The sequence below is a fragment of the Plectropomus leopardus genome, chromosome 23 (assembly GCF_008729295.1).
Source record: "Plectropomus leopardus isolate mb chromosome 23, YSFRI_Pleo_2.0, whole genome shotgun sequence".
Classification (NCBI taxonomy): domain Eukaryota; kingdom Metazoa; phylum Chordata; class Actinopteri; order Perciformes; family Serranidae; genus Plectropomus; species Plectropomus leopardus.
The window spans coordinates 2,222,639-2,366,817 of record NC_056485.1 but is presented as its reverse complement, the minus strand read 5'-3'; the positions used below and the strand labels follow the sequence as shown (position 1 = coordinate 2,366,817).

The following is a 144,179-nucleotide window of genomic DNA, read 5'->3' as shown; positions in this document are numbered from 1 at the left end:
GGCTAAGTAATGCTCCAAAGTTTAAATTTTGTCAGTGGAAAAATGTCATGTCCAATTCACAGGGGTCTCTTGACCTCTGACCTCAAGATATGTGAATGAAAATGGGTTCTGTGGGTACCCATGAGTCTCCTCTTTACACATATGCCCACTTTATGCTAGTCTCGTGCAGTTTTTTGTTGTCAGGTATGAATTGCTGTGCCATGTCAATATGGACTTCAAAACTGTTTTGTACTGCAAAATACTGCAAAAATTTAAAATATGTGATTGAATAAATGTGATTAGCTGTGATTGATTGAAATTCTGCAATTAATTGTGATTTAAAAAAAATATTGTTTGACAGCCTTAACTTGTGTATTTATTTTCATTTCTTTTTTTTTATTTTTAACATTTCTTTTTTCTTTGTGTCTCATTTTAGGTCATTTTCTTGTAACTTGTGCTTTCTTTCCATATTTTTGAAAGATACCACTTTGCTCAGGTTTCAAAGGGTTGATGAAATTCTCTTCACTGCTTCATCTAGAATGATGAAGACATTCTGTGTATAACTGTGTAAGTTCATATTGAGTCTGCACAGTCATACCTTACTGCTCTTGAGTCCAGTGTTTCCAGTCGGTGCCTCGGCCCAGTGTCTGTGCAGGACTGTGTCTCAATGTAGTCCATGGTGCAGTGTTTGTCAAAAGGAAGTAACATTCCTCTGCTTCAGATTGGGCCTGCTTCACTAAGTCCTGACGGCCCCTGTGGTTCCTGCAGACCTATTAGTGCTCAGACTGTTAGAGTCGCCTGCCAGGTGGAACTTTGACAGTAAAACAAGAGCAGATCCAGGATCAGATCAGAGCTGTTGGAAATTATTTGAACTCAGAATGTTCCGAGGAGTCTGTTTGGGATTTTTTGACGTAACACTGATCTTCCTCCTGCTGAGTTACGTCTCAGGCTTGCTGCTGATGGATCACCGTAGAGATGCAGAGGACGACCAGGAACGCAACAAAGCCATTTTGGAAATGTTACATATTAATAAAGTGTCTGCGAACCACCAGGCTAAACCCCATCCCTACATGAGGGGGATCTATCAGCGTCTGGACTCACTGGAAACTCAGGACTTTGGGAGTTCAGATGGAACACTGGTGCAAAGTTTTCGGAGTGTTGTTGGTAAGGATTGAAATGAATGATCTTGTTTTGAAGCAGTCACAGCAACTTTACATGGCTTTATAAAAAAAACTATCTGAGAGTGATGTTTTACATTTCATGTTTTAGTGAATTAAAAGTAGAAAAGAACAACTGATTAGCCTAAGCAGTGTTCCAGTGATGATGTTTTTGCGCTAGCCTACCTGGAAGTTTTCCATCTGCAAAACACCTTCTGTGGCATCACTGCTGGGGTTCTGGGCAGATGTCAACATGCTAAAAGTTAAGCCTACCAAATAGGAAAACAAACCGAGTGTCCTAGTTTAAGTACACACACCATAAATGCACTGAAGTTTGCTTTTTTTGGCCACTCAGGGGCAGCAGAACAGGCTGTAAACATAATATTAGTTATACTAACATATTATCATCATATTAAGTTGGTATGGCAAACATGTTGGCAAACAGCCTATATAGTCGACAAACGAGCGTGTCCCTGCTTAATGGCACATCTTTGTAACAAATGGGACAGCTGCTTTATTCCCAGTGAATGGTTGTACACCAAAACCCATTTGTTGCAGCTGCTCCCCTTCTGGGCTGCAGGTCAAGGGCTTTTGTATCAGGTGGAAATTTGGTCAGGTATTTTTTTGAGTGACGATACTGGTCAGACATAATTTCTAACTCTTTCAACATTTATACAGTCTACAGTAACGTTAGATAACTAGTACCAACCATTAGTGTGAGGCTAATTAATGGTTTAGAACAGCTTTAAAGCGGAGTGATACATGCAGAGTAAAAAGTCCCAGTGATGTTGCACTGTATATCAGCTCTCAAGGAATGCCTCTCGATCAATCAATTTGCTTGGTCCGAACTAGCTAAAAAAACAACTGTAAAGCTCATTTGGAGTCTTTTGTGTGTCTACCTCATGAATGTAACTCCGACGTTCAGTCTTTTTTGAGCTCTATTTTGGTCTCCACCAATTAAAGAAAAATCTGGCTCCTCATAACAGCAGCAATTAGCTTAAAGAAGCCAAGAAATGTGTGCGTTGGAGCTATTTCACTGAAATTGATTTGCCCACTCCTGCTCGAAACAAGATAGAGGAGGGTGCTAGGACTGATCCAAAACAGTGAAGTTGTGATGTATAAAGCAAGAAAAAAGGAGCTCAGAGCTCAAAGGACTTTTAGTTGGTGCTTCATGACCAGAGAAAACAAAAAAAACCCTACAACTACCAAAATGCGCTGCGCTATACCTGACCAATAAACCCTACTGATGAATGACTTAATGCCAGTTTCCCTACCGGCTGGTAACATATGATCTTGTCTTAGAAATGTTAAGCTAATATATGTTTCTGAAAATGTTTTAGGCATAATCAAGATATAATCTTGGTTTATATTTGAACAGTGCTGTTCAATTTTACTGTTTGAGCTCAGTTTTAGCATCTGTTTTTATGATACACCATAATTATGCGCCAGTATTGATTTTAGACAGCATGCCAGCATTGTGGAACCAAAAGAGGCATCACCGCATCAACCTCTATCGCAACATATAACATATGCATCAGCAGCACATTCTAAACAATAACAAGGGCCCACCTCCTGTTCCCAAATGTAATACAGCAAAAAGGTTACACAAATTTCTGAAGAGATTTATAATCATTTTTGTAGTTGTTTTTGTCCTCTTTGCAGTCGTTGTGTGTCTTTCCGTGGTCATTTTGTGTCTTTTTGTAGTTGTTTTGGTCTCTTTGTAGACATTTTGTCTCTTTTTTGTCGTCATGTGGGACTCTTTGTAGTTGTTTTGTTTCTATTTGTAGCCTTGTTGATTAGTTAATTACATTTATCTAAGGTAATTTTATGTCTCTTTTGGTCTTTTTGTGTATTTTTGTAGTCATTTGTGTCCCCTTGTAGTTGTTGTGTGTCTTTTTGTAGGTGTTTTGGTCTTTGTTATCATATGGGGCACTTTGTAATTAGTAATTTTATGTAATTTTGTGTGTCTTTTGTAGTCATTTTATATCTCTTTGTGCTAGTTTTGCCCACTTTCAAAGTTATTTTGTGTCTCACTACAGTTTGTTTGCATCTCTTTGTGATCTTTTTGTGTCCTTTTTTGTGTCTCTTTCTGGTCGGTGTGTGTTAATTTGAGACATATTGCATGTGAAGGCCAGAGTCCCCCCTGACACTCCGGGCCTCTGGGTCTATGCTTACTAAGTAATCCATCCATGAATGTGATAGATTACACTGCGTAAGTAAATTTTCTATAGCAAACAGAAACCAACAGAAACCAACAGATGTCAACAATTAAGGCAGAAATACATTTGAAAATCTAAAATTCCATTGCATGGTCAGCAAAAATATAAAGTACAGGGGACATGAGTCGAAGTTAAGGAGCAAAAACAGCAAAATCTTACAAACGTGTCAGTATGACTTTTTAACCCTAACCTGAGCAAATCAGCCTGAGTCCCTTTAAAAATATGGAAAGAAGGCAATGAGCAGCTAAACAAGAAATGACCCAAAATTTTGCATGAAATTAGCAAAAATTACCTGAACCAAAAAGAAAAAAGAAAAAACAAGGAATTGACCATTGGTCATTTTCTTGTCACCATATACCAATTTCATGAAATTTCCAGGAATATGTCTTGCCAAGTTGCTCCTTTTGTCCCCATGTTTACATAAGAAATTAAACCAGTTTACTCGCATTTAAGAGATTTAAATACTTGTGAAGGTGTCTGAACGCAGCAAAAGAAAACCGATGTTCCAGGTTTCAAAGAGTTTTACTGCAGCTTTAATTTTCCTTTTCACTGTTTTTATCTTCGGATGGTGCAGCTCCAGCTCACGCTCCTCCAGGGTGGATCTGGTTCAACGTCAGCGGCCTGAACCCCTCCATGCTGGCTGCAGAGCTGGTTTTGTTCAGGAAAACCCTGCACCCCCGTCCCATCAGCGTGACGGTCACCCTGCACAGTGTCACTGCGTCACAGGGAGCTCTAAAGGAGAGTCCTGCCCTGGCGGAGAGGCTGCTAACCCTGGACCAGCGCTCCTCCTCTGGATATGATGTGTTTGATGTGTCAGCTGTTCTGCCCATGAGGCCTCAGGAGGTTCTGGGCTTTCAGCTGCGCTACACAGACGAGAGCGGCAGTCTGGTCCTTCATGAAGCGCTGACTCAGAGTCTTTACTGTCTGAACAGAGGCTCTCTGAGTGAACCCTTACTGGTGCTTTACCAGTCACACCCTATGCACTTCTAACTCTTACTGGGACCACCATCAGAGTGAAGCTGATCACAAGTCTTTTTCATCAAACTTTAATATATGGTGGATATAATGTAGAACGTCACATACAAAATTGGCAGCAGGACGAGGACACAGAATGATAATGGTGAGATTAAAGTGTAACTCTTAACTCTTTAACCTCCTCACCCAGAGAAAAAGCAAGGGGAGAAAAAATATTTGCATTTTTATTTCATTTGGGCTATAATAACAAGAATCAGTGTTTTTTTTTTCTTCTAACATACCCCATAATTTTTAAATATAGCCCTCTGCCAAACAGTTGAGGTGGGCATTCATGGTAATGGTAAAACAGAGGAAAAAATATCAAAATTACAAATCATTTACTGTTAAAAGCTTGAAATACATTAGTATACCAACAATTATCAATTTGTGACCATGGAATTAGTATTATTAGCAGCACTAATATCATTTCCAGACATATTTAGCCTACCATTACAGGACTTTAAAAAAAAACATCTCAGAAATGGTGAAAAAAATCAAACTGATATAATTTCTTTAACCAAATATATAATGGACTAACATTAAAGATATGGCATTTACATCATGAATATCCATCCTTCCTTTATATTTCATAAAAAATGTTGGGTTTTTTTGACTTAGCATCACTACTTTTACCATAAAAAGCCAACTCAACCTTTTGGTAAAACATGCTTTTAGACAGTTTAAAAAAAAAAAAAAGTATATAAAATGCATAACATGAATGTACAATGAATAATCAGAATTATCCATGTCTTAGCAAATTTTAGTTTAATCAGCTTAGCTTCACTACTTTTACCATAAATGGCCAAATCCACTGTTTGGAAGAGCATTTAGAAAAATAAATAAATAAAAATTGATTTCATTTTTTGTATAAAGTTACATAAATCTGTTCCCTAAGATCTCTGAAACTCTAAAATGTTTAATAAATATGCCTACCTTTGAAAATTCCACCACACAGATCCTTCATGTCTGGTGTGATTTTTCTTCTAACTAACTTCTTGCAAGAGGCAGGGCTGATAAGGCACTCACAGCGACATGACACAGAGTAATGCCTTCCTTTAAAAATAATTGATGACTTAAAAAAATATTTGGCAAATTTATTTTTCTTTAAAATCTTTGTCAAATTTTTGGAGGATCAGTAAAGGAGTTTTTACTGATTTTTTAAAATGTAATTTTAAAATACTGCCAAATTTATTATAGAATATGTATATATATGTGTGTGTGTGTGTGTATATGTGTTGTTGTTATTATTATTATTATTATTACTATCATTATTAGCGGGATCTCTGTTATCGTTACTGCACCACTGATCCTTAGAAATAGATTTTCTATGGCTCTGGTACATCATCATCAAGGAGACAGGAAGTGCCATATATATCCTGTACTGTGATTGGTGGCATTATCAGTCTTTCAACTCTTTTTCCAGCCAATCACGGGCGAGCAGCCGCAGCAGCGGTCCTCCCTCCTGTAGGCGCAATTTGCCCAGAAAACATCGGAGTGGTTTTATTGTGCGCTTTACTGCAATACCGACCGCGTTCTGTCTCCGGTTCTGCGTGTGTGAGCGCGTGCTGACCTCCTTCCGCCATGCTCCCGGTGTGGCCGTGAAGCGGTGTGAGGACATTTGAAGCGGACCCAGTGAAATGCATCCCCGGAGCGCTGAACCTGTTCCGTCCCTCCGCACACAAAGCCTGTGAAGCAGGCCGTGTTTTTCTCTCACACACACTCCGCTGATGATGCTCAAACATGTCGGGGAATCACTACAAAGGCCACGAAGTCAGCTGCTGCATCAAATACTTCATTTTCGGATTCAACATCCTGTTCTGGGTAAGAAGCTTTGTGTTTTATTCTGCGCGGCTGCAGCTGCTTGTTATCATGACCACCGGCCAATGGGGAGGAAGGCCGCGAGCATCGGCGCACCTCAGCACCGTTATACCGGTCAAGTTCATACTCAGTCATAGCAGAGCTCTCGGGTCTTATCGTGATTATATTGGTCCGGTAATGTCCGGGTCAAAGCAGCTGCTCTGTTCACCACACACGCACACACACACACACACACACACACACACACACACATACAGCTAATCGGCTTTCTCTACTGAACCAATGACAGCTCAGCGCCCCAGTGTCAGCCTGCAGCTCCATCATTCATATCACACACAAACACACAAACACACACACACACACACACACACAGAGTTAGGATTTAATCTTACAGGAACATAAAATTATTTAAAACGATAAACATCCTTAATGTTCTTTGAACATTAGATTAAAATGTTTTCTTTAAAACATTCTTGTAACTTATAGTGTTGTGGAAACGTTTCCTGCTAGCTGGGTATAAATTTTTGTCATATTTTGCATGAATAATAAGGGGTCACAGGGCTAGTTGAAACTTTTTTCAAATCTTAGGGACCGTTTGTTATTTATCAAAGGGGAAGGGGTGGTGGAAGATAAGGGAGGCACTTAATTCTTTTTAAAGCACCGGGGAGGGACAATCAACTCTAAATGGCAACATTTTGTATGTATTTTTAATACCCTCAGAACTCTTGCTTCAAGGAGAAACATTTGTAGGTCCAGAGGATCACGATTTAAAAAGAAAGAAAAAATAAAAGAAAGTCACACCCCATCCACACCCCCTTCTTTGATAAATAAAGTACACTCCCTTACTTGAATATGTTAATTATAGTTTTATCTATCCAATCACTAATCTAATAAGCCGCTCATTTTTTTCAGCTTTAATTCAGGCTCAGATCATATGGAGTAAATCAAATATCACAATATTTTTGTGCAAATACTGTGGTATGCCTTGATAATGGTATTGCAAGATTGCAGGGTTGACTGCTGGTACTGTCACAAAATATTTGCACAATGATAGTTTTGATAAATAATCTGATCGGTAAAGGAAAATAATAGAATATCTAGAACAGTATGGTAAATTCAGAAAATTAAAAACATTTTACTGTAATGCAGGCTTTAATACCACGAGAATAAAACACAATATACAAAATTTAACTCTCATATCAATAAAATAATAATTTATATGTCCCAGTCCTACTTTAATGTACATTTTTGTCCAGTTATATAAACATTTTATATAAATAGGGGAGCAAGGGGTCAGTTGGAAAAAAATCAAATCTTACTTAAATGTAGGGCTGGAAAATATATTGATATTATTTCAATATTTTTTTTAGATTTTGGATGTCCTCATATAAGTTTTGTCTTTTTCTAGTTTTAAAGACTGCATCACAGTAATGTGCTGTTATGTGAATTTACCCAAATGTTCAAACTGTTCTGTTATTTCCCTTTGCCCACTTAGTGATTATATCCATATTATTGGTGACTATTGATCAAAATATCACTGTGTAAAATGTTTTGAAAGCACAAAGAGTCAACCCTAATATATTGTCACATTATTGATATTTAGGTATTTGGTCAAAAAATCTTGCGATATTTGATTTTCTCCATATTGCCCCTGCCCTACTTGAAAGTGTTATATATATATATATATGAAGCTGTGATATCTCACTGAGACAGAATAAAAGACAACATGGGATCGAGACGGCTGAGGGTTACAGCGACCTCAGAGGGAATTAATTTGTATTCTTATTGATTAACAACACAATAGATTGCCATCATGTCGTTTTACATCAACATCTGGTGATCTGACACGCCTGTGGTGTTTTGCAGCTGCTGGGCATGGCCTTGGTTGGAATTGGACTGTGGGCATGGAGTGAGAAGGTAAGTAGAGACACCAGAGTTATTGGTGATGATACTGGGAAAAAGAATAAGAGTGTTGTTAGTAGCAACACAGTCTCACAGAAATGTGTTGAATGAACATTTAATGACAGCTTATGTAGTGGTGGGAACAAAATGTGCTAGCAACATGAAAACAATGGCAGTGCAAAATCTACCATAAACAGTTGCAGTTTTGTTGCGAAACAGTCGCAGTTTGGCTTAGAGACAGAATAACACTTGATAAAGTTTAGAAAACAAAAAGAATCAATTTAGTTTTGATGGAGATGAATGTGGTTTTGGTTAAAATAACTATGTACATGACAGTAGTGATGTAAATGTGTATTATGTGCAATTATGTAAAGAACCCACATAAAGTACTTAATGCAGTTATATAAAGTCCTTAAATTCACTTACTACGTTGACTTTTGGTTTCACACTGGACACTAAGAGAATTTTTGGTTTTCAGTAAAATAACTACCTACAGAAAAATTAAGTAACCGAGGTACTTTGAGTAGTTACTTTTAGTCTGTAAAGTCAGGAAACTACTTTGACTTTTGGTTTCACACCGGACACAAACAGCGGTCTCCTGGTTGAAAGTCCTTGTTTGTTTGACCCATTCACCATGGTGGGCAAGAAATGTGTTAGAATAACGTGCTGGTGACATGAAAAAAATGGCAGTGCAAAATCTACTATAAACAGTTGCAGTTTTGTTGTGAAACAGTCACAGTTTGGTTATGTATAGGGACAGAAGAACACTTGATTAGGTTCAGAAAACAAAAAGAACCAAATTTCTGTTAGAATAACTACATACACGACATGACGTAAACCTCTGTCTTGTGCGCAGTTAGGTAAAAAACCTTTGTAAAGTACTTTGTGAAAGTGTGTAAAGTAACTTACTACACTGACTTTTGGTTTCACATTATTAATATAGTTTTGGGACATTTTTCTCTAGGTTCCCCAGCTAATTTGTAGGGCATTTTCTTCGCACCTTTTTTTTGCAAAGTCGCTCTTGTATTCTGTAACACATTCCTCCCCATATATTCATGCAGTCAAGCCAATTTTCTCAGGTGCCATGCTTGTGAGAGGTGTTTGAATGCAGTACAGGTGTTTGAGGGTTAAACTGAAGGTGATAGAAATTAGAAATAAATCCTCTTCCAAATAAACATCTCACTGAATCCCTTTATATTCCCAGGTATCTAGTTTAGTATTTTAAATCTAAATAAGTGAAAAAATGTAATAAATTAAAGTTCAAAGCAAACATATTACGCTTACTCGCAATTTAACATTTTGTGATTTTTTTTAAGACTGCGTGCTGAATCCTTAAAGCGGATATAAATACAGTCAAAAATAGAACAGCACTCCAATATAGTGTTTTTATATTGCCACACACTTCGGGCCAGATGCCCCTCTTCAGCGTGAACAATTGTCAATTGGTGTTATTGCCAGTTGTATATGCTGAAGAAAGACGTCTGGCCCGAAATGTCCGTGTGGCAGCAAAAAAAACCCCACTATATTGGAGTGCTGTCCTATTTTTGACTGTATTAATAAATCAAAGTGCAAACCATATCTAAGGATAACACATTATTTTACAGCTTCAGCAGCATCGTTTCTACTCTGAGTTCATTCGAGTTCCTTTCTGGAAGCCTTTTGACAAATGTCTCCTGTCTTGAGAGAGACACAGCCTTGTTCCTCATACTGACTGTGTCTCTGTGTTTTGTCTGTCCCTTACAGGGGGTTCTGTCCAACCTGTCGTCCATCACAGACTTGGGGGGGCTGGACCCAGTCTGGCTCTTCATGGTGGTTGGGGGGGTCATGTTCATCCTTGGCTTCGCAGGATGCATCGGAGCACTGCGGGAAAACACCTTTCTACTCAAGTTTGTACGTTCCATCATAAAACCTCCAGTTTGCACAGCACAGTGATGAATGATGGGAAAACTGACAGGGTGGTATGTCACTGTGTGTCTTCCTGCTGTAGTTCTCTGTGTTTCTGGGAATCATCTTTTTCTTGGAGCTGACAACGGGAGTCCTGGCGTTTGTCTTTAAGGACTGGATCAAAGACCAGCTCAACCTGTTCATCAACAATAACATCCGGGCGTACCGGGACGACATCGATCTGCAGAACCTCATCGACTTCACTCAGGAATACGTATGTTAAAAAATACAGCAAGTTCACTGACACAAAAGTTTATTCTTGACTTTGGAAATTACAAATAAATATGACTTACTAATTTTTTCCAGAGCTTTCAACCATATCTCAGCCTTCTTCAGCATTTGGAGTTTGAAATTGGCAGGAGTTTCTTGCAGCTACATGAAATAACTGTAAATGAGGATTCACGGTGAGAAATAAAATGTGTTGGGCTGTGACTGCAGGTCCTTACAGGTAGAACACAGATAACGACTCTTTTAGGCCAACAACAACAACAGTTCCTTATTGAAATGAGGTGAAGTTGGCTATGGGGACAGTGTGCACATGGACACGCTGTAAAGGAAGCCAGTCAGGTCCATGAGAGATGAGCCTGAATCTTTATCCTGTCTGTCCACAAATCAAAGAGATCTAGAATACAATATGACCCTTTAACATTTCTCTCCTGTGTGTTCGACCTCAGTGGGAGTGCTGCGGTGCGTTCGGAGCAGACGACTGGAACCTGAACATCTATTTCAACTGTACTGATGGGAATCCAAGTCGAGAAAAGTGTGGTGTCCCCTTCTCCTGCTGCACCAAGGACCCAGCGGTACGATACAGTCCCTCACTCTGCATGCATGCCCACATGTGTACGGAGTATAGTCCTCCAGGGCCAGAAATGAGCGGGGGCTCAATGTCGCCCTGATTCTGACTAATTTATGATCAAACACCTGCAAAACTAATGACATTCCTATCAGCCTCAGCATGTTCACATGGTCGTTTTTAGCTATAAAGTTTCTTCTTTGTGTCTCCAGGAGGATGTAATAAACACTCAGTGTGGATACGACATTCGAGCCAAACCAGTAAGTAACATATACTGGACTTAATCACTCTCACCCATTCATCTCTTCCATTTTGTCGCTCCCACAACTGCCCATCTGCTTTTTATTTCTCTTTCTGTTAAAGTTTTCTGTAGAAAATATAACAGTCTATCTCCTCTAATCGATAATAGTTCAATATTTAGTGCTTGTGATATTAACAGGGGTTTTGAAGACAGGTCAAAGGTGGAGGAGACAGGAACAAGACGTGATAAAATGAGAAACTGAATAATCTGGACATCAGATGCCATTGCAGTACTGTTTTTATTTGTTTTATTGGAGGTTTGTAGTGATTTTTGGTAATGATTATCAGAGATCAGTCTCTGATAATCATTACCAAAAAGAGACTGATGATTTGCTTCCAGTCACATTCTGGTATAAGTTCCCAAAGATTTAACACGATGATTTTTCTCCCAGGAAGATTAAAAGTCTGACAGTTTAGGAAGTTTGTGCGGTCGTCTGCTTTTTATGCATCTGCACCAGCGATAGCTGAGGCCAGAGGTTATTATTTTATTATTTTTCTGGTTGACCACATTGTTGTGAACACAATATCTTGGCAACGCCTACAAGGAACTTATTCAAATTTTCAACAATGAACTGATTCGATTTTGGTGGTCAAAGGGTCAAGGTCTCTGTGACCTCATCAGTCTCATTCTTGTGAATGCGATATGTCAGTATCACCTCGAGGGAAATTCTTCAAACCTGACACAAATGTTCACTTGGACTCAACAGTAGGCTGTTTAGAATTTGATGTTTGAAGGTCAAAGTCACTGTGACCTTGCCTCCATCTCATTTTTGTGAACCTAGTATCTGAAGATGGCCTTGAGGGAGTTTCCTCAAATTTGGCACAAACGGCCAAAAACAGCAGACTCAAGAATGAACTAATTTGAATCTGGTGATCAAAGGTCAAAGGCTAAGGTCAAGGTGACCTCATACAACATGTTTTTGGCCATAACTTAAGAGCTACCTTAAAACTGTGCTGATTGTAGAGATCTTCTGTGTGAAGATGTTTTCAAAGACATAGATATGAACTGTAACTGCAACTTCAATAGGCATACAACCGTGTGGCGGTAAATATGGTTTTCCAAAGTCAGTTGAAAAGATGCGGATCATAAAAATCTTTTTTTTTTTTAATCTGTGGTCCCAGGACTCGGAGCAAAAGGACTACATCAACGTGAAAGGCTGTGTGCCGCAGTTTGAGAAGTGGCTGCAGGACAACCTCACCTTGGTGGCCGGAATCTTCATTGGAGTGGCTCTACTGCAGGTCAGTTCCATTCAAGTGTTTAACATGGTCTAATAAAAAGAATACAAAAAAGCATAATTTCCCATTCTAAAAAAAACTCAATTTTTGTTGTTTTTTTTTCTTCCACAGATTTTTGGGATTTGTCTGGCCCAAAACCTTGTGAGTGACATCGAGGCTGTGCGGGCGAGCTGGTGAGGATATGATCTTTGCTTTTAATATTCGAGTTCAGTCTTTCATGTATCCTCATACAGTCAGCACTGTGTTACCCTTGAGCTGCACCCATCTGTTTCATATCATAGTGAGGAGTTTCAGCTCTGCCAGAGTAGAAATGCTGGAAGTGTCTTGCAAAAATTATAGCCATATTTTGGATTTTTTTTTAAAGGTTGAATTCAGAGTGAGTGCAATGATTTTTATGTCATTTTAAAAACCCAAAGTTTATGTTTGTGGATTAGATAAGGTCTTAAAAGTTTCAATATTTGCTCATTTAGTTTGGATTACAGCACTATTCATATATGTAAATATAGTTTTAGTTATTATATAGTTATAGTTATTTTGCCATTATTTGTTACTGACCTGCCTCAGAGAACATCACAACCATTATGTAACTCAAATATAATAACAAACTTACGCTGCTTTTTCCTTTGCCATCGGAAGTCAGAGCTTGGAATTACATGTCAGCTGAGTTGACCACGTTCCAGTGCAAAAAGTCGGAAAACTAAGATGTTATAAGCTATGCCAGTTTTAGCCACTGTTTGCAATACCCAAGATTCCAGTGGTCATGGAAAACCTGGAAAAAGTCATGTACTTTCACAATCACATTTTCCATGCCTGGAAAAGTCATGACATTAATCGAAATCATTGAAAGTTTCTAAAAAAGTTATGGAATATTGTTACGTGTAATGAATGTTACAGTAGTCTTCAGTGGATGAGCTTTAAGGTAACATAACAGCGAATTTATTTTCTGTAGTCGATGTGACGTTTTGTTTACGCCTCTTCATTTCCTGTGTGTTCCAGCTATCTGAAATTAAATCACTTGCAAGTAGGGAAAGAAAAAAGTTTGAAAATGTGTAGAAACCCTGAATACAACACATTACGCTCTATTTTGCGCATCCAAACAGCAACATGTCCATATATAGAAGTCGCACAATACTGAATGTAAAGCTTCTTTAATAGACACATATAAAACAGAAGATTTCTGACTCAGAAAGTCAGAGGATTTTATATTTGTAATTTCAATTTGTGCCATTTGAGGGTTATTGAAAATACGCCTCATGCCTAACCTGGCTCAAACTGGTATTGCTAATAACAGTCTGGCTTTTCAACTTGCTACTGGAATGCACTGAACTCGAGTGATCCTGGGTCACTCCCAGCTCTGATTTCCAACTTCCAAAATAAATGGAGCTCAGTATTCCTCCAACTTTCAAAATCAGATATCCAACTTCAGTGGGAGTTCCATTTGAAATTTCCCACTGGGAACTTTTCCCAGTAGGAATAAAATGCACTAATAATAATGATAACAGCAAGAAATAGTAGGTTTGAACAGTACAGTCCTCTCTGGCAAAGTTTTTTTGTTTACACATGATCCATAAATCTGTTTTGATGAAGGTATATATGTGTGTATCTTGTCCTGTTAGCAAAGGATCCTCATCTTGCTTGCACTATTTTCAGTTTTTTCACTTAGCCATAATGTGCCTTGTGCATGTAAGTTATTTACTGTTTGCATATTTTGTCTTGTTTATACAAGATCAATATCTTGGGCACACAAGTTGTTCGCACAAGATATTGTGGCACTGCTTATTATCCAGTTTGTACAGGATTTATATTTTGTTTGCTTAAGATTTTTAAGTTTTTTAAGAGATAAATACCTAAAGCTCATATTACCACCAGCTTTTCATCAAACATCCTTTTTACTGCAGTAAAAGATGTTTGAAGTCCCTGGCAGGCTGAGGGCAGTGAAGCTCCTGCCTCTACTTACTGAGCGTTACCATCGCCATGCCGACACTCACCTCACTCTTCCTCCTCCATGCTCCATCAGGGTGCCCCCCCCTCTGTCCATGCGTCGACTCCCACCACACCCCAGCAAGAAATCATCGGCTTACTACTCATGAGACACACACACGCGCGCACATGCTGTATGTGTGTCTGTAGCCGGTGGGTGTGATGGATCATTTGGTCACTGTTTTGTCTTTGGTGTGCTGTGAATGGCTGGATGCTTCTCTGTTTGCTGTTGTGTTGTTTTGTTCCATCTGAGGGCCAAATCTGTCAATCTGGAGCTGTTTTATGATAACAGCTTCCTCTGGAGGCAATAGTGAGCCACCGGAGTCATTCTGTCATTTTTCAGTGTTTGATTCTGTCAGTTAATAATCAGATCCAGTGAAGCAGGAATACTAAATTTCCCACTTTCTAGAAAACATTGCGTCTTCAGTAGTGACCTAATTCTGCTCCGATGGGTGCAACTAAGGAAATTCAACCAATTAAGTTCTCGGAAATGTATCAGCAATTCAACCCATTCTATCAGTTCAATTAGCATTTAAAGGTCCAGTGTGTGGGATTTAGCGGAACCTGCTGGCAGAAATGGTAAATAATATTCATAACTTTACTGTTACCTGAAAATAACAATTGTTTTGTTTTTGGTTACCGTAGAATATGCTGTTTATATCTAAGCACAGAGGGGGTCCTCTCCCAGAGTCCACCATGTTGTGTCTACAGTAGCCCAGAACGGACAAATCAGCCACTGTAGCGCTCCTACACGCTTCGCACATGGGAGAAATTTCAGTTCTGCAACCTCACCACTAGATGCAACTAAATCCTACACACTGGACATTTATATTACACATTTAAAGAAAGCAAAAAGTAAAAAAATAAAAAAGCAAATATCCCCAAAAAAAGTAAATTTTAAAAAGCAAAAGTCAGTAAAAAAAACTTAAGTTGAAAGGTTAATTTAAAAAAGTACATTAAAAATACAAATATCTAAAAAAAAATAATAATAATAAAAAGTAAATTTAAAGCAAAGGTAAATTGAAAGAAAAATGTCTAAAATAAAATGTAAAAAACAAAAGGAAATTAAAAAAGCAAACATTTCAAAAAAAGTAAATTCAAAAAGCAAACAATTAGAAAACTGAAAGTAAAAGTAATTTTAAAACTGGAAATAATTTTTAAAAAAATGCAAATATTTTAAAAAGTAAAGGTACATTTAAGAAAACAAACATTTAAAAAAGTAAAGGTAAATTTAAGAAAGCAAACATTAAAAAAATTAAATTAAAAAAAGCAAAGTTTAAAAAAAGGTAAATTAAAGAAAGCAAAAATGTATAAAAAAGGTAAAGTTAAATTAAGAAAAGCAAACATTTAAAAAAAATAAAAATGTTTTTTGTAAAATGCAAACATTAAATTTGTAATTGAAGTGGTAATTTTTAAATACCGATTTAATCATTGAATTCAAAATGGAAATGACTTTTAAAACGACCTTTACTTTTATTCCCTGTGTTTATGTTTGCCTTACATGTTCATGCCACATTTGATTTCCTGTTTTTTCATTTTAATATCACTTAAACTAAAGTTTCCAGAATTTCCAGAAAAATTAACAAACTGACTTCATCAGGGGCAGACCAAAACAACACTCGCAGGTCAGAGACAAATCCAAAAAGTGTGACTACATGTTAATGACCCTCCTACATGTTCCTACTGAGCGGAGTGGTTTGCATTAATACGCCTTGGAGTCATGTGACCTAGATAACAATCCTGTCTTTCTTCATGACCTTTTCCTCCACTGTGACTGTGTCCAACTGAAGACATGTCTCTCTGTCTGAACACGTAATCCTCAGTCTTCTCTTTAGTTTAGACCGCTGATCCTCTGAAGAACACCAAATATTCCCGACCTAACCCTTATCTCCTCTGCTTTCTGTTGTGTCCTCAGCTTTTATTTTGAAATCTAATGACTTAAGCTTTCTATCTCATCTTTTTTTCCCCAGTTTCTTTACCTAACGCTGAAGCAGCACTTCAATTCTAACAGGTAAACTTTTTTATGACACTGAATTTTATAATTAAATTTAAACCCAGTGTCGATCACACAAAAACAGAAAATGTTGATTAGATTTTGTCTCATTTTGTTTTGTCAGTTTTGGGTCTTTGAACGCGATTCCTTGAACACATTTTCCGGGAGCATTCAGAGGACCTCGCCGATCACCTGCACCATTTTGTTCACTGAACCAGCACCTTTTTTCAAGGCACTAATATGTGAAGCTCTGTATATAGCACTGTGTGACTTCTGTAAAAAAGAGAATTGTTGTGGAGGATGGTTAAATGTGCACTACATGCAGGTCGTCACAACGCTCCGGTTTTGATAGAAATGTGTAGAGAGTAGGAGTTTTGATACATCTTTTTGATATTAGATCGGTATTTTTCACTGTGGAATAACGCTCCATCGCTAAACCCATCATGCATCATGTAGGACTGTAAAATATTTGTGTGCAAGAAACAAGATCTGATTATTTCAAAGTTGAGTACTTGCTTTTGGTACCTTTCTAACACTTAGAAAGGCTTAGGCAGGTGAAGTGATGAAAGAAATTTGAGGATTATTGTGTGGTCAGCAGATTCCAGGACTACTTCTGCACCAGAAAGTCCAATTTAATCAACAAGAGTTCTCTCTGCTCACTGAGTAGTCTGCAAACCTGAACACAATTCTCCTTGTTGCATTAAGTGACCGCGTATTATATTTGTGTGAATTATCGTGGCAGTTGAAAACTCTTCCAGCACCAGAGAGGAGATGAATTCTTTAGCATAATTAGTCACTACTCAGCTAATCACTCCTTCCAGGATTTTTTTTTTTTAACTGTTGCAATTAAAATGTCTAATTTTATGTCAGCTTCTATAAACAAAAATCAGTGCATGTCATGATGTTTTAGGTGTTTTTACAACGAAATCGCGGGAGCAAGTGAAAATTGCAAAAAATATTTAAACTTTTATAATTCATTAAAAATGGAAGGCAACTTGTTTCAGTGAGAATAAAAGCACTCTGCACTGAGTTTGGGGATATATATCACACTTACGTTAACCATGCCTTTGTCATGGAGATTTGTCTTGTGTGTTTCAGCAATTCTCCGCATGCATTTAGAGGTTGTGTTTTGCAATCGATGTTGCTTGTATTCCACTACAACGTCATAGTAATTTTTTAACGCCTCTTCTGACAGTTTGAAAAATGGACCCCTTAAAAGAAAGCACCAGAAATTAGAACTAAAACACTGAAATGAGTTTGCGTTTCAACACCTTCTGTTCTCTCGTCTCAAAGTCAGTAGGAGAGTTTCCATTATGGATTTGCACAAAACGAATGATGTTCTGTGACTTATTCTCTGGTGATAACATTCCAGAAGCATGGCAATGGATGTTCAAAATATTAACAGCTTTATTTCTATTGCAGCCGTCACACTAGCCATCATCATATCCAATTTAAGCCAGTTCCTACTGACAAGCACATAGCCGTAGCATCATGTGACCTAGAAAAGCCAAAAAAGGGTTTCCATTGCAGTTTTGAAAAATATGGCTTTTTCAAATCATCTAAAATGAGTGTTTGATTGGATGTCTGAAATAAGGTCTGTGGTTTAACACAAGCTGAAAAGACCTTCAAGATTTGTTGTGCAACGTAAAATATGTCAATCAATACCCAACTGTGAACTTCGAAGCTTTTATGCTTCTTACAGAAGACGGTCGCTAAATCGGCTAAATGAGACTGCAGAATGTTGTCATGCTGAACATGTCTTTACAGCCTCGTGACAGTGACGGTAAAGTCTTGTGACTGTAGTGTAGTATGTTTAACATTAGCTTTTTCCTTCTGGTGATTACATTCAATCTTGAAAAATCCGAAAAAGTGGTGTTAATTTGTGAAAATGATCTTGCTGAGCAAAACGTGTAAGTATCATAAACATTTTTTTTTAAACACAGAACTTATTTTCTGGAATAATCCAATGGAAAAATCCCATAGGCTTTTTTACGAGGGAACCAGAGCGACGCTGACAACTCGGATAAGTCCGGCTAATTCTAAAACGTGTTAAAACTCTGACCTACATATGTCTTTGTGCTGTCATTTTATTTCACATTCTGGTTATAGACATCACTGAGGAGTTCATGTTTACTGAGCACTGAGCAGGCGTCACGCAGTTTGGTGGTTAGAGCACTGGCCGAGGATCAAGTGACTCGTCTTTAGTGGATCTGAGAATTTTTAATACTTTTTCTCACATTATGAGGGCAGCTAGGAACATTTTCAGTATTTTCTTGCTCAGTCCTGTCCTTACAGTATGAAAACAAACCTGCCATCATGTGATTAACTTTCATTTGAAGGATTTTGACACAGATCCTAGTCACAACAATGAATAAATAAGACTTTCAAATACAGCCGATTCTCGATTGAAACAGAATTTCAAAATTGAAAGTGTTAAGATGTTTAATATTCTCTGTGGTTTTTTTTTCTTTGGATGGCTCAAAGCATGCATCACATGTTTTTTTTTTTTTTTATTATTATTTTCAGCAATGTTCAGAATGGTGTTGTGAAAGTCATACACTGAAAATTGTGGAAGTTACTTGAAAAGGGATCAGTAGTGTTTCTTGATACTAGATATTTATTGTACATTTGATTTGGTTTCATAACATCCCCGCTACTGAAGCTAATGAGTCTCTACAGACGGAGCTCGCTGTATGTGAGGTTGTGACCGCTCTAACGAGGTGTACTAAGCTCCTCATTCATCGCCACCTGTCACTTCTACGATTGTTTAGGTGATCACGGTATACCCCACAAACATTGTAATGTAACTACCTCCTCTCATTTCCTTGTCTCATGTCCTGTTGAAATTGGACTGATTTTAATATCAAGTAAAATTAATTACAGTGACAAAAAAACAGTATTTTCTGCATTCTTGAATCCTTAATGTGATATTTTTTTGGTGCCAGGAGCTCACTGCTTTGTTTGTGCATCGCGCCTCCCACACATCGTCTGTCAGTGTTCCTGGACATCTTTGCTGTCTGTCGATAGAAACTGGTCTGAATTCTGTTTATTCCAAACAACTGGACTGAGTAATGCAACTAAGGCTGTCAGTGTTTATTGGAAATACAGACTGCTGTTAGAATGTGGGAAAAATTATGTATTCAATAAGAAATTCAAAACTGACAGCGTATGAGCACCACAGGGCTGACTTATGCTCCAGCCAGGAGGAGAATGGACTCTGACTCTACCAAGACTTAACCAACACCATATATATATATATATATATGTGTGTGTGTGTATGTATTATGACTATTGACATACTATACAATGATGTTTTTATGATATTTTGGAAGAGATTCTATACTATGACATAATGATACTTTTATATATATTTATATATATATGTATGTATTTATGTATTATGAGATATCTATACTACTATACAATAATGTTTTTATGATATGGAAGAGATTCAGTTATATACTATGACTTAGTTAGACATACATTATGATACTTTAGACTATCTCATTTTCATGATACTTTGGACAACATACTACAAGATGACTTTTTTTTATTTGTTGTTGGAAATACTATACTTTGATATTTTTTTCAATTATAGCATGTTTTTTTGTATTTTTTTACGACATACTATACTATGACATTTTTCATGATATTTTGGATGAGATACCTATGACGTTTTAATAATGTGTTGGATAACACTGTACTATGACATTTTTTTTTTTGCCGTACTGGAAGACATTCTATTCTATTTTCTGCATAAAAGCTAGTATGGGGAGGATGTACTTTTTGTAGTCTATCATGTGAACATTGTGGTTTCATCACAGCAGACCTACAGCAGTAACATACGCCATCGCATAATTACAGAGCCCAGGAGAGGTGCAGCCTCTTCTTCAAAGTCCTTATGAATTCTTCACATCTTTGCTTGACCTCACAACGTTTTCTGTCAAGGTTAAGGAAAAGTAGTTAGGAGAGGAAATTATTTGAACTTTTCAACTGCAGTCTGACACACGGCCTCTTTGGAAAACAGAGGGTGAGTATTGAACTCAACACAGAAATTAAGGTGAATGAGAAGAGTGCGGATACTGTATTCCCCCCATTTATATTTGTATTTGACACATTTGTATTTGTTTGGTCCTTTCCTCAGCTTTCAGGGACCATGTGCCGTTCATGGTCACAGTGATATGATGGACAACATACTATTCTATGAAATTTTTATGATGATATTTTGGATGACATATTCTACTGTGACTTTTTTGTGTTTTTCTGGACGGCATACTAAATATGACTTTCATGACATTTTGAATGATATACTGTATGATGGATTTTTATAATATTTTAAACAACATACTATACTATGATATTTTTGGCAACAAACTATACTGCAACTTTTTTAAAAATAATATTTTAGATGACATACTAAACTATGACTTTTTGATGATATTTTGGACAACATACTACAGTATATGTTAATTTAATGATATTTTGGATGACAATCTACAATGTTGTTATTTTATGATATTTTGGACAGCATACTATACTATGACTTTTTTTAAAATCATACAATGACTTCATCAATTTACTCTACTAAAAATGTTTTTGTCAGTTTTTGGACAACATACTATGACATTTTTATCAATTTTTGGACAACATACTATACTATCCTGTTTTTATACATTTTTTGGAAGACATGCTATACTATGACATTTTTATCAGTTTTTGAGCAACATGCTTTACTATGACATTTTTATTAATTTGTGGAAGACATTTTACTGTGATGTTTCCATCACGTATTTTGTCCAACGTACTATAGAATGACATTTTTATCAATTTTTGGATTAAATACTTTACTGTGATGTTTTTGGCCATTTTTTGGACAACATACATACTATAACGTTAATATCAAGACATACTATACTATGACGTGTTTATCAGTTTATGGACGACATATGATGCTATGATGTTTTTATTAATTTTCGGAATAACATACGTTTTTTCATCAATTTTTGGACAACATACTATATAATGACTTTTATCAGTTTTTGGACGACATACTATAATATGACCATTTTATCAATTTTAGGACAACATACTATGGCGGTTTCATGAATTTTTGGATAACACACTATCCTATGATAATTTTATCAATTTTGGGAGAACATATACATTTGTGCGGCATGCTATACTATGAGGATTTATCTCCTTTTGGACGACATACAATACTATGACCATTTTATCAATTTTTGGACAACATATCAAACAGTGATGTTTTTTATACATTTTTTGATGTCATAGTATACTGTGACCTTTTTATCAATTTATTGACGACATAAGATACTATGGCGTTTTTATTAATTGGACAACACGATACCATTACAATTTTATCCATTTTTGGACGACATACTATAATATGACCATTTTAATCTATTTTTTGGACCACATGCCTAACTATGAGCATTTTGACATTTTTTTGACTTCATACTGTACTATGATGATTTTATCAATGTTTGGAAAATATAGGCTCCTTGGCCTGACCAAAATATTAGTTGTGCTTTTTGACAGACGTCACAGCCGATACTGAATTTTCCCTGCCAAGAAATTAGTCAGTTATTGTTCTCTGACTCATATATCAGTTGAGTTTTCGACAGATGACTGATGTTTCTGCTGATTTTTTGGTGACATACTATACTGTGATGTTTTTGAGGATTTCTGGACAACATACTGTACTATGACTTTTAATGATATTTTGGATGACGTACTAAGCTGAGACTTTATTCATTTTTTGACGATTCACTTTGGAAGGTACAAGATAGAGGTTTTTTTTTTTTTTTTTTTTTTTTTTCAAACATAGTTTAGAAAATATGAAATTAAAATTAGTCCCAAAATCCTGCTACATATTTTGGAGTAGAAGGAGGCGTTGAGGAGTCTCACAGCCTGGGAAAAGAAGCTGCTCTGTAGTCTGGCGTTCAGCAGTGGATACTTGTGTATCTTTTTCCAGATGGCAGCAGGGTGAACAGACTGGGGTGGCTGCTGTCTTTCAGTATCCTTTGGGCTCTGTGCAGACACCTCACTTCAACAAGGTCACTGATGCTTGTAGATGGGAACCAGTGATGTTCTGGGCAGTTTTAATCACCCGCCGAAGAGCCTTCCCTCTACCCCTGTAGACAGCGGTGTGTGTCTTTGCCTCCTTCTTTGTAAAATCAACAATCAGCTCCTTGGTTTTACTGATATTGAGCAGTAGGTTGTGCTCTGTGCACCACTCTGCAACATTGTTTATTTCCTCCTGGTATGAAATCTCATTTAATTGTAAAGTCTTGGTTACTGAAAAAAAGAGTCAGGTATTAAGCTTTTCCAGTAAGTACAGTTTGTTTTACTGGCTTTAAGACCGTTTCTAGACAGCAAAAAGTAACCTAAGCAGTAGTATTCATTGGCACAGTGCAGGAATAAAGACATCAACCATCACCAGCTATCATCTTTTAATTATCTGCTGAGTTACAATCCTCCAAATGTACAACTCATGACATTTATAACAAACACTTAAGTTTATAGTATTTTTACGCAGTTACTATGGATACATCTCCACAGGCATGTGTCTTTAGAAGATCACAAATCTGATAAATAACCATTCATACCTTTAAAAAAAAAAACAAAGCGTGGGCCCAGACCAGGAAACACACCGTGGCATGTTAACAGAGTGTCAGTACAGTTTCGGACATGCTGACATATGCATGTTAGCAGAAATCCCTTTGACTAGAAGAACCAGCTGTCATACATTGGGAGAGACCTGTGGTGGTGCTGCTGTGTGTCTGCATTCAGTTACCTGTTCTCACAACATCCCAGACTTTTCTCCACAACACACACAAACTGTACACACACAGAGGAATAGTGGCTGCAACTACACTCACTGGTTTTCTTATAGCACACAATAGTGTTCCCATTTTGTCATTTTTGGGGACACTTATGTGTCATAACTATCCCTGGAGTGCATCTTGAACCTAAGCTGTAATGCTCCTGTCTGCTTTCTGAGTTCCCATTATCATGCATACTTTGACTTTAAATTCTTATTCATGGCTGCTCTCCATACCTTACTCCACCAAAAATACCTGAAAATGTAAAAAAAAAAAAAAAAAAAATCTTTTGATATTTTTTTGGGCTTTGTCCACAGTGCGACTAGCAAGGATTTTATTTGTAGAAATCTGGGTACGCGAAGTCTCAAACCGATTTGGCCAGCAGCCATGCATTGATTGGACTGATGTTAGAACTTTTTAGAAAGCTATAAGATGGGAGGAAAAACTGCCAGGTGGCTGCATCCGAACATGACTTGGTGTGCACAATAACAATACAAGTCAATACGAAAGGTGAAATCAAGGATTATGCAAAAAAGACACCCCGCACCATCTTTGATTTGCCATTGTTTGAGACATTGCTTTTTTCTGACTAAATTGCACCCACCTGACTTTGCTTCCCCCAAATTATTGGTCGCCAAGAAGATTAGTGAATTTGTTAGTCCCTCCAGGATTTTGCAATTGTAGCAATTCACGCAAATACACCTAATGCCCGTGAATTCTGCACGACCTTGCACTTTTGTCCAATCATATCAACCTCACAGCAGATTTAAAACAGGTCAGATGTCTTTTCATTGTAGAGCTGCAGGCACAGTATTGAGTGAGTGTGAGAGTCACACACACACTGACGGGGCTAACTGTCGGCATCACACAGCTAACATTACCCAATGTTTGTCAACAAATTGATGACAGAGTGGAGCCGTTCGGCTGTCGGTGTGAGACTGTTGGGACCGTTTAAAGGCACAGGGCCCAGAATGGGCCGCTGCTGCTGTGTTAGTTCGAGCTGGGCAGAGACAGCAGAAGGAGAGCAGCTCCCAAAGAGACAGTCGCTCAGAGCTGATCAGCAGAAACTAAACGCCAACGATCACCCAATCCATCCCCCTTACAATCATCAATAGATTCTAGTTATGTGGGAAATGCTGAATGCTCATAATAATGAGCTCTGAACCTGACACAGCATCACAACTTTTCACTTGCCCCTTCAAATTTGTTGCAAAAAACATCTTAAAATACTGCAACATTAGATTGTTTAGAAAAGCTGCCGCAATTTTGGACATTTAAGGGCGTGACAATCACAAAAACAGCACGCAAAATCCTAGAGGGACTGGTTTGTATTCACAACCTCTTCCCGTAATCATTTTAAGGAGCCGCTCAGTGACTGAAGAGTCCAACTTTGGAGAGACGGCAGCGTGAGGACATGATACCGTGGTATGACAGTGCTGGGTCAGGACTGACACAGCTGCTGCAGTGGGTGATAAACTTTTCAGTATATTTCCCTTTGAATAGACACATTATCACTTCCCTACTTTGGTCTAGACTTGAACTTGGCTGCACTCTTAGATTCTTGGGAGCTAAGACAGAAAGACAGACCTGACTAAAATTCTCCACTGTGATGCAACTGCTTCTGACATGATTCTCTAGCGATGGACTGAGGAGCCTCTAACGTCACTGTACAGCTGTTGGAGCAGAGGGAATGTTTTTGGACTGTGGAATTAAAAATCTGTTAAAATCTCTAGGTCCAACTCTTCAAGAACAAGTGCAAAAAAAAAAAAGTGTACAAGACTGGAAGTGTGAGTGGAGGAGGGCAGGTGGACGATGCGAGCGGCAGAGGTCATATGAACACTGTCACACCTTCAACAGGACTAAAACATGCACAGTTTCTAGTCAGTTTATACTCGAGCTACATGGGACACGACTGGGCACATCATGGATGACTGCTTTTCTTAAAAATGAAAGAAAAATCACAACAGGAAGTCTTTTTTTTTGTTCTTTTGTGCACATTTTTCACTGGTGGGTTACCGGCGGATGGTATCACAGCTATGGTCGTAAAAGAGTGTCGCCTCTTATCTATTGCGTTCGGCTGTTTATGGCGCCTCGGCTCCTGTGGAGCTCCTCGTAGCAGGAGATGCATGCACAAGTAGAGGTGGGGACCAGAGTTAGACTGATGGATCAGACCGAGATGGTAAATAGACCAGCGAGTCAATGGCGTCCACCTTTAGACACATTGTTCAGTTTAAGGGCTATCGCCTTGTTAAAGCCTGAAATGAAATGCGCCTCTTCCTGCCCTCAGGACCTGCTAACCCAACAAAATAAATCTCATTATTATGGCTTTCAGAGGAGAGTTTTGGTGTCCCACAGTAGTCTAAAAACAGTTTCAGAGGCTTTTCCACCTTAACAAGGATTCAATTACAGTGAATTCTTGTCACTCCAAATAAAAATATTAGAAAATGCTCAGATTTTACACAAAGTATTGGCGCTCTAAAACATCAGTCTAACCCTGGTAGCGGTGGGCGGGGCAGAGGGTCGGGGGTCGAGACATGACGATGTCTGGCTGGCAGTTAACGCGACGTGGTACCTTGGCACATGACGATGGGGCACAGGGGAGAGCAGTCATGAGGTGTCATTGGGTGATCACGTGGTCAGGCAGGCATTTTGGGTGGATGGGTGTGAGTCGGAGGGGGGGGTTGGACACAGTCATTTAGCTCTGGGCAGTTAATCGCTGCTCTGTGAGCGATGCCTGGTGTGATACCGTTTTGTTTTCGTGGGCCCTCAGCTTGGACACCACGTCGATGAATGCCAGGCTCTGCACCTCTTTGTGGAGAGGCTCTGAAAGGAGAAGAGAGGGAGGAAGACAATGTCTGAGTGACACTGAGTTACACTTGGTTTGATTTCTTTCAAAAACATGGGAGAAAAACAAGGAGCAACGAAAGAAGAAATGACCCAAAATTAACAAGAAATTAGTAAAATACATGAAAATAAATCCTTATTCATAAAATAAAGACACACAAACACAAAAGCAAGTTACAAAAATAATAGAAGAAGGAAGATATGACCTGGAAAAGTGCATAAAAAATTATATTTTTTTTAACATAATTTTGAAGGGTTTTTTTAAGTTACATTTTACAAATTGTTGATTAAACACAACAAAATACAAATTCATAACACAAAGACATCTAAAAATATCTACATTTTACTTCCTCATCTTAAACAAAACAAACTATCTTAAACTAAATTACATGCCTCTTGTTTATATATTCCTTGAAGAGTCATATGTTTAATATGTAATTAGAATAAACATAAAAACATTTTTTCCCTTGATATTTTTCCTTTTAAAAAATACTTTTCTAAATTAACAAACAGCAAACAAAAAAAAACATGGGAATGTAAAAATAAAACAAAACAACAAAAACAAAAAAGGTAATTACCTGAAAAAGGTGCTTAAAAATTATAATGATATTGTAAAAAAATAAAATAAAAAGATGATAATTATAAATATAGCTCTCAGGACAATTGTTCCTAGCTGTTAAAAAAAAGTTTTGAAATCTACTAATTTCTTGCAATTCATGGAACATTTACTATCAAGTTGCTCATTGTTTTTTTCCCCCTAAATGTTTATGAAAGAAATCACACTAGTTTGTTCAGGGTTAAAAGGTTTCAATACTTGTGAAAGGCGTCTGAATGCAGCACAAGAAAAGTGATGTTGCTCCAGGTTTCAAAGGGTTAATATGTAAACATGCAGCATCACGAGAAGTTACAATTATATCAAATTTAAAAATTCAAATTTGGGTGTGGAGTTCATGAGTCAGATGTGCTGCAGAGTCAGTAACAGTGTCATTCAGTCTGAGTTCAACAATAATATCAATAACAATAACTGTGTATATGGTTGGAGGCCGTCTCACCTGAGCCCATGACTGCACAGATGAGGATCATGGAGTTGTATTTGATCTCTGGTGCGCTCCTCTCGTCTGACAGCAGCTTGTGAAGCACTGACACCAGGTTGGCTCCGACAAAGTCCTTCTCAGCTGCAACTGAGATCCACAAAAAACACTCTCAGTATGTTTCCAGCATGAATGTGAGCATATTTTCTACTGAATATGCAACAGAGTGAAAGAGCAGCTTTACTTTGGCATATCATTAATAATACAGTCCAAAAATGCATCCTGCTTCCATTGTGGGTCAAAGTGTTCTGTGGTCTTTCAGAGTCCTCTGCACACAGTTTACACTCAAGCAGCAACCTCTGAGGGCTGAAAAATAAAGCCAGCGAGGCCTCTTGCTGAGTCAATCCCCACAGACCCTAATATTATTATTATTATTATTTTTTTTTACTAAGTTAATCATTATTATATGAATAACAAAGTTTTGGTAGCCTAATAGAACAATAACATCTTGTTTTTAGTCCACTTGATACATTTTGCTGCAATAAAATCGACGGAAGTGAGAAACTTAATCTTTAAAACTTTATCTTGGATTAAAAAAAGGTGACAAAAGGTATTAAATCACAATGTCTTCCCTCAGCAAAAAACATGTGAAAAAGGTAATAATATTGTATTGTGAGTTCAGTATTGTGATAATGTTGTATAGTGAGTTAAGTATTGTTATACTATTGTATTGTGAGTTAAGTATTGTGATAATATTGTATTGTGAGTTAAGTATTGCTATAATATTGCATTGTGAGTTCAGTATTGCAATATTATTGTGTTGTGAGTTAAGTATTGTGATAATATTGTATTGTCAGTTAAGTATTGTGATAATATTGTATTGTCAGTTAAGTATTGTGATAATATTGTATTGTGAGTTAAGTATTGTGATAATATTGTATTGTGAGTTCAGTATCGTGATAAGTGATTGTATCGTGGGGCCTCTGATAATTCTCACCCTAGTCATCGATCACAAACTGATTGTGAAAACTGTCAACTTCCTTCATTTTCTTTCATCTGTCGAAAGAGTGAACTTTGCATTGTCAGCTTTCTTTTTTTTAGGGGATGTCCAGTTGAGGTGAGTGCTGGTGAGTGTGTGCTTTGGATTTAACATTTTTAACATCATTTCTGTATTTTATGAAAAGCATAAAAAGAATTCAGATTTTGTGTTCAAAGTCCTTCAGAGCTGCAAAAACACAAACAAGAATGACTGACAAATACGACTCATTATCTCTTACCTAAATCCAGCGCTGCTATGAGACCCAAAGCCACCAGAGCTTCATTCTGCATAATCATATGCTCACTAGTTGCCATGGTGACTAAGTGCTTGACTCCTCCCCCCTGGATGACAGTTCTGACGACTTCCTGAAAATATAAAGACAAATAATAAAATAATCACTTTATCTCTTAAGGACTGTTTGGTGCATTTCACACACTTAGTATTCCTCATTTTTGGATCATTTTGGCTGTGTTCATGCATATGGCATACATTTTGGAAAGATTGTGTATTTTTGTTTAATCTTGGAAGTTCCAGCTCAGCTCCTACAATAAGTCTAATATACTCTGTATAAACAAAATTGTTACATTCAGACTGTTAAGTGCAAAATGCTCCATTGAAACCCATTTAAACTGACATTTTTTCCAAAAATCATGACATCTTGACAAAAACCTGGAATTTAGAGGGTTAAAATTCTGAAAACATAATAAATATTTGATATTTATAATTAGGACAGATGCTGGTTAAAAAAATATATAAATATAATATAATATATCAGCGAAAGTAAAATCATATCAATGTATAAGATTTTTTAAAACTTAACACTGAAAAGGGCATTTTGTGTGCAAAGCAGTATGAGTGTGAGTATTTGACACTGCACAAAAAATAATAAAGTATAAAAATCAATGTTGCTGCTTATCATTGACATATCCCAGGCTGTGTATTGTGTATGAAAAGGTTAAAATGCTGAAAATTAATGAACATTTGATATTTAATTAACTCAGTGAAAGTAGAACATAAAATTAATGTAGAATATATTTTTAAAGCTTGATTTTGAAAAGCTCATTTTGTGCACAGAGTGATATGAGTGTGTGTAATATTACAGTGGGCCCTAAGGGTTAATAAACCAATCGAATAAACTACTGATCTTACGGTGGCTTATTGATTTCACAGACCACTTTTCTTCATCTGTGCCACTGTCACACTGTGTTTTAGCATTTACTAATGTCATGTAGCACCTGTGGCTGCTGCTGCTGTTGCTCAGCTGAGGTCATACAGAGTTTATTAATTCATAATGTGCAGTGTTTCCTGTGGTAACATTGGTACGGTAGAACCCTCCTCTCAGCACAATGTCTGCCCTACGGCTGTGTTCTCACAGAAGAGCCCACCCAAAAATAACTGATCTCAACCAGAGGCTTTCAAGTCTGACACTGCAGACGCCCTTCAGACAAAAACTGCTCGACACAGCCCGCTCTCCAATTTTAAAGACTTGAAAATGTGTTTGTCTGTGACCCCGGGTTTTATCACAGGGCCACTGTCTGTGCATGAATCAATAAAAGAGACGTGTCAGTGCTCCAGGAATATGAGAACCATGGGCCATCCCGCGTCTCAATACTGTCAGAACAATAATACTAGTTAAACATGAAGGAAAGTCATATTTCTGGATTTTGTCACAATGATTATTCTAAAGTCCCCAAGTCTTTCAAATAGTTTTCTTGTGGATGTACTGTTAACAGGAAGTACAGTTTTGCCCTGCTGTGTTTCCCACAGAATCAGGATCTATGTGTGGTGGTAGCTGATGAGGGTGGATGTTCTTTGTTTTTTAATCTTGTGTGTCCCTTTTTTTAAAAAAAAAAAATCATTCTTAGTGCCCTATCTAAATTCAGATGTTTTGTGGTCTGTAAACGCAGCGCAAGCAAAACCCATCAAGTTATTGTTATCCCTCAGCAGCAGTTTGAGAGGCAGCGTGGATAGTTGATCAGTCGATGAGGTCAGAGCTGATCAGATCGATGGGTGAGAGGAAAAGCAGAGTGGCTGAATGCAAACTTTGACACCAACCTTAATTAACGGTTAAGTTTCATTTTCACTGCGCGTGGTGTACTACTTCTCCATCTGTGACAACAATGTGCTCTGTGCTCCTAGAATGTGGTGCAGTGAACAACCACAAGGTATACATATTTCAATCCAGAGCCCATTAACCCATTTGTCTGTGACGTTGTGGAAGCGTTCTAAGCTCCAGGCTAACACTTGACTGAGCCTGGGGCAGTGTGCGGTGTGAAAAGAGCCAGTGTCTGAGTCTGACCTTGGACTTGCTGTGTCGAATGAGAGCCGACAGCAGCCGGTTGGACTCGCCCATCACTCCTGCGTGATCTTTGGCTTCACACCACTCCACGAGCCTCTCCACCAGTTTCCCATTGGTTCCCAGCTGGTCTGCGGCTTCAGCTGAAACAACACGTGATCATCAAAAAACATTGCTGTCATTTATTCTGGTGTTTACTGTCACTTAAGTCTAGTAAAATGCATCAGAGATTGTTTGTTTTTTCAAACTATCTGTTCACAAATATTCCCAAATGCACTTGATATGGGTCAGTCACATGTTTTCGAAAATCTCAGCTGGAAGTTAGGATTTGAAGCAAATGCAGATTTTCATTTCACTGCACTGATGATGACTTTCTGTATGTGAAACCATCTGTCCAGTGTCAGGACTTGTGCAGTGTCTAGATGACTCAGAGGAGAGGCAGCTACAGTGAGACCCTCTTGATAATCATAACAGAGCTTCAATAGAGCTGAGAGAAAAGATTCATTATATTCACTTAGAAAATCTTTCACAGAGCCCTCAGACAGACTTCATGTGGTGTGTATGACATGACTACTGACCTTTTGGAGGAGACACACAATATAATTCAGACCTCCTTCAGTCTACAATGCGTTGCTTTAATTGCTGTGATCATTTCACGGAGTTGGTGCACAGAAATAAAGAGCTGATAAAGTGCCTACCTTGTGTGTCAATGAGCATGCGTAACGTCCCCAGGAGTTTAAACTGGACTGGAGGCATCTCTGATTGCAAAAACTTCAACACCACGTCTGCTACTCCAGCTGACAGCATCTTGGATTTGTTCACCACTGAAGAAAGAGAAAGGGAGACAATGCACTTTAAAAGAGACGCAAAGACTGACATTGACGATCATTCTTTGTGGTTTGTAAATGTATTTGATGCTTTGTCTTCTTTGTCTTGTGGGAAAATATATCTCCTTAATTCCCATTCACCAAAGTCACACGACAACACAAACTGCAGATAGAGGCAGTGGTAGACCAGCAGCTCCCATGTTCAGTGAGGTAAAATTACTCAGTGCGTTTACGTGCACAGTTAAGTGGAGCTGCAGTTTTAGCTCCAATAGGCCATAAATTGGACTACTGTCCTTGTCCTAGTGTACAAGCAGCGGGGGAAAATCCATTTATTGACAGAAGTATGTCCGACTCCACCACAGCAGGTGGAGATATGCCCTCTTTGCCTATGATATGCCCAGACACCGAATCACAATCTTTAGTTACAATAACTTCGGAATAGAGAACCAATGCATCACGTACATATAATCAAATGGTGCTGTGCAAACTCTGCCTTCATTGATTAGTTTTAAGCCAACTCAAAAAATTAATTTCAGTTTAAGAGTATGCTAGATTTAGAACATTTTTACCTCTTTACCCTAATGTAAGACAGCCCTTACCGACGGGGATTTAAAGCCGTTATATAAAAGACACCAGACTCCACTGAGAAATTTTATTCTACTGAATGGTAGCTCTGCCGCTGCCTCAATCAGCTGTTGTGAAAGGTAAAAAAGAGACAAGATTCAAATATAATGTTCAATTAAACTGAGATTATTTTTATAGGTGGCTAAAATATGATAAGGAGTACATTGCTTAGCTTCCTTACTGGTGTTTAGGGGCTGGGTTTGACTATTTTTAAAAAAGCATACAGAATACTACCATTTAAAGTTTATCGTCCCTCACATAAGCCAAAATTTAAAAAACAATTCCCTCCTTAGTGCTTAATTTTTCTTAAATGCCTGACCCATTTTGCAGCACCCATTCCCCCTCATAAATAACAAAAAGTCCCTGTCCCTAACCATCGAGGCAGGCCAGCATGGCGAACAGGAGCATGTGTAGAACACCTAGTCCTCAAAGGTCTCAGTGAAAGATCAGTGGTTTCCAACTGGTGGGTCACTGTTCAATTCTGAAAAAACTACAAGTGACTCCTGACCATGTCAAATTTGTGAAAAACACACTTGATTTTGAGGTACAATGAATTTGAAACACAGAGCTTTTATTTTAAGTGCACTTTCCTGCTACAGAGTGAAAAAGTTTTGTTTTTCCAAGAACAGGAACTAGTTTATTGCCCTGTTCGTGGTATTATATGGCCTATTTTTTTTCTTTAATAAGAATATGCCTAAGGGACTGTTCTTAATTTGTCAGCGGAGGGGTATGGCTGTTTTATTTTTACCCTCTCCAAAGCTACAAATATTTTCCTTGAGTCTCCCTGAGTGACTCAGGGAAAATGCATTAAGTGTGTGTCCCACATGATTTATTCAAAGAACATCAGAAACTTGAAAATCCAACCATAATTTCTGTCTTTACAGTTCCTGCTTATGACAAATGGTGTCATTTTTGGTGATTTTTATTTTGCCAGGCCTACGAATTTGTTGGTGATAAAGGTTTGGTGTGTTTTCTTTGAAAATAACCAAAAAATTAATAATTAAAAAAAAAAAAAAAACAAAAAAAAAAAACGCCAAAAATCTCTGAAGAAAATAGTCATTTAAAAAAAAAAAAAAATTTTTTTTAAAGAGAAAATATCACTGCCAATGCCAAAATTATATGTTTCAGCTCACCAGGTATGGCCAGGTTCCGCAGGGCGCTCAGTGCTGCATGTTGAACGGTGACGTTTCCCTCCTCAACGTGCCGATCCAACAGCTCCAGAAGCTTCTGCACAATACCAGTGTCCACCATGTGGATGCAGTTCCCATCTGCACTCAGGAATACAGACAGCAGGAGAGGACATACAGTGATGTTGTGTCAGATACTGACCAGTGCTGGTCGTACAGTTTCATTACTGTCACCTGTCATTAATACTGTGACAAAATTAATCAACGGTAGTAATGTTACGTGTTAATGGAACAGGCTGGGACAGGCGTCTATCTGGGGCAGGCGTCTATATGGGGCAGGCTTTTAATTCCTTTCACAAAAAAAGTTGCTCAGTAAAGATGAAAATACAATCAAATTATTTATTCAAACTTGTCAGACCTGGGCAAATAGGCATAATTTTATTCAGAAACTCAGGAAGAAGGACGCTCTGAAAAACTATCATAATTCTGAATAAAGAATTTCCTTCCAAACAGATGATAAAGCTTTAGTTGGGTAACCTTCCTCTGGGACCTCGTTTCTCCACAATGTGAGGTAAAACTTACCGTTGCGAGCAAAGTTAGCGATGGCCAGAGCCCCAGCCAGCTGCAGCTGATGGTTATGTGATGGTATCCAGGACAGGACCCTCTGAAAGACGCTGCCCTTTCCTCCCTCAAACAGCTTCTGCATGGACTCATCTGCACAACACAAGGAGCACACTGGAGGTTACTGACTGCTGCTCAGTAGGTACAGATGAATAAGCTCACAGATAACTTTTGGTCCCTTTGTGTTTGAAGACAGCAGGATCTTGAATTCCACTCAGGACATGTCCCCCTAACATTTATAGTTTCAGTTTGCAGGTCTATGAGTATTGTCCTCTGGCTGTCCTGCCTCCATAATCCACATCAGAGAAGAGAGGAATCAATGAAAATGTTGATACACTCATTTGAGGCAGTAATTGAGTCAAAGAAGTCAATAATGACAGTGTGCTCAGTCAGTGCTCTGTGGACACTCCCTGCCCTGTGTATCGCCTCTCAGGCTACCTTATACTGTCGCTTAAACTTGAAAAAGAGTGGTGAAGTAATTAGTCCTAAAATGCGGAAGTCCGTTAGCTTTCTTCCGGTTCCCTCGTCTCAAAGTCCTGGGTTTTTTGGGGATTTCAATAAAATGCCTTAAATAAGGTCTGTAGTTAAGACAGGCTAGAGATATTTAGATGTTTTGTTCTGCAATATAAAATATGTCAGTGTAAACCCAATTTTTTAACTTTTAAGGTTTTACGTGTCTTTTAGGTGGTTGCTAACATGTGGCTAAATCTGACTACAGTGTTTGTCAGGGACGTTAGTCGTCATCACACCGGACACAGAAACTACCAGTGAGACTAGCATGACATAGCCATGATCATTCGCTGGATCTAAATCTAAATCAGAAGTTGAACGATTCAGGGTGGTGACGTTTAAGTATGTTTATGTAGTTGGTTTATAGCCTAACAATACCTTTCTGTGTCCATTCAAAAATCCCATGAGGCTTTGACGAGGAAACCAGCGCGATGCTAACTTCCTGGTTAGCCTACAAAAATCATATGATGAACACTCACATGAAGTCAAGAGTAATCACACATGACTTCAAATGTCATTGTCGGAGCTTTATTGTCTTTACAATTTATTATTTCTTTTCTGTGAAAGTTAATAAAAGCTTTGTTTCCACTAAGTGAAAGGGTTGCGCGTTTACAAAAACATAAACAGGTGGTCTGTGTCGCCACAATATGTGGTTAGATTTCTGGGGAGCTGCCTGTCAGTCCCTGCATGACAGGTGGAGGCTGCGCAGACATCGGCTACTATCAGAGCATGAGATAGATTCAGAATGAATAAACAGCAGTCATCAACAGAACGACTGTATACGTCCCATGAGGATGTCATACAGAACACAGTCAATAAACAGTATGGCTGTAAACAAAAGCCAATTCATATCAATTGAAGATATCAAGTGACGGCCTACGGGCAAACACCAGCACTTTCATCATCACTCACTCCAATGGTGTAACCATGCCTTCCATTCTGTCGTCCAGCCAAAAACTATCATGTAATCTGATCGTGGCACTGGATGATGGCCAATAATCTGTTACACACTACACTCAGTGTCTGCATACCGATGAAGAAGACGGGGAGAATGTTGACTATTTTCGAGTCCATTTAATAAGCATGAGGATGAGTTATTGCCTAATGGCTCATTAGATGTGTGAACCGTGGCACAGCACTGCTAACATGCCATCAGCAGAAGCACCATCATGTGATCTGACCGCCCTAATCAGAGAGGCAGCAGAGTCCATGATGTACATTAAAATACACCATGCTCAGGTCGATTGCAGGTCCATTTATTAACACTCAACACCAGAGCTGGACAGAAGACTAGTCATTTATATTTATGGACACATATGTGTGCGTAGGTTATAATTAATGAAGTGTGTTAGGGGATAATACTCTCCCTTGGTGACCTTGTTCATTTGGCTGCAGGATGTGTGCTGCAAAAAGTAATCTAACAGTCAGGAGAATGAATTTTTAATCACTCTTACACAAGGTTTTCAGTTCAGATTGAGAGAATGTGAATATGGCTGTCTGTGCATAAGTAGAAAGCTCTGGGACTGGATTCATGTGTTTTTGCACACATTTATGACATTTCCAGTTTTGTTGCTGTTGATTACAGAAAGTTAATAGCACACTCTTAGTACAATTGAATCTGTTTTTTTTTTTACCAGTGTGACATCTACTACACTCATCTTTCTGATTGTTTTTTTTCTTTTTAAACAGGAAAATATATTTCAAAAAGGTAATATAAAATTATATAAACTTATATATGTGTGTGTGTGCATGTGTATGTATATATATATATATATATATATATATATATACATACATACTCATAAATACCACATATTAAACTAAATAAAGGAGTAAGTAAATAAATAAATACATAAATTAAAAATACAATATGAAAAATACTGTAATAAAAATACTATATCATATATTTTAGAAATACAGAAATATAAAAAAAATATTTAAATTAAGAAAAGAGGATAATTTAACCTGCTTTTATCTTACCATAGAGCAGGGATGTATGTAACAATAATACATGTAGAATGAAAAAAAAAATTCAGCAGCTTTGTCAGGATATAATCTAGATTTTCTTTCAAATGATATTTTTCATGCTACAGTAAAAAGGACGACTATCCGACATATTTGTGGGGTTGGTTTGGGAGTTTTTGTTTTAGTCTGTCAGATCTCTAAAATCTGTCTGTCTATTTCATGAACGAGAAACATTTTGACCATGTCTTGGTAAATGTGTCCATTTGCAAATTAAGTGAGAGGATGATTTTTTACATTACGTGTATTTCATTGATCATGTTTACACATTCTTCTACTGTGGGCGGGTCAGGTGCAACCAGTGCCTAATCATGTGTTTCTTGCTGTTAAATATTTCGTAATAGAACACATCAACTTAAATATTTAACCTAAGATGGTGATACTAAAACATGTTATTAGGAGTTCACGTTGTCCCCACGTGTTGGACGAGCCCTGAGGTGTTTACCTCCCAGCAGCAGGAGAACCATGAGGTCTGAGGCGGTCTTGAGCTGGGCGATGTCCTCCTCCCTCTCTCCGTCGACAGTCTGAGCCACCACCTCCAGGAGACACTCCACCAGGCCCGCCTCCACCAGCTGGAGCTTTATCACATCTGGCAGGAGAAGGAGGGTGAGACAGTGAGACACACTGCTGCTGCTGCTGCTGCTGCTGCTGCTGCTGCTGCAATGCAGTGGTGCATCATATGATATGCATCATATGACGCAGTTAGCACACATGGGAGCCGTCACAGCCCCACATACCATCCTGACTGCACAGCATGGGAAGCAGAGTGATGAAATGTTGGTTAATTAGTCAATCTTCACACATTCGACACATTTCATGGACTTTTCATGACTTTTCAAGAACCCTGTATATATATATATATATATACATTGATCCGAAACTGTCGATGCCTGAAGATATCACCATGAGCTGTAGAAACTTGCTAAAGAAAAAAAAAATTATACTTTTTTTGTTTAACGACATTTAATCATTCATAGATGTGGGAATCACCAGAAGTTCCACAATATGATATTATCATAACACTTAGTCACGACACAATATTACATGTCTATATATAGCAATTTGTAACCTTTTGTCAAATGTAAATTATGCCCCCCAAGAAAATAAATTAGCAATATCTGATTTATCTGTTAAGTTAAAGGTTTAAAGATAAAGTTTCTTGTTACAAACATGTTTTTTTGCAGCAAAATGTATCTTGTGGACTGAAAAAGCAAGTGATGTAGTACGCTACCAGAAGTTTACTTGGTATTTACAATTTTAATGCGTTTTTTGACTTTAAAAAAAATAGTTGGTAAGTACTGATATAATGTTGCCTCATAAAATATCTAAAATACTACGCTGTATCATTTTATTCTCCCACATCGGTAATTTACAGACCACATGATCATTAAAAACATAATCATCAGACAAAAAAATCCTCAGTCTCAATTTATGTTTACCAGCACTTTTTAAAAAGATTTATCAATTTTCCTTCGATGTAATGACAATAGAGTAAATGAAAATTGAATAGACAATAGGCGGGTTTCCATTATCCGTCAAAGTGCGCAAATTGAAACTGCGAATATAAAATACGCCTCATGGAAACACGTACATTTTGGGGAAAAAATCCCTCCTGTTTATTGCAAAAAGAGTTAAAAAGAGGCAACTAAAAATCTTAAAAAGCCATATTTTGCTAAACTGCCATGGAAACACTTTTTGGGCTTTTCTAGGTCACATGATGCTATGCTATGTGCTTGTCAGTAGGAACTGGCTCCCTCTGATACAGCAGGAGCTACAAGAGCTGTTCTTGCATCACATAACTCCTCAAAAGCTGAGCAGATCATTCTAAAATTTTGAATCCACAATTCCTCTATGAAATCGTGGACTATCACCTCCCAGAAATCCCTCATATGTGGTCGCTTCAGCGTATGAGGGGCTTGTCTTTCCATTATCGCTCCATAACATGCCTACATCATCTTCAACTTGAAATAATGACGGCTAGTGCAGCGGCTGCAATAGACATAAAGCTGCTAATGTTTTGAACATCCATTGCCATGCTTCTTGGAATGTTATTGTGAAAGGAGAAGTTGCAGAACGTCACTCAGTGGAAATGCATTCATCTTGCAATTGTGTTTTATCGGCATTTCAAAAATATCGCTGAACTTTGTCATGGACACCAGCCTAATGTTAACATTAGTTACTATTACACGTTTATCTTATCCCTGTCTTCCTGTCATACCTCTCATTTTGTCACATAAGTGTTTAATAGTTGTCTCACAAGAAATCTGATGAATAAGATGCAGTGTGACGGATGAAAGAGATTGAGAGACAGCGAGGTTTCTCTGGAGTAGAGTTAAGTAGGACGTTGTCCTGGAGACTGACAATGTAGGAGCACCCAGTGTGCACAGCATGATGATAACAACAGTAAGTAAGATGCTCTCTCTGCTGCTCGCTCACACACACACACACACACACACACACACACACACACACACACACACACACACACACACACACACAGAGAGAGAAATATTTGAAAAAGAGCAGCTGAGCAAAGGCAGGAGCTGTCTGCCATGACTGTGCAGTTAGCAGCTAGGCTGGAAAGCATGAGTCACACTGAGAGGATCATTTACATGACTTTCATGTGAAGGCATGAGAGAACGCAGCAGTCTCTCACCAATAAGTGTTTAAATCTCCACACTTCCCACACACTGGATAACAGTCTTTTGTAGAGCTTAATGACGATAAAAAAAGATCAGAGAATCATCTCATTACCATTTTCTGCAAGCGGAGCCAGAACCTCAAAAATCATCTCCTTCTTCTCGTGCTCAGTCTGCTTCTGGAAAAGACGCACCAGCTCCTCGGCGATGTTGGTGGAGGCAAACTGCTCTTTGCTGGACTCTGAAAAACCAGAGGAGAATCACAGGCATGTCATGAGAGAGAAGAAATCCTCTCCCCTACATGGACATTGTATGTGCATTCCATTTAGGTTAATGGTTTGATTTTCTGCAGAGTGAAGGCATTCCAGACCCTGCAGGAGGAACTGTGAGCCGCTTTTGATGGCAGTCAAAAGTCAGATCACGCTGATTTTCCAATTTATCAATAAATTGTTTTCATTCTTAAAGAAAAGACTAGAATTACCACCACGAGAATGTATGCCTCCATGTTGCATGTTGCAGTTAGTTTACATCCATGTCTGTGAAAATATAATACACACATCATCCCTCGACAGCACAGAAGATCTCTACAATCAGCACAGTTTACAGATTAATGTCACCAATTCACTATCTGACCAAATGACTCTCCTCCTGAGATTGACGTTGGGTAATGGCCAGAAAGTGTTGTTTTTTTTTTTTAACAGAACATTATAATATTATAGTGTAGATGACCTTTGACCTTTTTGGATACACCATGTCATCACTTCATCATTTTATCCCATTTGTGTGATTTTTTTTAATAATTAGTGTATAATTATTTAAGTTAAGTCCAAAATCATGTTTTGTGAGGTCACATCTAACTTTGACCACCAAATTCTTATCAGTTCAGTTTTGAATCAAAGTGGATGTTGTGCCAATTTGAGCAAATTCCCTAAAGGCCTTCTTGAGATATGGTTCTTTCAGATGGATAAAAGGTCATGGTGACCTTAATCTTTGACCAGCAAATTCTAATCAGGTTATCCTTGAGTCCAAGTATACATTTGAGCCAAAATTTGAGAAAGTTCCTGAAGGCCTTTTTGAGAATGTTTTCACAAGAATAAGATGGATAAAAGGTAATGGTGACCTCAATCTTTGACAGACAAATTATTATCAGTTCACCCTTAACTAAAAGTGGAAGTTTGTGTCAAATAAAAAAAAAATACCTCTGGCGTTTTTAAGATATTGTGTTCAAGAGAATGACAAAGATGAGGTCACAGTGAGCTTGACCTTTGAACACCAACATCTACACCAACATGGACATTTGTACCAAATTTTAAGAAATTCCCTCAGGCATTCTTAAGAATGGGAAGGACAGACAACCCAAAAACATAATGCCTCCGCTCAATGCTACCGCTAGCGGAGATGCATAAAATACGATTTGAATATACATCAGAAGATCTCCTTTCATATCCAAACCTCTGAGTGTCATGTTTTTATCTTCTTCAACTCATGGTGAGCCGATGATGGCAGACCAAAATGATACAAATTACAGTAATTAACAGTAAAGTTGAAGAGGTCTAGTTGAAATGTTACTGATAATTGTCACAATTTTAGAATGGTTGGTTGGTTTTCAGTATTTGGGCATTTACTCACCGAGCTCAGCCAAATTCCCAAAGGCAATTAGACACATTTCTGTCAGGGCTGTGTTGTGGGAGTGGATGCCGAGCAGCTTCACCAGAGTGGGAATCACACCCATATTGATCAGCTGAGCTTGTAAGGAATCTGCAAAAAGTGAAGATACAGAGAGAGAGACAGGAAGTCGATCTGTGGTTCCGAACATTATGTGGAGCTGTTAAGGAGATCAAGAGCAAAATATGTGACATCAGATTTTTAATTTGAAAGCTGATTTGTTATACATAGAGAAACAGTGCCTATTTCTATAAATTTGAATTTGAAAGATGATTTTCACTGTGCCTTATTCCATGGAAAGTAGATGGTAGCATTACGGAACACTTCCTCTAATGTTAAAAAGATAAATGAATCACCAGCAAAACCTTTGGTCAATGCAATATACCAAAGAGTTTTGTTGCTACGGCCTTTAAAAGGTACCTTGGGAATTTTCCAACTTGGACCCTATTTCCCCACATTTTTGTGTCCAAGTGACTAATAGGCACAGGAACTTTTGAAACTGATCCAGTACTGAGAGAAATAGCTGGAGCTGCAAAAAAGGCCCCGATGTAACCACTCAGGGCAATTGAGCACCATATATTTAGGCCCGTTAAAAGTGTTTGTCACAGACAGGCTCAAATTGTCTTTATAAGTGTTTGACAACATTTCAGAAAGGATCCCTACAAAGACAGACCTTTTTAAAGAGTAAGATCCTTTTTGTTTAATCAAATACAGCCCCGAAATTCCCACTGCCAAACCGTTTAACCCTTTGAAACCTGGATCTACATCACTTTTCTTGTGCTGCTTTCAGGCACCTTTCATGAGTATTTATAACTTCAAACACTGAGTAGATTTGTTGCAATTTCTTTCAGCAACATGGGGAAAAGGACAATGAGCAACTTGGCAAGAAATGTTCCACAAGCTGTAAGATATTTGTAGATCTAGAAAATTATTTTTACAAAGTTAGGGGGAAAAGAAAAAGAGCTAGGGAAAAACTACGTTTAGAATTATAATAATTACATATGTAAAATTAGCTTACATCATTATTAGATTTTTAATTACTTAACCAAGTCATTTTTTTAAAATTAAAATTATTATTATTACTTTTTTAAAACTAGTTTTCAGGTTCTCTTGTAATCTTTAATTACCATGTTTTTGAAAGAAATCAAGCCAGTTTGTTCAGGTTTCAAAGGGTTGAACAAGGTGTAATTTTATCGTGAAAATACATTTTATTTAAAGTTGACAGAAGCAAAATAAAACTCACAAAAGCCTTCCTCCCTCTGTAGGACATTTTCCCGTAATGTTGTCGGACACTTGTAATCATAATCTGAGCCTCTCGGTGGCAAAAAAACCCCACAGATCTCTTTTAGTGGATGTACAGCCATGTGGCTCAACTGTCTTTAAGTATTTAATTGCTTATGTTGGGCAGTTTGCTGATTTATGACTCTTCTTGTGCTACTACATTTGCATTTATCATTATCATACATTAATGCCATTTGTGACAAGCTACTTTCCAGCAGCTACATAGGTTTTGCATTCAAATGTAATAATTCACCAAAAATCAGTACCTTCCTTAAGTACATTTGGCATTTGACATGGTATGACATGGCTAAACGTATCCTAGTTACAATGTGCAACAAGCACAACTACAATTAAACACTTGAAATGGTGGATTCATATTTAAGGCAGGTTTCATATACAAACCTGCATTAAACTGTAATTTAGCCAAAACCTGATGTCTAGGCCCTCTACGCACATTTTAAATTTCCAAAAGTTACATTAAAAGGAGCAGAGAAGCATCTGCAAATTGATGGGAAGTAGTGGCAGAGCTTAGACGTGCCTGGAGAACAAAAAGAAAGAATTGAGATTTTTTTTTTAAAGTGGAAAACCAGAGTGAATGAATCAGTGGTGGAGGAAGATGTGAGTGGGCAGATGAGCAGAACAGATGGAAAATGTCCAGTTAAAGTCTCAAGACATATGCTGATAATTGAACATCTGAAGTCAATCAGAACTTACAGAAGCTAAACCCCTGAAGTGGTGTGAAGGTAAGAAGCAGAAAAAGCCAGTCAAACAGATGCTGCATGTTTCCAGTTCAAGGAGCCTTTATATATTGTTTATGCTGATTATATTGATTGTCTGCCGTTTGGTAACAAGACATTGCAGGTCAGAAGTGAAACCAAAAGTGTTGCCATTAAGAAGCTAGTCCACCAGCATGCACTAAAACATAGGTCAATAAGGTAAACTGATGACCCCGCACAATATATTTTTTTTTTATTGCATAACAAAAACTGTACAGAGCCATTGATAAACTGTAACTATATGGCTCAAAATTTATATAGCAATATTTTGAGGCTATATTGTGACACACAACAAATATCTCAATATTTTGAAATCTTCTCTAAACTGCTGTAGACTACTTAAATATAAACTTATTATCAAAACTGCAGTTACGCTTAAGTGAAGTAGCAACTCTCATAATCCGGTAAAATAAATAAGTGTTATAATAGTGTTAAAGTTTTGTCTTGCTATATTAAAGTTAAATTAGGTGCTGTTAAAATGAAGCTAAAGTCTTGCTATGATAAAATTATTATTATTATTATAGTACTGTTATAATAAATAGTTCTTATATTTGTACCTAATATCTTTAGGAACTTTAAAGACGATTATCTATACAATGTTGTGTGTGTGTTTCTTCTATTCTTATTTTTTAATATTACACATACTAGGATTTGTTTTTGACATGTTTGGTGTTATCTTCTCTGTGGTACCTGGTTATTTTTCAATTAGCTCTTGGGTTTTTAACTGTGTATTTTTCTAATGTAAGATGATAAGCACTGAGTGAAGGCTATGTAAATATAGCTTGTGTTCAGGTCTTAACTGTGCCCTTATCTTGTGGTATTTTTAAGTGTATATTTTGAATAATAATCTAAACTTGAAAATAACATTTTTCTTTTCAGTTTTCTTCAGAAAAAATTATAAAATGTTGAAAAAGAGGCCAAATTTATTTGAACTGACTGGTATCTTTGAAACACTGCCATCAGTAAGGATAATGGTTGATAACATTACAAACAGCACAATGGCTGTCACAGAAAAATCTTGAATATACTGGTGTCTTTGAGACTCTTTTGCACTGATGCAGTGTTAGGAAGCGTGGAGTTGTCTCAAAATTAGCTAGATATGAAGAGTCAGCGAGATGCTGAAAGCTGCTGAAAGCTGCAGAAAGCCACAAAAACTCATCCATTCTGTTAGCTTAACTCAAAACCTCGCATCAGCCAGCCAAACACATCCAACCATCGTCCAGTGCCAAAAGACACTTGGCAGGAGACCTGAGTCCGTCAGATCACATACTTTCTGCCGTCAACAAGCCTTGTTGTCACAAAGACACAAACCGTAGCACAATCTAGAAAAAAAGATACAGGGATACAGTGGAAAGGAAAAGAACTCTCATTTTTAAAACTGTCAAAAATATGTCAAATCATATAAAATTTATAGTAGATGAAATCATAGTAAGTCCATAGAAAGTAATGCAGATACATTATAAGGTCAAAGACATATGGAATAGACAGCATACTGTGTGTAAACTGTTTGGTTTAAGTGCTACTTTTTTAAGCATGGGAATAAAATCTGGCTAAAATTACTTCATTCTCTGTTAAAAAGAAAAAAAAGTTGGTTATTTTACTGAAAATCTGTACAGAGCTAAAGGATTAGGATTACTTTTTCTTTTCACAAGATTGCTGGATAGATGTATTTCTTACATTTTTATACAAGTTACTCTGGTTTGACCACTAAATTCTATTCAGGTCATTGTTGAGTCCAAGTGGGCTTTTGGGCCATATTTAAAGATATTCCCCTCAAGGTATTCTTGAGACTTTGCATTCACGAGAATGTGCTGGACAGGGCAAAAGTGACCTTGAACTTTGACCACCAAAATCTAATGAGTTCAACGTTGAGTACAAAAAATTCTTTAAAAAAAAAAAAAAAATCCCTCAAGCTGTTTTTAAGATGTTGCGTTCAAAAGCATGGGACAGATGAGGTCACAGTGACTCTGACTTTTGACCCAAGACCACACAAATCTAACCAGTTTATCATTTAGTCTAAGTGGACATTTTAACTCAAAGTATTCTTGAAATACTGCACTCATACTCATGAGAATGGAACAGACATACAGCAGACAGACAACCTGAAAACATCATACCTCGGCTATTGCAGTAAGGAGGCATAAAAATACACCTACCAACTATTATACCACTCATTGATTAGCAGGTTGTATCTGTACACAAAAAGAAATGTAAAAAGACAGAGTCTACAGCCACACAAGCAGCCCTATGAGGCTGAATTTAAGCACAGATGTGCTTTGAGCTACATGCTACGATCAGAATGCTAACATTCTATCAATAACAATGCTAACATTTGGTGACAGGCATATTTTTAGTATGGTAACCACTATAGTTTAGCATGTTGGCATACTAACATTCGCTAATTAGCACTAAACACAAAGTACCGGTGAGGCTTATGTCACAAATTCTGCACGTATTAGCCAAAAACCAATCTTAGACAAGCTATAATTTTGACCTAATGACAGCACTACATGAGAGGTCAAAGAATCACCAAAGCCACTACAATTCATACTAAAAAGAACATGAATGTGGGAAGCACATTTCATAACAATCAATCCAATACTGACACATTTATAAACAAACAGTTCACTTAAAACACTGAGTGTCAACCTCACTGTGGAGCTATGGAAGTGTCACTAGGAAACATAATCTGGGAACCGTGAATATCTATTAAATAAAAAGTGTGCCAATTATCTTGTAAATTTTGCAGTATTTGACTGAATAAGTGAAAACTTTGACCGCCTGATTAAGCTATCCAAAAAGTTAGGTCTTCCCCAGTTATTAGAATTAATCCTCTGGGGACAATGAATGTTTCTACAACGTTTCATGGCAATGCCCCCTATGGTGTTCGAGATATTTCAGTGTGTACCAAAAACATCAATTCATTGGGGCTTGAGAAAAAGTCAGGGGCTCATCAAAGTAATTATAATTCATCCTTTGAGGACCATTAAATTGAGTACAACCCTTCATGGCAAGCCATCCAATAGTTGATGAGATACTTTAGCAGAGATGCACATTAATATCGGCATGCCATCGGTATTGGCAGAAGTTGGCTTTAAATTGAAATATCTGAATCGGCCAACATGCTAATCTCTGTCAATATCAAGAAACAATTTTTTTCATTGACAAAGTGAACATCTACAAAACATCAACCCTAAACTGAAGTGTTTTTCTTATTATGCACAATAAATGAATATGACATACACCAACAGCACTGTATTTTATGTTTCCATCTGCTGGTGGGCCATCACAATAAGAGTATGCAGAATATGATGTTAATTCTAGCATAGAAGAGACTAGAAAATCACTAAAATTAGGTGGGGAACAAAAAAGAAGATATATCCACATCAGTGGCGGTTGTCAGCCAAGTGAGTTAGTATATATCAGCATAACAGATATCTGCAAAACAATCAATATTGCGTATCGCTATAATTTAGTACGCACCACAGTGATGGACCAACAGACCTAATTTTCCATCCTTAGAGCAAAGCTGCTAGCATGGCTAAAGAGCAGGGGGAGGACTAATGAATACCTTCTACCTCCTACATCAAATAACAATACAAACTTAGAGGAAGGAAGAGGAAGAAAGGGTAGTGCTACTATGAAAGCTGGCTCTCAGCAAATATTAATAACTGCAGATTACCTCAGAGGTGTTTGTTGTGGTGGAAGTTGAGAAAAGCAACAGACAGCAATGGTAGAAAGATCAGGAGTAAAATCAGTCCAAAACAGAAAAGTATAGAATGTTCTGGTTCATTTTAAACCCTACTGTCTTGTGCCCAAAACAATGATGTGACATCATCTGTGTATAAGAAAGAGAACATCCGCTGATTAGTTGAGATTAGTTAACATTTGTTCTTGGGGAAAGATGGTCATTACCATTATCATTGCTATAGTTCATCAGCATGCCACAAAAGACAGTCAAGAGCTTCTCATTTTCCGGCTCAGTATTTTGGTAGAGGGATTTAATGTGTTCAGCTACTATCTGAGCCCCTCCTGCCAGGTCAACTGCACTCCTGCCCTCATCTGCAAAACAAAGAGGCCAGGACACAAATCAACCACAAAGCAAAGGGAAAAAAAGGAAAGAAAAGAAAAAATAACCACAACCTGAAAAATACATATGAAAGCAATGTTAAGTAAGCAGTACAAAACATACAAATCAATGCAAACTAAGGCTAGAAAACAGTCAAAATGCTGAATAAAAGGGTAAAGGAAAGTTATTACCACAATTATATAACATAAAGCAAATCCAAGTTTAGGATTCATATGAAGGTAGCAGTCCATCTGAGAAATTCAAATTCATACAGGAACATAGAGTTGGATTTATTTAGTGCCACAATTGAGAAATGACCTGCCTTTATTTAATCATTGGGTGTGAATGCTTATCTTATACATTTAAGCCAGTGTAGCTTTTCAACAAGCTATTAAGTTTTCTACGTCTTATTTTTAATTCATTGGTACTATTCAAATTTTTCATGACATTAAGAATTAATTTATTGCCACTTTTCCTCCTTCTTCACCTTATTTTTACACATTAATAGCCAGCATTGCAGTGTAGCTTCAGCTTTTCAGCATTAAGCATTCACACTCTTAATTTCTTCAGAAACTGCAATTCTCTGTGTGAGGCAACTGAATAAAGCTCTCCCTTTACTAGCTGACTAGATAGAAATTTGTGAAAGAATTGGAAATCAACACAATCCACAAGTGCCAAATCAAAGAACTGCAATCTTGGAAAAAAGCTTGAAAAAACAGACTCAATTGACGATGGCTATGTTTGGCATTATCAAGCTTTTGTGCATTTCCAGATTATACTCCTTTGAAGGCCAGTACACTTTGCCTTTGATACCCCTTACTAATTGCTTTACTGGTGTTATTTCATTTCTTTGTTTACTCAGAGAAACAGTAAATGCATAGCATTTGTCTGGGAAGGCTTTGTCTCATAGAGTAGCTGCCAAAGGAAGCATTACACAATTCTCAGTGTCAGTGAGTCTACTCTCATTCACTTGTGGCGGCATAAACTCCCAGCAACATTGCATAGTGGATAATATTTCCTTTTTTCTGTTCACATGGATCTGCTGTTAAACAGAACATGAATGAAAAAGAATATTAAAAAAATGGAATAAACAGATTCTCAAGTGACTCGCAGAACTCAAGAGGCTGCCAGCAGGAACTTAGAGATACTGGTGATGGGATGTGCTAGCTTTCAAGGTTTAGAATTAATCTATGTCTAGTCCCTAGCTATCAAAAATGCCCCTGCCACTGAGGAGTGCTTAACCCAGAAGGGAGTGGTTAGCAGCTATGGAGATGGACCTTCAGTCAGTAGCTGTGTCCCCAGGTGTCACAGCAGGCTAGTAGCCAGCGGCAGTGCTCCGTCTGACCAATGTTAAGGCAGCAACAGAAAGTCTGCTGATCCCGCAGGGAGTCTAGGCTATCCGGTCTTCCAGGGCTGGGGTTTATACTGGCTAAATTTAGATTTCCGACAGCCTCTGACTGGGGGTCTGTTTACGGACTAAATGTTTGTGATTGCTTACAGCATCACCACAACCTTTTCTGTTTCTTTCAACTGTTAACTCTGGGTTACGAAAAAGTTGATGCCCCAAATGAAAAAGTTCAGAAGTCCAAGTTTCTTGTGGTCACCTATGATCACTGGGTTGCATGCAACAATTTTCGCAACTTTATGAAAGAGACAACCAGACAATCATACAAATAATCCTGTCCAGGTCAATGCGTACAAATGAATGCAACATTGTTTTCAAGGAGAAATCATTCAAAAGTGTTCACTGTTATCCCTATGTTATGCAGCAACCACATCAGGAGTACAGCGAGACAGTGGGATGCAGTCAGGAGGCTATGATGGCAGGCTTTCTGCCCAGTCTTGGAGGTGAATTTGCGAATCCTAGGATGGCAAAGGAAGGACCTGCCCCTACCCTCACCCTAACCAATCCCACTCCTCTTGCCTAAACCTAACCACCCCAATCAACGAGTAGTAGCCAATCAGGGAGAGAGTGTAATTGGTCATTCCTTAGCTATCATAGGATTTGCAAATGTGTGTCTTGGAGTGTTCTGAACTACCCTAACCCTAACGCCTCTAAATGGCTTACCCTGACATTTTTACCCTTACCTAGAGCGGGACAATATTTCTTTAAAATAATATTGCAATATTTTAAGGCTATATGACAATACACAATATATATCTTGGTATATTTAAATGGCCTTTAAACTAATGTTAACTACAAAAATACAAAGCTGGTGAATGAAGTGTTGTTACAGTAAAGTTAAATAAAGTAGCTACTGTCAAGTTGAATACACTAATGGTATGACATTTAATAAAATACAGTTAGAAAAAAGTTACATAAAGTAATTTTATAATTGATTTTTTTAAAATTATTGTTGTAATTAAATTAATAGAAGCCAGACCCCATGGTTATTTTATTCTGAAGGACCTGGCTTGCCTCAGGTGCAAAGTGTTAATGTTTTTGTTGTGGATTTGAAGCTTCCGGTCAGCAGTTGGATGTTAGCAGACAGTTAAACAAACACGGCGGCACCTTTGACTGTAAGGATACATTCACTGAGAGCGGGCGAGAAACTAATAGCTCTGTAGTTCAAATATTAATATTTGCAAGTCGCTCTGGTGCTCCGTGGTCACAAAATGTGACTAAATAGTGACGCTCAGAGCTCCGCAGATACAAAGACACGCCTCACCTGCTCACACTACCACCACTACTACTCATTAAGATAGAATGTTAACGCAGCGCCATTAAACATGATGATTAATTCACTGTGAGCGGGAAAAAAACTAACAGCTCTCCAGTTCAGAAATTAATAGTATTTGCAAATCGCAGTAGTGCTTCATGGTAAATAGTCAAAGTCTGGAGCTCTGCAAAAGCCCTGCTCTGTGTGTGTCTGTGAGAGGCTGAAAGCTGCAGGAGAGAGAGAGAGAGAGAACCCTTATAAAAACTTGGCTTATAAAAACAACATGACAACTGATACTCAGTGTTCGCAATATAGTCATTTCATATATCGCACATGGAACAAGCTGCGATACCTCCAGTATATATTCGAAATATATCCCCCACCCCTACCCCTACCCCTACCCCTGCCCTAACCTAATAAATCATAATCCTCTTGCCTAAACCTAACCACCTCAATCAATGAGTAGTAGCCAATAAAACAGACAGTATAACTGGTCATTCTATAGTTATTGTAGGATTTGCAAATTAGTGTCTTGGAGTGTTCTGACCTACACGTTGAAAAATCTAGTTAATTTGAGGCATACTAAACTATAAAGACAGGCAGAGGACCTCAGACATTTGGGAGGAGCCCAGAGCGGAAAGCTGCTACTTGAGGTGGTCCAAGCATCTATGGAAAACCTCATCCTAATTACCTTTATCCTCATTAGTACTGATATACATCTGCCAACTTATTTCTGAATATACATTAAATTTAAGATTCTGACTGCTTAAAAGTCAAAAACCATAAGGTGAGACATACAGTACATACATTTTTCATTTTATATTTTTTATACTGCTTCTATATTTTTATCTTATATTACTCGATTTAAAGTTACTAGTTTTATTCTCCATCTATGTCAATTGTTTTACACCAAACACCAACTCTAATTTCTTGCATGTGTAAATGTGCTCGGCAATAAAACCTGATTCTGATTAATATACCTTATTTTTTTATATGGTTTTATGTCATCAAATGTGAAAAACATGTTGTTTATGTAAGGCCCTATAAATAATTTAAAAATAGTGCTCTGTACTTACAGTTAGTAAGTTAAGCAAGTATTTAAAAAACATGACATGTTAAAACTCTTTCAGCTTTATATTGATCTTGTGTCATCTTCTGTCCACTCACTGAGTGTATTGTATACTGTGTAGACAGCAACAGAACTAATTTACTCAATTTTATCATGTTGTTCTGAAATTGATTTTGGAAGATCCTGTTTTATCTGTTTTACTGAGGCAACGTCTCCCATGGGTGCTTCTTTGAGGTGGCAAGCAGCTGCTTCTCCACACTCTCCCAGTGCGTCTATCATAAAACCATGCCAGCTTACTTAGACCCCCCTCCACTCAAACAAATGTCACATCCCACCAGATTCCACAGACACCAGGCTTTCCAACAAGACGAGAAACTATGCACCAAAACTGACAGCTGTGATTAAAGCCTCTAAAGCTGGCTGTAAAATCAGGCTAACTCCGCCGTTCTTCCCTCAGGTCAATAATCAAATATTCCACTGATCCATTCACTGAACTTTCTCTACAGTACATATCTCGGAGTCTCAAAACCCAGACTACATTCTTCATAGCCCCTTCCTTCATTACAACTTCAAACACACAATAATTACCTCATTCAAAAATGGAATTTGAAGCCCTTTGGATGCAAAAAGAGCACGCACTCAAAGGTTTAGAATTTGAGCTAATTTTGTCCAATAAATTTGGACTGTTGGAAATATTTGATCTTCATGTGCCCATCTATGATATTAGCAGGTAAGGATATAAGTTGAAGAACAAAGTAAAAACACTTAAATGCCACGGTCTTGCTGCTGTGTGAACTGCTTGAAAAAAGTACAGTTAAAACTAATCTCCTTACATTTTTCCATCTGGAGATGGTAAGAACATTTCGTTCAGATTTGTAGTTTCTTCAAGGTAATTCCCCTCTATGACCTTAAAGGTTCTGTATGCAACATTCAGAGCATTAATATAGCAATAAACCACTATTTGAGCAGAGAATGAAGGCAAGCTTCCTCTGTATGTGCTGTAATCCGAGCTTCTGTTTTGTATTGTGGTAGATGGTCTGCTGCACATTAGTGCATGTGAGTCCCTGTGTGTGTTTTCCAATGGCTTGATAATCTCTACTGCTTTGCACTTCATGATACTGCAGTTAACACTGATAACAGCATTTGTTTACTAGAAAGTTCATTGGTTTCTTGCAGTCTGAGAGGAGATATGGTAAGGACTCTAAAAAAAATGCGTAATAAAACTACGTATCTGGCAACATTTTGGATTTGGAGGACTGACAGCTGGCTACCACAGTGTCCACTGCCCGCCCTCTGATCTCCTCTGATTAGCAAGCCTTAGCCACTCTGCAATGCACACACATAGACTGCATATAAAGATGGACAACATGACAGTTGCCCCACAGTGTAATTTTTAATCCCGGATCGCCCCCTGGTGTCTGACTGCAGTATAGTTCATAAAGCCCACCCCTCCATTTCAGTGAATGGATATAGTCCAAACTAAAAACTCAAAGTACACTCACAGATTGCAGTTCTCATCACCCATCTTCAAGTGTTTGTTTTTATAATAAGTTTGGTTTTAATGTTATGAAATTATACAAAAGGGGGGTTTTCTGCCATGACTGACAGCTGTGACAGTCAGTCCATATGCTCGCATTCAATGGCACTGCTCGTGATTGGTCAGACGGGTGTTTTGATGGAAACTCCCCAACCGCGAATATTGCTACCGCGCAGACTCCAGCTCTCAGTGACATCACCCTCACAAGGTGGCAATCTATATCTTGATTTTAACCTCACCTCAGCATAGTGATGGTAAGTGGGGGCGTGTCTTCCATCATTATATAAAGTCATAACATAGTCCTGTCCCATCAGAGTTGCTCTGGAAACATTGTGCCCACCCTCCAGTCTCCCCCATGTCACCCCAGTGACAAAGCAGCTCAATTTGGAGCTGCCACCCCTCTTTAGCATCACTGTAGACTTTTTACACAGGGATGGTGCTATAGGGCTGCACTAAGCCACCCCCCTGCATTTTTACAAGGCATTTTGCTTTCATTCATGCTAACAGCTGCTTTTTAAATCTCCCGTGGTGAGTCGCACGCATAAACATGTCGTCAAAAGGTGCTGCGCATGGTCACGTCCTTCCAGCTTTACACAGACATCGTTACCTTGCTGTTACTTCTTCTATTCCTGGCTCAGAAACCGCTATGTCCTCCCTTCCTGCTGTCGGCTGCTATATACAGAACGGCAAGGTGGCATAACGATGTGATATTCCCGCCTTGAACAGGAATTGTAAACGCGGCCTGTGAGTTCTGTTAGCACCGTTATCAGTGTCAGCACAGCTAGTGGTGCTAACATAGTTTTCCATATCATTAAAAAGCAATAGAGGCATAAGATAACATTTTTGGACTAGTTTGGTTTTTCTCTTTATTACCATGGTACTGCTCATTTTCAGTGCTTCTCTATGTCTGTCCTTTCATGTTGTATTTAATGCTGTGTGAAATGTTATATTGCAAGTACAGGACATTGACAAAATATGCAATCATCAGCTAATGTGCTTTGAAATAAACAAACTATTTACCTTGATGTCAAAGGAAATACAACTGAAGTGTTCACCCTCAGCAGACAGCGAGGCAGCAACTGTGGAGCCCTCTACTCAAATGGTTAATTAAAGCTCAATATAATTTCCCAGCATTCAACACTATAACCCTGTTAAAGGTTTGATGGTTAATTATCAAAGTTTTGTCTACGGTGGCCCATGAGCAGCATCATTGCTCTGACTCTATTAGCTGTGTGAGGGTGATGACAAGGTTCATGAGGGATTCAGTGTTCCCAAAGCAAAGCAAACTTCTACTTACGGCTGTCATAACAGATGTTGCCAAGAGCTCGGCCAGTCTGCAGTAAGACCTCCTGGTCGGTGGAGTTTAACAGCTGAATTAGAGGTGGGATGAGGCCGGCTTCCACACAGGGACTCCGCATGAACTCTGAGAGAGGGAGAGGGGTTGGATAAAAGGTCAGTATAAAACTGTCTCAAGTTAAACTAACTCAAGGAGGTTAAGAGCATCAAACTTCTATATTACTCGCATTTCCTACAACTTTACTGATAGTATCTGTAGCACATGGGCTGATCACATGATCAAAACATGCAGTGCCTTGAATAAATAAATACAGTATACAGTATATAAATACGAATGTCTTGAAAACTTGACAAAGATCCAAAACTAGCCTTAACATTTCATCAGCTAATTTAAACTGTGAAAAGTCAAAAGATGAAAATTTGACATTGCTGTGACTTGTTTAACCCATAATTAGGAACGGGTACCAAAACCCGGTACTAAACAGGCCCCAGTGGAGAATTATAAAAGACCGGAGGATCGATAAGCTTTGACATTAACTGTTCTGCTATCGGTATTGGAGATTTTAAGAAAAAAATTATCTTGGTTATTTAGGTTACGTAACGTTGTCTTTTGCAGTTTCTAATTTTGCATCAATATTAAAACATTCGTCTGCAGTCCAACTGCTCTTTAACTCAGAGAAAAGCAATGTGTGTCTCAGCCTGCAGCATGTGTGAGGGGCGGCGTCTGAGATCTGACACACACACACACACACACACACACACACACACACACACACACACACACACACACACACACACACACACACACACACACACACACACACACACACACACACACACACACACACACACACACACACACACACACACACACAGCTCTCTGTGACACGCTCCAAAGTCTGCCTATACTTCTCAACAGTTGATGCCGACACTGGTCGTTGCCACAAGTGCAACAAACTGTTTTGCACATTAGGAAAAAAAACATGAGCGATCTTGCAAAATAGCAAACAAACAGTGTACAGGCAGAGAAATGCGCAGTTTTCAACCGTCTAGCTCGTAGTTCATCTCCCGTTATTTCTCCCTATTCCCCTCAGGAATGTTCGAGTCTGTAATAGTGATTTGCTCCAAACAATGCTATTGAAGAATGTTAACTTAGATAATTTCTTACATACAGTACTTACTATATATATATATATATATATACACATACATGCATACATATATATATATATATAATCTGCTCTTAATTTCTTTAACGGTATTAAGAATACCGTTAAAGTACCGGCTTGATAAGCAGTATTAATAACAGTTGTAGTACCATTAAAATCCTAACGATACCCATCCCTACCCATAATCCTCCACTTCATGTTAAAACTGCACTGGGCTAAGTCCCACAATAAAGAATCCAAATAGATAATATATATGTATCATATTTAAGTCTCTAAACTGAACATTTTCCTTGTTGCCGGCTGTCTTTTTGTTATTGTTGCCCTCATCATAATGTTTCTATCTGATGTCATAATCTGAATCCTCTGTTTTCGGCCGCTGGTCCGCATTGGCCAACGCACCTTTCCCTCCAGATCATGTGACATAAATACTCCTGTTGTTCAGAATTAAAAGTTGACTCACTGCAGACTGTTTGTAACAAACACTGACTGAGCTTTCTGAGGTGTGAGGGTATATGGACTATTCCCTAACACCCTGATAGTTACTCACCTAGCTAATGTGTGATGCTGTAATAACGAGTGTTATGAATGGGATGACAGAGACAAAGAATGTGGAAATAACTTATTTGATTCACTGACAAAGACAGTGTGTGCAGTTCCCACTGAAGCTCAGAGGACTTCTCAGCAGTGACTACACTGTGATCACATTTTGGTGTGGGAAATCCTCAGGGTCTAACAGGGGATGAGACACTATTCTCTGTTGTGCTGGTGATTTGTGCTAATTAGTCAGATACATTTCTACATTCAATCTTGCCTGGTGCAGCTTTAAACAATTGTGTCAGTTCAAATGGTCAGCCATGGAGGGAGTTGTCTTGAGCCCAGCAGTCACTTGGCTGCTTGCAGACATTTCCGGAAGCAGTGACAGATAAATGCCAGCAGGTTGTTGCCAAGCTTGGCAAACTGCTGGGGAGTGATCATTAGCTGCCGTCTTGCAGGCTGCTAAAAACCCATTCATTATGCTAACCTTTTCTTGCCCCAAGCTTCTATTCACGTCTGCTTTTTACTTTAAAAGCTTCTCCTGTGCTCACACAGTGGCATAATGGGAAACTGAAGCTCTCCGACGCTGCAGTTATGCAAGGTTTGAGTCCTTGCACAATAACCTCACAGTCACTGACAGCTTTGCTCTGAAATGCCAAGAAAGGCTGCTAAAACTAGCCCTGTCTGAAATGGCCTGTCAATCAAATACGCTACCATTTGATTCTTCAGGTATTTAATATACCTAAGAAAAGTTCTAAAATATCTTTAACTGGTAATCCGCTGTCCCGACACACATTGTGTTCATGAGGGAAACATGAAGAAAGCAAAAGATGAGAGCTGGAGAAAGTGTAAAAAATGAATACTGAAAAATGGAGGAACAGAAAGACAGGATGTTCCTGGATGGAGGGGCTTGGAAACCGAATCTCACCATTTTTGGCCACCTCAGCTATGATGTTGGCTACTTTAGGGGTGCAGGAGGACTGAGGGTTTAGCAGGGTGGGGAGCAGGGGAAGAATGCCCATCTCCTGAATCTTCACACTGGCCTCAGTGTCTGGAGGGAGAAATAAAAGAGAATAAATTTCAGTCACATTAATTTATTCTTCTGAGAAATACAAGATTTATTAATTAATATTCTCCGTATCAACACTATAGCTCTTCTAACTGAAGGTTTTTGCTGATACAAATATCAGTGTGAGACATCAAAGAGGCTGGAACCGAACTAACCAATAAATTAAGAGTGGATTTTTCACAGATGAATGAAGATCACTGCCTTTAATAGACATTTACAGTTCATGTACAACTTGCTCACTCTAAGGCAATGATACTGAAACTGTGGCCCGCGGCCAAATCTGATCCCTGATTTCAGTGCTGGGTGGCCCCCAAACTAATTTCTAATTCACAATAAAAATAAAGTGATTCACTCTGGGAATTTTTTTGTACTTTTAGTTTACATAAGGTGCCAGAATGCATAAATCATCATCAAAACAGAGCTTGTTTATAAAAAAAAACTGAAGTGGAGCATCACCCACACACCTTGACAGGGATACTAGCTAAGACCCTAATGTCCTAGAAATCCTGTAAACATCCTAAAATCATAGAAATGCCTAAATGTCCTAAATTCAAGAAATGTGCTAAAATCGTAGAAACATCCTAAAATCCAAGAAATCTCCTAAAATCCAAGAAATCTCTTGAAAACCAAAAAAACATGCGAAAATCCTAAATATTTACAAAAAGTCCTAAAATCCATGATACCTCCTAAAATTCAAATCCTCGAAATGTCCTAAAACTCGAGAAAAATGTAGGGCTACTGCGACTGGCCCCTGGACTCCTATCATTTGGCAAAAGTGGCCTTCAAGTGAGTATCCATAGTATATACATACATACACACACACACACACTGTCAGTGGCCCGTTTACAGTACACATACAGTATAGATAAGAGCAGCAAACCCAGGCCACCCGCCCCTTTTTTGGGTGAAACCAGACCCTTTAATTTGATTAATTTAATTAAAACGAATGCATATTAGGGCCACTGTAGATTGAAAAAAAAAAAAGGAGGGCAATATTCTGACAAAAAACAGTCAGAATTTCCTAGATTAATGCTGCAAATTTGTGACAAGGAAACAGTTATTCTTTGAGTTTATAAAGTCAAAAATTTGTGAGAAAAAGCACCAAAGTGAAGGACCACATCACTTCACTTCACTTTGGATCAACGTCATCAGACACACGCTGCCGCCTGCTGTGTATCAATCCTGCAGCGGATGAACTGATTATCATCAGCATCTGGACTTGGAAGAGACACTTTCCTAAACTGGGCCTTGGAAATTCAGAGGGTTTCTTTCTCTCATAATATTGGCCTACAGTGGCCCTCATATACCGTTGTAAAATACCATTGTAAAAATGTTATAGTAATAGTCTGGAATTTTATTGTGATTTGCTGCAAAAGCAGTCACAGTAATCCCTGTTAAAATAGGACGACTGCTTGTGTTTATATATTTAAAACAACAGAAAATATTACAGAAATATTACAAGGTTCAGACTGTCAGAGACTTTAATGGGAATCTTAGAAGGGGAGGTAATGTGCCTATGACACAGTAGGTGCAAATCAGGCTCTACTCACTGTTGTTGGCGAGTGCTTTGAGCAGGCAGTCCAGACAGCTCTCCACACTGTCTGTGGCGCTGTCTGTAGACGCTAGCTTCAGCTTCTCCAAGGCTTCACTTAGGTTGTCTGGAAACAGAAACATGGAATGAACAAAAGTTGAAAGGTTTTTTTTCATTTAGGGAGATGATATGGCTGAAAATGACCAGGGTTTCTCACACATTTATTTATCTGTGGTGGGCAGCCACATGAGACAGGTTTACATTAACCTGACTAATGTCATGTTTTATAAATGCATTCAATAAAGTCAGAAAAGAAAAACAAATTCCAACTGGCTCATCTTGAAATGAACAGTCTGACATTTAACCACAGAGACGCACAATGACACACTGCAACGAGCAAAAACAAAGATTTTTACTGTGAGGTGCAGGCCGTCCACAGTAACTTCCTCAGGAACTCACTGCTCTGCTACACACTCCAGCCGTATACTGTTTCCTTCTAGTTTAGTTGTCTTTACTCTGTTCTGAGGACAACAAGTCATCGATCTGCTTCACTGTCGGCCATATTAACCACAGAAACACAATCAATGATCTAGAACTTCTGCACATCCATCACATGCTGGGAGAGACGATAAGGTTATCATATCTTTCATTCCTATTAAGCAGTGAAATAAACAAATTAGAAATTGTATTTTTCCTCAAGACACAGTCTAGTAGTGACTGAGCTCTGCTCACAAACAAAATAATGGAGATGAATTTTGAGATACTTGACAGTTGCTCCACATCTACATTACAGACACTTTCTGATACACTGATATCAATCATCTTCATCAGGGATACTTAACTTTTCTTGCTTGGGGGGGCCACTTTTGCAAAGTGACAGGAAGCCAGGGGCCTGTCACAGCAGCCCCACACATGTTACTGAGTTTTTAGGAAGTTTATAGGACTTTTGGACATTTCTAGAATTTTATGGTGTTTCTGGGATTTTAGGACGTTTCTAGGATTTAAAGATGTTTCTAGGATTTTAGAAAATGTCTAAGATTTTTGGAAATTTCCAAGGTTTTAGGACATGTCCAAGATTTTAGGACATTTCTGAAATTTTAGGACATTTTTAGGATTTCAGGATGTTAGGGGCTTAGCTAAGACCTCTGTCTAGGGTGCAGGAGATCAGCTAATGGCACTTTTTTTTTTTTTATTAACCAGCTCTATTTTGATGCTGTTCTATGCACTCTGGCATCTTATGGATACTAATGGTCTAGGATTTTAGGATAGAATATTTCTAGGATTTGGGGATGTTTCTAGGATTTTAATACTTTTCTTTGATTTTAGGACATTGCTGGGATTTTTTTAATCTTGGATTTAGGGACATTTCTGGAATTTTAGGATTTATTTTTGGAGATTTAGGATGTTTCTAGGATTTTAGGTCATTTCTAGGACGTTATGACATTAGGGGCAGAGCAAAGACTTCTAACGGGGGGTGCAGGGGATCCTCCACTGGCACTTTTTTATTAAGCAAGCTCTATTTTGATGCTGTTTATGCACTCTGCCACCTTATGTAGACTTAAAGTACAAAAACAATTCCCAGTGTGATCTTTTTATATTTTGTATTTTAAAAAAATTGTTGGGGAGACCACGCTACACCCTATCGGGAGCCAGATTTGGACTGTAAGATGAGCGCCACTGATCTGCAACAACTCAGTTAAATAATGGGTGACGAATGCCTAGATAGCAAGTGTCTTAAACACAGTGTGTTATATAAGCTAGAGTGAGGCTTGTGAACTGGGCATATACAGCTCTGTTTTTTGGATGCATATACTCCCAGCCGACAGTCTACATTCACGGCAAAATCTGATCAGGACTGACGACCTGTCGGGTTTAGTCCAGAATGCTGTCTAATTACTCTAGAAGCTGGCACACTGCTTTCTCGTCTATTTCGTTGATCATCGGTTGAGAAATGGATTTATTATCAGAAATGCTTGGAATTGTTGCAACAACAGTGTTCTCGACTGTCACCCCAGCATTGTGCCAACACACCAGGTTATAGTGAATTGCATAAGGCTTGCAGACACTGTTGCAGCGACCTGGTTGTTGCCGTGTGCACTGCAAAACCCACACATCCATCCCCCATGATAGATGCCTTGTATCGAACAACAACATGAGTGATCCAGCCTGGGATTACACACTGTGAAATGGCTCATAAACTGTCAAACACATATCGCTCCATATGGCATTCAGGGTTGCCAATGACTCATACGGTAGCTGGTTATCAAATGTGATAGATGATTGATGATTTTTTTTCTCCATTATTCTGTGTCATGCACACAAACATGTGCCAAACCCTCCTGGGTATACAAGACACCTTTACAATATTGTTATAGTGATCAATCCAAAATACATGTTATTTTACTGCTCAGTCAATGTAATACTCTGCTTTCTATTTCACACCTGACAAACAGTCTGCCGCAAAAAAGGTTCTCCTTCTAAGCATGACTCATATTTTTCATTTTCATCCAATCAAGAGAAATCAGCACAAATGGAGGAGCACATCACTTATACCTTTGTGTGTTTGTAATCGATTGATGTCTTTTTTTGAACATATTAAATAGAACAAAAAGGGTGATAAAATAACAAAAAAGAGAAAAAGAAAAAGTCTAAATTCCATGTGCATATTGTATCAATTTACATGTGCGAAAAGGAGTAGGAAGAAGTATTAACTTATTCAATCATAGTCCTCTATTATAAGTATTTATCATATTCATCTTAGACAGTAAAACAAAAAAATTAACCTCATTCTCAATTTCTCCTGTGTCACACAACAAGCCTGTCCTCCTCAGGAGTGGCATTAAACTTGCCAGTCTCTCAGGCTAATGCTAATGTTCCTGAGCAGAACTATTCACACAGGGATCTTTGTCGTCTGTTTAAATTATACATCAAATTGCAAGGTAATATTGCCATGTAATTAGCAGATATTGGTTTTAGAATGAAATATTGCAATCGGCCAACATGCTGATTTCAGCTGATATCAAAACCCAATCTTTTTTAAATTGACAAATTGAACATGTACAAAACATAAACCCTACAATTAAGTATTTTTCTTATTTTGCAAAATGAATGTAAATTGCACACAATGAAAAGTGGGGATGCATGATACATTATCGATATAAACCAATACTGGCTTAAAATGCAATATCAGAATCAGCCAACATGCTGATTTAATGCTGGTATGACAAACCAATTTTATTTTAATTGACCAAGTGAACATGTCCAAAACGTCAACCCTAAGATGAAGTATTTTTTCTGATTCTGCTCAAAAAAAGTGGGGATGCATGATAATATCAGCACATCATCTCTATTTATTAATATTGGCTTCAAAATGAAATATTGCAATCGGCCAACATGCCAATTTCATGCTGATATGACAATATTTTTTTAAATGACAAAGTGAACATGTCCAAAACATCAATCCTAAATTGAAGTATTTTTCTTATTTTGCTAAATGAATGAATATTACATATATTAAAAAGCATTGTATTTCATGTCTCCATCTGCTTATGGGCCATGATGATAAAAGTATCCAGAAATTGATGTTAATTCTACAACAGAAGAGGGGGGAAAAAGTGGATATATATATCGGTTATCAGCTAGATAAATTGTTATATATCGGCACACCGAATATCTGCAAGAAATCCAACATTGTGCATCCCTCATTAGTGTAAATGCCATTTATGGATGCCACTGCCTCATATGAGAGCTGGTTTTCACGTGTGATGATGGTGAAGCAATATAAAGTGAGTTAACAGCATGTTTTAATGTCATTTTATATTCAATTCCTTCCAGAGATATAACTGCAACAGCAGTCACAGGCCTGTGCTCAAAACATATCAGCATCCAGTGTGTGTCCAGCATCAATAACCAAAACAGTCAGATTGTAGGGAGCAGTGCAGTATAAACAGCAACACACAGTGGGCTGCTGGATCCTATTGCATAACAGCTGTGGAGATGGAGGAGTGCCATCTCCACCATCAACACCTCAGCCATGTCAGGGGATCTACATTCACTGAACAACTGCGACCTTCGAGCCATTTCAGGTCCCTGCTGAATTCCATCGAAATGGAACGAAGGCGATAGAGAATATTTTCAGAGCTAGCGTTGCTAAAAGGATAGAAATCCGGAGAGGGCATCGGATGGAGAGAGAGCTAAGTACCCCACCCGAGTACTGAAGCAGAGACGCGCGCGCACGCGCACGCACACACGATTTAGCTACAGTCAGCTTTTCATATGACTAACTAGCGTTTAACGTTAGAGTCATAAAGCACAAAGCTAAAGGAAATAAAAGTGGCATAGTGACATTATTGCATGATACATCACGTCAACCAAACGTGGCTGCTTGTGTGCGTTTCAATAACCATATGACGGTTTAACTAGTGGTAGAAACAGTTCTTGTTAGCTTACCCGGCTCACAGTGAGCTAGCTGTCTACTCACCCATCTCAGCAAGATGTTGCTCCGGAAAATAAACCGGGCTGTTAAGTTCTCCGGGGCAGCTGGAAACCGAGTTGTACTAGCCGGAGGCCCCGCTGTCCCCACACTGCTTGTCCCTTAAACCGTCGTTAACTGGTGAAGTTAGCGGGTTGAGGTTAGCCAGCTAGCTAGCCAGTTAGGTAGCGACGGAAGCCACCGGGCCGGTCGATCGGTACGAGTCCCGCTCTGATGGATGCTGCCGTGCAGCGGCCTGTACACCGGGACACTACCAGGTTAACACATCTGACTGGCTCTCATATCCACACCGACAGTCAGGACCTGCTGGCTGGCGCTCCCCTGGACGACTGGCTCACTGTGACATGCCACCACCGAGTCAGACACCAGGCTTCCGGTTACAGCCTTCAAAATAAAAGTTATGATTCCCAACTGGTCCAGCCACTAGGTCTCCTTGGTCATAAGTTTTAGGTCTACATATAGGAGAAATTACCACACAATCAGTTTTATTTGACCAAAATGTAAACAACACGTGGGCTACAAACACAATGAAATAAAACATTTTGCAAGAATAAAGTGCAATTGGTTAAAACCAAGGGCGTATGTAGGATTTGAGGACACTGGAGGCTTGGCAGGGAGCTATGTACAAAAGGGCATACTTTGTTTAAAATTTTTGGATGATTTTTTTTTAACTCGTTCAGATTATTTGGCTTTTTTCCTTTAATTTTTTTGGTGTTTTTTAAAAAACGTTTGGCATTTTTTTCCTTTTATAAATAAAAATAATAAATACAATAAAATATATTTTATAAATTCTATTCATTTATTTATTTGTGAATTTTCTTTTTCTCTAAAATTGTTTGCTGTTGTTGCTGCTGTTGTGTTTTTGGTTTCTTCCAAACCCACAAAAAAAATCACAGAAAATCACACCATTTAACCACATGCAGAAACTGTAAAAACAGTCCTTGAACAAATCTTGTGGGACACACACTTCATGCATTTCCTAAACACACTCAGAGAGGCTCAAGGAACAATATTTGTAGCCTTAGGGAGTGCAAAAATCCATCCCCATCCTCTGATGAATAAAGAACAGTCCCTGGCTTGTTCTTATATTTGGGGGGCAGGCAATCAAATAGTTACTGTTCTCCAAAAAAATCTCTACAGCAGGAAACAACATTTCAGACTAAAAGCGCTGCATAGCAGATTCACTGTAGTTCAACAAAAAGTGTGTTTTTTTCACACACTTGACATGGTTTGTGTCCCTGCAATCCATTAAAAAATGGACCCGCACCCCTCTTTTGGACCACGAGCCACCAATTGAGAACCACTGCTTTACAGTCTTCTCTAAGAAAAATAAAGTAATGGAAGTTTTTTTTCCTTGGGGTTATAATAAGAAAAGATAATGTTATATTTTTAACATACAGCAGTTTTTTTTTAAATATAGGACTCTACTAAATGATTGAGATGGCCATTTATGGCAATGGTGACATTGAAAAAAAAAAAAAAAATCAGAATTACAAATTATTTAGCCTACTGATATAATGTGTATAGTATGTTAGTATACCGATATATCAATTTGTGACCGTGGAATTAGTAGTATTACCTAGTACTAGTATTATTTCAATGCATATTAAGTACTTTGAAAACATCTGAGAAATGGGGAAAATTCATACAGATATAATTTCTTTCAACACATATATAATGGAATAACATAAAAACAAGATACAGTGAATATCCTTTTTCAATTTCATTACAAAAATTAAATGTGTTTATCTTAGCATCACTACTTTTATCACAAAATGCCAACAACTCAACCGTCATACTCAATCATATATTTGTATGATAAGAAAAGCATTAGAAATAGAGGAAAATGTCCAGAGGTTTATAATTAAAATGATGTACCTATATATTTAAAATTAGGTTACAGAAAAAAGATATCTAACGTTATCTTCTTTTTTTTCCCCATTTGGCACTTTTTCCGGGTTAATTCTTGATCCTGATACTTTTCTTTGTAACATTTTGGTAATTTTTTCTTTGCTGACTGTCTTCTTCCTATGTTTTTTCAAAGATATCAAGCCAATTTTCTCAAGTTTCAAAGGGTTAATAATCTGAGTTGGCCAGTGATGGTAATTTAGGCTACTTGTGCATTGCCTATTAATAAGATTTTTTAGTATGTCACATATTGACATCTTGTTCCGGTTATGTTTTTAAAGGAATAAGTTTTAAAAAATTATAGCTTTATGTGTTGTTAGACAGTGCATAACAGTGACATGGAAGTCAGACTTCCCTCTCTTGACAGCTAAATGGTTTCCTGAAATCCTTCCTTCCATTGCTCAACGATATCCCCAGTCCGGGTCAGGAGGTGTCCTCCCCTGCTGATCACAGACTGAGACAAGCCCTGCTTTCCCTTCCGGAGACGTCTCACGGTTTGCCAGAACATCCTTGGGGCCAAGTGGTACCTGTCTGCTGCTTCAGGAGACCCCTGGACCAGTAAAGCTCGAAAGGCCTCCTTCTTCAGCCTGACGGCCTGTTTCACCGCTGGTGTCCACCAGCAGGTCCTCTGGTTGCCGCCACGACAGGCACCAAGGACCTTCTGACCACAGCTTCCAGCAGCCGCCTCTGCAATGGAGGTTTTGAACAAGGACCACTGGGATTCCATGTTCCACTTTGAGGAACTCCTGAACCCTGCTGTCAGGTCACAAACGCTTGCAATGCAATTAACAATAACATATATCTCTCTATTACTTAACCAAATGCTTTAGTTTCCTGAATTTAACAATGTAGCCATGTTTTCCAGATATTATCATTATTTGGGGTTTTGCATAGTTGTCCTATATGTGTGTTTTGGGTGGTAGGATTGGATTGAAAGCTCAAAGTAGACCTTGATTTTTGAGATTATTTGTCACACATACTGATCCCAAGGTGGTACAGCAGATGGCAGCACTGTCACATAACTAATTTATAAGGCGATACCTGTAAGCAGAGGTGTTGAAGAGATAGATACACAGGCAGACAAACAGAAAAGTTGGGACATAAGCATGGTCAACACTGTTTGACTTCTTTTCTTTTAAAAATAATAATAATAATAGATAAGACTTATATAATGCTTTTCTCGGTTCTCAAAGACGCTTTACATAAATTGCAAAAAGAAAAAACAAATACAGATGCAAAATAGTGAATATAAAATACATAAACAGGACAGATACAAATGCAATCAGAATACAAAAGCAAAATTTGGAGGATACAGCAGTTTCAGATTTGGGGAGGCAGTGGGATACAGGTATAGTAAGCTTGTTTTTAAGAGGTGGGTTTTGAGTTTCAGTAAGTGTTTGGGGAACTGAGGACAATAATTGTTGAAGATTTGAAAGTGAAGTTCTTCCCCATTTTTGCTTGATTCAGTTGCTGAACAGTCCGGGGTCTTTGTGTCATATTTTGAACTTCATAATATTCCACAAATGTTCAATAGGAGTCAGGTCTGGACTGCAGCAGGTCAGTCTAGTAGCTGCACTCTTTTACTACAAAGACATGCTGTTTGAACAGGTGCAGAATCTGTCTCACTGGGCAGGTCAAAATGTTGCACATATTGCAAGAAACAGATTTTTAAAAATATTTTAAAAAAAATAAATGAATAAAAAAGCTAAGGGAAAAATGTCAAAGGAAAAAGAAAAAAAGCTTGGAAAAACATATTTATGATTATCTTAAATACATATTTTGAATTATGTTACAGAATGATTTTATTTCTTTAAGCACTTTTTTTTCCCTATGTTTTGTTTGCTTTTTTGGTTATTATGGATCATTATTTTATCAGGTTATTTTCTTGTAATCTTTTAACAAATTTTCCACTAATTTTCTTTTTTATTAATTTCTTGCTAATTTATTGGTCATTTCTTTTCGTTGCTCAATGCCTTCTGGTGTTTTTAAGATAAAGCCAATTTGTTCAGGTTTTAAAGGATTAAAAATGGACTATTTGTTTCCAAATAAAGAATTTTGCTGTAATTCCTGATTACTCTGATTATAACATGGGCTGGTGTCATTCATAAAAAGGAGAAAATGTCAGGACACCTTGAGTGGGGGAAGGGTGGCAGAGTGAGAAGGAGACTGTCTCGCTCCCTCCCTCCTCCTCCTCCTTCTCCTCCTCCTCTCCCTCTCTCTCTCCAGCATACACACACACACACACACTCCCAGCCTGCTTCACACCATCTCTGGCCATCAGCAGCAACTGACGGCTGCATCCTTTGCTGTAGCAACGAGCCCTCTCCATCCTCCTCTGCGTCGTCTGCATCTGACATCCAGACCGCAGGAGCCTTTTGTGTCTCCAAGGGGGCCATTGTGATCCCTCTCCCTTTTTTTGGAGGAAAAGCAGCACCATGGACATGATGGGCAACAAAGAGCGACGAGGCGTGAATTTCAAAGGCTTACTGAAGAGGAACTGGCTTCTGATTGCCACGGTTTTATCAGTGCTGCTCGGTATGTGGAAGCCGATAAATGTCTGCTCATGTCTGCTGAGAGAATGCTTTCATCCTCATTGCTGTTTCTATGTCCATCCCTCCCTCTGTGTGTTTTAGCATTCAGTCTTGCTCTCAGCTGCTGTCACTGTTGAAATAAATCAAGCTCTTTTGCAGCAGCTGCCCAGTGCCTGACTGAACTGCAACAGTCAACGCCAGATGTGTGTTGAGGATAATCATTCTGTTGATTCATAATTATCTTTCACAAAAGAAGAATGGATGGGTGCTGATCGAGGTGTTGCAGGAGACACAGCCTCTGTCCTCAAGAGGCAGAGAGCAGTGTCTGGACGTGTCTCATTCAAACGTGACCAGACTGAAGTGACAACTGATGCTGGGTCTGTGAGGAGTCCCAGCACAGAGGCAGCACAGAGTGTATATTCAGTGCAAGGTGCATGTTCTCTGTCAGACCCCTGCTACGCAGGTAGCAGCATCTGCTCGCATAACAAAACACCTTTTGTTTGTGCGCATATTAGTTTCTATAAAACCTAAGCAAATTGGTTTGATTTCATTCAAAAACATGAAAAGGCAATGAGCAACGAAAAGGGAAAATGACCCCAAAAGTAGCAAAAAAAAAGCCCCGTAAAAAGTACAAGAAAATTTACCTAAAAACATGAAAAAAAAGACAAATTTAAAAAAGTAATATAAAAAAATCAAATTGGCTTAATTTCTTTCTTAACATGAAAAGAAAGCAACGAGCTACGTAAAAGTAGCAGAAAATTTGTAAAATGTACAAGAAAATTACTTAAACCCAACATGAATAAAAGAAAAATAAAGTTAAAAAAAAAACATGGCAAACAAGACTTGGTGAAAAGTGCTTGAAAATCATATAATTCTGTAACAAAATTTTACATATGAAATTATGATCATTTAAAAAAAATCCCCCCAGCTTTTTTTTCCTCCTATACATTTTCCCTAGTTTTTAAAAATATAATTTTCTAAACTTTCTAATTCCTTGTAGTTTGTGGAATATTAACATGGCTTGATTTCTTTAAAAAATATGGGAAGAAGGCAATTAGTTAATAAAGAAGAAATTACCCAAAAAATAGCAAGAAATTAGTAAAGTACAAGAAAATTACCTGAAAATGTCATAATAAATAAATATAAAAAAGAAAAAGAAAGTAAAAACAAACACACAAACAAACAAACAAGGCAAACAAGACTTGGCGAAAAGTGCTTAAAATCATAGAATTCAACAAGATAAATCTAGATATGTAATTAAGATAGATAGTTTTTTTCCCTAACTTTGTTTCTTTTTCTACCAGACACATTTTCCCTACACAATTTTCCAAAATCTACTAATTTCATGCAGTTTGTGGAACATTTCTTACCAAGTTGCCCATTGTCTTTTTCCCATTTTTTGAAAGAAATCACACCAATTTGGTCAGGGTTCAAATACTTGTGAAAGGCAACCGAAAGCAGTACAAGAAAAGTGATGATCTAGCATAGCATAGCTTAGCATAAATAGTGAACACACGGGGAAACAGCTAGCCTGGCTCTGTCCAAAGGTCAAAAACATCAACACCCTTAAAGCTCAATGTTTAACAAACACTTGACTGTTTAGTATGACTTTATAATAGGGGTAGGAATCATATACTAAAGTAATGCTTAACTCATAATGATTTTATCCAGAAATTATTGCAGGAGGGAGCATGAGATCCTGTTGCTCACCAAATGAGTCACTGTGAGATAAGTTCACAACAGATCAGGCATATGGGCGTGAAGTTATGTCATTTTGCATTTTTGTTTGAGAATTGTATTTATAGAGAGATTAGGTGTCTCAGTCAGTGAGCCTAAAAGGTGTTGATAAGTGTATTTTTATCTTCGAACAGTGCCAGGCCAAGTGTTCTCCCCCGCTTACAGTCTTCATGCCAAGCAAAGCTAACCACATCCTTTTTCCAGCTGTGTACTAAGACGTGCAGTTGACTGTCATCTCACTCTCAGAGAGTTACTTAAAGGTCCAGTGTGTAAGATTTAGTGGCATCTAGTGGTGAGGTTGCAGAACTGAAACTTGTCAGTAAACTTCTCCCATGTGCTAAGTGTGTAGAGTGAACCTCGGTGGCAACGTGATAACGGCGGTGGCCTTGTCCAGTGCCAGTGCTTGGTTTGTCTGTTCTGGGGCTAATGTCGAACAACATAGTGGACTCAATTAAAAAGGACCTGCATCATATGTAGATATAAACCGGTCTCTTCTGGATTTTGCAGGCTGGTTTTGTGATTGTTGGAGCCTAAAATGCATGATTTCACAGCAACTTGTCTAAAAAATTGTGATACCTGTTGCGAAATTGCGGGGGTAAGTGACTTGGATTCAGAGCGTATTGTTGGGAAGAAGCACTGCAGCAGTGGTTAACATCCCACACTGAGCTGTTAATCTCACACTGACATGAAATGGCCCGATTTTCATTAAACATGTAAATTACCGTTAGGTAATGTTAGCCATGTGATGCTAACAGTTAGCCCTGTCACTGTGTGTGTGACTCTTTCCCAGGCACAGAAGTCCAGTCCTGAAGCAGTAGACTCGTGATGAACACAGATAGGGGCTGAGCGAATCAATACCCTGCACACATGCTCCTCAACGAGATTTTACCCATTTTATATTTTGCAGTATAGCTGCTGTGATTGGACCAAATTGCACGGTCACACAAAATTCACTGGGATTGGCTGAATTATTTTTTTATTGTTGAGAATGCAAAATCTTGGAGGGATTGATAAACGACTCATTCTATGGTAACAAAAACACAACAATTCTTAGTTTCAGGTGATTATAGGCTAAACTTATGAAAACATAGTTATAAATATTATATTACATTTTTGCCTATAGATGCCCCTAAATCCTACATACTGGACCTGTAAATATTCTGTCCAAAGGTAATTAAACACATCACATACTTTTACAATTTCAGTATTTTGCCGTTTGTCTGTGCATTTTCTCAATTTGTGGTTTGTAAAAGTCCTAGTTTCATTTCTAAAAAGCAGTAGCAGTTACTTTTTTTTTTATCTCATACTGCAAAATTTTTTGCTCTGTAGATGATCTTTTGTCCTTTTTAAAAAAGGGAGAAATTTGTATTGTTTGGTTTCATAACAGCGCCCCCTTCTGCAACCCATATTAGCTTTCTAACTAACATCTCCTCCTTCTACAAACACAGACACGTGTCTAACAACTAATGTTAGCAGGGAAAGGTACCCTGCTAACATTAGTTGGCAGGCTATGTAACTAATTCAGTCAGCTGTAGCACATAAAACAGCCTAAAGTATGCTATCGTCAACAACAGTCAGTTTTGATGCTAATGCAGTCTTTTTTCTTCCACTCCTCTAGCGTAGCTTGTAAGATACAATTATCAGTACAGATTTGTTGACATTGTGTCTCTGTGCCCTAGTATTTTGGATATGGCCCCTGATATATTCTCCAAAATATATTAATGATTAATTATAAAATCACACTTCTTGTCTACAAAAGGGAAGATTAATTTCAGCTGGACTTCATATCTGGCTTTCTGAAACCTGCTGGTTCTGTGTTGTATGTGACTTTATGTCAGTTGGTGTGTGGCACAGATGAGTGAGATTAAATACAGTGTGTTTCAATAAAAGCACAACCAGCTATGGTAATGACCTGAGAACACAGTATATGAACAAACCTTCTGGATTAGATGTAACTATTTTGGATGAATATTTTCAACCTTGTTTAAGCATTTGACGGCTCTGTTTCATAAGTTTTGCTTTATACTGGTGTTGGGTGAGTTGATGTTATGTGAAAATAAAAGTATAAAATGAACAGCAGTAGCATGCATCAGCACCAACAGGGGCTGAATTACCAAACAGGCAAAATGGGCAACGATGAGGGATTATCTGTATCTGTAGTCTGACTGTACTCAGAATGGGCTAGTTTTAAACTGGAATTTAGTGGGATCTAACCAGAAGTTGTTATTTTAAACCAGAAATCAAATGAGTTGATCATATCTGCCTCATAAATTAGTTTTTCCTCCATTACTAGTACAGATATTAATACATTTTACTTTATGATATTTGTACTTGTAAAAAGCCTATTATCTGTACTGGATATTCATTTCATCTGAGTATGAAGCTCTGGGCATGCAAATAATTGATTATTTGATTGCTGCAATTTGCACCGCTCAAGTGGAATATATTGCGGCCAAGTGTTTTAGAGGGCCAAACATATATTACCTCAAGACAGCAATAGTTCAATGATATTACATGGTGCAGGACCAGAAGATAAATAAAGTTTTAGATCCAAAAGTATTACTGTCCTCTGAGGCAGAAACATTTCAAATATGTTCGTTTGTCTTTATCAATTACAATACCAACTTTACAGGCTTCATTTAGTAATGATTCTTCTATTATGAAATTTTGAATTTTGAATTTTCAGAATGTATTTTTCAGGGTATATTTTTGACAAACCAAGTAATAATCCTCATTGAAGTCTGTAGAGTATCAGGCATTTTATAATGGGTCATCACTCTGTTTATTGTCAGTAATTCTGTGCCCTTCTTTTTATAGATGTCTTCTTGTTGGTTAGGTGAAGAGCAGTTTTTATTAAACATCAGCAATAAAGACTGTTGTCCCTAGCTGTTGTTTTACCTCGATGATCTCATTTTCCAACAAGCCTTCAAGATTGCTAAATGTCACATAATCTGCAGCTCTGCTCTCCTCTCTGCTATGTTCACATTTTGTATTATGTCATTAATACTTTCCTCATTAATGATGTATTATTTCAACCACCCACAACCCATGTGTTGCCCTGTGCACTGCTTCGTGCCAGAGGAAAGGTAGGACCCTAAGAGTCCATAGCTACACCAGCAGCACTGTAAGTGACCCAAGTCAAACAAATGAGAAAGATTAGTTTTGCTTAACAATTTGAAGTATGTATTGTGTTGTACAGTGTGAGATGCCTTTAGTAGAAAGCAAGGCAGACATTTGGACCACAGGGTGCCACTAGAGGAAACATTATAAATACATATTCACCAACAACTAGAACACCTAAGTTCACTGAAATTGAACATCATACAGGACACTGGGTAAGTGGGCTAATTCAATAAAAACACAACTTGGTATGGTAATGATTACCCGTGCATACCAGCGCACCAGGACCTGTGAACGCACAACATCACGGGAACTCTCTGGCTTCGAAATACTTTGGATGGCTATTTTCAACTTGCCTCTAATAATTGATTCAGTATTAGAAAGATCTCTTTTTTAATTGATATTTTTCTTCATAGCTTTTGGTTAGCTGATGTTATCTTATGATGTAAATAAAACTAAAAGGATAAAATGGGCACCCCCACACCCCAGGGGGCAGAGAGTCCCAGGTTCAGAGCAAATCAATACTTTTTGGTAATTTGAAGTGGAATATATTGGGGCCATAGTTTCTGAGGGCCAAACATATTTATATTGTATTTATTACAAGGACAGGAGCAGTTTAATGTCTGTTCAAAATGTATATAGCAGTGTCAGTGACACTGTGTGCCTTTCATTTTATCGATGTTGTACTATTCCTTAGATGCAAGGCAGAGGTTATTTCCAGTGGCAATAAAGTCTGTTGTCCCTGGCTGTTCTTTTACCTTGATGACCTCATTTTGGAACTAGCTTTCGAGATTGCTAAATGGCCCATAATCTGGGGAAAAAGTAAGGCACAAAGGGGCAAAGGGTTTGTATTAGTCCCTTAATTACTTAGAGGTGTGTATCTGGTGTAGCAAGAATTCAACAATTTAGAATATTGTCTGTCTATTCCCGTTGAAAGCCCAGTGTGTATGCATCTGTCGCACTACTATATGGCTGTTTGGCGAATTGGACAAGCAAGTAGTTTCTGATGAGTAATACAGTAAGAACAGTGATGTCACTGCAGCAAATATCGTAGCAATATAACTATCTTACTATAGAATATGAATTAACTCTGATCTTGTGTTGTTTCTTTGGTTGCCATGGACACAAAGATACCCATAGCACCGAGTGAAAATAAAAGTTCAACTATTAAGTCAGACAGCAGAGAGCTGTACATAGAGCAGCATTCCCAGCCTATTCTCATTCTGAACTTGTAAAGTACCATTGCTTTGACAGTGCTTTTGGCTCCCCATGCCAAAAGACACCTTTCACGTGCCCTGGACAGCATCAATTGAGAAGAGAGCTGGACACTTTTTTATTATACAGCGTTGGACAGCCGGACAGCCGGATGGCCAGACAGCACCTGCCACGTCAGCCTCATAAGCAAACAGGCAGCATTACTTAAGAATGCAGCCAGACGTAACCTGTCGTGTGCCCATGATACGCCACAGAGCTGCCGGTTATGAGATAATATAAGGCAGCACAAGGATGCCTACAGAACGGGCAGAAGGGGTGATGGATGGCTCCAGCGAGCCCTGGACTTTCATGCAGGAGTCCTGTGTTCATTTCCTATATGAATGTGATATTTATTTTCTACATTTTACCATGTGCCTCCTTCCCCTAATCCTAATGTGCCCTGTTGGTAACTCGTTGGTACCATTTTGGTAACTTTTTAAAAAAAAGTTTTATAATTTACCAAATCTCTCTTCTTGAATATCTTAATTGTGGGTGTTAAAGCAGTGGAATAATCCCACATACAGCGTGAGACACACAAAGTTAGTCATGAAAACTAACCAATAAATGCTAGGCATTTCCCACCTCTAACCAGATCCAACTTTTTCACTGGAACAAAAATGAAAATTCTCAACTCTATGTAAAATAAAAAATGTAAAATCTAATTTGCCTAAGCTGTAGGAACTCTGCTGTAGATGGCAGCAGTAAGATGTCCTCGCTGCAGATCCAAACTGCTGCTGCAGTTGGTGGTGCATGTGGTGGAAACGTTGTGGTGGTGCATGTGGTGAAAATGTTCTTTCAGGCCAGTTATATCAGGTATAGGTCATGTTTTGATAGATCAGTGTAGTCGTGGCATCCCCAAGTTTGCTGTGTCATCGCATTGTTTTACAGGTGTCTTTAATGGCGGTCTGTTAGGTGAGATAACGCAGACGTTGGATTGGAGTGCATTACTAAAATCATTGGACGGAGTACATGACATTTATAGAGTGACAATATAATGTGTGTCGTGCCTCATGAATTTTGTACAGGTGAAATTCACTGACCTGTGAAATAATGTGATCATGACTGTTGCTATTGCAGAGAAAATTCATTTAAGTCACATTCGTGATACCATTTTCAGTGTTCTGTGTATAAAGTTGCATTGTGCTTGTCTGTCCTGCATGAGTCATGTCCTGTAATTATGGTGCCATTTTTGTTGTCTGCGTTTTGATCCAATGTCTCATTTTTTTCTTTGATCTTATTTCATTTTGCTTTGACTAAGAATTCTTTCTGATGATATTCTGTCTTTCTCCTGATCAGGGATCAGTTTGGGCGTGGTGGTCAGAGAGTATGCCTCCCTCTCCCATCTCCACAAGCAGTATTTTGGCTTCCCAGGAGAGATCCTAATGCGAATGCTGAAGCTTGTCATCCTTCCACTCATCATTTCAAGCATGATAACAGGTAACCCCAGCATGATTATTTCTGAATTTTACCCAAAATGCCATAAGTATCTGCGGAAGGTCACTGACAGAGTGACACCATGTCACAAGTTGGGATGGGAACGTGTTGCTCATTCACACACTGGTGGCAGAGGCTACCATACAAGGTGCCACCTGCTACTCAGTAACCATTCATAAACTCTAAAAATAGCCTACACAGACACAGGTGTATTTTCAGAGATTACCATGTAACTTTATAGCTTTGCTCGCTAATCCTTACTTGTCCTTATTTGTTCTGTCTATCTCAACACAGCCTCACATGAAATTCTTGCCCCAGTTGAAAAATTTCAACTCACATGAAGATGCAAAATCTGTGTTTTCACATCAATCCCGTCATGTCCGTTGCACCATCTGGTGTGAATTTGCGTCTGTCTGCATCTTTGCATTGACTTTGAATGTAAACACGCCACATGAACGTACTGTTATAGCTTTAAACCTAATAAACCAACGGACTGTTTTTAATAGGCTTCAGATTGAGTGTATTGTGCATTTTGTTCCGTTGTTTGTCCATGATAGCAGTTCCTGAACTGGTTGTTGATGACATGAGGATTAGTTTTTTCCATCTGCATTTCCCTGGGGTTTTCTACATCCGCACACCTCACTCATAATAAATAAAGGGTGGCCTGTTTTGGTAGTATCAGGCCTGGGGCCCTCTTTTTCCTGCTCAAACAAGTATCTAAAGGTTGTTGCTCTCTCCATTGCAATATGCTGCTCAAGGGTAATGTTGATGGTAGACATTTTTGAGTCTTCAAATGTTACAAACATAAAAAACGGGGAACAGACTAAATTGTCTCAAAATTGCAATCACCTTTATGTTAATTGTATACTCTGCCTGTCGTGGGCCTTTGCTAGCAGAGCCTTCCCTTCTGATAACTACTCCCCAATTTTGCCACCATTGTGTCTTGATCTCTGAACACGCTCTCTGTATCAACCTGTTCCTGACACATCATAGCGTTGAGACTCCTCAACTCCTCTTTCAACGCCATAAGAAGTAGCAGTATTTAAGGACTGATTTCAATTTCATTTTCTTTCTTATACTATGTTTCAGAAAATGATGACAAATAAATCTGTCATCTGATGTTTCTTATCCTCCGCTCACGATAACCTCACCTTAGTGCAGATGCAGATACACATTAACTTGAGTACAGGCTACAAAGGCATACAACATTATTTTTTATCTTTCATCGAGGGTGACAGAAACATATGAATAACAATGAATATGTGTTTCATTAATCAGATTATACTTTTTTTAATACATTCAACAAAGTAAAAAAAAGTAAATATTTTCCACCCTAGTTTACCTAATCCTTTGAAATTGGCTTGATTTCCTTCAAAAACATGGGAAGAAAGCAATAAGCAACAAAAAAGAGGTGACCCAAAAATTTGATAAAATCAGCCAAAAGTACAAGGCAATGACTTGAAATTTGGAGTTATCAATTTAGATTTCAATTACACATTGTGCTTCTGTCGACAGGTGTTGCAGCCCTGGACTCTGAGGTATCAGGAAAGATCGGTCTGCGAGCTGTCATTTATTACTTCTCAACAACTATCATTGCAGTTATTCTCGGTGAGTTGGTTATTTTATTCACTTCTGTAGTTCTCAGTAGTTGGTGGTTGATGTGTAACCTGCTGATGAGTTAAGCAGTCATCACAGCATACTGAGCAGTGTTATCCTCTGCAGGGATTATTTTGGTGATGACTATCAAACCAGGAGTGTCTCAGACAGCTGAGCACATTGACAGAGCCGGGACCACGCCCAATGTCACAACAGTTGACACACTTTTGGACCTCCTAAGGTGACCTCTCAGTCGTGATTCAGTTTCTTCATCACCATAAAGTGTCCACTCATTCACATGTTGAAGTGACAAAGACTCCAACCTTAGGTCTTTCAGTTATAGTTTAAAACTGAAATACTTTACTTGTGGAGATCCATCAATAATCATTTGTCACCTCTGTTCTTCCTTTATGCTTTAAACAAGCTGGTTCGTACAATGTGTCATTCAACCACATCAAAACGGAAAAGTGTTAATACTTGTTCTTAATATCTAAGTTTGGATGAAAAGCCTGCCACTATCACCTCCTCCTGGCTGAATCCCAATGCCTTACCATCTCTCTGTCTTTTGCATGTCCTTGTAGTACCAGAAGTCATGGTGTTATGTTATGTTGTGTTATGTTCCACAAATGGAAAGTTGTCTAATGACTTAAAGAGAGAGCTTCAGTTAGAATTTAGAACCTTTTCCTAACTTTACACCTTAATGCACTCGACCACACACTCTGTAAAAGTGTGTGTGATCATGTCTGTTTCAGAAAGTCATGTAAACTCAAGAAGTTACACCAACTCGTAACAGTAAATGGTCAATGGACCTGCACTCGTGTAGTACTTTTCTAGTTGTTTTCTAGACCACTTAAAGCACTCTCACATTTCACAATTCACATTCACCCATTCACACACACATTAATATACTGATGGCTGAGGCAATTGTCCAAGGTGCCACCTGCCACTCAGTTTTTCAAACACTCACATGTGCTCTCACACTGATTGAACAGCCATGGGTGCAATTTGGGGTTCAGTATCTTGCCCAAAGATACTTCAACATGTGGACTGGAGGAGCCTGGTATCGAACTGTTAACACTACGATTGGTAGACACAAAGCTGCCCCTGAGTATTACATCAACTCAGAGAGTAACATCAATTCAAAAAGTTATGTCAACTTAAAAAGCTGCATCAACTTAGAAAATTACATCAACTCAAAAAGTTTCCTCAGCTTGAAGTATGACATCAGCTCATAATGTTACATTAACTCAAAAAGTTACAGCAACTTGAAATGTTAAGTCTACTCATAGGGTGACCTCATGGAGATTTGTTTTAGCTTTAAGAGAGGGACTTTCAGATGCTAGATGATTGATACTATGATTGATACTATGATTGATACTATGATTGATACTACTGATTGATACTGTTCTCAAAATACTTCAGACTGTAATTCTGTTAGTCACACATCCTACCTTTAGATTCTTGAATTAAAGACTAATGCTTTTGTTTGAGAAAATGTACAACATGTTCTGAAAAAACCAAAGCCCGCACAACTTTTCTGACAGAATCCTGGCACCCCTGAGTAAGGCATGGACAAATATATGTTTTAGCAGTTTAAGTTGGGCGCAGCTTCTTTGTGAATATGAAAATCATTATTTCCGGTATTTTGAATAAAAGTTGGTGCAATGACCCATACGTCAGAGAATGACTGTTGTTAACATTAAGTAACATTTAACATGTTAACAGCAGTTAATATTATGTATTTTACATTCACCCACCATTTTTTCCCCCCAATCAACAGAAACATGTTTCCTGAAAATTTGGTGCAGGCTTGCTTTCAGCAGGTAAGAGACTTTCTTTTTGTGTTTAATGTGCCCTTTGAACGTACATCAAAGTATGGTGAGTTTTTAGTGACCATCTGAACATAACTCTAACGTTGTTAAATGTGACTGATTACCCTTCAGTACAAGACCAAGCGTAAAGAGCTAGAGCCTCCGAAAGTGATATCCAACACCACCACTATTCCACCTCTCTCAACTACCATCATGTCTGTGGTGGAGGTAAGCATGTACATCACTTAGTTCTCTTTCTTTTAAGTACCTTCATGTGTCTTTTGTTGGGAACAACCATTATCACAGCCATTGGGGTTTGAATGTTTACATGACAACAGTGTGTCCTTGTTGCTCCATCTGCTGCACTTGACGTTTCATGTTTCTGCACCTGGCAACCAGTGTCTGATCTAAATGCATCAGAAGACCCAATAATGAGTCATAAGTAGCCATGGGTCACTGGGCTGTGATCCTGTAGAGAACATTTGCACAGCTTATCAATGGGTCTTTAGAGTGAGCTGATGAGGTTGTGAGAGCAGCTTCCTGGCCTGCTCTTGGTTAGCTGGATGAATCACCTCCTTGTTTCCTCTCTCGGCAGAATATAACCAAGGACTATAAAATCGTTGGGACATATTCGGATGGAATAAACGTATTGGGGCTTATAGTTTTTTGTGTTGCTTTTGGCCTGGTCATTGGGAAGATGGGCGAAAAAGGCCGTATCCTCCTGGAATTTTTTGATGCCCTAAATGAAGCAACCATGAAACTGGTCCAGATCATTATGTGGTATGTATGAAAGACTACAATAACATTTTTAAGCTTTATGGTGAACTGTTGATCATGCTTTTAGTTTGTACAACTTGGACATCTATACAAATGCACTTTCTTGACTTTGTAAGAATGAATCTTGAGACTTGACCATGTCCCCTACCTATATTTTAAGAGCAAGTCTGGTTAAACCCGCCTGATGCTGTCATGTCATGTTACCAGAAGGAAAAGTTGGTATTGTACATTTCTGCAAACCTTTATATATATATATATATCATATCAAGGTATCTTAAGCGACGCAGTATGTGAGCTGACTTGCTCTTGGTCTGGAGGTAAAGGTTACCTGTGAACAACAAACATGGTTGGGATTGAGCAGCTCATTGCTGTGTTTTCAGCTTGTTTGATGTGCAATGCCAACATTTATTCTGGCAATTTGCTTGGTTTTTCCTGAGTCAAATATAGAGCGACATCTTCGCTTTAGACTGAGAAAAAAGGCTTGAACGAGTAGTTTAACAAAACAAATCTTATATGTGTGCCCAAAAACCACCAGAACAACGTATCACTCAGCAGCAAGAGAAGAGAGCCGACAGGCACGCTGTACCATAGTGAAACAATGGTTTTGCTGGCGACGCTTATCTAGAGACGCATTTTAGTGTGATCGGCCCTTTAGATGGAGTTATTTGGGTTGGGCTGCAAAGTCCATGTGCTAAACAATAAGTGTTTTTTTTTAAAAAAAGCCGACAGTTTCATCTTGAGTTGAAATATTTTTTGTCAAATAGTGCAGGGCCAAACAGAAAACCTGTTGCATCTGGGGGGTGAGATGAAGACCAGTCAAATACTTAAATAGAATATCTGTTCTTGTAAGTATTATGCTTAATAACAAAGTCAGATCACAGGCTGTCTCTCTTTCCATGGTGCTGTTTCTCATGATTTTTTTCCCTTGACCTGTGTGAGCAAAGCTGGTCTCTTCTCTTGCCTTTTCATGTGTCGTTGTTTCTTAAGTAGCAATGATGTGTAGACGATGAAGAGACCTCCGCTGACACTGACTTGGTTGCATAAGAATCAATTTATTACAACAAAGTTCAGCATCCACCAGGCACCATGGTCTGCCTGGGAGAAGATTCAGGACCAATGTGAATCTCTGTCTTACAACTCATGCATGTGTCTTATATAGGTACAAGCATCTACACATTAAGGGGCCACAGTCCATGTCATTTAAGCCTAGTATCAATATTCTACTCATCTGACTCCGAGACGTAATCATCCCTAGACCTCTGACCTCAAGATAAGACCCATACAAACAAAGCATAATACACCTCACATGCTCACACTCTGCACCTGGCAACAGCTGTCAAGGTGTTGATGTGCAAATTGGAAACTTTTAACATTCTTAGGTTATACCCCATTATATATGACATTCAAGCTAAAGTTTAGTAAAGTTTAGGATGTCTGTGGCTTTAATTCCATGTAAATCTGCCACGTTTGTATTTTGTCAAGTAAATTTTAGTCGTGCTTCCCAGTGACCACTCGCAGGTCTGCAGTATTGCAGAAAAAAAATGCCTTGTAGTCAACTATTAATCCTTCATGGGTTTTTTTATTGAATTTTTGAACCATGGAGGTTTTATATTTGTAAAACTTTTCTTGAGCTGAGAAAAGTGATTTAAAAATCTGTGATGTCATCATGATGAAAAGTCTATGAACCGAGCGTGAACTGGCAGGCAGGGCCAGCAGTAGACACACTACTGCACATATTCTTCGGGTGACATGAAGTAATGTAATGAAACTCTCATTGGACTGAATAGGTGCCATCTAGCGATCTGGTATACAAATCTAACAATACACTCATGAGCTTCTCCGACACTTGCTATTACTAACTGTTAGCGTGTCAGGCTAACAAACATATTGGCACCACTGTCTCTCTTTCTGTCTCATCACTCTGATTTTTGTAGCTACAACTAAAAATTTAGATTTAGCAGATAGCAAATGGAGAAACTTCTCAAAAGATTAGGAATTTAGGCGCAAATTTAAAAAAAAAAAAAAAAAGGCAAATTTCTTTTCTTTTCCTTGATATGGAATGTATGAATACAGCACCAGAATAAACTGATGTTGATCCATGTTTCAAAGGGTTAACCAACCGTTTTAAACCAAAAGATATACATTTAACCGTCATAGAAGACTTACAAAAAAAACAGCCAATAGTCATGTTTGAAAAGCTAGAACCAGTCATATTTTTTTGTATTAAAATGACTTGCACAATTAAGCAATTATTTAAATTGTTGCAGATTATTTTTCTGCTAATTGGTGATTGAATCAATCACTTCAGCAAACATTTCAGCTGTAGTCCAAATGCTCAATATTTGCTATAACCTTCAATTCTGTACCCCAGATGACTCGATCTTGATGTGTTTTTCAGCTACATGCCAGTAGGGATCCTGTTCCTAATTGCTGCTAAGATCATCGAGGTGGAAGACTGGGAGATCTTCAGGAAGATGGGTCTTTATATGGTGACAGTGCTGAGTGGGTAAGCTGTCCCATTACTCTGTATCCGCCTGTTCCAGAATGCTGGGATTTATGGTTGACATTTGGGGCGATTCTCCCTCCAGTGGTACAGTAAAAGCTGAGCTCTGTGTAGGCACTGATAAGGGCCAAGGACATTTAAAACTGCTCAACCTGCAGATGCAGTAATCAAAGCTTCGCCCATGCCACTAAATCTCAGTGACACCATTAAAGAGCGTACAGTAAATCCCATCCAGTTAGGTCACAGGGCTGCTCCAATGCTTCCAGAGTTTCTGTGACGACATGCGGCCGCAATGTTCTCATTCTGTCTGAACGTTCTGAATGCAACTTTTTCATGCATTATTGCTTTACAACTATGAATCACAGTGATTATAGTTAAGAGTTTTTGCCACAATCAACAGCTTTCTAAGTCTCATAGTAATCTTCTCTATTTCATACATTTCATTCACACGATCTTTCCAGTTATGATTATTTAGGACATCAATTTTAACCAGTTTCTTGTTATTTGTTAAATTATTGCTACCCTTATCATTAAAAACAAACGGAAGTATTTCATATCAATTTCTTGTGGTATTTTCTCTTCAAGTAAACTCAGTCACTCACTAATGATTTGCCAAAGTAGTGCAATGTTTAGCTGTAAAATGAAAAAGCTGGTGACCTGGCTATGTTAAATATAGTTAAACTAAGAAACGCTTACCAACTTTTTCATTTTACAGCTAAACAGTACACTGAAATATGTTTATGGAACATTCGAGGAAAGAATCTTGATTCATACTTCATCTGGTTGTTCTTGTTTACATGCAGGAAGTCATTAAAGGATTAATAGATGGTAAATGGACAGCACTTGTAAAGCGCTTTTTGACCTCAAAGATCTTTCACTCTACATGTCACATTCACCCATTCACACACATATTCACACACTGGTAGCCGAGGCTACTGTAGAAGGTGCCACCTGCTACTCAGCACCATTCACACGCACTCCTATGACGCAGCATCAGGAGCAATTAGGGGTTCAGTATCTTGCCCAAGGACACTTTGACATGTTGACTGGAGGAGCCCAGGATCAAACCCGTCTACCTCTGAGCCACAGCCACCCCAATAATATAGTAGACAGAGGAGTATGATTTTTTTCCACAGATTATCTGTCTCATTTAGTACTGACAACTTCCACAAATATGACAAGTTTTTTGTTTTTTTCTTTTAAAAATTGCCATCTACAACTTTAAGTGTTGTTGTTCAGAACAGAACCCAAAAGTATCAAATTTTCCGAAGGTCAAATATTGTGCTCTTAATACAGAATTCATCATATATATTGTATATTATTCTGTAATATTTGTTTTGTCCCTCAGTCTAGCTATCCACGCCACTGTGTGTCTGCCGCTGATTTTCTTTGTCATTGTGAGGAAGAACCCGTACACATTCACACTGGGAATGGCTCAAGCTCTGGTCACAGCACTCATGATCTCCTCCAGGTCAGAATCCACTGAGCTCAGATCGTATTTGGTGTAATTTAACACCAATTCCACTAGTGCAGAAAAGGCCTTAAAGGCAAAATACAGTTATATTTTGTATTTAATGTTAGGGCTGTGGACGATTTACACAACCGCTGCATTGTGTGCTCATCACTTTCTTGTCTCCCAGCTCTGCCACTTTGCCTGTCACCTTCCGATGTGCCGAGGAGAACAATCGCATCGACAAACGGATCACCCGTTTCGTCCTTCCAGTGGGCGCCACCATTAACATGGACGGCACGGCGCTCTACGAGGCAGTGGCCGCCATCTTCATCGCCCAGCTGAATGACTACACTCTGGATGTGGGTCAGATTGTTACTATCAGGTACATCATGGCCAGCTCCTCTAAGTGTAGGCTATAAATGCATTCAAATTACAACTTGTGATACTATAAAATACAACTATTAACCAAGGCAGTAATCTCTTACTGGCTCCAAACACACCTAAAAACATTAACATGGAAGAAAAAATACAAACAACAAACATACAAAAATAATAAATGTCTGTAAAATTACCAGCCAAGTGCTGAATCATGAAACCATAAAACTGTAAACTGAAAAAGTGAAATGAAAAAGTGTTCAATTCATAGTAATATTTTGTAAAGCACTGAACCAAACAGTGTTAATTTTAAAGTAAGAATATGTTGAAAAGTTCTGTTAAAAATAACAACATAACAGTGTTAAAATAAGGATTTTGTCAGGTTGGTTTTTTATACAGAAAGAAATTGTATTTCATTTTACAATTTTTTATGTTAAGCTTTTCAGATTAATATGTGGCCTACAACTGGATTTTAAAATGGCTTTTATATTATTTGAATGTTCCTTAAAACTTGAACTTTCCTATTGATGATCACTCTAAAAAAATAACTAACAAAATGTTTTTGGCATAAATATTTATCTTTGTGTTTCAGTATAACAGCAACAGTTGCCAGTATCGGAGCAGCAGGAGTCCCTAACGCTGGGCTTGTCACCATGGTGATAGTCTTAACAGCTGTTGGATTACCTGCAAGTGATGTCACTTTGATAGTCGCTGTGGATTGGCTGCTGTGAGTTTACCTGTTGACTTCTTCTATTCTGCCTAATTTCTAACTTAAAGGGAAAATTCAGATTTTTCTAAGTATAAGGCACTTATACATTAGACGGTATATTACATAACGTAGATGTTACTCAGCAGGCCCCCAATTTGGAAAAAGGAGGCTCAAGCTCAAAATTGTAGCTAAGCAGTGTATTGCTGTGGATGGCAATGCCAGCAACAAAACATACTTTAAGCACTTTACAAAAGACCACCTTAAAGAATAAGTATCATATTAAGTGTACATTATATTTAGAATGTTTTCACCAGTTTTCCCTACTGTCAGACAGTGATTTTCAAGAGGAAAATTAAGTAATTACGCTTTCTTCATAGCCAGACTCCACTGACAAAAACCATTTACCATCACTGGACACAGGAGCTGCTGGTCTACTGCTGCCTCCATCAGTTATTTTGTTTGTGTTAGTGTACAACTATGGCGTTTAACCCTCTGAAATCTGAGCAAATTGGTTTGATTTCTTACGAAAACATTGGGAGAAGGCAATTAGAGACCTAACAAGAAATTAAAATAAAATAGAAAATTAAGATAAAAAAAAATAACAAAGAAATTAGAAAATCACCTGAAAAAGTGCTTGAAAAGTTTAATTCTGTGACATATTTATATATCATTATCATCATTATCATTCTGTATATAGTTTTCCATAACCTTTTTAAAAATTACAATTTTCTAATTCTAGTGATTGCTTGGAATTTGTGTAGGTATACTATTTCTTATTAAGTTGCTCATTGCCTTTTTTCCACGTTTTTGGAAGAACTCAAACCAATTTGCTCAGGGTTCAAAGATTTGAATACTTATGAAAGGCACCTGAAAGCAGTAAAATAAAAATGAACTCGAACCATGTTTCAAAGGGTTAGTTTTGATTCACCATAATTGCACGATAACACTAACCAAAAACTGAAGGAAGCTGCAGTAGACCAGCAGTAGGAATATAACGGCAGTAAAAAATTGATTAAAGATATGTGAGATTCAAATTAGTGAGATGAAAAATGAACCATGATACTCTTTTTGAACAGCAGAAAATTGTATCCTGAACTCAGTATCGTGAATCGTATCAAATCATGACTTGAGTGAATCATTACATCCCTAATCAGCAGCTTCTGTGTTCAGTGAGCTAAAATTACTGTTTTTGTTAATGGAGTCTGGTGACTTCGCAATGGCATAGACGAGAAACTGAAGTCGTTGACAGTTTCCCCATCAAGGACTGTCTAATGGAAAGGTAAAGCAGTGAAAATACTCTAAATATAAGATACAGTTAAAATTTTAGGTGGCTAAAATACATTTTGTGGCTATCCTTATCCACAGCAGCAGTGGTATTAGGTAATTACAACAGTCCTTATTCCCAAACTAGCTATAGTTAAACTTATCATCACATGATCAAAAAAAGACCTGACACTGGACAATATTATCATACATACTACCAAACAATCATTACTGTGTATGTATATATGACAAGAATACCACAGAAAACAACAAATGATTTGATAGTTAAGTAGAAGAAGCATAGAATTATGTTATCGATTGCTACAGACTATTTTACAAAAAAAGGAAAAAAAGAAAAGACAACCATGGCACAGGTGGGCTTTGCCTTTTTGATGACATAAATCACAAGCTTTTCTTTGAACACAGGTACATTTTTGAGGTGGCAATCTGAATCACTCACAAGCATTCCCTTTCCAGCCAACACTTTTTTTGGCCCCCACCTCATGGGCCCCTGTCCAACAGCACTGCCCACACTGTCTATATTTACACCCCTGCACAGCAGTGCCTTTATTAGCTTAGGAGTCAGACTCCAGCCTGCTTCTCCAAACTGAAGATACGCAAACTGACATCTACTGTATGTAATATACTGGCTATGGATAAGTACCTCATATAACCCCACCTAAAAAATGCAAACTATCCCTTTAACAGCAATGTTGTAGATTGACATGAGTGGTGTGTCTTAGGGACCGGTTCCGCACAATGATCAACGTTCTCGGTGATGCTTACGGCGCCGGTATTGTCCAGAAGCTATCCAAAAGGGAACTGGAGAGGATGGATCTGACATCGGACGTGGATGTCGCCAACCCCTTTGCCCTGGAAGCCACTTTAGATGATGAAGAGTGTGAGAAGAAATCCTACGTCAACGGAGGCTTCACCGTCGACAAGACGGATGCAATCTCCTTCACTGAAACCTCTCAGTTTTAGCCTCTGGCTGGCTCATAGGAGCAGAGAAAGTGCCACGCTGCTATGGATGTCAAACGGAAAACCTTCCATCACGTATCAGTGCCATGACGAGAGAGGAAAACTATCCAACCAGACCCATTCGAGCTCAGACATCAGCAATAGCAGCCTCCATTAAGCTTACCCGAGACGATCACCCTCCATGTCGGACATTTACAACCACGACTAGATTAAAGTGCTTCCTTCTTACTCTCAAGTTGTGCCAAGATTTTAAAAGTCAGTTTTCTTTTAAAGAAGAGTGTGTTCTTTCTCGCAAAGACTCACTCGAAAGAAGAGCTTTTTGTGTGTGTGCACGAGGACATTCTTTTTGGATGAATCAGAAGTGTGCGTATGTATTATGCAAAAAAGAAATGATCAATTGTACACAGAAACAAAACAGTAATCTGAATTTGAAATTTATCTCTTCGCTTCTTGGTTAGACAACAATTCTCTAAAATGTCTGAATGACCTTTTTTGTGTGGCTGTCGTTGTATGTCTATGTCCCATAATGCACTGCTTGTATATCTATCTGGATATTTAAACTGTACCAAACATATAAGGAGGTTTTTCATCAAGGTGCATGAAGCAATATGTTAAAGAAATGCTAACCGCGGGCTAATTTTTTACGGAGATTTTGCAGAGACTGTAGATGGTTAACAAAGGCTTATGAAGTCACTGAACACTGTGAAATTTGCAGACATATTTTCAGAACCAAATCACTAACATTCATGGATTTATTGCAAAGTATAATGATCAAATATAATGTCTGTATTAAGGTAACATGGGGAAACATTACAGTACGAGATACCCCAAACTGTTACTTCTCAGACAAGATTATTTTAAGTGTCACCTTATGGATTTATGTGTCAGTGATCAGATAATCAGAATGTCTTTTTAACACAATGTCAGTGCTATATTGTCACTGTGGTATAAGGTCAAAATAGGCTTTTAAAGCAATGCTCTCTTAAGACAAAGGCATAAGGTATGCATGTTGCAGGCATTTTTGTATAAACAAAACATGAAAACCGTTGGGTACAATTGGTCAGTAAGTAAAAAAAACTCCTATGCTTTCTTACTGAGAAATAGATGAAAATGGATACCAACCTTATGTCTGCTGACAGATTTTAAGGTTGTGTCTATATTTATACAGCAACCAGCAACCTCCATGGCTGAGAAATAAAGCCGACGCAAAAGTGCTAAAAGCTGCAGTTCCTCTAATGGCCACTTGAGGCTTCAAAACAGAGTCAATCCCCATTAACCTCCATTGTTATAATGCCCAACTTTACAGCATAAATAAACACTTTTACAGCATGACACGAAAAACAGTTTTAGTCTCTATAGCTAATTTCAACAATCATGACAACAGTACGGGGGATGAGTTTTTTTGTAACTAAAAACTTTATAGTTTATTAAGGCCCAAAGTTAAACATATTTTATCAGCAAGGGCGCTAGAGTGACAGGCTGTCTGTAAGGTGTCGCTTCAGTCTATGATTTAAAAACGAATGGTACAATGCAACCACTGAACGTTTTCTCTACGTTCCAAAGTCAGTTTTCAAGTCAGTTTTATTTATAGAGCCCATTATCACAAAACATGGTTTGCCTCAGAGGGCTTTACAGTGTACGACATCCCTCTGCCCTTAGACCCTCACATCACCCAAGGAAAAACTCCCGAAAAAGAACCCCTGAATGGGGAAAAAAAAAGGAAGAAAGCTCAGTTCCAAGAATGTTCTTCCTAAAATTCAGGCAACATTCTCTATAAATATAATTTTTGGTTAATATATAACATTACATTACATTTTCATCTTAAAAAAGGTCTGTAAATAAGCACTGAGACTCGAGTAAGTGAGATCCCACACATGCGGAAGCAGTGTTGCCAGATTGGAAATATTAGACTATTGTACAAGGGCCTAAACAATGATCGTATTTTGAGATAATTACCATACGCCAGTCACAATCACGAGAACGAGGAGGTTAATTTTCCCAGCATGCCGATTGACGTGATTGGCTGTAAAGAGATCATGTGAGAAGTGATGCCTAAACACAATGAAATAAAACAATGAATTAAAATGAAACATGTAAACTGAACTAAATGCTTACTGTAAGTGTCACAATTGTCAAATTATTGTGCATTATGGCAATTTTGGAATTATTGATCGTACATCGTACAGAGGGCAAAATCATCGTACAAATCTGATAATTATTGTATATTTGCCAACACTACACGGGAGAGATGAGAGACAACAGCAGGAGAAATAAGTGAGTCCCCCAGTTAAATACTAACAAATCGACCTCTGGTTAACACCACAAAATGACCAAACCCTTGACAAAGTTTGCTTGTCTTCGTGCGGATTTAACAACAGAGAGTTGGTCATCAGTACATGTGGTAATCTGCTCACCATCACTGGTGTAACCATTCAGTCTACACATGCTATTTGTGTTACCTTTGCAACTAGCTAGAGAGCAAAAAGCAAAAACTTTGAGAGTTTGACAGCTTGAGATTATCCAATTAGGTGATAGAGATAAAAGTCCTAACACTTGTCCATGGCAGCGTTGACAAGATGGTGTCCAAGTCTAAAAACTGTTGGGAACTGCTGCCACAGGAAATTAAGACAGTAGGAGAACTGCTGTAACAGCTAACTAGCAAAACTATTAAAGTGTCAAGATACTACACTCCTTGTTTTAATGCTTCAGTATGCTTTTGCTACTCCCAGCCTCAACCCAATCTCAGAATAAATGTTGGCATTGTACATTTCTGCAAACCACAGAAATGTAAACTTGTATGTTATCATGTCGCAGATTTGTGACACTGTGGCTATGTTCAGTCACAAAAAACACTTGGTTATGGTTAAGAAAAGATCATGTTTTAGTTTAAAATACCTATTTTTGGTGGCACAATCATGCCTGGAAATGCTGCTCATGTCTCGCTAATGAACAACAAATTTTATTTTTTGTTGGCAGTGGTCAACAAATTACAAGCCTAGATGCCTTGTTAGCTTCTCTCTAGCTAAATGTGGGTGTAGACAGTTGTGGCTAAAAAGCACCACAGATGCTATTCAAAGTGTGAACCACCACTGACATCTGTTGGGATTTAAATGTGGTTGTGATTGGCTAGTCAGACCACTAGAACACTTTGGGCTCTGGGAAATTATGATGGGCATGTTATTATTTTCTGATATTACATAGATCCAAGTCAAAAAATTCACTGACAGAAAAAAAAAATCATTAGTTGCAGTCAAAATGCAGTTATGACATTGGCCGAGGTTGGTGCTACAGGAAAGGAAAAGTTTTGCCTACAACAGAAGAGTTCATGTATTTTTGGATCAACACGCTTAGTTAATTTTACACAAATACAATCATTACATTTTGATGACCAACGGGCCTTGCCTTCCTTACAAAGTCAATGTCAGTTAATGCTTTGACGCATATGCCACTAATGATACAAATGTCTGTACTTACTATGTGCTCCCTGGCTGCACTGTTATTTGTGATGCTGCTCACAGCGTGTAATGCTTGTGGTTAACCCTTTTTTACATGTATGTCCATGTCTGGAACTAAGCACTGTGTATTTGACTCCATACAGCAGCTGCATACCATGATGCCTGCACATGCACATACTGTATAGTACTTATGATCGGAATAAATGGTGTGGGGTTTTTGGTGGAGTCAACTTGACAAAGACATGACATGGGACAACGACAGGATCGCTTAAAGTTTTCTGTTGTGCCAAACTGTGTTGGTCCCCCAATCATGTTCCCAGTGTGGTTATCAATGTCATTGTTTCTAAGCAGTCCTTTTTTGCTTGGTTTCCTTCCACTATGCCCAGAGTCTGAGCCAAACACCTTTCCAATCTCCTGGCAGGACAACACAATAATCTATCCCACTGCAACTCACTGCGTAAGTTTTCCATGCAAAGTTAAGTAGAGCTACAGTTATAGCACGATTAGGCCATTTAATTAGACTACTGTCCTTGTCCTAGTATACAAGCACCAGAGGAGAACTGAGAACTGATTTATTGTAATTCTGACTTGGCCATTGGAGGTGGAGATATGCCCCCTTTCAGCTAGCTGCTATTGGACCTTCTTCCGGTTGACCTATTACGTCACATACTAAACAAGTTAGCAAGCGGCAGACAGGTTGCATGTCAAATGGTGAAAACATGGATAACTTTTCGGCACTGTACATTTCAGACGTACTCTTCGCTTTACTTTTTGCCTTTGTCTTGTTATGTTTTCTTCCCTTCTTCTTCGTCATTTGTTTTCCCCGGCTTTCTTTTATGAATTTGTACTGTTCCACTTGTGGGGTTGGAGACGATGGAGCATGCAGAGAATTCCTGAAAGAGTAAATCGATCCCCAACTGCAATATCTAGGTGTTGTTAGTCAGACTTCTAGAAATTCAACTCACATACAATTTCTGTTGACTTACATGTTCACATGTATTTTAAAAGTCCAGTTTTAGTCGGGCTGACTTAATAATTTGACTTTTTCTAGCATCATGTAAACGAACTGACAGACACTCATGTTATCCAGCACATGCTAATCAAGGTATGTATTCTAGAAAGGCAGACACAGCAGATCTACATTTACATTTGACACAAGACAACTAAGCTTCTACTTAGTAATTTATTGCTCAGATTGTGGTAGAATTAAAACTGAGTAGTTTGCAGCGCAACATCATGCTGTACGATGTGTTTCGTCCAAAGCTGGAATTTGGAAAATTCCCCGGTAGTTGCTCATTTAAGTGATCCAGCTTGGATAAAACAACATGAGAAACACCTGGGAGATTTTCTTTATTTTGTGTAAAGTATACTGCTCCCACAACTGCAGCTAATGTGTCAATACTTAACTAATAGCAATGTAGGCGTAGAACTAGGCAACTGTAAATGCTACTCATAGAAATTCCTTGCCAGGTAGACATTCAAATAATCAATGGTCCGGTATGGAAAAATCACATAAGAAACACTTGTGAAATTTTCTCTGCTTGGTGTTAAATACTATTTCCAAAGCAACAACTGATGTGTCAATGCTTTGCAATGATAGCGACTACCTAGCATAGAAAAAAATAGCAACTGCAAAAGCTTTTCTATCTGTCAGCTGTATCCTTAATCAAGTATCATGCCAATGTTTTGATAGAGAACATGGAATGTTGAAATATCAAACTTTTACTATTTTTAGAATAACACAGTTGTTTAGTGCAGTAACTGTGTTTACGGTGTGTTGTCAGGTTTAGAATGATTTCACATGACTACATTCTTGGGGATCTTGCCTAAGTTTCTGACTTTTATGTTGAGGGTCTTTCCATGACTTTTTTCCCCAAGAGGTCAAATTTTCCAAATCCATTGTGTCTGGAGTGCAGTCTAAGTCTCAGTGTCTCGATTTTAGTTGTCCCTACACTGCCAAAAAGGGCCATATTTGAAACAAAACATGGGTGAATGAAGGTGCTTGTTTGTAACTGACCGGAGATGATGTGCAGATGAGCCCTCACAAATCAGGTTGTATTCTACATTTCAAAAGCACACTGGCATCAACCGACCCTTTCTCTGTACAGACAACTACTTGAGTACCTACAGTATGTGAATCAACATGTACGTTATATGTAACTGCAAGCAAATAAAAGAAAGTTGCTCAATTGTTTGTCTGATTGTGTTCTTTTTAATTTAGTAGTTACCACCTATATCTGACATGATAAGGATAATGAGATACTTCACGGTCATTTAACACACATTATCTTCCAAGTATCACGCAGGTATTCGGATAGTTAAATAAAAGTTGTTAAAACAAGAACTACTCTGCCACTGTAAAGTAGGAATTTACAGCACATTTTCTACTGTTGCACCAGTTTTCCAGAAATTAAGGTCATTGTCTTGGAAAACCACAGAAATAGTTGCACTATTAGAGCATGTAACTTTTGATTCTAGAAGATGGATCCATTGACTGGTTCAAGTATCTTAGTTCTTCTGAATCTATCCGTTGCACCATGAGGACCTTTTGTCTGAGTTGGCTTATCAATAAAGCATGACAGTTCATTTTTGAATTCGGAAAGAGTTTGATATAAAAACTTCACATGAATGTTCTTTGTGAAGACCAACCACACAACAGCCCATTCTCATTCCCAGGTTGTCCAACAGGCTCTAGTCCCAAGTCATCACATATTGTTGCTTTACAATAGACATCTGTGTCTACATATTATGTTCTAGGTATCCATCTGAATTTGTTGTTGATGTTTCAGGATGCTGCTACTGTGATGTCAACACAAGCACATGGTGGGTTTACGGTTCATGTGGTCATGTTTAGGCAACAAAAGCACATGGCAACCAACACCAGGACATCCACAAATGCACACGCTGGCATGGATGGTTAGGATCAGTAAGAGGCACATGGTGAGGTCATAGACTGTATATAAAGATGGACGACCCCCCCCCCCCCATGCTGAAGAAAGGTAAAAATATTCGAGATACGAGCCTTGCCATCTTGCAAGGTTGATGTCATTGAGAGCCTGCATCTGCGCAGTAGAGATATACGCGGGAGAGACTTCCCGCCCAAACACCCGTCCGACCAGTCTTGAGCAGCCCCATTGAATATGAGTGCACAGATTGGCTATCACACCTGTCAATCATGGCAGAAAAGCCCCCTTTTTTTATAATTCACTCACTATAATTCACTATAATTCAACTCCCTAAAACCAAACTTATCATGAAAAAAACACTTGAACAAACATCAGGGTGATGAAAACCACCTTCATTTTTTTTTTTTTTTTGCCTTCGTCGATGTGAGGGTCTGAGGGCTGGGATGTCGTATGCTGTAAAGCCCTCTGAGGCAAACTGTGTTATGTCATAATGGGCTTTATCAATAAAATTGAATTGAACTGAATTGAAAGCGTTTTAGGCCTGCCGTCAGTAGGAACTGGCTCCCTACGGCATGATGCAGCAGGAGCTATAAGAAGTGTTATTGCATCGCATAACTCTTCAAAAGTTGAGCCGATCATTGAAAGTTTTGAGTCCACAATTCCTCTGTGAAATCGTGGATTATCACCTCCCAGAAATCCTTCTTTTGTTGCCGCTCCCACATTTAAGGGGCTTGCCTTTCCATTATCGCTTGCATAGCATACCTACGTGGCCTTCGACTGAAAATATAACGGCTAGTGCGGTAGCTGCAAAAGACATAAAGCTGCTAATGTTTTGAACATCCATTGCCATACTTCTTGGAATGTAATCGCCAGAGAAGTCCCATGACTTAACGGAAACGCAGTCATCTCGCAATTGTGTTTTATCGAAAATAGCAATTAAGCTTTGCACAAATCTGTAATGGTAACCTGCCTACTGTGTGTGGGAACAGCAGTATCTAGTAGTGCCAAACTGTCTGTTGTGTACCGCATTATTTAAAGACTTTTGTTAAATCTGCACTGCCACTGAGGCCTATAGATTGTACACGAAAATAGAGATCTGTTTCAGCAGCTATTCTGCACTAGATCTCAATGTTCCTGATATAGCCAATGCTTAATGCCGCAGTCATAGAGAGCAGCTATTATTCTGATATATGGCAGTAGTTCACACAGAGCTGCATTGCCATAGACACAGTTTGCTTTTAATGGCTTCCTTGTGATTTACTTGAGGACTCGACAATGTCAGCTTGATAGATTAACAGAACAGGGATTTGTGACATTAGACTCATACTACTGCCTGCTGGCTGTGTTCTAACTGAGATATAACAATGAGTTTCAATTCTAAAAGCTTTATTTTAACAAAAAAACTGTTAATTTGTCAGTCATTAATACAGGCTGTGTGGGCTTTGTCAAACCACTGCAATGAAATACCTCTGTGCACACACACGGGGAGAGACATCATGGGAGTTCATATCTGAAGTTTTCATTGGCCAGGTGGTTTCTTTTCCTGCACAGGAGGAAAAGAAGTCTTGTTTCTGCACTTAAGAGAAAAAGTTTTAAACTGTAACATTTTTGTGAAATCAAATCCCGGTTTGATATTTTACTGGTTGGCTTTTTTTCTGCAAGATTTTAGTTCATCCTTACCAACTGGTCTTCACTAAGCCCGGTGCGAAGTGCAATGTTGGTCTTTGAGACCAGTCCTCAGAATGGACTTTAGGTTGATTGCACCCACAAAACTTGAGCTCAGTCAAAACTATGCCCGGTTTGGGTGATGGGCATTCATGTGAGTGCCAACGCCACTGTGCTATTGGCTAGCAATGAATGGGCTGTTAGGATACAACATTATGCTGCCTTCATGTGCTCCTCGGAAATATTATACTCACCATATTTGGGAGTTATGAGCACATGAACAGCCCTCCACAGTTGTAATTACCAGTGGGAAGTTGGGAAATTTCGATGATATCTGAGTTGTGACATTTGCATGTCTTTTCAGGGAGGCATAAATGGTGGAAACCATGGAAACAGTGTCAACAATTGACAACAAAAAAATTTAGATTTGGTTATTTTGTTCCTACTTTAGTTCCTCCTCCTAATTTACTTCCAGTAGTTGCACATTTTGGTATATGCATCTATTAGCAAACCTTGAACTATAAAACATGTCAGGTGAGTATACTAACATTGATAACAGCGTTAACTAAGCTGTCTGTCAAGAAATCTTTAATGTCTCCCAGGGGGCAATTTATTGTGCAGCCAACAGAAGTACATTAGTGCATACAATAAATACAATAAAACAATGCATTTAAAATCACATTGAATAATTTAAAAAAGCAGCATTGACAATCCCCCACTGTCTAATGTGTAGCTAATCATTTGACTGTAGCTTACAAGTCGTGGTTGTACGGTGTGCTGTTAGCAGTGTTATTAAAGAGTAAAGGACTACAGTAGCATCTGAATAATATGCTCCTGCTTAATGTGCTGCAGCTAACCAGCCATTTAACTAATGTTAGCTATCTAGCCTGATAACTGATGTCAGCAGTGCACTTTTCATTGGTGAACATTTGTTTTTTGATTGCTTGTTCAACAAGCTGAGGTGAAGGACAAGACGTAAGATTTACGCCCGGTTTTAAGAAGAAGACTTAATCCTAGATGATGCAATGGTGAATCTATGACGTCGGACTTATTAGCCAACTTAGACAGACTTAGTGTAAAACCAAGTGTAAACCCTGTTGTTGCAATCGGCCCATTGTATTTCTGAAAAAGTAACTGCTTAAAGAATGTTTGCTGTCCCCAGAGTTTGTAGTGACAAACTGCAATTGCTATTACCACCTTAACAGGTGTTGTTGATCTAACCAGGACTAAAACAGACAGACATAAGATAACTTTTTTGAATAATAACTTATTCATGTAATAAGTCCATTACATATATTACATCTAAAGAATTGTGACAGATGTGTCTGCAGATTCTGAAATGCATCACGTGTTCCTTTTATTTTTCTCAGTTTTTATAACAAAATTGCTCAATTCATTTGACAAATCTATCTATCTTTTTTTTAATTTTTTTTTGCCTTTATTGTATATTTGTAGGCATATAGACATTAAGGCTATTATGAGAATCAAGCTGACGTGGCAAACACCTTTTCTGCGATTTCATTAGAATGCTTCAAGGGGACAGTATTTCTAAAGTGAAAAGTAAAACTCATGGAGGCAGAGAGCAGGTTCACTTCACCTTTCTAGAGCCTGAATGGGTCATCATGGTGGACCTGGAGAGATAGATCTCCTGGCTAAAACCTCATCAACCTCAGAGTGTGTGGCCCCCTAAAACACAATAACAGTCACATTCTTTTACATTGTGCTCTCCTTAATTTATCATCAGTATATTCCTAGAGCTATTCATCCAAGTTGCAAACGTGTTAAAACTCCTGGGCACAAGTTTGCCCTAAAAAAACTACATTAGGATAAATTGGAAAATTAGGACGCTTCTTACTAAAATATGACATATATATTTCTGAGATAGGAGAAACTGAAAATAAAATAATAATTGAAATGTAAGCCTTTTTAAAATGAAAGCTGCAGTTAGTGTAAATTTATTTGAGTCTTAAAAACAAGATTAAGTGCTATTATTATATTTTTTTATAATGGATAAAAAAAATTTAAAAAGAAAGCAAAAAACTATTCTTATTCAGATAACCACACACGGCAACAGTCGAGTTAATCGGAGAGTGGCCAGCAAGGGCAAAAGAAGCCCATTTCCTAATAGACTACTATCAATAACTGCATATTGCAGCAAAATTGACTCAAAGACATGTAGTGGGCTGTATAAATGACAACAAGTCTAACACCCTACTCAAACACATACTGATGTTGTGATATCTAACATAAAGCCTGATGATACGTATTACTTACATAGACAAGGCGCCGCACAGCTCTTGGCGTGGTAAGGAGTCCACGAACACGCTCTTGGACCTCTTCCCATTCTCTGTGAGAACTGGAGTGACACCTGAATTTCGTAACAACAGACAGGGAATTTCTGCTTCAGTGACATTTTCATTAGTCATCATTACTTGCTTTAGCAATGAACATTCAAGTGTCATCTGCATAGCTGTCAAACTCAAAGTCAGATGAGAAGCCTGCTCTTATTACAGAGAAAATGTCAGTACATGATGTGTTTAGCACAGCTTAGCACTAAGACTTGGAAGTAAAGGGAAACTGAGAGCTTATCTCCATCGAAAGTTCCAAAAGCCCCAAATGGGCCAGCTGAAAAATTACAAGGATGAATTTTGTTCCCAGTCTTGTGATGTACATGATTAGACTATGAATGTCAATATTTAAAACTAGAAACAGAACCTGCTGTGCCTGGCCTGTTCCCTGTAAGAGCGCCATAGCTCTGAGGGGTCATGACCTTGGTGATAGTCAAGGGGGTCATGTGCTTCTGAAGAGCTGGAGTCTTCTGACATCCCTCCAACCTGTCAATGGAAGCAGAACAGAGTTACTGTGTCTATATATTTAGACAAGTGATTTAAGTTACAGATTTTTCTCAACTGATGTATTTCAAATTATGCCCTGTGTATGCAGATGTTACTTATGTAAACTTTGTACAAAAAAACAGTAAGTAGTACATGGATCTAGCTTTTCTGTAGTGTTAGGTAATGCATTTTTATTTTTAATTGTGGATTATTCACGAGTCACAGTTTCTAGTCCTTTATTTGATTCAGACTAGTCTAAAGCATTTGATAAAGTTCACCACTCGTTACTTTTAAAGTAACTCTTCTGAATGGGTTTTGATTCTCTCTGTTTTCTGTGGTTTGAAAACTACCCCTCTGATAGATTACAAGGGGTGATGTCCATTCAGATTTTTCAAATATTATTAAGGGTGTTCTACAGGGTTCAGTGTTAGTTCCAATATTGTTTTCAATTTACATAAATGATAATGTCCCCACTTCATGATTCTGTAAATTTCATATTTGTGTCAGATGACACAGTTTTATATGGTTCCGCAACATAACATCATGCTTCCACATGATGTTTAAGGTTGTGCAACCATGTGCTTTTGTTGACATCAAGGCGTTTGTTGCGAAACATCAACAGTGTTATATGTAGACGTGGAAGTCCACTGACAAAGTGGCAATATGTGACGACTTCAGATAAGAATGTGTTAGATAAAGCCCATAACTCCCTTTACACAAGGCCAAAGAAAAGGAAAATCGATTTTTCATACCAAACCATTGGATATGGATTTTCTTCTGCCAGGTAGAGAATATCTCACTGAAACAGTAGGAAGAAGCAAAAATGCTTTTGAGTCACAGATTTGCATTTCTTGGCTGATAAAAAACCTGACTGTAAGTAAATTTCCATCATGACAAATACAGCTTGTTACAGTCTGATCAACAGAGCAGTATAACAATATGAGTATATTTAACTACCCCTTATGAAAGTTGTTTGACAATGTAATATATGTTTGGTAGAATCAAAGCAGCTTCATTTGAGGATTTATACCTGATGACGAGCTGGTCATAGGTGAGGAGGAGTTGGTAAACACTGCAGAGCGGTGGGGCGAGGCAGACCGACTGGCTCCAGGCCACGAGGCCAGCAGCTGCACACAAGAGAGGGATGACACAGTGAGTACATCTACAGGATGTACACAACCGGGGCTGCGGCTGACTTGGCACAGAGGCTGGACAGTTTCATTGTGATAAGAAAATAGGACACCTGCCTTGCCTTTGGACAACCCCCTTTCACATATGCATGAGACTGTTATCATCTCTATCAACATCATCATAGAGAGCAATTACTAATTTCACACCTACCATTATTGTAATATGACATGCATCTGTTTCTATTATTCTGTGCCTGGTGTGATGATGTCAAATGTCCCCAACAAACACTGTAGTCAGATTTAGCCACTTGTTCGCAGTCACTTTTTTTAAGACGCATAAAACCTTAAAAATGCAAAAATTAGACGTATTTTATGTTGCAGAACATAATGTATAAATGTCTTTAGCCTGAGTTAACCACAGACCTTATTTAAGGCATTTTACCAAAAATGCAGAGACATTGAGACAAGGGAACCGGAAGTGCAAAAATGCTGATTTTTGCTGGACTTGAGCGTTTTAGGACTCATCACTTCACCACTCTATCTGTATTAGATATATGCTGAAGGGTCCCCTCAGTGCTGTAGAGAAACCTGCTGTGTGGAAACATACCTAACTTAGCTCTTCTCTGCCATCTGCTGGCAGGAAATAATAACCACTTTATAAAATTCTCTTTGTACTTCTGGGAAGAAGTTGTGCTGTGCTGTCCTTACAGGCTGGGAGGTGCCGGTGGTGTTCCAGGGGGCCGGATCTGGAGCTGCAGAGTCTAGACTGAGCCACTGCAGCCGCTGCGCGTCTCCAGCTCTCAGAGGGGACAGGGACCGGGGTCTGGGGGTGTATGATGGTGACCTGGCGCTGCATCCTCTGCCATCTGGTCTCCTTCCAAGGCTGTGAGGCTGTTTCTTCTGAGGAGAGGAGCTCCTGGGTCTGCTGGAGGGCTTCCTGTTCCTCCTCATCGCTGGCCTCTGGAAGCAAGAGAGTGCATGTCTCAAAATGATTGTCACCGTTACATAAGAGCAGGACTTTCTAGCTGGTAAAGCTGCTGCTAGAACTGTGGGTGTTTAATTTTATGTCAAATACTCATTTTGAGTTGCAGGTGGAGGAAACTGTCCAGCCATGCTTTCTGCAGAGAACATTTCCAAAATAAAACAGTTTTGTCCATCAGAGATTTTCTGACTTTTTGTCTTTGCCTCACTTGACTGCATACATATAGAAAAAGGACCACATCACAGCTGTTGTGATGGTATCCTTGCACTGGCTTTCTTTCATTTTTGCAATCAGTTCAGTATGTTTATAAATTACTTTTACAGCTTATTTTTATTGACTTTGAAAGATCTCATAAATTGGTGGCCTGATTGTGGTCTTCGATCAGGGATGTGGACTTCAGTCAACTTATGTGGACTTAGACTCAACTTACTTAAACTCCAGTCACTAGTTCAATTACTTTCAATTCAACAAACTCAAAAAAGACTCACTATTCTACTTGGACTTCAACAACATTGGGCCTCATGCAGCAACATTCTCTTAATTTTCCGGTAAGAGGAAAATTAGTGAGCTGTGCTCAATGATGAATCCCACTGATCATCTATTAGCACAGGCAATGCCCCCCTAAACACCATATAAGGGCAGGTTTTGTGCCGTGTGCAAAGACAATGACACATGAACACCAGAGAGACTCATGAAAAAAGGCTGCAAGAAGAAGAACTTCTGCAGGAGTGAAACTGACGCACTGGTAAATAAACTTAAACAAAGTAAATGTGATTTCAGGTAAATGTATTAAGTATTAAAAGTAAAAGTACACATGCAAAAAGGTTTAAATAAATGAAATAAATTAAAATAATTAAAATAATGAAAGGAAAAGCAGTCCTCAGACATACAGTTTATATGAGAAGCTGAAAAAATAACTTACAATAACTGTTTCAGCTGCACTTGTATATCTTCAGATTTTTGGTTTGTCGCAAAAATCTTAAATTGTAAAGAAGTTATTTAATCATAGTAGTGGAGTAAAAAGTACAATATTTCCCTCTTAAGTGTAGTGGAGTAAAAGTGCAAAGTGGCATTAGACTGAAATACTAAAGTAATGTAAATGTAACCTCAGATTTGTACTTAAGTACAGTACTTAACTAAATGTACTTAGTTACATTCCAGGTCTGGTCAGCAGAGGGACACACAGTAACTGAAATTACAGTCATTGGGATCAATGCACCAAGTATAGAAGTATTTCTTTAGCCCTGAAATGTAATACTTCCTTTTTTTCCCTTTGTATTGTGTTCTATATACTTCTTGTGTTTTATTGGATTAATGGTAACTGGTTGGTTACTTTTTCTGCTCTTTGTTGTCATTTCACCTTTAACTTTCGTTGTGTTTTTTTGTAAAATGTTAATTTAGGTTTTTGTTTGTTTTTTCTCAGTTTGTGTTTCTGTTTTCAAGTTGAGGGAGGGTCAGTTTGTATAAGCCTCTGGCTTCTTGGTTTTAATTGTATGCAACTAAACTCAACTCAGCTCAACTCAACTCAACTCAACTCAAGTAAACCAAACTAAGTACAAATCTTGTGTTTGGTATAAAATGCTACATAAATAAAGTTATTAATATCATTGCTAAAATGGAGCTGCATTTTGAATTCACGGAGCTTCTAAAAGAGAGTGGAAATGGACTAAATGTGTTGGGGCTGAAGCTGAACCGGTCCAGTTCATGTGGTCACCTCAGATATAGCATGATGCTGTTTGGTTTGTTATACATCTCCATACATTTTGAATCAGAAGTGTTACCATGGGCACATTGGGGTAAATGTTGATATCTGCATCAGCTGGGCACTCCATGATGGTTGTTTTGGTGGAAAACTCCAACCTGGGAGCGATGCCCTGGGAAAAACAGAGGAGAGGAAATATTTGTAATCTAATCACATGAAATGGTTAAGATCAGACTTAAAGTTAGTCAAAACTTATTTTATATTTCCGTGATACTGTGGCCAAGACAATATGATCATATCCTTTGATGCAATCCATTAAAAGTCAGAAGTTGATCGTTCTAAATTGCTATTGCTCTTCTAGTCTGAATGCATCCATGGCCCTCTTCTTAGCTGCTCTAGTAATGCCCAACCGAGTGAGGACTGCAGAGTGAGCATCCTGCAAAGCCTCTGCAGCGGACCTCTACGGGCTCATAGAAGGTTCTCCAGCCTCTGTCTTTGCATTGCTCCACCAGTTGCCGGTACTTGGCGCGTTTCCTCTCATTGGCTTCCTCAATACGCTCTTCCCAGGGCGCTGTAAGTTCCAGCATGATCAGGTGTTTTAAGTTTGAAGTTTGCCTGCATGATGTTTGACCAGGTGATCCTGCGCTGCAGTGTGCTCTCCCACCTTGTCTACACTCCCTGCTGCCGGATTCCTACTGCTCTGCTCACTTGCTCTTCCTCCACGCCAGCTCACACCTCCTCCTGGAGTAGATGGTGTGTCCTCTTGCCCTAAGCCCTGCCGACCTGGATTTTTGGGAAGTAACCCAAACCCGCTCTTCCTGTTGCCAGGGTGCACACCAGTGCCTTCTGCCTCAGGCGTGACTCTGCCACCTCCACTGCCTTCTCTGAACTCCATTTCCTTCCTGTCCTCACCTCGATGCCGTCGATGACACCTTGCTGTACCTGGAGTCCCTGTTCTTTAGGGCTTCTCATGTACAAGCCACCATGAACTCTTCATTGAGGCCACTGAAGGGTAGCTGCAGGGTGTTGCTTTTCCTGTACAGTGCTGCGCTGGTAAGGCTGTGTAGAAGGCTGAGCCACTTCTGGAGAAAGCCACTGATCTTCCTCTCAAGGGACTCAACTGTTGTCAGTGGGACTGCATAGACCTGCAAAGGCCACAGGACTTTGGGCAGGATGGAATTCTGGTAGATCCAGGCTTTAAATCTACCAAGAAGACCAGACTTGTCAACCTTAGAGAGCCAACTTCCAAGCTCTTGGTTGGACTCCTGGATAGCTGCAGAGTCTCTCAGGCTTGAGTCAAAGAGCTTCCCCAAACTCTTGACTGATCGCTCTGTGATAGATGGAATGACAGTTGCTGAGACTGAGAGATGGAATCTGTCAGTCACCTTCCCCCTTTTCAGCACCATGGACTTGGAGGGCTTAAAACTCATCGTTGCCCAGGTGATGAGTCTCACGGGAAGGATCCACCTGCCTCCTGGGCTTGATGTTGTTGTGACAGTGAGGTCGTCCATGTAGGCTCCTATATTTTTTGTGCACATGTATGTATTTTGTATTTTTTACAGAATGCGCTTTCAAAACCAGGCTATAAAAAATATAATATATTTATATGATTTTTTGCTTCCATTGAGTTAATTTTTTAACCAACATAAGCCCTAATCATAATTATCAAATATTCAATAATTTTCATAATTTTAGCCCTTTAAATGCCAGCTTGTTATGTCATGATGCTACTGTGTTTTTAGATGAAAATCAAATGTAAAAATAAATGATTCTCACTAAACTACATGCAAAGTATATTTATTATTATTGTTGTTATCATTATTATTATTATTATTATTATCATCACAGCCTGGGATATTTCAGTTATTAGCAGCATCATTGATTGTGACAGTGCACCTAGTGGAAATAGCATGTTTTTTCTCCATATGCCAAATATGGTAAATAAAAAAATAAAAAAATGTTTTTTAAAAGATGTGATTCAGTGGAAAATAGTAAAAATGACAAATTCCATGTCAAACCCAGAATGACAGCCAAAAATAATATAATGCATGTTTTTATGCTTTGATGGCTGTGGGATCAAAAATTGCAGTTTGAATGGGTTTCAATTGAGCATTTTTTGACCTTAACCTTAGTCTTGCTGTAACAATTTAGTTTCCACAGTGTATTTTAGACTTATTGTAGGAGCTGAGCTGATAATTCTCAGATTAAACAAAAATACACAATCTGGACAAAAGGGTTAAAGTAAAAGGGTTAAGTAAAAGTTTCTGAAAAGTATTTTTGCTAACTTCACTGCGTGCCCCATCATTTTACTGTGATGATCTAGCCTAATGTTACTCAGACATAACTTGGGCTGGACTGATCTTGGATGACCCATCCACTGCAATTTTTTCATGTCAGAGTTAGTTCAGAGTAAAATGGACTGCAGCATAAAAAACAATGTGTTAATGATGTATCAGTGTGAACAGGCTACACACCGAAACTTAAAGCTGTATGCTGAAAATAGACGACATTGTTGTACTCATTGAGGCAATGTGTTTAAGGGTTGGACCTACTGGGAAGTGAGGAGCTCGGGTCATCAGAACCTCTCGATCCACTCCAGAGAAGGAGGGAACCAGTTTGGGCTCTGGAAATAAGAAGCGTCGAGCGTCTTCTTCAAAGCAGGCCAGAGTGCCCCCCCCTGCAGACACAAGCACACCTCCATCACACTCTGACAGAGGTCACTCTCACTCAATACACATATTGCCAGCAAAGTAGGCTATAAAACAGGTGAGAGTACAGGCAGCCTCCTTAGCATCTGGGGACAGTGGTTGCCAGGGAGCTACCCCCCTCTCGTAAAAATACAACTTCATTCTTGTAATATTACAACTTTTTCTCATAAAATTACGACTTTCTTCTTGTAATATTAAGACTTTATTCTCGTAATGTTATGATTTTATTCCGACAATAGTTTTTTCTCAAAATATTAAGATTTTTTTCCTCATAATGTTACACACACAAACTTTGTTCTGAGAATTTTATGAATTTATTCTTGAAATCTAACCTTATTTTTCTTTTTAATCCTCAGTAAAAAAAAAAAAAAAAAAAAAAATGAAAATGAAAAATCTCACCTGGAGGAATCAGCTGCACCAGTTCAACTGTGACTGTCTCATCTGAGGAGAAAAGGTGTCAACATAAGACAGATCCTCGGTATCATGTAGGTGAAAAAGACAGTGTCTCCACAGCTGTAAACTGGCATCTATTCCCTGTTATCTGGACAGCTGTATGACAGGGCACTAACAGCTCCTATAGCCTCATATACTGATAACATATTTTCATTTCATTTAAAACCTCAGCGAACTTGCTGGATTTCTTTAAATAGAATTAAAAACAAAAAAAAACAAAGGAAGAAAACAAGAACGACTAAAGATGACGACAGAAAATACCTAAAAAAGTTGTTTAAATAAATAAATTAAAAAAACTGAAAATGAACAAAAAAAGGAAGGAATTAAAGTTACAAAAAAACAAGGATTTTTTAAAAAAAATCTTACAAGTTATAATAATTCTGTAACAGAATTTTAAGTATGTAATCATGATAATTGAAACTATAGTTTTCTGAAACCTCTTTCCCTGGCTCTTTGAAAATAATTCTCGTGAATTTCGTGATATTTTGTTGTCAAGTTGCGCATTGCCTTTTCCTCCATGTTTTTAAAAGAAATTAAACCATTTTGTTTAGGATCCCAAGGTTTTAATACTTGTGAAAAGCGTCTGAGCCGATCCAAGCTTGAGAAAAAGCTTAAAAGAAAAGTAGAAAAGTAGATCTTAAGACCCAGAAAAAAAAATAATAAATGTTACCATACAGGAGAGTGGTAACAATCCTTTCATCTAACTCTCAGCAAGAAGGTTAATATGCATAATTTCCAAAATTACAAATTATTTCTTTAATACTTTTAATACTCTTTCACATTTCTGGTATAAACACTTTTTTTAGAACGAGCTGATGTTGTGCTCTGGAAATGTATAACACCAATATATGTTAATTCATTCTTAATAAAGTCCAGAACTTTCCTCTGTTGTGCATCAATGCTCCACACAGTGAAATGGGATGATGCCAGCCTGATGCTTTATTACAGTGTGGAAAAATACTGTGGGAAAGAATTGACCTGCAATTACTTTGACACATTAATATTTTAATGTTAGGTGCAAAAATGTATCCTTTAACCTTGAAAATATGACAAAATAATATTAACTGAAGGTCGATTAGCTTTTTCCATAGCTTTTTTTTTATGGGGGATCTCATAGTTCAAGAAATTCAATTTTATGAACAGTTTATTTTAAAAACTCGGGCTGTCTGCGCTAAGTGCAGTGCAATTAAGGTTCATACATAAAGCTGTTTTTCTTTTTATGGCGTTAATTGACAGCCAACATTCCTGCCTTTAAAAGACTGTACCGGTCTGGGCTGAGTTTTAAGCTACAGTGATGCTACCTGAGGAATCCAGTGGTACCAACCACATCATCCTAGCTTCTTAGGAAGTGTTAGTTAGGTTAAATTTTGGCGATGGAAAAACGGCAGTTCCCTTGACCTCTGACCTCAAAATATCTGAATGAAAATGGGTTCTGTGGGTACCCATGAGTCTCCTCTTTACAGACATGCTCACTTTATGCTTGTCCCATGCAGTTTGTCTGCTGTCAGTTTATTCCTAATCAAGACAATCTGGTAAGAATTGCTTCACCTTGTTAATATGGATTTTAACCCTTTGAAACTTAAGTAATTGTAAAACAAAAAATAAATAAATAAATAAATAAAGACCTTATTTAGCAACAAAAATAAATAAATAAAAATCAAAACAAACAAGAAAAATACTTGAAAAAAATGACGTGAAAAATAATAAGGATTCTGTAATATAATTTTAAATATATATAATTATAATAATTATGAATATAGTCATTGTGAACTTAATTATCCCACAAGGGGAAACGTATGCATTTATACTTGTTTTATTTTAATTTAAATTTCTGGATATTTTCACTAACTTTTTAAAAAATTATTTCCCAAATCTACTAATTCTTGCATTTTGCGGGACATTTCTTGCCAAGTTTCCTACTGCCTTTTGTTAATCAAATGTGAATATCTGTAAACCATTGAGAGTTTATTTTTTACCCATGTTACCAAATGAAATAAAACAAATTGACTCAGGGTTCAAAGGTTTAAATAATTATGAAAGGTGTCTTAACACAGCACAAGCAAATTTATGTTAATCCAGGTTACAAAGGGATAAAAACTGTTTTGAAATGCCAAATATAGAAATGAAAACGTGAATACTGAATGTAATTAGTTGTGATTAAACATGTGAAATTCTGTGATTAATTGTGATTTAGAAACTTAATTGTCTGACAAACCTGATGAAAACAAAAGGAGCAAACTACACCTACTTTCAGATATCGCTTCATCACTTCTAATGGTCTTCATCAGCATAAGGAGTTTGCTCAGAGTTGGTTTTCATGGAGGTGCAGATGGAAATTCACGTAATGGACTTCCCATACTATGCAGATGAAGACCATGAGACTTGGTTGAAAGCTCCAAAAACAGTTTGTGAGTAGATCTTGAGTTACATTTTTGTTGTCAAATGCTCATTCTTAAGGGCTGTTCACACGACAGCTGCTCTTGCATGAAACTTTAAACTTTTGTTGCAGTTTGGCCTTTTGTTCACACAACAATGGCGTTTTGGGGGCCTGAAAACACAAACTTTTGAAAGCGTACAATCTTTTGAAAATGCCATCCCTTCAGTCGTCATGTAAAGTGGCAATGTGTGGATCCTGTAAGAACCGTTATATAACATTTCACTCATTTAACATTTAAAAAGAAAAAATCTTTTGCACTGACTTTTTTTCTTGGATCTATTAAAATCGATTCATATGTCATTATTCTGCATTCAGAGAGTAATTTATGAAGGTCCATGCATATCTGACAAAAATTAAGGATTGAATGGGTGAATGTGTGAGAAAGAAGTAGGAATAGGTGTATGCGACCACATCAGTTTTTTATCTAATACAATGTCTGACACAAACTGTATACAACCAAAGAACTTACACTCAAGCATGACAGCAATGTCTCCAGGGTCAACTGCATACCTGAAAATCTGAACAGAAACAAAGTATTCAAGATTTTGCAAATATGTTACATTTGTGTGTTTCATATGTATCATATCAGTGTTTCTGAAGTGGCTTAGTATATGAGCTGGCTTCGTCATCAGGAGGTGGAGGGGTTGTAGCTGTGTTCCAAACCACTCACTCACTCACTCACTATTCCCTGCAGTGTGTATTACACTGTGAACTATATAGGGCATACCAAATGAGATTTCGGATTCTATTTTCTCAACGTCATTGCGTCAACAGATGCACAAGATATTCCTGTGACGCAGTGGGCATGCTCAGTACCATATAAACAAGCCGAGCACTCAGGAGGTCAGATGAACTGAGGTTATACACATGTTCCATGTTTTTATATTAAATCCCTCCAAAATAGTTAAAAATTCCAATGAAGTGGAAGTTGGGTTTTGTCAGCTATGATCCTGTGTTCTGATTGTGAACTGTAACAGCCCTCCATCTATTTAGTTCACAAACTACTGAGCTCGCTCGAACAAGCTAAGTAGCTGTAGTTACCTCGCAAACTACTGGCCAACACGCCTTTCTGGAAAAACTGTTGAATTTACGTGGAGAAAATGGTTCCTGTTGTTGTTGTTCAGCTGCTGCTAACACAACTGCTTCCCCTCAGGCACAGATGGAGGCGAAAGCAAACTCACCTTAGGCCTCTAAGGCGTCTTTTGTTGATTTGCCAGTGCCGTCAGCTGGTAAATAGACCAACCAACATAACATGCTAGCTAACAACCTTTCAACCTTTTAACCTCTGAAAATACACAACCACACTGCATTGTGGTATATGGAGTAAACTGTAGGGTACATGGTATGTACCATAGACTGTATATATATCTATATATATATATATATATATGCTCTATATATATATCTATATATATATATATATATATATATATATATGTACATATAAAAGATAGACAACACACCCCCACTTACCCCCACTATGCTGAAGTAAGGTTCAAATATCCAGGATACGCAGCAAATGAATTTAAACCACTGAGAATTCAAACACTACTACAAAATGGCAAACACACTATATAGTGCACAATTTCTGTGATAGGGAACGGTTTCCAACACAGCAAGAGTCTCTACTGTGTATAGTTCCTCCAAAAAATGACATTACTGTTTCCTGCTGGGATATAGCCATGAAAAGTGACAACAAACCATCATTGCATTTTCTGGAGAAAGTGCAAAAAGTGCATTCCTACTGGAATAAAGTGCTACGACAAAATGCAAAAGCAATTTTTTTAACAAGCCCATTGTTGTGTTGTCTGCCATAATAGTGTCATGAAAAAGCAGTTGTCACTGCATTTCCAGGTGGGATTGTCCCCCAAAACTGGATATCTTAACCCCAAACATGATTTGTCTTTGTTTTCCTAACCATAACCAAGTGGTTTCAAACCTAACATGTCAACTTAAGTGTTGCTGACATGTTAAATTTCAACAGATCACATTGTAATGAAATGTACTTAAAGATGTCAGCATTTATTCTGGCAAAAGGGTTGTCATTTTTTTTCAGACAATATTAATGTACTGCATCTATGCTAGTCCTTATTGATGAGGGCTGTACAGTCATGTCAAGTTTATTCAATGCATTCAGTACAGGCATGGCTCAGCTAACTTTGTGAAAGATGAGAATAACTTAATCTAACTTATCACACATATAATGAATTACGCTTGATAATGAGTAAAGACCTGCCTTTTCAAAGGTCATCTTCTCATGGAACAGCAGAGGAAACACAGCAGGGAGACACTCAGACTGGCGCGGTACTGTCCCATGAAGCACATGCTGAGGTAGATGTCATCCTTAGCTGGCAGATGGACTCCAGGACAAGAGAAACCTGAGAGAAGTGATGGGCCACATTATGTATTAGTGTTATGACATAGAGTTGCGGGTAAAATCTGTACCTAAGAGATTTTACACTTTATGCTCATTTAAAGAACACTGAAGATCACTGTCAATATTTTCTCCTGCTTCTAGTTAATTATTTATTTATATAGTCATTTCCCCTTGAAGTCACCCTAAATTTGAAAAAAAAAACAACAAAAGAAAACAGTCATAATCATGTGCAGGCACTATACATGGGAGTCATGGTGGGTGAAAAGTGGGACTAATTACCAAGAACCCGAATAGGAAGGAGCCCTTGCAAAAAAACTAAATGACAAGTTTGATTTTGTTTTCATTTTTCAATTTCTAACTAAACTCTCAGAATAAATTAACTGAAGCTAGGCTTGGGTAGTATCACAGCACCACTGTGTACCAGGGTATTTAAAAATCCCGAAGGTATGTTTTTCAATACCGTCATAAATAAAGGTGCTCCTCTTTCTATCAAACTCATTGTATGTAGTGCACAGCATGCACCAGGAGAGCTCAGTCTCAGGTCTCTACTGGTGAACAGGCAGCTGGTCTGAAAGACACAGTGACACCTAGTGGTGGAGGGTAAAGTTACAGGACTGTAACCAGCCAGCAGGCAGAGAGAGACCATGGAGAATTAAGCCTCATCAGTCTTCAGTAACCAAAAGAAAATTGAATTCAGAAGGCGTACAGTTGTATTTCTCTGTTTAATAAAGAAAACAGCTGTGAGAATATTACTTTTCTTCACATTTTATGGGTTTCTATTATGTAGTTATCGGTCTGAAAAAATTTAAGTAAGTAGTGCACTCATCGAGAGAAGGGTGGGGGGGGGTTGGGGTTAGGTGTGAACATTTGAATCGTTACATACCGTCAAAGCATGGTTGAGAGACTGAACTTTGTATAAAAAACTAGTGGAAGCTAGAGGCACAATATAGTTTACACCCCCTCAAACTGGAATTTCTGAGCACCATCACACTATCATGTTTTTCAGGGTTCCAAAGAAGAAAAGAACAAATGGACATGGAAAGAAGCCAACTGGCTTAAAAAATAATAATAATCTAAAGATGTTTGAGAAACATGGATCAAGAGATGAAGGGTAGGGGGGCACAGAGACTGCTCAGAGGTCCCAGAATTTGGTGCTACACCCCTGGCGCTATGCACTGGACAAACTAACCCACATTACAATACAGGAATGATGCTGCTTTTGTTTTTGTCTACTGTCTTTATCCCTTTAACATGGTATTGTATCTGCATGGTGGACAATTTTTTTGTGATCAAATTGCTTTACTAAAACATGGTAAAACTCAATTTCATTTCATACAGATGTTTTTATGTGACACATTTCAGTATTTTGATTATACTGCAAATCTATTCAATTGTTTGTTTTTTCTACCATTCATTTTTAACAGATTTTGTTGCTAGATTTATTTGTATTTTTTATACTTATTTTGCTCATTTGCTTATTTTATGAAGTTACTTTTTTCAGATTTTTATAATATAACATTGACAGTTTGTTTATACCATGTATTGTATGCAGATTTTTTCTTTATTAGATTCATTTTCATTTGTATCTATTTTGTTGTTTGCCTATTTAGGCCTATTTTTATATGTTTAATGTACGAAGTTACTGTCTTTAATATTACAATGACTTTTTTATTGCATTATAAATTTTTATAATGCATTATACAAGAAAAATGTTTTTTTTCTTAACAAATTGATTCCTTTTGTTAGCATATTCTGCAGTCTATGATGTTGTATAATTTTTGTAATGGCATTTCTTTTTCAGTGTAAAAGGGTTTTTAACATGGTCATCACCTGGTGAGGATGACAACTTTTAGCCTCAGACATAACGCCACCACTTATCCACCACTGCACACACTATCCAGCTTTTCCGTAGACCCCTTGTGAGTGGTGAGTCAGAGAACAGGTGAACCTAAAAGTTGTAATTGAATTCATTAAACAGATATTTAAAAACTACATGCCGAATTGTAGCCCGACTCTCAATTCCTTATACCACAATGTTAAATCGATGCTAATAAACGTGTTTCTTTACCGGTATGTAGGAAATAATAATTTAAAAGTTTAAAGTTAAAAGTTTTCTAATGTAGTCTGGTGTTTGATGCACCGTTCTCCACTCGCAGAACCCAGTGTACATGCAGAGGACAGGTGAAGAACGAGTAAAGAAAATGATTAAATCTTACCGCTCTGAACTTTATTTCAACCAATACTTTAAGAGCTTTTCGGGACATTGGAATTTTTTTTTTTTATCAAAGGTGTATTAACCGACGGACGTTAGCTTCAACATAACACGGCAGCGTTCTCTACTCCGGGTTAGCGTAACCTTACCCGTTACCATCGATACTACAACTTCCGGGTTTAGTTGCTACAGCAACAAGGTGTTTCACTGTAAAGTCTTGTTGTTTCCGGACATTATAGTTGTTTTACCCATGGAACTTTCCTCTTTTGCTGTTACCCACCGCCTTTGCTTAATTTATCTGGTCACGTGATTTCGCGAGGTTTAACCTTTATTGCTTGTCCCTCCAAGCTGTGGCACTGCAGCATCAATACAGTGAAACATTAGCATCGGATAGCCCTAATATCATTTAATTCTAATTTCTATCAATCCCCAAATCTATTATAGTTCAATTTATTTAGATGACCTAATATGGCAGTACATGTCTATGGTGTTAAACGGTAATGGTTTGCTGTGCTTAGTGTGAGCAGGGCCAGATTAAGGCTTTCTGGGGCCCTGGGCCAAAAGAAAAGCTGTGGGCCCCTAATGTTCAACCTTTTCCACTGTGTATGTGTCGCTTACTAATTATTAATTAGTTTTGGGTAATTATAGACTATAAGCATAATATCAAATAAAAAATAGAAATAGAAAAACCAAACCAATAGAAAACCCCATGAGTCCTAAAACCCAGACATCTGAGATGATCATAGATCATCATAGATGTCTAAACATCATTACGCCAAACCACACCGAACATTATCTGTACCTCCTCAACTTCTTCACAGACTGTAACAAAGTTGTAATTTTTATGTTGTGATTGTACTTTCAAAAACACGGTGATATACCGAAAAACTTCAGGGCCAGTAACAATCATGTTCATTTGTTGACTTTATCTTTGCTCTAACAATTCAGCACCAGTCCTCCAGCTCTAGCTATTGAGCTACAAAAAAAAGGAATTAAAATTCAAGTATAAATCATTTTCTGTAAGAACAACTTTAGTCTGCCAAAAACTGTAGCAAAACTGAAATTTTCATGAGCTGTGTTACTGAATTCTTACCCATTACAGGATTACAGGAGGCACAACGTAAAACTTCCAATAAATAGCTGGTTAAAAAAAAAAAGAAAAGAAAGGCTCCTCAAAATTTCAAAGAAACAGATGCTAAGTGAACAGAAACATGTCTCTATTGAGCATAGCCTGAGCATCAATATATTCAAACTCTCCCATAACAACATCTGAGCTTTGACTGAAGTTGTCCATTTGAACTATGTTGATGCTCTCTTCTCAGTTTGGTCCGGTGTGTCGGGGTCAGAGTCAGAGTCCGAAATGTCCTCCTCTTTTTCCTGAGTACTTTTTCCATCCTTGTCCACAGCCACAGCACCTTTCCTCTGAGGCAGGACGGTGAAGAAGGCATCCTTCCAGCTGCCCTTCTCCAGGTACGCCAGGATGATCTCAAACACTAACCCAGGGATCAGAGCACACTTTAAAAACCAAATAGAAGCAGTAGGAGCAAAAGGGTCGAAACAGGTATTGACTAACCTCTACACGCACAACAGCAATAACTAAGAATGGTAGGTTGAACCTTTGCTAAGCACACCACCCTGAGTTACAGCTACTATACCTGTCAAACGTTTTCATTGTTCCCAGCGGGGCACATATTATTAATGACACAATTTGTCTTAACCTCAGGCCAAAGTGGACAAGAGCAGAGCTTCATATTTTTTTAATAGCTGATTGTCAATTTTGCCAATTAAAAAGATGACTGTCATGGGCATATTTTATCAGTTGTAGTTAACTAGCAGAAAAACTGTGAAACTTCATCTCTGGCTGACCTTTTATATCTTCAGCTAACTCATAGGAAAACTAAAACCTGGAAATTGATTTTAAATACATCCGGCAACATACATGAAGACTAACTTGGTGCAGTGTAATGATGTAAACCAGACTAGAGCTAAAACTACAGGGTCCCATGTGAAAAGTTAATATCATGATATGTTTATAATCCACTCAGGCTCTGCTGTATTGCAGGATAAAATTAGTTATACAAAGAGCAAGAACACAATTATTTGTATCTGTTAAACCAAATTATGTGTATCTATTTAACCTACTACATTATCTGTTCAACCAACTAAAGTATGTGTTTAACAAACTACATTATCTGTCCAGTCAACTAATTGTCTGTATCTGTTCAACCAACTCAATTAAACTCAATTACACCATTATAAAATATATACACATATACACCATTATAAAAATATGACTATTTTTTTGTCTCCCTAACATAACCTCATGTAGAGCTTATTTCAGATATATATTTAAAAAGTTACTTCTAACTTATAACACCACAAAATAATGTTTTAACTATAGGTAGTATGCTGCATTTTCAGCTAACATAAAAGAAGCGAAACACAATGCTTTGTCCATACTTTACACTTTGGATGTGTCTTTTTGGTTTCAGAATGGCTAAAAGAAAACATATGGCTTTACAAGGTCTTCATATACAGAGAGAGTATCGTTAATGTAAACGGATAGAAATCTGAAGCTTGAAGACCTGCTGTGCTGTATGGTTTCTCAGCTAAAATCAGACTAAATTGCTCACCAAGTTGCAACTACCACTTATGAGGTAGGTTTAAACTAATAATATCAGTCTCATATTTCGGTCTAACACTAGTTTTTACCGTGGTTGACTGCCAGAACCTTCCGACTGTTCATCTTGACAAAACTGCTCAGAGGAAGCTGAGCATGGTCGATCCCCAGCTCCTTCGCTTTCTCAAAGGTGATCCCCTGCAAACAAAACCCAGACAGAAAACTGACCAAGACAGAAAACGGACCTTGTATTAGCAAACAAGGGTTCAACCAGCAGGGTGCTGCAGCTGTGAAGCCACACAGACCTTATGGTGGTTGTGGTCCACCAGGCCTCCTATCACGTAGGCCTTTTTGGGGTCTAGTTCTTCCAGCACATTGGGAGAGTCCGACGTCAGGTACACCAGCTCCTCCTTCACCACAACCTCACTGTAGTGCTCTGTTTTAATGGTGATGTCCTGCACATGCATAAACACAGTTATGAAACACTGCAGTGGGAGACAGACTGTACTATGATATCAAACACAAGTCAAACTGAGATGGAGAGAACATTTCTACAAAGACATGCAAATATTTGTAATTGCAAGGAACACCACAATCTAAAAAAGTGGTTCTTAAACCTTTACTCCCCCCCTCCACCAACCCATTTTTTTATCATTCATTATACAGCAAGTAGTTCTAACCAAGCTATCTAATTGGTCCACAAATCTCTAATTTTAACGGTAGGTTTATTTTAACAGTGAGAGTGAATATCAGAAAAAAAAATCCAGAAAAATCACATTATATGAAAGTTATAAATTAATTTGCATTTTATTGAGAGAAATAAATATTTGATCCCCTACCATCCAACAAGACTTCTGGTTCCAACAGACCAGTTATATGCCCATGAGACACACAGATTAGTCCTCTTGCTTTAAGAAAGCACTCCTAATCTCAACCCGTTACCCAAATAAAGGACACCCGTCCACAAATTCAAACAGTAAATCAGATTCCAACCTCTCCACCATGGGCAAGACCAAAGAGCTGTCTAAGGACTCCAGAGATAAGATTGTGGACCTGCATACATACGACCAAGGCAACAAAGGAGTGGCTCAAGAAGAAACACATTAAGGTCATGGGGTGGCCTAGCCATACTCCAGACCGTAACCCCAAAGAAAATTTGTGGAGGGAGCTGAAGCTTTGAGTTGCCAAAGTTGCCAAGGTACAGCCTCCCTAACCTTGAGGATTTGGAGAGGATCTGCAAAGAGGAATGGACCAAATACTTATCCCTCCCCAGATGTGTGCAAACCTGGTGACCAGCTACAAGAGACATCTGATCCCTGTGCTTGCCAACGATTTTTACATCATAAGTGTAGATCATAGCGTAGATAAATTCTGCCAGCAGTAAAAGCACTTTTGCTTTGCGCCGCTGGTCCTCACAAGTTTGTTTTATGGTCATATGGCCAGATGGAATTAAAAAAGACTATATCTCTGGTTTTAATGGATCAATTTTGATTTGTTGTCTTCTTAACTGTCCACCTTGAGTCAGACAAGGCTAAATAGGAGTGTTCTCATAAATCGGTTTACATGTGTAGGAGCTCTTCAACATTACACATTCAGCGCATGATGGCAGCATGACTGGTGTATGTTCACTTGTGCGTGACAGAATAACCCAAAAACACACACAGCCTGCTTGAAAGTTCTTCTCCCAAACAAAAGCCAGACTGCAAAGAGATGCTCGGCTGTGAAAACTCAAATGTGTGTCCGTGTCACTCAGCGTCGTGCTTACCTTCCAGTTGACCCATCCTTTGTCCTTTTCATCCATGCTCTGTTTCAGCTGTCCACCCAGGCTCGTCAGATAAAACTGGAAAAGGTGAGAGCAGTGTTGAAACATAACAGAGGATTGCTTCTACCGTTCAGTGCCAGTCACTGCTCACTCACCTGCACTGGATGTGAAGCTCGTCTGTTCTCAGCGTAGCACCGCTGGATCTGTTTGTGGAGCTTGCCAACATCCTGAAGGCACGACAACATGATTGGTCAGAAAAGCCACTACAAACAAGCAAGCAAAACTTTACATATTATATTTCATTCCAGCTGGAAGCACAATGTACTGCACAAAGTGCGAGGTACAAGTTACAGGCACAAAACAAAGTCCTCAACTGACCATGTATACAAATCAATCAATTAAAAATAAAAATAAAAATTCATAAAATAATAATTAAGATAAAGAGCGAAGAGATAAAAGATTTGAAGACATGTGAGCCAGTACTGACACATTTTTTAAATTAAAGTTTAATTAAATAATATTACCAAAAGTGGACCATTAAAAGAGATTAATTATTAAAAATAAAGCTAAAAATAGAATAAAATAAGATAAAAAAAACAATAAAAGATGATAATACACAAGAAAAATCCCCCCAAAATAAGTCCAAATAAAAGATAAACCAATAATACAGTAAAAGTAAAAATGTACCTAAGTTAAAAACAAAATGAAACAAGTAAAATAAAATAAAACAAAATAAAATAACTTATACTTAATATTTAGGGCCCACTTTGATATTACACACATAATGTGCTTTCGAAAATCAAGCTCAAAAGAATATCATACATTACTATAATTTCCTACTTTAATTGAGTTATTTTTTTAACCAACATCAGTCCTAATCATGAATATCAAATATTCATTCATTTTCAGAATATTAACTCTTTGAATGATTGACTGTGACAGTGCACCTGCTGGAAATAGCATATATTTTCAACATATGCTGAATATGATAAAAAGACATAATCAGGTGGAAAATAGTAAAAATGACTAATTCCAAGGCAAAATCCCAGAATGACACCCAAAAATAATACAATGCATGTTTTTATGCTTTGATGGCTGTGGGATCAAAAATGTACGGATTAACGGATTAAACAAAAATACACAATTTCGCCAAAATGTATGCCATGTGCATGAACAGCGAATGTGCGTGTGAAATGCACCAAACAGTCCCTAAAGGTTAAAGTAGTCAAACCAGACCACTGGAATCATTTTTATTTGCATCTATTTATTTTGTTTATTTATTCATTTTAATATGTTTATTGAATGAAAGTTACTTTATTCTCAGATTTCTAGTTTGACTTTTGCACTTTTCACAATGCATTATACTAGGAAAATGTTTTTTTTCTTCATAAATTGATGTTTTTTGTTAACATAATCTACAATATGTAATTTTCTATCACTTTTTGCAAAGGTATTTCTTAGTGTGTTTTTTTAGGGGTTAAAAACTGATACTGTTGTCCTACTCCTAATGTCATCAGGCAACATGTTCCAGTAGCCTGGAGCATAATGACAGTTCATGTCTCAACATACATGTACTGGGTATCCCTCCACTGAGCAGTTTACCTTGATTAGCATGAGGTTATCGAAGCTGCAGTCCACCACCAGCCTCAGTGAGCTGGGCGTCACCTCTCTGCGTGGACGTTTCCGGAAATTCAGAGCCTCTCCTCCCTCCTCCTCCTGGTGATTGTGCCTCTGCAGCCGGCGCTGCTGCTTTCTCTCCTTCCGTCTCTGCCTGCAGCAGAAAGCACACGTCAGATACTGTTCATGTGATCCAGTCATTGTTGGTTTTGCTCAATGCATGAAATTTGTCAAAATCAAATTTGTCATGAAAAGTTTGCTAAAAAAAAAAAATACAGAATATCACTGAACTTATCCTTTCAATTAATTACTGCTGTATGACTCAAATTTAGGCCACAGCTGCACACTCAGCATCCCTGTCATAATTCACAGCGTGACATCAGCAAAACTGATCAGTTGTATCCATTGATAACAGTACAACTATCAGTGTTAACCCTTTGAAACCTGACCAAATTGACTTGATTTCTTTAACAAACAGGGAAAGAAGCAAATTAACAAAAGGCCCTAATATTACAAAAATGAGTAAAAAAAAAAAAAAAAAGCACAATAAAATTATCTGAAAATAAAGTTTAAAAATGACCATAATAGTGCAAAGACATATTTTTATTATTATGTAATGTAGAAATATAGTTTTCTGGTCATATTTGTCCTTGTTTTTCCCTTTACACGCAATTAAGTCATTTTCTTGCCAACTATATTACTATTTGGATTTTTTTGTGAAATTTGCAATTTCTTTTCCCACGTTTACAAAAGAAATTAAACCAATTTACTAAAAGGATTAAAGCAGCGGACTTACTTCCGGAGCTCCCTCTCTTCTTCCCATTTCTGCTGCTTCAGGAGCTTCTTTCTTTGCCTTTTGGACACAGTTTGCTTCTCTGCTGCAGTTTCCCCATCAGCGCTGCCTGTCTTCTCATTGCTCTTACTATCTCCATTCTCCTCTTCCCTCTGGGCTGAAACTTCGCTCTTCACGCTGTCATCAGCCATGTGTGAGCAGCTCAGAGGACTGCTGTCTGTCTGCTGTTTTCTAGCAGCTAGCTGCTGCTGTTAGCTCGTTAGCTGCTGTCAGCAGAGAGCTGACCGGCAGCATTTAGTATCACACTTCTTCACTTTATAATGTCGCTGACAACGAGCCCCTTCTCAGAGTGACTCCGCATCCGGAAATACAACCACTGACAGTCAAACAAACCGAGAAAAATAAACTCTACAACTAAATAAGCTGATCAAACTAGCCACACACTTTCACATGTATGTTATCAGGTTGTGTTGGCGCATATGTGACGTCATTGTAATGCGCCAGATGCGTTCAAATGCTACCGAAGAGTGTTTGTTAGATGTTGAAAGCGAATTTCAAAAGAGCAAATAAAGCCGCTTGTTTTTAAAGTAAAACAACAAAAATAAATTTCCATTCCTAACATTTTTACCCTTACATTTTAATTTCTTTCTTTAGGAGGACAAACTATACGAATTTCAATGGAGACAACGTGAAGTGAAGGCAGCATCAAGTGGAGAAACCTTTTCCTTTTTTTTCTTTTTCAATTTAAACAAAATCTCATGTAAAAACATCATGGCTTTAAGATCTATCTTCAATAGATCAAGTGCATATAGAGCAGATAGAAAAAAAAGATCAATCACAACAAGAGTTTGAAGTATTATAGTATAGTATAGTATAGTATAGTATAGTACAGTACAGTACAGCACAGTATAGTATAGTGTGATATAGTATAGTATAGTGTAGTGTAGTATAGTATAGTATAGTACAGTACAGTACAGTGTGATATAGTATAGTATAGTATAGTATAGTATAGTATAGTATAGTATAGTATAGTATAGTATAGTATAGTATAGTATAGTGTAATGTCGTGTAATATAGCGTGGAATGCATATATATATATATAATTATTACATTATATTATATTTCTGTATTACACAATAGTATCAAGACCACTGGATGACAATTATGGAGGATATTTCTGGCCATAATTCAAATTAAAAGTCCAAATAGAAAATGAAAAGGAATAAGAAATTAAATTAAATTAAATATATGTTCAATTTACCACACTGCTAGGAATTATCAGGCCACTATTAATCCTAAAAAGAAAAAAAGGAAATTGAAAAATCTAATTAAAATGTGAAATGATCATTTGAAAATGTACAGTGACAATAAAATGGAAAGGTTCAAAGTGAAAACTTAAATTGTAAAGATGAAACTGAAAGTAACAATAGAAAATAGTTTAAGAGAGAGAGAGAGAGAGAGAGAGAGAGATTATGTGCCTGTGTGTGTATACAGTTAGAGCCCTGCAACATGATCCTGCATCCATCCACCTCTATACCCTCCTAAGCCAGAGTCTATATGGGCCCCCAGCCAGCAGAGGAGCCTTTAACACTGACTGTTTATTTAGCACACATTCCAGCATCAACAGTGCTAAGCCAGTTTTTCAGCCTTGCAAACATGCCAATAAATTGTCAGTGCTGAATGGGATTACTAGAAGATAAATTGATAAATGTATTTTACTATTATTTTTTGGTCAAATGTTTGAAAGCGTCAAGCCTCAAGAAAGTGTTTATTTCATTTACAGACCAACAAATAACTGTCTCATCCTCATTGATTTAATTAAAGGAATAGTTCCACATATTGGGAAATACACTTTTAAATAAATACGCTTTTAAACACACTTTATTTCCAAAAGTGACATGAAAAGATTGTTATCAATCTTATGTCTGTGCACTACACTGAGATATACGGACAATCAAATGAGTATTTGTTTGTTTTTTCAGCAATTCTTTTCCTTACACAAATCATGACATAGCCTGGCTCATTTTGTGTAAAATAAGTTTTGAAAAAAAAATCTGTGTTACAAAGTGTTACAACAACAAATAAAAATGTATGATTCACACACAGATATGCATTAAAAAACATTAGGGTGAATGTCAAACTGCATTTAATGAACTAAAAGTGAATTATGCCTGTTCAGTAAAAAAACTAGTTAATTACATTTTCACACATTTTACATTAGCGTTCAATAAAACGTCCCTTGCTGTATTCACAGTTTTGAACCGACACTATATATTTACTAAACACATCAAAATGAGAAAGCTAAACAAGCCTCATTTCAGCATTACTTTCTTTTTGGAGAATTTATTGCTTCATTTCTACATTTGAACCTAGCTTTCCCTGCAGCACATTCACCATTTCATTCTTAATAAAAGTCCCCTCGCTCCAAAAGTCAAAAACATCCTCAATTTTTTTTGTCCGTAACTCATCGACTTTCAATTACCTTTATAATATTTTCTGTCTGTCAAAAAAGTTCATAGTTTCAAAGCTGCAGGATGGTCTGGCCTCTCACTCCCATCGTATTTAAGCGTCCTTGTGCAAAACCCAGTGAGGCATCAGAACATCAAGCCTTCCTTGCGACCTGTATAAAAAAGTAGTTACACTTACAGTATTTCATTTCTTAACCTGTAATAAAAAGGCTGCCCTTTAAAATGTGATTTGGCATTTTGACAACATTAAAAGACTCAAAATAAACAAAGTTCATATTCTTCTGAAATATACGAAAGAAGGTATCTGGATTGGTAACATTTTAAAGTTAATGTTACCACACATGTTTTTTTAACAGCTTCTGTCCTGTAGACAACAGGGTCATTCTGAGACGGAAAACATGCAGTGTTTCACTCCTTATATTTCTGCCTGTCTCAAAATAAAAGGTTGCATCACCTAGCCGACTCACTGTGGAAGCATCACAATGAGAATGAGAATCAGAGCTCAATTCCAATTGAAACTGAAATGCTAAAATCAGTGTGGTAACATGGTCACAATTACAATGTTAATATGATAATATTATGCAGGTTTAATATTTACCATGTTCACTCTTTGTGTAGCATGTTAGCAGGCAAACAGTTGCTAATTAGGACTAAACACATAGTACAGCTGAGGCTAATCTTGTTAGTAATGCAGGTATGTGTCAAAATACCAAAAAACAACTTCAGTGTGACCTGATGATGGCTCTAGAGGAAAAAACCTTCTCCCTGTAATGTGAAAATGAGGATCAAATATGAGCTGGGCTGGGAAGGGGGCCTAGGACATGCCCAGTCACCTGATCACACAGCCTCTCAATCCACAGCACCTCCCTGCCTCTTGCACGCACAAAATAAATGGGAACGGTTGGTGAGAAGGCGGAGACAGGGGACTTAGATATACTACCAGGATCAGCCAATGGCAAAATGCAGTTGCATTAGCAGGTTTCAACCTTTAGAGGGCAGTCACTATGCATATTTATAACACAATAAATAGAATTTTAATACTTTGCACTCAATTGTCGAGAGTTCGACCTAGGGGGCCATGATTGTAAAGTTGTGCACCCTGAAAGTAACAGCAACATTTCTCCACATTACACTCTAAAAGATCATTTAAAAAAGGTATGAATTTTTCGAAGTCACTTTTTAATCACATTTAGAGCAATATTTGTGAACTTTGTCAGATTTATTCTTTCATGAGAAATATGTTCAAGATAATGTCACCACTAAATAAAAACATTTAAAATTAAATCCATATGTTAAATGTTTTGCCGTAAGGAGAGAAGCCCACAGCTCGGGAGAGGTGGAGACGGCCTTGCTGTATCAGCTGAATTCAACCAGAGCTAACCGGCTAACCCAGAAAGAGCTGTCACAGCAGGCGACAGTGTTGGGTCAAACCCGGAAAGTTGAGGTTTATGCTGCAACTCAACATATCAGATGTCTATATATCAGTCATCTTATTATTATCATCATCTGAATTATCCTAATAACCATGATCTACATCTCCAGCTGTGTAGAGATGTTCACCGTTTGTATCTTCAGAGGAACTGTACTTAGAGTGCTAATGTATGGAAAAAGCTTGTCAGTGAAAGTGTGTTTGAAAGTGTAAATGTGTGTTCCAGTGTATGGATCAGAAAATGACAGCTTTCCTCTTCTCCAGTCCAGACACATTCTGATCCTTTGGAGTGGCCTCGTCACAGAGAGAACCATATCTGTAACTGATGGAGAGTATGCTGTATATTTACCACCCCGGAACCATATTTCCCAGTATCCCCTCAGAATCTCTCCTTTTCTTGGGACAGACTCTGCTGCCACACCCACAGACCAGTCTGTACCAGTTTTAACACACTCAAGTTCAACATCCCAGGTCTGAATCCCTGAGTTAAACCCCTCGGAGCCCAGGACTGTGGTGTAGTGTTCAAATCTTTCTGGATTTTTCGGAAGCTGTTTCTCTCTCTCAGTCTTTACACATCTCACACTGGTCAGATCTTCAGACACGATGAGTTCTGGATGCGCAGTGTTTGGGTCCAGGATCACAGGAGTGTAGGAGACTATGTCCTTCATCTTGTTCCAGATGTTGAAGGTCAGGTTGCCCAGGTGTTTGGCCACATCTATCAGAGCTCCTGGACCCAGCTGTGGCTCCTCCAGCAGGGGGCGCTGCTGGACTCTGTCCACTGCAGCCTTGTAGTTGTGCAGAAATGAGATGTCTTCAGCTCTCAGTTCCTCCTCGGTGGCTTTCACTGTGTCTGAAAGAGCTGCTGTCTCTCTGTTCAGAGCATCCAGCTTGTCCTTTATCATCTCATTCTTCTGCACTCCTTCCTCCCACAGTGCAGTGATCCTGGCCTCCTCTTCCTCCTCTAGAAACTGGTGAAGCCTCTCAAACTGCTCCTTAATCTGCCTCTCAGTCGTTTGGGCCTGAGTTATTAAGTGTTCTGCTGTTTTTTCCCAGACAACTTTAAATTGATTCAGGTGCTCCAGTTTGTCCTGCAAGGGTTTCAGAGTGCTCCTGAGCCATTCCTTGTAATCTTGCGCAATTTCATCGATGGGTCTGAAGCTGTGGTTTGCATGCACTGTTGAGTCTCGGCAGACGATACACACTGGCTGCATATGGTCCAGACAGAAGAGTTTCAGTTTCTCTGAGTGCAGACTACACAGAGACTCAGACCTCTCAGATCTCTCAGTCTCTTCTAGAAACAGCTTCTGAGTGAATGCTTCACACAGGTTCTTTAATGCCAAGTTACATGGTGGGTCACTCTTTGAAGACCTTCTTTTACAAAGTGGACACTCATTATACGGTTTCTCTGACCACCACTTTAGCAGACAGTCTTTGCAGAAGCTGTGGCTACACGACAGCAAAACAGGATTTTTAAAGATTTCTGTACAGATTGGACAAGAAAAATCCATCTCAGCCTGGTTTGCCTGAGCAGCCATTTCTGAGTGAAACTGAAACCAAACCAGATGGAATCTTCAAATGTCGTCTCTCAAGAGTCGTCTCTTCTCCGAAACTCTGTCAGCAACCAGTGGAAGCATTGCGGTAGTTGAAGATGTATTCCAGCATTCTCAGTAACCCTATGAACTTCTTAATGCTTCTCTCTCAGTGGATGTCAAAGGTTTTGTATCCTGTTATCTGTCTGTGTGTGTGTGTGTGTCTCCGTCCTCAGTGAACAAACCTAGTTTCTTGGTTTATAGCTTGATAGTCAGGTTGTACCGCCTCCCAGGATGTGTTCCATGAAGGCACATTCTGATGTGGGTGTGTTGCCACTGGTTCAATGTGCAATAGTTAAGATATAAACCAGCAAATCCAGTTTAACAGCTTGTCGAACAACAAAATAGTGCATGGTGGTTTGGACTCTGACTGAACAACTGTTGTCAAGGCAGTCCTAATTTTTTCATCTTTCTGTCAGATTTCAGAAACCAAGCCTCAAGCATCAAATTAAAAACAGAGGTATTATAAAATAAAACAGCTACATGAGAATAGTGCTAGATCTACAACCCCAGTTTAAAAAAAAATTGGGTGTTCGTTTTGTAAAACATAAATATAAGCAGAATGATTGATTTACAAATTTATTTATTCTTTCCTATTCACTTGTCAAAAGTATAAAGACAGGATATTTGATGTCCAAACTAATAAACTTTAATGGAGTTTTTAGTGTAAATATTCACTCATTTTGAATTTGACACCTGTCAAATGTTTCAAAAAAAGTTAGGATGGGGGCAATAGAGGACTGGAAAAGTTGTGGAATTCTCTAAAAACACTAATGACAGTAACAACTTGTAAGCAATGACAGTGTCCTTTGAAAGGGACATCCTCGAAAGACTTGGTTGTTCTCGAGCAAGGACAACTTGAGGTTCACCACTTTGGGAACAGTTTCAGAACATTTCACAATGCACACTTGCAATACATGTAGGATTTAAACAAATTCAATCCATAATATCATGAAAACATGCATACAATCTGAAGAAATCTCTGTAAAGGGCAAAGCTGAAAATTAATACTGAATGCCTTTGACCTTTGATCCTTCATGTGGCATTGCATTTAAAACCAACTTGACTGTATGAAGGATATTACTACATGGGCTCAGAAAAATTTTGGAAAACCATTGTCAGTGAATACATTCATTGCTGTATCTACAAAGTTCAGACTCTACCATGCACTATAGGTAGACTTACATGTGTATAGATTTCTTAACTAAGTAGAAAATTTCAGTGGAAAATCTGATTAATATCTTAATAATTATGAATAATTACGAATGAACCACTGCTCTTATCTTTGTATAGCATGGAATGAAATACGGCATGTGTAAAGGTCAGTGGAAGACTAATAAAAGTAAAGTTTTACTTACGCTGCATGTGCCTGTGGCTCACAATGTAGGTAGCTCGTGCATTAACAACAATCAACAAGTGAAAAACATTAGAGAAGTCTGCAAAAGGGTTTCATGTTTATTACATTTTCACACATTTTACATTCACGTTTGATGAAACATCCCTTGCGATATTCATGACACAATTTTGAACCGACACTGTACATTTGCTAAACACATCAAAATGACAAAGCTAAACAGAGCCTCATATCAGCATTACTTTCAACTTTGGAGAAGATATTTCAGCCCTTCATTTCCACATCTAAACCCAGCTTTCCCTGCTGCACGTTCACCATTTCATTCCAAATAAAAGTCCCATTGTTCCAAAGCCAAAAACGTCCTCATTTTTTCTCTCTGTGACATATCAACTTTCATTTACCTTCACAATATTTTCTCTGTCAAGAAAGTTCAAAGTTTCAAAGCATTAGGATGGTCTGGCTTTAAAAATAGTATTTACACATACACATTTCATTTCTCTAATTTGACTTTCTTTTGTAAATGTACATAATCCTAACAGTGTTTACAAGTTGATAGACTGTAATCGGGTCAGTCATGGACCAACATTTAAAACCAAAACAGTGACTGTGGTATAACATCTAAATTTAACCATTTCAGCAGCTCAGGAGGCAGCAAACTCCCAATTTCAAAGTTAAACACCAATACCACCTTAAGAATTCACATGGCTTATTCATTAGAATATAAAACAATAGCTTTCAACATGAACACCTCTAAGTAAGACATTTTGCATTCACTGTGCTCTTTTTATAAATGGGGTGGCATTCTTTTATAGACAAAACAATCAAGTGTTGGCCTGGATTTTCGAGTGTCGTCGTGTAAACAGTAGCGGAACAAGAAGTTGATTCAAAATGAAAGGATGGACTGGCCAGCAGATCCACAGTCTGAACCATTTTAAGTACAAAACAAGAGGTCAGCATCAAAGTAACCACTTAGAAACAGTGATGCACATAGAAAAACATGATAGATGGGGCAAAAAGTACATCAGTCTGCAGATCACTCAGTAGAGGTATCCTTGAGGTCCCTCTCTGCCTGCTCAGTGCCTACTAGACAGCATTATGTGGCTAAACTGCTCTGCTTGGAAAACTATAACCTTATTCTTTCTATTTCATTCAGCATATTGATGAAGTATTTTTTTCCAGGTACATAAAAACACATGGTAGCAAATGTTGATCTTCATGCATTTTAAAGCAACAATAGCGACACTGCATAAAATCCAACACACAGGTGACCGTAAAAAAATGTTAAGCTGCACAGATATTATGCTAAATACAGTCAGCGTAAAAATGATTATGCAATAATGTGTTGTAAAATGACATAGATTACAAAACCACAAAAAAACGACAATCTGACAATTGCCAGAGTTAAACGCTGTTTTGTCAGACCCATCGGCGTGTAATGTTGACACCAAGGAAATTAGATTGAATTATTATCAAATTAAGTGAATCTTAATACAACTAAGTGTTTAAAACAAGAAATACACATCTCGTACACGTTAGAAAAGGTGGAACAGGATGTCAGTGAGCCCTTTATAGAAGAGCCCCAGATCCATCCTCTCCAGCCAATGTAATAAAACAAATGTAGCAGAATGAAGAAACCCAGAGTAGCCCAGCATCCACTCAGAGCTCAGCCCTGTGGGGAACCAAGAAAACAAAAAAAGACAGTAAGTTTCTATGGACAGAGTAACAACTGAAATCCAAACTCATTTTAGCACCAAAGTTTCTACATGTGAAATGTCACATTAGGGTCACATTGACCCACCAGGAAACCTTGTGTGCTAAGACAACTTATCTGAGGTGTCTGTGGTCACATCACAGTATACATGATATATATCCAATATATATACTCTGTAGAGACCTCTAATCAAACAGCCTAACAGCACTATTGTTATATATTTTTTTCATACTCATATAGCGCTTTTCAGAAGGCAGTGTGGTAAAGCCAGCTCCAAGATGAAAAGGTAATGCTGCCGAGTTTTCGTTGTTAATCTTGTATCAAAGTTTTTAGCAACTTGCAGACAACACCAGAGCTACACTATTTGAACTACTGAAAGAATTGGAGATGTGAGCAGCCCTTAACAGTATAGTACAGAATAATAATGAGAAGGGCAATAAGGCAGGGTTTGCTTCACTGTGTCTTTATTTACATGTATTAACGTGCCTGTTTGGAAAAGGCTGATTGCTTGGCCTCCAGTATTGCTGTTTGCAGCTTTCTCAAGAAGGGCTCATCCAAACAATTTCATACTGGTCACTGTGCTTTCTTGGGTCCACAACAATACAGCTACTATAATAAAGCTGCGCCCATTAGCAATGCTAGAGTATACCCATCCTTTGCTAATAGCTAGCAATTTGAGACCAGGCTTCCAAAAGTTACACTGCGGATGACATGTTTGAGTTTGCTACAGTGTTACATCTCTGGTCTCTCTTTCTCCATCTGTTCTTGAATGTACTGCAGACGGTGATGAAGAGAAAGCTTGCACAGGACTCATCTCTAGAGAAAGCTCATATGAGAAGGATTCTCACAGGTTCCTTAAATCCAAGTTACATGATCAAGACAGAGTCAAGTCTCAAGATAAAACTCACGAGTCCCAAGTCCTAAACTTTAGTTTTAAGTCCTACAGTTTTTCTAATGTGCTCCTCACAAAATGTAATGCCATTTCAACAATAAATTAGTAATACGTCAATTTTCCAAAAATGCTGTTTGTTAAAATAACTGGGACTGAATTTAATCACAAAAAAAGTTCTGAAATTGCACTGTCAAAGCACAATCAACCAGTACCACAACAGAATGAAGTTAGCATGTTTCTGTCGTTTCTTGTTGTATGAAACGCATCTCATACTGGAAAAAGGTTGTAACTTTCTCTTCAAAAAATGCCTTACCTTGCTTTGGGGGACGGTATTAAATATTGGGCTAGCTAGAAAAAAATGCCCAGAGAAATGTACATAAAATTATCATAATTATATATTTGGAATTATTTTAATAGAATTATTATGATTTTAAAGCTGTTTTTCAGGTAAATTCCCTTCTTTCTTTGCTTTTTATCCTTCTTTTGTTTAGCTAATTTTCAAGTTATTTTCTTGTACGTTTTTCTAATTTCTTATCAATTTCTGGCTCATTTTTTTAAAAAGTTGCTCAATTCCTTCTTACCTTGTTTATTTTATTGAGAAATCATGCCAGTTTACCCAGATTTAAAAGGGTTAACACAGCTGAGCTCTGCGGTATGTGGGTCTCATTCTCAGATAAGAAGGGGAACTCCAAATGTCCCGCTGCTATGTTGCATGTTGTGTTTATGTAATTGCTGATCAGGGGGCATGTGAACCTGGCTTCTCACTCTCTCTGTCTTTAAATGCCTGTTCCTATAAAAAGCCGGCTGACCCCGCTGCGACTCTGACCTGCCAGGCAGACTCTTGATGTCCGGCAGCAGCTGTTATGTGTACACATAACAAACGCCTGACCTTTCACTCCTGCACACGCTATGTCCACCGTACATATTCAGACACCTAGCTAATAAAGAATCTTTTGCCGATATAATCCTCCGTATCTGGGCAGCGATATCAGAATTCACAGTGCATGAGAGCCAGCACCTGCTGAGGTGCTCATTTGCAAACTTTACAATCACATGGTATCTATTCCTCTTGCGTGCATGATGAATCCTAAGACATGACTGCTTGCATGCTTAATGCCCTTATCCACCTGGCATGACACTAGAAAATTCAGAAATAGACTGAGTTGTTTTAAAGGGTAGAGTTAAATTACCACATGGAGAGTGTGCCACTATTTTACTATGTGCTTAGAGGCTTCTTTGGGGTTAGATGAGGACTCCTATGGAGACACAATGTGGTCAAAATAAATAAGACACTGTAAAATGAGTGATCATATAAAAAAAAAAAAAATTCAGAGATAAGATGAACTAAATCACAATGACACTGAAAAATAATACATTTTTAAATACTATTTTCATCTTTTTTTCCTAGTGATGGAGTTAATTTTTTAAATTAGCACTTTTAATTTGTATCGTTTGCAATGTATTTTAAAACCTTTTAAAACCTTAATGTAAGGATGAAAATTAGTCCCAACTGCTCTGTAGACCTGACACATATATATATATATATACATAATACATACACACACAAAATTAAAAAATACACACACACATATATATATATATATATATGTGTGTGTGTGTGTGTATTTTTTAAAATTTTGTGTGTATGTATGTATGTATGTATGTATATATATATATATATATATATATATATAATGTATTTATCACATTTTCTTTTTCTAAAGATTTTCCTGAGTCTGTTTTTTTGGATAATGCCACTTTTTGTTTTTTGAGTCACAAAGTCTTTAAGTGTCCATCAAGACAAGCAGGGAGGAGCTTAACGGTTATCGTGACATAAATGTATCCTAATAAAATAGACTCCAAAAGAAAAAAGTACTCTCATCATCCTCCCAGTGTGCACATCAGACTCTCTTGAAATTAAATTCCATTTTGAACCTTAAAGGAGCATCAATATTAGTTTCTCTTTCTTTAATTGTTTTATTTGAATTTGTGTGTTCCTTTTTCAACTGTCTTTTTAGTCATGTGTCATTTTTCAGCAAAGCACGTTCTATTGCAAATTTATTTTTTTCATGCACTCGTTAATTCTGAGATTTGGGGCTATTAACGCCAGATTAACTATTGACACCAGATTATGGAGCAGCTTCTCTCCTCAGGCTGTGAGACTCCTCAACCCCTCCTTCAACAACAACAGTTGTAGCAGGATTTAGGGACAAATGTAATTTAATTTTTTCTTAAACTACGTTTTTTTTCTTTTAATGACAAATAAATCTTGTACCTTGTATTTTTGCTTCCATAACATATCTTATTTCAGAAAAGTGGGCAAAAACTTCCAAAGTACACATTCCTTTTTCTTTTTCTTTTTCTGGAAATGTATTCAAAAAGTGCATATTTAACTAGACATAGCCTCATTTGCCTGTTTAAACATAAAATTTCAGAAAACTTGTAATACAAAAAAATATTTTCTTAATATAAGATATAACCTTGGGAAGTTTCATGGTGAATCTATCAATAAAACTGTTTACAGATGAGGAATTTTACAATAATTATCAGTACAGGTCAAATCTCCACCTCAGTAGAAAACTTACATATTGAACTCTCCTGTTTTATTCATATCTATATTCAAAAAGCTTTCGCAGAGAGGTTTGTTCATATAGCTTTTATAGTCGGATTTATATTTTTATTCCTAAAGTCATGGTAAAAATGATGTTTTATGCCTGTCAACAGTATTCTTGGATTTAGTAATAAAATAGATATTCAAAATTACCACTGTAAAAATCTTTGACCAACACTGTTTTTCAGAGAAAAATACATAAGTATAACAACTACTACTTTTGAAATCAGGACTATTCATAGTATTTTTGTTTTAAAAATGGAGTATTACTAGTTTTACTTAACCTTTGAAACCTGGATAATCATCAGTTTTCATGTGCAAGGTTCAGGCCCCCATCACAGACTTTCTGATCATTTGAAATTTGTGCAAATTGGTTTGATTTCTTTCTAAAACATTGGGGAAAAGGCAATGACCAAATTGGCAAAAAATCCCAAAAGTTGCAATAAAAGAATTAAAAGGATACGAGATGATTACCTCACAATTAGTTTTCACAAAAAATGCCCAAAGAACTTTATTTATGATTAGAATAATTTTATATTTACAATTATGTTACAGAAAAAATATATGTTATATAAATTAATACAGCGATTTTTTTCAGCACTTCTTTTGCGGGGGCGGGTTGTACCTCTTTTCATATTTTCAGGTAATTACCTTTTTCATATGTTCATGAAATTTCTTTTTTTTTTCTTTGGGCCATAGCTTGTTAAGTTGATGTTGCCATCTCCCTGTGTTTTCAGAAGAAATCAAACCATTTTACTCAGGCTTCAAATGGTTAAATAACAGAAATTTTTACTTTTTCTACAGGTGATTCCTCATAGTAGCAGGTGGTGAGAATGTTTTTTGACAGTTGTTTCCACGGTTTAGAATGATCTTTCAATCTCAAGCAATAGTGTATTAGAATTAGAAGAAAGAGTAGTACTGTTGTAACACTTTTACACTTGTACTGTCTCCATCTTTGGAACATGTGCAGATATTTGATAACTTCTGCATCATACTTTGATACGTGGAGACAAAAAAAAACCCAAGAGTGTCGCTATTAGAATAAAAGCGAATTTCGTCTGTTTCCTTTGATTATATTCTTAGAAAAGTCCATCTATGCTTTTAAAAGACCTAAAAGTGTCTCATACATCATCGAAATGCACTTTTTAAAAGTTCCAATAACAAACAATAAAGTTTTTCTATACACACATGACACAATGCATCATTCCGATTCACTCAGTTTGTACACAGACGAGATTAACAGTCAGAAGTACTCACCTGTCCGGGTAAGCTGCCCTTCATCTGTGCTCCACCACAAAGCTCATGGTGGTCCCATCAAATGAGGGCGGAGCGATGATCCGGGGCCCCTGCTGGGAGGTGATGCTGATGACCGGCTGCTTGATGCCAGAGAAGCCCTGCAGCGGCCTGTTTGCAGCGACCTGCGGTTGAGCGCCGGAGGCCGCCTGCGGAGACTTTCCAGTGGCCATGTAGAAGGGACTCTCCATGTACATGCTCTCCGCCTGCTGCGACAAGGCTTTCTCTCTGCTCTCCGCCTCCGCCTGCACTGACATCTGCGACTGCACCAGCGTCCGGGCCGGGATCACGGACGGTGTCGGCATGAAGCCTGGGTAGATCATGTAGGTGTGTCCATATGCTCCTGGACTGAGAGCCAAAGGTGAGATCGGCATGGGCACCGGGGTCACAGGAGGTTGCGGCATGGGCACGTCCACGTACTGGCCTGTTTCGGGGTCAAAGAGGCGCTTGGTGGCTGGCTGCATGGGAGTGTCCACCAGGTAGTAGTTTCCAGTGGTGGGATCCAGCAGCATCTTCCTCTGGGTGGCCTGGAAGGGGTCCAGGGTGGGAGCAGGGGTGATTGCCGGCGAGAAGCAGTACACCTGAGGCTGATTGGCGGTCATGCCCAATGGCAATGAGTGGTAAATGGTGGCAGAAGGGATCTCTGGTGAGCGGGTTTCCATTACAATACTGGAGCGTTTTGGAGACTGGTTGTGGTCTTCCAAGCTTCTGGCGCTGGACGACAAGTGTGCAGAAGGGGCGGTTGGTTGTGTTGGGGTGTTAAATGTGTACACAGATTTTTTCTCGGCAGATGAGGCTTGTTTGTTGCTGCTGGCATGAGACTTTACCGGAATGGTTAGGTAGTTCTCATTGTCAGCTGAGGCGCTCAGGTGCTCATGCGTGGCCCTTTCTACCTCCTTTAATTCAGCTCCTTCATTTCCACTTAGCTTCGCCTGGCTGATTTTTAAGGACACGGGCAGTTTGGGGGACTTTGGGACAAAGTTCTTGGTGCTGAAAGGTGGCTGTGAGGTGACATTTGGTTGGGGCATCTTTGCCGTTGTGGTGGCCTTCAGGTTGGAGCTGAGGCAGGACATGTTTTTGCTCCCTGTGGTACTGGTGGTTGACATTGACCGAGTAACCAGCCTGTCATCATGGCTGCCAGCAGTCTGTAAGCCCACAGTGGGCTCTCTGTCCTCTCGCCTCAGTAGGTTGTCAGTGCCAGGGGACGCCACTACTGCTGGTGGCGTCTTGTCATTGTTGGGATAGGAGTCTCTTCTGCCTGTCTTGTCCAGGTTGGACCCTCTCACTCTGTCCTCCTCAGGTCCTCCGTGCTCCTCGCTGGCTATCAGTGAAAGCACATGGCTGTCTGTCAGGAGCTGCGGCTCATCCCTCCTTTTCCATTCATTCCTTTCAAACGTGTACAGCTGCTCCATGGTTTTCACAGCCGCCTGCAGTTTCTCCAGCGCCCCTTGGTTCGTCATCTTCGACTCTGCTTTCTTATCTGTGATTTCTAATATTTTCTCCTGCTTTTTCGAAGCTGCTCTGCTTTCAGATCTCAACCCAATGTCTCCATCTGAGTTATTTGAGTTGGGTGCTCTCCCTGCTGCCTTTTGCACTGGAGCACTTTTAGCGCCCTCTGGAGACGATCTGTCCACTTCAAACGATTCCCTTTTAGTTAACTCAGTGAGATTCCCAGCTTGCTTTCCGTTACTGTTTGTATTCACAGACTGACATTTGATCACTATAGGTGACACAGAATGAGGATTTCTATGGGACATTTGCTTCTTTTGCTCTGAGTGGCTGTCAGCGGATAAAAAGTTGGATTTATTTTCGTTGTTATCCAGAGAAACAAAGTGATAGGAACTTTTCACCAATTTACGCACGTCTCTTACTTGGTGTATGGGCGTCTGCAGCTTTCCTTTATTATCTCTGATATCTCTAACCATGAAATGCGGCACTTTGTCTGACGACTCACCCTTCAGAGCTGCAGCCAGCGCCTGGCATTTGAAGTCATCTGTTCGGACGGCTGCGTTACAGCCTATATTAGGAGCGCGCAGCTTGGAGACGCCAAAAGGCTCCGTCTTATTGTCTCTCGCGTTCCTTAAATTGATTTTAATTTCCGGAGATTTGGATGTAGCCACGCTCCTGGAGTCTGCAATGTATAAGGTGTCAGAGCGCAGTTGAATCCCTCCTCCGTCGCCATGTGCAGAATAATTGCTCTTCTGCAGCTGCTCTCCGGCTTCGCCGTCACTGGGCAGCAGTTGGATACTTGGCACAAACAAATGTGACATTTTAGTGGGTTTGCCGCTGCCCGCTGACTGCTGATCCCCCTCTCCCTCTTTGTCGTTAGCTGAAGGCGACTTCTCTGGAGTTTTATCGTTTTTATGATCCTTTTGAAACTCTAGCTCCTCGTCCTTCCAGCATCTGAACGCGCTATTTTGGCTCCGAAGCAGTGTGCTTTTAGACGCTTCCAATGCGCCTTTTTTAGTATCGATTCCAGCTTCAATCGCAGGTTCCAAATTAGTTCCTGGTGCGGGAGCGGCTGCGTCTTGTCTCCGTAAATCGCTCTTGCTATCACATGAGCCGCTGTCCACGATGTCCCCTAATTCATCCACGCACATTATAACGAAGTCAGAGCTGCTCTCAGAAAACTTGGAGCTCTGTCTCTGCACCTGCTTGATGCCCTTCTCCCTGTGGCTGTCGCTGTCCTGGTGCGCGGCGCACAGGGAAGGCGGCTCACTTATCTCCCCTCTTTCCATCTTGCGCTCCTGCTCGAACTGCATCTTCTTCGAAATGACATTTTTGATGAGGCTCGAGGCGAATATGGCTTTCTTGTGTGTGTCTTCCATGGTTTTGCAGGGCAGCTTGCTGGCCCCACTCCTCTGGGCGCCTGGCAAACTGTCGGTAACCTCATCTGTGGAACGTGATCCTGCCGCGTTTTGTGCAAAGTTAGTGTGCCTTTCTCCCCCAGACATTCCTGATTTGACATTGCAACGAAAATTCAGTGTCTCTGTGAGTCGGATCACACCGCTGTGGCCCTGACTGAATTTCCCCATCAGCTCTATTTGCTGTGCGCTGTGGGGGGTGCCGTTCAGAGTGAAGATCTTGCTGGTGGGCGGTTTGATGCTTGCCAGTGCAATTCCTTTATAACCTCTATTGTCTATATTTTTGGCAAATGAGTTTTGGTGTGAGACGACACTTTGGTCCAGTCCCTGGGACACATTCATGTTGCCATATTTCAGGTCGACAAACGTGGACCACCTGTTGATCCCCTTTCCATGCTCTGACGCAGAGGACTCACTGGAGGTGCTGAAATTAATTGCATCAAAATAAGGATAAGCCAAACTCTTGAATGCTTTGGCTGTCAGGTTGCGCACCTCCTTGTCAGCGTCGTCCAGGTCGCTGACAGCGCTGGACGCACCGCTGGAATACTCGGTGACCTCTTTTCCCCTCAATTTGTGGCCAAAGTGTAAGCGTCCGGGCGCAGCTATGAAACACTTCGCCCTGTCACACAACGTCTCTGCCTTCCCATCAACTCCCCTAAACACATAGCGGCTCATGTCCCCGGAGCGCCTGGCATGATAAAGGATATTCCCCTGTTCTTGGATGCTGCCAGGGTCATTTATAGCTCGAGAAGTGGTTCTGATTGACAGGTGGATCTGTCCCCCACTGTTGCCACTGCGCTGCTGCTGCTGCTGTTGCTGCTGGGGCTTTGACACACTCTCATCTGAGCTGGTGAACTTGGCCGCATCGCACAGATCACTTTCAAGCAGAGTGCTGACTGCTGCTGCGCCCTGCGCGCGAGGCTCGCGGCCGCCGCCCCCCCTCTGCCCCACCGCTCCATCAGCGTCAAAAGACGCGTAATCGACAAATGAATAAACCCTGTTGTCATCCTCAATGTCCCAGCTGGTGGAGGAGCCCACCCCAAGGTCGTAGTCCTCCCCGTGATCCGACAGCTCCGAGATCTGGATCTCGTGCGTGGTAATGTAATGGGACTCGTCCTCCGTTACGCACGGGATGCAGTCGTCGGAAAGCACCAAACTAACATCATCATCATCATCCTCATAATTATCCGACTCACTTCTCCCGCTCAGATAATTATCACTGCAGTGTAATTCATCTTCTCTTGGTGCGTTTTCTTCTTTGGACACCTCGGCGCGCGTCATGGCGCGCTCGCTTTTGTCTCCCGCTTTGGGGCAATCCTCTGATTTTGCGTTAAGATCTGATGAGGAGGGATCAGAGGGACCCTCCTTGACAACCTCTGTACATTTCACATCTCTTGGCTCCTCTTTCTTCTCAGCTTCCATGTTGCTTTTAATCGCCGGCTCATGGTTTGGTTCCGTTGGGCGCAGATTTCCGGCGCCGCTGTTGCTAATGAGGACAGACATTTGGTTTCTTTCACCAAAGGGACAGCCTTTCTCCGGGTTTACTCCGCTCGTGCTCACATCAACTATCCCCAAATCAACGTAATTGCTTTCGTCTTGCTTCCCCGGGGCATCCTCCTCTCCGCGCGCCGGTTTACGGAGCAGATCTTTGACCCCCCGGAGAGGCGCCGGTGTCTCCACACAGCTTTGCCCTGTCTTCATAGCTGAACCGGCAGGTTTAAGTTTACATCTGGTGTGTGAGAGAAACGGCAGAGAGAAGGAGCCTCCCAGGATTCCTCAGTGCTCCGGGCAGAGACGGCGCTCCGTGTCCGGTTGGACAGACAGTCTGATGACAGCGGAGCGCTCCACACATTCCACCTCACCGCGATATGAAGCCTAAAGCCCACAATCTAAAAAGGACCAGAGACATTACCAACTACTGTCTAGGCCACAGGCTTCTCAAGTTGGGGTCCACGGACCAACAGGGGCCGTTGAGAGGACTCATCTGTAAAAGAAATTAATTTATTTAATATGATTATTAATACCCATTCTTAATGACTGCCCCCAAATAAACAACTAATTAATTATACTAATGTGTGTGTGTGTGTGTGTGTGTGTGTGTGTGTGTGTGTGTGTGTTAAGTTTACACTTTAAAGTCTAGTCTAGTTAAATCAGTCTGTCTAAGTTTTTAGCAACTTCAGTAAATCAAGTTTACTGAGCTATATATCAGAATTCTGCTGGGTGCAAACTAGTCAGTTATATTTGTATTTTTCTAAACATGTTAACAAAATAGATTTCCTCTAACTTCATCACTGGCTAAATTCTCTTTGTGATGATCAAGTTCAGTCAGACTAACTTGGTTTGCTGAAGTTGTTGACAGTTAAGAACTTTTCTTAACTTGTCATTTTTAAGTTGCAACAACTTCAAATTTTGAGTGAATTTAGCAATTAGACAAAAAGTGAACATAAATTAAGATTAATAATTATATTTACTTTCCTTTCAAGGCAATCGGTTTCCAAGATTAGTTTTAGTAAAATCAACTTGTCAGATTTTATAGTATATGTGAAATAATTATAGTAGCCTAATCCACATTTGCCTCATTATAGATTGATTATTACCAAATTATGTCATAAGTTATAACTAATGAGGTACATAAATCAACTTATTTTACTTACGTATAGGTAATATGTTATCATTAAATAAAAACCGTTTTTTTTTTATTTCTTACTGTAATTAAAAGGGAAACACTTTATACAAGTACCATTAATAACTGCTAAATTGATTATTAATTCATAAATACTATGTGGTGCAGAGGCATAGTGGCTTAGTGATAACCATATGGGTTTTTTTATTATTGTTAGTTTGTTTTTTAATAAACAAGCACCATTTTTTTGTATGCACCCTGCAGCCAAAAACTTTTTTCTTTCCAGAAAAATTATGAATTTGGATGTAAAAAAAAAGTTATTTATTGGTAATCATTGTAACCAGTGTTTCTGCTTTGACTACAGTGCAAGTTAAGTTGTTTGGTTTTTTTTGTACAAAATGTAATCACACTCTTGAAACATCTTTTTAAAAGTCCATTATGCAATTATCCAAACCTGTTTTCTTTTCAAATCAGCTTGTTTCAAGTTCCTAAAATAAAGTTTAATTTTTTTCTTGATTTGTAGTGCAACAACTTAATTTGTATTTCCTGTTTTTAAGGACGCAGGAACACATTTTAAGTTGAAATATTTTGATAAAAAATAAGAGATGAGTCTGAAAGAAGCCTGTCTCTACCTGTTGCACCAGCAGACGTCCACTCCATGCAGACAGACGGCTCACTGGCTGTTTTTTAAAAACACATACCAGGTTCAAATATAGGCACGGAGGCAAAATGTGCAAAGTGCAGCTATGTTAGACGGGAAGGAATGTTTGCAAGGTTTTGAGACACCTCACATGAAGGCTGCCTGGCAGATAAACACCCAAGTGACAACAACTCAGCAACAACACACCCGCATGAGGAGAGAGCCAGCGAGCACGTCTGACTGCTGGAGCTCTCAGGGGGTTAGTCTGTGTCAGTGGGGGGCAGTCTGGGGGCCAGGGACCTCCAGGGGCCTTTCAAAGATGCCAGGGTGTCCAAAGCAAAAGTAGGTCAAATCATTTTCCCGTCATATTTATTGTGAAAGGAATATTTACTAACAGTGTGTTTGGTTCAAATTAATTTTGACATGTTACATTTGTACATTTGATATTCAGTATATATGTTCAAACTAGGGCTGTCAACATTTTTTAATAATGAATCATTGCAGAATTTCAATAGTTAATCACAATTAATTGTTTTTTAAATAAAGTAAAGAAAGAAAAGAAAAGTGAAGCAGATTGTCTTGAGTAGAAATCAAATGACAGCAGACAAGTTGCATGGGACTAGCATAAAGAGGGTGTGCTTCTGTAAAGGAGAGACTCGTGGTGACTCACAGAACCAGTTTTCATACACATATCCTGAGGTCAGAGGTCAAGGGACCCCTCTGAAATGGCCATGCAGTTTTTTCTTGCCAAAATTTTGCCTAAATTTGTATCATTATTTACCCCGCTTCCTGAGAAGCTAGCATGATATTAGTTGTTATCACTGGATTCCCCAGGTTTTCTAGTTCCAGGACGTAGTGATTCAAAAAATGTAATCAGGATTAAAATTATTTGGGAATCCAACATTTTGCTATCCAGGATCAACCAGTCTCTCTTCTTACTTTAGAACCAGCTTTACATTGCAGCACTGGATCAGATCATCAGATACTAACATTTCAAGAAATCTGGATCACCAGTTCTCCAAATGTGAATTCATTTAACAGTGTGGGCTACTGGTTTAGTAAAGAACGGGTAGAACAGCCAGCGTGAGGTGACTGTCAGTGTTTCCTTAGAAGAGACAGAAAACAGGAGGGGAGGCGGGGGGCACTGTTAGAAACTACTTTAAATTAAACCAGTGACCACATCTGGAAGATTTTCATTTACATTAATGTCTATCACTAATGAGGTTAACACAATGCTGACTGAGCCTGTGGCCCTCTGATGAAAGCCCGAGTATTCACAGTATTAGGAACTGGATGTCTGATATACCAGGAAATAAATTTACCAGCCTGGTTTCAGCGCTCAGTCTGCCAGTACACACACTGCAAGTACTGCTTATTGCCACGGGAGTCACCAAAGAAAACCAAACAGAGATCTTTGTTACTGTAAGTTTAAATCCTTTTTGTTTAAAATTGACAACTATATGTGGCCTTACAGAACAGCTGAGGTGACACAGAAACAAAACAATGCGCTAAAAGAGGCTAAAAAGCTCTGCAGAGCTACATAATTGGTGATATTTCTCTTTGGCTGTTCTATGATACAGTCATATGAGCCACAGTTATATAAAATAATAAAAATGAGTGAGTGTCAGTGTCAGTGGGATGAGATATTTCAGTGTGTGGAAGCCCCCCAGCAGCTCTCAGTCCTGCAGCGTCAGGGAGTCCAGTGTAATTGGAATGAATAACAGGGAGTGCTGCTGGCTGGCAGGCAGGGAGCCTGAACTCAGCACCGGGCTATGAGAGGAGTACTGATGTCTTCTGTTGGTGGGCAACAAACTCTCCCCGTCACCTCCTGCCAGCAGTGTCATACAGTCGGCACAGAGATGGAAACAGGAGAGCGGTCTGAGCTTTGCTGGCTGTAACTCTGCTCTGCTTGTGTCAAACACTGGGATACAACTATCCAACGCATATCCTATAGCAACATGAGCTGATAGTAATACTAAGAGGAATCATGCACAGAATGTGTAGGTCATCTGAGAATTTCTATCTGCAGCTCTCCTGTGCTCCAGCATAGTGTGAGTCTGACTGTGGTCTAGCTGTCTCCATTTTCAAATTATTATCAGCTGGACAATTAATATGAGAAAAAGGTTAAAAGTGAAAGAAAATCTAATCTAGACACACGTCTGAAGACAAATGTGTGAATTAACACATTTTATATAGATGTATTTATAAAAACACAGCCTTCAGGTTTTTGCACTCAAAGCCAAAGCAAATGTTTGCATTCTAGATTTACACCATGTATCTTCATAGTTCACAAGGCAAAGGAAAAAATGTGATTAACCCTTTGAAACTTGAGCAAACGGGCTTGATTTCTTTTGAAACAAAACGGCCCCAAAATTAGTAAGAAATTAGGTAAAAGTTACAAGAAAATTATAAATTACCTGAACACAAAAGGAGAAAAAAAGACACACAAAAAGAAAGTGCCAAAAATACATTTTCTTTGTCTGTGACACATTTTTAATATGTAAGAATAAGAATACAAATAGTTTTCTACATTTTTTATGGCATTTTTCCCTTTTTTTTACTCCACCCACAATTAATTATTATTATTATTTTCATGACACATTTTATTTTATTTGTTTATTATTGCAGTTTGACAGATATTTGAGACAGTGCTGATCGCCTTTTCCCCATGTTTGTAAAAGAAATCAAACCAGTTTACTCAGCACATCAAAGCTGATGTCCATCCAGGGTCTACATGGTTAAAGCATCTTTTTGTTGCTTAAACTGACGATAAAAGCTGTATTATGTGTGAGAGAATAAAACCAGAAATGGGACAGTCAGCTGCTCTGTTAATATAGACTTTTGATTTGTTTGGGACTAATTCATGTCCAGAGTTGTCACTTTGGACAAGTTTTTGGTCACAGGTTTGCTGAAATTCCAACTGTCTGTTGGCCTAAATCATTGGAGAACCTCAGTTGTTGCTCCAAACATTGCCTGGAGCCGAATTACTGAAAACCCAGCCGCACAAACAGGATATATTTAGCGGACTATTTTAGAGCGAGGGCTGGTGACTGCAGGTCTTGAGGAGATACAGTTACTTCTGGAGTCCACATTAAAAGAGCAGGTGGTGGTTAATTAGTCAAGACGGATTAAGAAGGCGACATAAGTGGTTAATGAGGAGAATGCACTGATAAATAGCCAACAGCCAACACATCTACTACTGTAATGAGTTCAGCCTGTGTGACAGTCCACAGTATCTCCATAGCAGCAAAGAGGATTTAGTAATAAGGCTTAGGTCATATAGTGTGTAATACAGTATTTGGAGCTCTGAGTAGTCATGAAATATCTTGTAAAAGTGATCTGTGTCTCACAGCACAGAGAGATGTCTTCTTCAGCAGCTCAAACAGACTCATCAGACAGTGTTATGTAACGCCGTAAGTCATAATTAAAGGCGCACTCCTCTAATTTTACACATCAAGATCAGTTTACTCATCACAAGGAGTACTACTAAATAGTTGCATAATGTCTTCAGAGGACATAACCCAAAAATGAGCAAGAAATCATTAAAATGTACAAGAAAATTATTTAAAAATTTAAATAAGTGATTATGATCATTTTTCCCTAGCTCTGTCTTTTTTCCCTAGACATTTTTCCCTAGCTTTTTTAACAGACATTTTTCCCTAGCTTTTTTAACAGACATTTTTCCCTAGCTTTTTTCTTTTTTTCCCTTAGACATTTTCTCTAGCTTTTTTCCCTTGAAATGTTTCCCTAGCTTTTTAAAGATAATTTTCTACATGTACTAATTTCTTGCGATTTGTCAAACATTTCTCACTAAGTTGCTCATTGCCTTTTTTCCCACTTTTTTTTTAACAAAATTGCATCAATTTGCTCTGGATTCAAAGGTTTAACCTCAACTTATTACAAAGACTTGTGCTTGCTGTCATGGACCTCTGTCAGCGTTGTGACTCGGCAGCAGTTACAGAGAGGTCACAGCACACAGCCTGCACCCTCCTGTGAGGTTCTTGAGTGCAGCGAAGCATTTGATACAGAAAATGAGGTGTAATTTCAGAGAGGATATGATGCTAACAACCAGCCGAGGCTTGTGAGAGCTCAGAGCCACACTTATCTGTTCTCCACCTGTCACTGGCCTGTCATCAGCACGCAGATAATAAAAGCTAAGACGTGTTCATATTCATTATGTGCTCCTCACTCTAAACCCCACTCTAAGCTGCCATTATCAAGGTCCGTCTATGTAAACCCTGTGAAGCACTAGACGCTGCCTATTCATCACTCCTGCCTTTCTCTTAACCCTTTGAGCCTGGACTGACATCAGATTTCCTGTGCTGCATTCAGATGCCTTTCACAAGAATTTTCGGAAATTCTGCTTTTGAAATGTGAGCAAACTGGTTTGATTTCTTTCAAAAACATTAGAAAAAGGCAATAAGCAACTGGGCATGAAATGTCTAAAAACTGGAAAATAAAAGAGAGAGAGAGACAGAGAATCAATACAAACGTATCAGATAAATAGGGAAAAATATCAAGAAATCCATATTTATAATAATTTATTTAAATTAGGAAAAAAAAACAGAAAAAAAAATTAATCCTTTGAAGACACTTTTGAAGACACAGACACTGTTCAGATCCCTTCATGAGTATTTTAACTTTGAACCCGGAGCAAATTGGATTGCTTTCATTGAAAACATGGGAAAACAACTTAGCAATAACGGTTCTACAAATGTACAGAAACTAGTAGCTGGGGTGAAATTTCCAAAAAACTAAATTTATAATAATTAAAATTATATATTTAAAAATATGTCACCAAATGTTAATTATTTAGCCACTTTTTTTTTTTTTTTTTTTTTTTTTTTTTTTTGCTTTTTTTTTTAATTTACTTTATTCTTTCGTTTTGGTGTGAGGGGGTTGCTAATTTTTTTGGAACCTGCCTGGTGCTCCTCTTTTTACACATGTTTTGCTCAGTTTTGGGACATTTCTTCTCAAGTTGTTCACTGCACCCTTCTCATGTTTTTGAAAAGAAATAAAGCCAATCTGCTTAGGTTTCCAAGGTTTAAAATTATTTATATATGTATATATTTAATTGATTATTGCTTTTTCTCATGTTTTTACAGAAGCCTAGCAGATTTTGCTCTGGTTTGAAAGGGTTAATCTATCATCTGTACAGTTAACCAGGGGTCTCTCTCTGCCCTGACCCTCCATGCCCTTTGACCCTGGAAATGTTTCCTGCTGCCCAAACCGAGAGATGACTCAGAATACACACAAGCATGTTCCGTGTTGTGAGCGATTCTAACCGTGTTTGCGGAGCAGCCTGAGGTCGGCTGTCGTGTGACGTCTCTTCTAAACACAGAGAAGCTGCAGGAGAGGCAGAGAAAAACTGTTTGCAAATCTAAACTGTCAGAGTTTTATGACCTGTTTGACCTTTATTCTGATTTCTGCAGCTCGAGTTTTCAGCTTTTACCACTAGAGGGCAGTGTATGCTGCTTCAATGAGCATCACCTGTGACTAAATGTGTATGCAAATCCTTAAAAGAATAGTTTGAGAAATATGCAAGCTTTATAGTTTCTAATTTTTAAAATCATAAAGCACATCATAAGAACAAAAGTATGATACAGACACTAGAAAAAGTAAATAGAATGAAGACCTGCACAGTTACAAGAATTACAACATAAATCTCCAAAACTCTCCAGAAAGCTAGAACAGCCTGCAGGGGGATCTGAGAGGAGCTCAAAATATTGATACTTTTAAACAGGGATTAAAAACCTATCTTTTATCCTGGCTTTTATGTAGTGTCTTACTATTTTATGTTTTTATTTTGGTTTTTTTAGATATTTTTTTTGGGGTGTTTTTCTGCCTTATTTGATAGGAAAGCTTAGAATGAGAGTGGGAGAGAGAGAGCGGAGGTGACACGCAGCAAGGCGCCGAGGCCAGAATTGAACCTGCAGCCGCTGCAGCGAGGACACAGCCTCTGTACACGGGGTGCTTGCTATCCACCCAAACACTTTATATTATTATTTTAATGGTTTTTTACTTGTTCTTTTTTGAAGATCCAATTTTGCTTGTTTTATATGTTGTTTCTTGTTTTTGTTTTGTTTTGTTTTGTTTTTCAATCAAACTATAAAGCACTTTGAATTGCATTCGATTTGTTTAAAAGGTGCTATATTAATAAAGTTTGATTGATTGATACTCACACGGCACAAAACCTGTCCATAAATAGTGTTTAGGGGGTGTTACCTGTGCTAACAGGTGACTTATGATCAGTGGGATCACTGAGCACACCTGGTCAGAGCAGATTTGATTGGTTCAGAGCATTTGGTGCATCTGGAGTTGACATCCTTATTTATTTTGTCTTATCCAAAAATGAAGAGAAATTTAAGGGAATGTTGCTCCATTGTCTTTAAAGTCAGTAACATGTAAGTATTCAACTGCATTGCATTAAGAATCTACACGTTCACCATAAAGTTCAGTCTGAGGTTATGTGACTGGCTGTTTGACTCGCTCCTGCTGCTAACATGAACACTCTCCACCTGCACTGTGTGTCTCATTGTTCTCTCACACTCAGCTCACAGTCTTCTGTTTTTTTGGGGGCTGGGACTCCTTGACGTCATACTCACACGTGGAATGTTCACTTCCTCCGGACTGTAAAGTCATGAGTGCAACAGTCAGCCTGAGGAAGCTCTACAAACACACATGTTGCAGCATTTCTCTGCTCTTGTCTTGCAGCAGCATGAAGTAAGAGGCTGGTCTGTGTTCACAGGAGCCACAAACAAAATGATTCTCTTCAAACTCACACTGGGACTATGAGCAGCGCCGCTTACCTGCAACAACCTAAAGGAGAAAGAGAATGTGAGTATTGTGGGAGTTTCGAGTAGTGTGGTGAGGCTCGCTGTGGAGGAATGTTCTCTCTCTGCAGGGCGTGTTAAGGAATGTCAGGCTCATCATGTACAAAGCTTCACTTCTGAGCATTAACAGCTAAATACTATAAAGTAGGCTTAGAGGCAAAATGTATCTGACAGATTAGTGCTTATTTTGCAACTTTATATCCAAGATGAACTCACAGAAGACATGCACTGAGTTTATAACTACCCAGGATTACACACTGAGCTGCTTTTTTGTTTTTTAATCTGCTGTAATACAAGAAAATCAGCATTTTTGTAAGTTAAATCTTTATTTTCACGCGTGTGCAATGAAATCATATTATTATGCTCCGCTATAGAGTCTGAATTACAAGCAACAGCATAGATTAACCCTTTAAAGCCCTTTAAAACCTTTGAAATATGGGAAGAATGCAGTCAGCAACTTGAGAGGAAATGACCCAGAATTTAGCAAAACATTTGTAAAAAAAAAAGGGCAGAAGGGCAAAATGCACTAAAAATATTTGTATACACACCTATCCAACTATCTCTCTCTCTCTCTCTCTCTCTCTCTCTCTCTATATATATATATATATATATATATATATATATATATATATATAACATGATATTTATGTTTATAAAGAGCTGAACTTAACAACTGACTTTGACATGTGGTGGATGTTGAATGGTGGATGATAGATGATGGATGTTTGATGGTGGATGTTGGATCGTGGATGATAGATGGTCGATGGTGGATGTTGGATGTTGGATTGTGGATGGTAGATCATGGATGGTGGATGTTGGATGATGGATGGTGGATGGTAGATGATGGATGGTAGATGTT

The 144,179-nt window shown here is 38.4% G+C and overlaps 9 protein-coding genes across 13 annotated transcripts in view; 4 read left to right on the top strand and 5 right to left on the bottom strand.

The window, feature by feature from the left end:
* The first annotated feature begins 857 nt into the window (after window positions 1–857).
* LOC121962386 lies at window positions 858–4,345 on the top strand. Its single transcript, XM_042512647.1, has 2 exons — window positions 858–1,143; window positions 3,930–4,345. Exons 1-2 carry the CDS (start codon window positions 858–860, stop codon window positions 4,343–4,345), a joined length of 702 nt encoding a protein of 233 aa, XP_042368581.1.
* A 1,471-nt stretch (window positions 4,346–5,816) lies between these two features.
* tspan5a (tetraspanin 5a) lies at window positions 5,817–17,038 on the top strand. Of its 3 annotated transcripts, XM_042512523.1 has the most exons (11): window positions 5,817–6,190; window positions 8,054–8,104; window positions 9,833–9,979; window positions 10,077–10,247; window positions 10,708–10,833; window positions 11,039–11,086; window positions 12,249–12,365; window positions 12,474–12,535; window positions 14,380–14,495; window positions 16,313–16,353; window positions 16,460–17,038. In XM_042512523.1, exons 1-9 carry the CDS (start codon window positions 6,110–6,112, stop codon window positions 14,450–14,452), a joined length of 876 nt encoding a protein of 291 aa, XP_042368457.1. In that variant the 5' UTR covers window positions 5,817–6,109; the 3' UTR covers window positions 14,453–14,495; window positions 16,313–16,353; window positions 16,460–17,038. The 3 variants fall into 3 exon arrangements, with proteins under 3 accessions (XP_042368457.1, XP_042368459.1, XP_042368458.1); XM_042512525.1 differs by lacking the exon at window positions 14,380–14,495; XM_042512524.1 differs by lacking the exons at window positions 16,313–16,353; window positions 16,460–17,038 and having other exon boundaries at window positions 14,261–14,464.
* A 6,634-nt stretch (window positions 17,039–23,672) lies between these two features.
* Window positions 23,673–62,246, bottom strand: rap1gds1 (RAP1, GTP-GDP dissociation stimulator 1). Of its 2 annotated transcripts, XM_042512110.1 has the most exons (15): window positions 61,897–62,246; window positions 57,436–57,543; window positions 55,745–55,867; window positions 53,115–53,240; window positions 46,398–46,544; window positions 40,390–40,518; window positions 38,876–39,001; window positions 36,567–36,710; window positions 33,551–33,682; window positions 32,975–33,109; window positions 31,089–31,214; window positions 30,394–30,533; window positions 28,333–28,459; window positions 27,077–27,205; window positions 23,673–26,003 (listed from the first exon to the last, which is right to left on the bottom strand). In XM_042512110.1, the coding sequence occupies exons 1-15, from the start codon at window positions 61,898–61,900 to the stop codon at window positions 25,876–25,878; spliced, it is 1,824 nt and encodes a 607-aa protein (XP_042368044.1). In that variant the 5' UTR covers window positions 61,901–62,246; the 3' UTR covers window positions 23,673–25,875. The 2 variants fall into 2 exon arrangements, with proteins under 2 accessions (XP_042368044.1, XP_042368045.1); XM_042512111.1 differs by lacking the exon at window positions 46,398–46,544.
* A 4,005-nt stretch (window positions 62,247–66,251) lies between these two features.
* Window positions 66,252–85,563, top strand: slc1a1 (solute carrier family 1 member 1). Its single transcript, XM_042512646.1, has 12 exons — window positions 66,252–66,351; window positions 73,755–73,895; window positions 75,408–75,500; window positions 75,615–75,729; window positions 77,269–77,311; window positions 77,432–77,527; window positions 77,895–78,079; window positions 80,475–80,582; window positions 81,928–82,050; window positions 82,220–82,414; window positions 83,000–83,134; window positions 85,123–85,563. Exons 1-12 carry the CDS (start codon window positions 66,252–66,254, stop codon window positions 85,361–85,363), a joined length of 1,575 nt encoding a protein of 524 aa, XP_042368580.1. The 3' UTR covers window positions 85,364–85,563.
* Window positions 85,564–95,006: 9,443 nt separating this feature from the next.
* spata6l (spermatogenesis associated 6-like) lies at window positions 95,007–110,303 on the bottom strand. Its single transcript, XM_042512379.1, is given in 13 exon segments — window positions 95,007–95,072; window positions 95,661–95,754; window positions 96,102–96,220; window positions 96,973–97,019; window positions 97,251–97,347; window positions 98,059–98,310; window positions 100,114–100,206; window positions 102,587–102,711; window positions 103,142–103,183; window positions 106,102–106,150; window positions 107,869–107,934; window positions 107,937–108,007; window positions 110,225–110,303. Coding segments are annotated over 13 exon segments (1,170 nt in total). The 5' UTR covers window positions 110,274–110,303.
* An 803-nt stretch (window positions 110,304–111,106) lies between these two features.
* Window positions 111,107–117,477, bottom strand: trmt10a (tRNA methyltransferase 10A). Its single transcript, XM_042512377.1, has 7 exons — window positions 117,017–117,477; window positions 116,206–116,374; window positions 114,759–114,830; window positions 114,607–114,681; window positions 113,147–113,296; window positions 112,934–113,039; window positions 111,107–111,714 (listed from the first exon to the last, which is right to left on the bottom strand). Exons 1-7 carry the CDS (start codon window positions 117,202–117,204, stop codon window positions 111,521–111,523), a joined length of 954 nt encoding a protein of 317 aa, XP_042368311.1. The 5' UTR covers window positions 117,205–117,477; the 3' UTR covers window positions 111,107–111,520.
* A 2,590-nt stretch (window positions 117,478–120,067) lies between these two features.
* Window positions 120,068–122,639, bottom strand: LOC121962034 (nuclear factor 7, ovary-like). Its single transcript, XM_042512216.1, has one exon. The coding sequence runs from the start codon at window positions 122,443–122,445 to the stop codon at window positions 121,012–121,014; it is 1,434 nt and encodes a 477-aa protein (XP_042368150.1). The 5' UTR covers window positions 122,446–122,639; the 3' UTR covers window positions 120,068–121,011.
* Window positions 122,640–125,286: 2,647 nt separating this feature from the next.
* c23h4orf54 (chromosome 23 C4orf54 homolog) lies at window positions 125,287–134,925 on the bottom strand. Its single transcript, XM_042512563.1, has 2 exons — window positions 130,325–134,925; window positions 125,287–125,522 (listed from the first exon to the last, which is right to left on the bottom strand). The coding sequence occupies exon 1, from the start codon at window positions 134,923–134,925 to the stop codon at window positions 130,345–130,347; it is 4,581 nt and encodes a 1,526-aa protein (XP_042368497.1). The 3' UTR covers window positions 125,287–125,522; window positions 130,325–130,344.
* Window positions 134,926–142,802: 7,877 nt separating this feature from the next.
* The window catches only part of hacd4 (3-hydroxyacyl-CoA dehydratase 4), an 8,554-nt gene continuing 7,177 nt past the window's right edge, over window positions 142,803–144,179 (top strand). Inside the window, exons 1-2 of one of the 2 annotated variants that reach the window (XM_042512146.1) lie at window positions 142,803–142,891; window positions 143,202–143,324. In XM_042512146.1, coding sequence (XP_042368080.1) covers window positions 143,323–143,324 — 2 coding nt within the window. In that variant the 5' untranslated portion in view covers window positions 142,803–142,891; window positions 143,202–143,322. Of the gene's footprint in view, window positions 142,892–143,125; window positions 143,325–144,179 lie in introns of those variants that run through there. The other variant, XM_042512145.1, reaches the window with a different exon arrangement.

Excerpts from the sequence above, each read along its gene's own strand:
- LOC121962386 (XM_042512647.1), top strand. The coding sequence starts at position 858 with ATGTTCCGAGGAGTCTGTTTGGGATTTTTTGACGTAACACTGATCTTC. Across the intron at positions 1,144-3,929 it reads AAGTTTTCGGAGTGTTGTTG|CTCCAGCTCACGCTCCTCCA; the intron begins GTAAGGATTGAA and ends CGGATGGTGCAG.
- tspan5a (XM_042512523.1), top strand. The coding sequence starts at position 6,110 with ATGTCGGGGAATCACTACAAAGGCCACGAAGTCAGCTGCTGCATCAAA. Across the intron at positions 9,980-10,076 it reads ACACCTTTCTACTCAAGTTT|TTCTCTGTGTTTCTGGGAAT; the intron begins GTACGTTCCATC and ends TTCCTGCTGTAG. Across the intron at positions 10,248-10,707 it reads TCGACTTCACTCAGGAATAC|TGGGAGTGCTGCGGTGCGTT; the intron begins GTATGTTAAAAA and ends GTTCGACCTCAG.
- rap1gds1 (XM_042512110.1), bottom strand. Across the intron at positions 46,545-53,114 it reads CAACATCTGTTATGACAGCC|ATGAGGGCAGGAGTGCAGTT; the intron begins GTAAGTAGAAGT and ends TTTGTTTTGCAG. Across the intron at positions 39,002-40,389 it reads TGGGAATTTGGCTGAGCTCG|AGTCCAGCAAAGAGCAGTTT; the intron begins GTGAGTAAATGC and ends CTGGTTTTTCAG.
- slc1a1 (XM_042512646.1), top strand. The coding sequence starts at position 66,252 with ATGGACATGATGGGCAACAAAGAGCGACGAGGCGTGAATTTCAAAGGC. Across the intron at positions 78,080-80,474 it reads CTGGTCCAGATCATTATGTG|CTACATGCCAGTAGGGATCC; the intron begins GTATGTATGAAA and ends TGTGTTTTTCAG. Across the intron at positions 82,051-82,219 it reads GCACTCATGATCTCCTCCAG|CTCTGCCACTTTGCCTGTCA; the intron begins GTCAGAATCCAC and ends CTTGTCTCCCAG.
- trmt10a (XM_042512377.1), bottom strand. The coding sequence starts at position 117,204 with ATGGCTGATGACAGCGTGAAGAGCGAAGTTTCAGCCCAGAGGGAAGAG. Across the intron at positions 116,375-117,016 it reads GAAGAGAGGGAGCTCCGGAA|GCAGAGACGGAAGGAGAGAA; the intron begins GTAAGTCCGCTG and ends TTTCTGCTGCAG. Across the intron at positions 114,682-114,758 it reads GAGCTTCACATCCAGTGCAG|TTTTATCTGACGAGCCTGGG; the intron begins GTGAGTGAGCAG and ends CACCTTTTCCAG.
- LOC121962034 (XM_042512216.1), bottom strand. The coding sequence starts at position 122,445 with ATGGCTGCTCAGGCAAACCAGGCTGAGATGGATTTTTCTTGTCCAATC.
- c23h4orf54 (XM_042512563.1), bottom strand. The coding sequence starts at position 134,925 with ATGAAGACAGGGCAAAGCTGTGTGGAGACACCGGCGCCTCTCCGGGGG.